This window comes from Canis lupus, chromosome 12 (genome assembly GCF_048164855.1).
Source record: "Canis lupus baileyi chromosome 12, mCanLup2.hap1, whole genome shotgun sequence".
NCBI classification, from domain to species: domain Eukaryota; kingdom Metazoa; phylum Chordata; class Mammalia; order Carnivora; family Canidae; genus Canis; species Canis lupus.
This window is the reverse complement of record NC_132849.1, coordinates 8187385-8307383: the sequence shown is the minus strand read 5'-3', so window position 1 is coordinate 8307383 and position 119999 is coordinate 8187385. Positions and strand designations below refer to the sequence as shown.

Here is a 119999-nt window from a genome sequence, read left to right as displayed (position 1 = left end):
GTGAAGGCTGGGACAACTTCCCGGCACCCCTGGCCCGGGGCTGTCCACGGAACTCCCAGGTCAAAAGCGTCAGGATTTTGAAATCCAGCGGGCGCCCCACAGAGGAGCTGTTTCCTCGGGATTGCTCTTGGCTGCGGCCTCTCCTCTGACCTCACTCCGAGCGCAGCGTCAATCCTGTTCCCTGGCTGGGAAGCAGGCGGGGGCCCGGCCCTTCTTCACAGCCCTTGCAGCCCCCCAGCTGATGCGGCCTTGCTGGGCCCGACATTCAGCGGCTCAGCGCCCTGCCTAGTGACTCCTCCATCCTCTCTGCTGCTCCTAGGCAGCCAGGGCAACTTTCTGCCTACACAGGGAAAGTCTTTCCCTGCCAGCTCATCTGGACAAAGAAATGGCCGTAGCCGACCTGAGGGTGGCCGTGGGACAGGGCACCTGGAAATCTTTCCCTCCTGTGTGGACCTTACACAGAGGGGAGCGCGAGGGCTCGATACCAAAGGTGGTGAAGGAGACTTGGCGGTGGGGCCAGGAGCCTCCATCTGCGCAGGGGGGCAGCGAGCCTCGCATCCTGAGCATCCTGAGTGCCGCAGCTGGACCAGGGCTGATAATGAGCCTCTGTGCCGGGTCCCGGCGGCGTCCCTTCCACTGGCCAGCAACCCGATACCCCCTGGTTAAAGCTCTTCACCGTCACTCCCACATTGTGGCCAAATGACTCCTGAGTGGAGGCAGGCCTGGCCCCAGCACTGGGTGACATGGAAGGTCCTGGTTGCTGAGGCTGACGGAGGCAGTTTCAGCACCAAGACCCCACAGTGAACTCCGTGTGGATAGGACACAAGGCCCAGAGACTTAGCTCAAGACCTCCGGTGAGTCGGGGCTTTTTCCCGTGACGACAGACGCCACTCGAGATCTTAGGAGAGGCATGTATTGTGCTACCAGGAAGGCCAACCAGACTAAGGGCCTCCAGAGAGCTTGGGGGGAGGAGCAGGCTGCGGGGGCCAGCAGAGGGGGCGCCACAGCTGGTGTAACAGAGGAGTGCAGCACCACCTGGAGGGGCCTGGGGAAGTCAGCCCCTGCTGTACCAGCTGCTCTAATCGGGATTTCACTCAGATTTTCTGGGGCCTGTGCTGACAGGAGCAGCCCTGGGCAAACAGTGACATGGGCTGGCTCAGCGTCTCCTTCCCATGTGCCCAGCGCCCTATTATTCCAGACAGCCCCCTCCCAGCCAGTCCTGTTCCCCACCGATGAAATCCATCTTCTCTCCTGCTGCAGGGCAGCTGAGGAAGCTTTTTAAAAGAGCTGGTGTCCTCTGTACCCCTCCCCAGCTCAATCTCCACCTCCCCAAACCCTGGCTATTTGGTTCGAGGGTCCTGGAAAAAGTGGTGCCCTAATCCAAGGGAGACAAATCAGTCTCTGGCAGAAGCATTCCCTGCTAGGTAACTGAAGTCTCTTTTTTGGCTGGAGGAGTCAGAAAGCATGCTGTACTAACCTCGGCCCTGTGTTTATTTGCCCAGATAACACTGGCAAATTCTGAGCAAGGAGCTACGGCTGCCCTTGAGGTCATTTCCGGACCAAACTGCATGATGGCATCTTTACATCAGTGAAGGAAGCCGGGTGCAGAGGCCGTGTGTCCCCACAGTTTCCCCTGTTCCTAGGAGAATGGAATTGCATTAAGGCAGGTGTGTGTGAGGTGAGTGCTCAACAGTTTTACAGCTGTGGGGGTCGGTGGGGCTCCAGAGAGTGGGGCCCTCAGAGCCAGGAGGTCCAGGAGGCTCCTCTGCATGTCAGCTGGGGCATGTCAGCTGGGGCACGCCTGTGCTCTAGTTTCCAAGAAATACAAGACTGATTTCCTCCTCACTTTTGCAGTGTGTTTTATGGGTTTAGTACCAGCTACAACATTTGGAAATTGATAGAAAAACTTAAGAAAGGAATAAAGATGTAACAGCACAGAAATCTAATAAGGCTAATGGCCACGAGGGAACACGATAGGCAGTTATCTGGATTTGTATCCCAGGTCTGGAGGGCGGTGATTCTGGGCTAGGCCTTCCCCTCTTCCTCACTCCCTCTTCCACAGAGGACCCCTGCCCCACCACTAGCCCAGGACGGTGACTGCAGCAGAGAAAGGCAGGAAGGACCACTAAGGATGGCTCCTCACTCTCCAGGGTCGCTGCTTCTGGGGACAACGGTGTCCAATCCAATCCGTTTCCATCTAAGAGTGTGCTTTTAAAAACATGATCCATGGGCAGAAACTCTGCTAGTGTAGATTTCCCAGGCACCACCATCTGTAGGATCTAAAGAAGCAAAAGAAGGACATTCAGTGTGAGTCTCACCCCGGGCATCCCTCTGCCCTTGCCCCCAGTACCTATTTCTTGTCTGAGGTAAGGCTATGCGGAGGGGCCCTCCTGCCCGCATCAGGAGCCTGCCCAGCTCCAAGCCTGGACCTCTGAGCCACCTGTGCCCAATGTCACAGGAGCCAGGGGACATGGGCAGGGTCCCCATGATGGTTCTGCCTGACAGAAGAGCAGGCTGGACAGTCTGGACAGTGAAGAGAGACTCCACAGAGTGCCACAGCGACATAAAATCTTTAATTCACTTAAAATTTCACTGTTGTAGGTTGCTTGCTCATGTGAGTTATTAGCATGAGACAAGGACAGGAACCCAGCTTTCCTCTTCAGAGGTATGATGCTATAGATCATGGGAGGGAGGGAACCTGGTTTAGAAACTGTCCCTTGAAAATCCCAAATTATTTCTCTCTCTCTCTCTCTCTCTGTCACTATCTCTCCTTCTGATGACTGAACTAGCTTGGCATACCTAATTGTCCCCTCTTTGCCATTGACTTGCCCTCAAGAATCATTTCACAAGCAAGCAAGCAAACAAACAACTCCCTGGCAGTGCTAAATCTAAATCTGGAACCCTGGTTGCTGAGCTCACGGTGTCAACACACCCTGCAGCCCCTGCCTGTCAGACCCCTTGTCCACCTTGCTGAGCACCTAACATCCTAGCAGAGGAGGCCAAGTGGTGTGAACTGAGGGCATCCTGCATACCCTGTCATCTCCCTGCTTTATCTGGGTATCTCCATTACCCATGGACCTCGTCCTCTTCCCTTGCTTCACATACTGCCCTTGGCAAAGCTTTTACCCTTCATCTACCAAAGGAGGGAAACAACACACACACACACACACACACACACACACACACACACAGAGTATTTGGGGACTGTATTTGTTGAGATTTATGGGTTATTGAAGAAATTGCTTCTCACTCCTCTATTCTGCTTATTTTACCAACTTGTTAGATAAACTGAAGGCAGATGTCTGGGTCCATAAACTGTACGATTTTAATTCTGAATTCTTGATTCTCCTTTAAAAATCCTCCCATCTCCCCCTCAGGCAGTCCTCTTGCAGAAACCCTTCTCTCTTTCTACTTCTGCTCCCCTCTCCACTGACTTTCCAAATCTCACTGCTGTTCCCCAGGAGGAACTGCCTGGCAAAGCCCCCTCGTGCCAAGGCTTCTGGCTCCAACAGAATTCCCAACACCTTGTTTCTTCATGAATCTGTTGCCAACACACTAGTATCTACCTTTTCTGAAGCCACTCATCTTTGTTACTATCTCACTCCTTTGGAGGAAGGAGTTCTGTAGGTTCAGGTGTATAGCCTGGTTCCTTTACAGATGCCAAATTTGTTTCTATCAAAGTTCTAGGGGATCTTCCTATCATGGGCAGATCAGGGAAATGAGGTTGTTGTTGTTGTTGTTGTTGTTGTTGCTGTTTTCACATTCCAGAGTTAAAAACATGGCCTTTCCCCAGCTTTTGTCTTTCTAGAAAAAAGAGTCCCATGGATTCTATGTGCTCCTGATAGTACAAACTCCCCAAATAGTACAAACTTCTGATCATTTTGGAGTTGGAGACCCTGTCTGGCTTGGTTACACTATTGGAATTGCACCTGTCACCCAGAGGAAAAACTTTATGTCACCAACCCTACAAAATGTCACTCACCACCTTTACACTGGTCGCCGTGCGTACTTGCGGCGATACAGCTCATCCACCCGCTCCAGGTACCACGTGCCTGGGAAAAGACTGCTTGTGTCCCCAGGTGGTGAGAAATTCACTGTGAACGAGAAGAGGCAATACTTACAAAAAGCTACATGGGGTTAGGGAAGAGAAAAGAGTCCTAAGGATGCCTCCACCTGAAGCTCTCCTGGCTGTGTGGCAAGGGGCTGTGAAGCCACCTGTCACAACCCAGCAGAGCCCTGGACCTTGTACTAGATCTAGTACTAACCTTATGTGCTTGATCCAAGCAGCCATCTTGGATCAAGTACATAAGCCTTGGCTATTAGAAATTTGGTGTAGGAGTATGACGTTTTCCCACAGTGAACATGACCTTCTTCTCTTGAAGTCCTCTTTCTGTCCTCTTGCCAGTGTATATGTACACCTCAGATCTCCCTGTCTTCCAGTATGCCCTAAGTTCTCTGGCTCTGACTCATTGTATTATTTCTGGTCTTTGTCCACCAATGCTCATCTCAGAAGTCCTATTTCTATTTTAATTGCTTTTCCTCTTTGCCCTAAGGTGTCCCCTGTTCCAGAGAAGATGGATGACTACTAGGCCTAGGTTTTCTGGAACATTCCCGGTTCCGCATATTCTGTCTTTCTTTCAGACCACACTGCAAACCATATGTCCCAACTCTTGCTTGAGAAAAGATGTTTTGTTTTGGTATTGGTTTTAAAACCACCATCTGGTCTCTCTAGTCATAACTTTAGCTCCTTTTCCTTTGTTGCTTTATTGGGCAATATTTTGTTTTTTATGTTTGATAGGGAAAGGGGGCAGGTGAGCAAAAACAGTAATATCTGTTGATAATTTATTTAAGTACATTAATTCAATTAATCTCTTTGGCAATCCTGCAAAGTTGGTATGATTTTAGAAGTAAGACAACTGAGAAAACTTCAATAATTTTCCCAAAGATGAAGAGCTAGTGAGTGTCACAGGTTGGTTTAGATTTGAATATCTATCTCCAAAGTCTGGGCTCTTTTAACCGTTGCATAGATAGCCATTTCCAAGACCACATGTCTGGTGTCCTTGGGACTGCATTTTCAGCATCCTGTTTTGAGTAGTTAACTACAATCTATACCAAGAAGGTACATGCTGCCTCACACCTCTTCTCCACTCTGCCTTCTGCTTTACCACCCAATTTTTGCTCCTTTGGACCTAACAGATTTTCTCCCAATCATATCTCATAGACATCCTCAGCCCGGGCCACTATAGTCCAGACCTATGATGAATCTCCAGTTCTCTGCCACTGACAGAGTGGAATCTGAGAAAATTTCCTTCTCCTTTCTCTCTGTCTTTTTCTTACCCTTATGGTAGAATTGTTCCCTTTGGTCCATTATTTCTGTGAACTCCTGAGGGGACATACGCTTCCGGGAGGCGAGACGTTTTGGCAGGTCTGACATACTAGACACCAGCTTCTCCAGGGGGGATCCTGGGAATCAAAGGCAAGATTGTTAAATCTGCTTTCACTGTCATTATCACTGCAAGCCCAATAGAGAGCCAGGTTCTGTGGGAGCTCCAACCCTGGCGGAAAGTGCTGTGTGTGACTTGGAATATTGAGAAATGATAAAAATCAGCAAACATAATGTTAGTGAAACATATGGGGAGACACACTCTTTTATTCCAGGTATGTCCCACATAGTGCTAAGATGTACACCCTTGATCCCATCTGACATAAAGTAATCAAAAACATGTATTGAAAATCTCAAATCCATCAACTTCTCTTTAACCAGTTGCAACCAAATGGCCATTAATTACCTCCTGCCTGGACTGTTTGCTGGAACAACCTGTTTCCCCTTTCTACCTTTGTTTCTCTTCAACCTAGTTCCAAGTAGTAGCCAGGCAAATGCTTCAACTATATATAGTATACAAATGTACTCCATTGCTTAAATCCCTTCAGGGAGTTCCTCTCTTCTTTTTTTTTTTTTTTCCAGAGATTTATTTATTTATTTAATTTGAGAGACAGACAGACAGAAATAGAAAGAGCACAAGCAGGGATAGGGGCAGAAGGAGAGGGAGAAGCAGACTCCCCGCTGAGTAGGAAGCCTGTTGTGGGACACCATCCCAGGACCTGGAGATCTATACCTGAGCTGAAGGCAGATGCTTAACTGACTGAGCCACATAGGTGCCCCAATTCCTCTATACTTAAGCTCAACATTATTCTGTCCAGATGAGCCTCAGTAGTGGTGAGGCAGAGAGTGGTTTCTTTTATCGGAAGAATCTTACCAGAAGTGCCAATAGAAAGACAGGACTCACCTGGAGAAGCATCCTGGGACACTCTAAATGAAAAAAAACTTGCTGCCAAGCCAGAGCCGTAAGAGAAGGCCCCAATCCTGGAGCCAGCCAAGTCTTGGGCAGAGTGCCTGCATGGAAAGAAATCAAAACCCAAGAAGTGCATTGGCATTATATTCTGTCCTTCAAATAAACCATAAACCTATCACCCCAATCTAGTCAATGACTTGCAAGTAGAAATGGGCTCCAGGCATTTTGCACGAAGATGAGCTTTTGGAAGACCCTGTAGATAGACTCAGAAAGAAGAAAACTTGCCAGGGGACTGGCCAAAATCTAAGATACAAAAAGCACATTGAGCATAACAGAATTTGGGGCATAAAAGGAGCTTCTCCCCTCCTATGAGGACAAGAAGAATTCAGTGAAATCTGAGGTTTGGAGGTCAGGCCACTTCAAGGCTTCCAGGTTTTCTGGCAGTGTTTCAGCAGTTGTACCTTTTTATCATCCCCTCAACAGTAATAATTTGATTGAGTCCATATATGTATCTCCTATGTTATGTGCAGGTACTATAGTAAAGCATTTCCTTATAAAACCCATAAACAGAATATCAATAGAAATAACAACTAGCATCCAAGCACTTGATGAGGATTAGCATTTATAATTTAACATTTATGCATTTATAAATGCATTATAAATATAAATTATAAATGCATTTATAATTTAACATTTGTCAAAACACTAGACAGTAGGTATTGTTATTGTGCATGTTTTATAGATGGAGCAAGTGAAGCATGTAGAGGTCAAGTATTTTTCCAAGATCAAAGCTAATAAGTGGTATTTAGACCTCATTTATGGGTTATTTAAAAATTTCTGGGTCAGAAGATGAACCAAACCTGGTTTACCCCTCAGACCATAAGGTGGGGGGTAGGAGGCAGGGCTACGTGCAGTACTCACTGGGACAGAAGGGAAGCCAGGCACCCGTAAAGAGATGAGGTGTACATATTCCCATTGTGTGTGGAGAGGTAAAGGGAGGCCTTGGTTTTCTTGTTGAATGAGTCCAGGGAGACCTTTTGAAGTGCTTTATCCATGTCCTTGTTGGTGTAGGTGTCTTCCAGCTTCAGCCCCCTGGGAGGCAGCCAGAGACACAGGCCAGGTGAGAGACCACAGAAGGGGAAAGAGACAGCAAGGGGGAAAAGTAAGAGCTCCTGGAGAGACTTTTAGACACATATTTTTACTACAAAATATTTGGAAATACAGACAAGCACAAAGTCCTACCATTCAGAGTGCATTTGGGTCAATTTTTCTTGTGGCATCCATCCCTGTTTTCATAAGGCTAACTAGAAAACAAAAGCATGCTATATATTCTATTCAGCATGAATCACTAACTAATTTTCTCTATGACCTTAAATCATCATCCCTAAGCATTTTAAAGGCTGCAGAATGAGCCATGATATGATGTGCCCTACTAGAACCAATCTACCCATTCCTGTCCTCCCCAGTTTAAGCACTACATGTTCCCTCACACACGTGGATTTACTGAGCCATTTTGGGCCTTTGTTTTGTGTTTTCTTTTTCTCCCCAAAGCCCTTGTATCAATTTACACATCTACTGTTGCCTGTTTTCCCAGAGCCTCATCAATTCTGGGCATTCAAAAATTTTTAAAGGCTATGTAAGGAAAATGGTAACTTGTTTAAATTTGCTACTAATGAGTAAGAACATTTGAAAATAGGATCCTGTGCATTTCTTCTTTGGGGAAATTTCTGGTCCATATCTTTTGTTTATTTTTCTATTAGGGTGTTTATCACTGATGAGACTTCCATATATTAATGATATTAAACTATTGTCTTTGATATATGTTAGATTTTTTTTTCATGGGGCAAGTCTTATAAGTAGTGTTTGTGCTCATTTTGATGTTTTGTGTTTGATGTTAGTGGCAGGGTTAGTAGTAATAGTTAGTAATGGGGACAAATATTGGTAGAATACTCCAAAACTTGAACTAAACAGCTACCAAGAAGAAAAGGGAATATTTTGTTTCCAGTGGGAATTGTGTATTGAAGATAATTCTTTTCTATATGTCTTGGAGTAATGCATCAATAAACAATATTCTTCAAAGGGGGTGAGCTGGACTATCTCCACTTCATAGATAGGGAAATTAAGTTAATAGGGCAAGACATTAACTCAACAATGGCAAGTGAGAATGAGGCCTGTTGCTCCCAAGTTGCCATCCTGTACTGTGATTATTTGCTTTGAGGTGTTTCTGTCCATAAAGACTGTAAGATCCTTGAGGCAAGGATCATGGAGTCACATTCATTTTGGTATCCCTAGAGTCTAGAATGATGCCTGACGCATAGTTGATGCTCACAAAATGTTTACTGACTGAATGATTTATCCACTCTCCCTTTCCCCTTTTTCTTATTCTCTGACGCTTCTTATAGCCACTTTATTTAGAGGTGCTGGCAAATTCCCTGTGTTCCCTAGAGATAAAAGGTGGAGGGCCTTATGCAGACCATATGGACTTGGTGTCATTTCTATTCTGTTGGAGGACTGTCCCCTCCCCGCAGGGTTGGCTGATGATACAAACTCAAGGTGTGAGGAAATCTCCTCCTTCCTCAGCCCTCAAGAACCTCTAGGTTCCCCAAAGAGGACCTACCTGAAGGTCTCCAGCTCCTTATAGAGGCTGGTCTGTGTGTCACTGCTGGCTGACAGGAAGTCATTGAACATCAGGCGAGCCAGGGATTTCTGGACCATCTTGCAGAAGGGTGTGTGAAAGATCATAAACTGTAAGTCATCGAGAGTGAAAGGCCGATCGATGCCAGCTGGAAGAGGAAGTGTGAAAGTAAGGATGTGCCATGGCAGATGAGCCACGTAGACCTACACCCCAAGACCTAAGTATGCTGAGAGTCTTGTGGCAGCTCCTACTCCAGCAAACACATTTAAGGTTTGTTCATTGACTTTACAAGCATTTTACTAAGCACTCTACTTATAAAGAAAGGAAAAAAGAAACAAATGTTTTCTTCCTGTCTACTATTGCCAACCTTTATGACAGATAATTCCTCCAAATCAAACTAGTGTTGTGTTACTTTCTTTATTTTTCAGAGGAGGAAACAAAGTCTCTAAAATATGAAGATAGGTCATGTGTCCAAGGTTACCCAGCTTGAAAATGGCTGACATTGGATTTAGGTTCTGATGTCTCTGAACCTATCGACACCCCACACTGTCTCTTAGTACTGAGAGCCAAAGCAGCATCAATCAAATTCTATATTAGGTTAAGGAGCAAAATTAGAATGCTGAAAGAATTCAGAGTTGGTGAGAGCAATTAGCCAATAGCAAGTTTACAGTGGATGGAAGGTAGAGAAGTCCAAGTCCACTGCTTACTCATAGGAGCCAGCAGTGATGGCTGGCATCTGTTTCAGTGCAGTGGAAAGGGGTAAGACGTGGCTCCTAAGGCCACCCCTATAGCATCCGTGCTCTGACACTTCCACAAGTGCCTTTTCCCACACTGAAAACTGCCTATCCAGGTGCCCTTCAGGCCATGGTTAATCAGGTAAGAACCCTTCTGTTTTTTAAAGTAGATTGCTCTGAACTTTTAAAATAAAGTTTGTTTCCCGATTATGAAAGCAGTACATATTTTCTTAGCAGGGAAACTCAAACTAAGGGTGAATATAAAATTAATTTGTAACATTACCATCCAAAGAAAAATCACTAACACTTTAGTACACTGAGAGTAGAAGTAAGATTTTTCATCATCGATCAGACTTTAAAAGGTAGCAAATTACAAACTGTGAGTCAAATCAATCCTGACTTCAACAGAAACAAATCCAAGCCCCAGTAGGATGTGGTTATTCTTGATTCACCACAGCACCTCCCTAGGTGGCTGACACCCACTGGTTTCCTATTGGCAGCTTTGGCCCTAGGTTGTTTACTTTCTTTCATTTAGCTCAAGTTAGAGGCAGGTTCATACTTGAATTTGGATTGCTTCCAGATGGACTTTAGCATAGACCCAGAGAAGGGTGTAGGAGGAAGGGAACATGAAGCAACTCCCTTGAGATCATTTTTAAGGGGAGAAGAAACTTTGTCTAAAACTTTTAGAACCAACTCATGGCCCCAGAAATAGAATATCTACTTTCTGTCCTCTGAGTCCCATACCTTGTTTCCACTGTTTCTGGATTTTTTGACGGTATAATGTGTAACACCTGTCCAAGGCCCGTAGGTAGCACTGGATGGAGAGCTTCCCATCCACTATTGGGTACTCTGTAGCCGCATCTGGTTTGTAGAAGTCGTATACATTCTCCATGTGGGTTCCTCTAAGCCCTGGCAAGGCACACAGAGAGATTCAGGGACTGTATAACACAGCCCTCATGGAGCAGAGAGGATGGAGAGCCATGTACTAACAGTTTCTTGGCCTTTCTCTGTCTGAGCCCACTCAAATTCCCTCCCAAATTTAAAGGGAGTTGAATAGATGGTTACTCATATAAATGAGATTTATATTTCCATTTCCATACGTATATGGCCTTAACCAAATCTGGAATAGATGCCAAAAGTCTCAAAGGAGAACCTTTCTCCTTATACCCAATTATCTTCTTTCACCTTAAATTGTCAGTCAGGCTCCTTAAAGAGCCTCATCTGCAGCGCCAATGTCATACATTCCATGCATCATTATTACAATGCATGATGGTGCAGAAGAGGAAACCTCACTAATCCCTCTCTTTCCTTCCTCTCTGCCCTTTGTTCCCCAGTTCAGCCCCTTGAAGGCAAGCCATGTCATCCTCAAATCCATACTTCAGCCCTGCGTAGTGGGTATGCCAACTTGGGATTGGGAGCTATGCATTTGCTGTGCACAGTCTCTTGGTACCACATTTCCACAGTTTATCACAGACCTCTCTCGAGGGTCAGAGGGGCCTTGGGCCCAACTAGCATGGCCACAGCTCCAGCCCCACCTGTGGGGCGAGCATTCCCACTGGGATACACTGCAATGTCTCCACAGACCACCATCGCATAGCGACCTGTAATGAGAGACAAGAAGTAATTATCTCTACTGGAGATCACTACACAAATTTCAAGTAGACTGTGAGCAAGGCACAATTTTGAGTACTGAAGACAGACCAGTGAACAAAAATAAAAATCTCTTTCCTCATGATAAGTCTATATATCAGGTACAGTTACTCCCTCCTTATCCACACAGAAATGGAGGCCCAAAGAACTTCAGTCACTTGGCCCAAGCCACACAATTAATAGATGACATGATAAGGATTCAGAGTCAGGATTCTAACACAAATTCATTGAAACCCAAGAAATTTCTTCTAAGAATTATAACAATTCCAACTCCAACCCCAAATATAAATATATATATTTTTTATATATTTGGAGTTGGAAAATATATATATATATATATATATATATATATATATACACACACACACTTCTTCAGATGGGCGAGAAGATCTCTGAATGGCAGTGTGGAAATGCACTGCACAGCAAATCATCCACCTCTTTTTGGCCTTGCTTTGAAATAAAGAATATTGGGTTAGATAATCTCTAAGGTCCCTGCCAACATTAAGAATTTATAATCAATGTTATAACTTACATTAATTATATTAATTATAAATCATTTTAATTATGAATGTTTTAAATTCCAGTTTCCACTTAGTAAACATACTAAGTGCCTTGACTATACAGATAATATTCGTTCGCATCCCTGTGGATCTCTTGTACAGTCCTTTTACCAGCCCTGCAAGGCTGGTTGCCAAATAGAGCTCTGAGGCTGAAAGTAGTTAAGGGATTTAAGCAAGATACAGGATAATATATTGAGTACAAAATATACAGTGCCTTAATGGCTCAGGGGATTCAGTATCCAACTCTTGATTTCAGTCAGGTCATGATCTCAGGGTCGTGGGATCAAGCCCAGCACTGGGCTTGGGGGCTCAGCACAGAGTCTGCTTATCCCATGCCCTCTGTCCATCCCCACTTCCTTCTCTCATAAATAAGCAGATAAATAAAATAATTTTAAAAAAAATATGTTAAGCAAAAGATAATTTCCTAGTAACCAGGCAAGGGAGTAAGAGAATAAATACTCCATGTAATAGTTTATCCTGTGACTCTTTTCTTTGTTTTGTTTTTTTATCCTGTGGTTCTTTAGGTCTATTTCTACCGGCATGCTTTCTCTTTAATACACAAGCTTGTTTAAATCTCCATCTCTCAGAGGCTCAGGAGAAACTTATGAGAAATAGGAATATGTTGGATTTGGTTGGGTGTCTCATCCATGCCACACACTATATTTAAGATATCAGATCCTCCACTTTTCTTACCTATAAATCAGGCATAATACCTACTTCCTAGGTATTAGGAAGTACCTAGGTATTAGGAAGCTTTGGGGGTCTAAATGAATGGCTATGTGAACACGCTACCTAATTAACAGTATAAAGCTATCCAGGTCTAAGCATTTATCATCATTGTGGTTGTCGATGATAGCAGCAGCTGTGTGAATAGGTTGTCGTCCCCTCCCTGATGAAATCGCTGGGGAAATGAAGAAACAAAACTGAGGATTCAACCTCTAACCCAGTTCCTTTCTTACATAAGATCTTGGGAAGCACATACCATCCCAGGAGCTGGATTCCACCCAGTTGGCAGCATTGAAGAGGGAGGCAGTGCCACCGTAGCAGGCATTGGTGGTATCTATGCCCTCAATGTCAGTATTGCCCGAATCCTGGAAGAGCTCCATGAGCACTGTTTTGACAGCCTTGGACCTGTCAATGATGGTCTCAGTGCCCACTTCCAGCCAACCCACAGAGTCCCATGGGAGCTGTGTGCGTTCCATCAGCCGCTGCACCACCGTCAGGCACAGGGAGTTGATGTCCTCCTGGACGGAGCAGAAGCCCATATGGGTTTGGCCCAAGCCCACCGTGTACCTCCCTGCTTCCACATTGTTATACTTCTCCAGGTCTGTTTGGTCCACATACTGGGCAGGGAAATAGACCTCCAGGGCAAGGATGCCCACATCCTTTGGCCAAGTGTCTGTTTTGGCCAAGGGGCCAGCAGAGATTGTAGAAAGCCTGTAGTGGAGATAACAATCAAAATCCTAGTAATGGTCTCCAGCCAGTCTCCTCAAAATACAATATAGCAATCATTTCATTCATTTTTCATGTGTTTTGAAGCTATATTATCAGATGAGTACAAGTTTAAGGTGGTTATCTTTCTGTTGAGTTAACCCTTTTATCCTTATCAAAGGTCCCTCTTCAATTTATCTTTGTGATAGTCCTGCCACCAAGTCTACTTTTCCTGATGTTAAGAAAGCTGCCTTAGCAAAGAAGAAGTCAAACTCTCCCTCTTTGCCGATGACATGATACTCTACATAGAAAACCCAAAAGTCTCCACCCCAAGATTGCTAGAACTCATACAGCAATTCGGTAGCGTGGCAGGATACAAAATCAATGCCCAGAAGTCAGTGGCATTTCTATACACTAACAATGAGACTGAAGAAAGGGAAATTAAGGAGTCAATCCCATTTACAATTGCACCCAAAAGCATAAGATACCTAGGAATAAACCTAACCAAAGATGTAAAGGATCTATACCCTCAAAACTATAGAACACTTCTGAAAGAAATTGAGGAAGACACAAAGAGATGGAAAAATATTCCATGCTCATGGATTGGCAGAATTAATATTGTGAAAATGTCAATGTTACCCAGGGCAATATACACGTTTAATGCAATCCCTATCAAAATACCATGGACTTTCCTCAGAGAGTTAGAACAAATTATTTTAAGATTTGTGTGGAATCAGAAAAGACCCCGAATAGCCAGGGGAATTTTAAAAAAGAAAACCATATCTGGGGGCATCACAATGCCAGATTTCAGGTTGTACTACAAAGCTGTGGTCATCAAGACAGTGTGGTACTGGCACAAAAACAGACACATAGATCAATGGAACAGAATAGAGAATCCAGAAGTGGACCCTCAACTTTATGGTCAACTAATATTCGATAAAGGAGGAAAGACTATCCACTGGAAGAAAGACAGTCTCTTCAATAAATGGTGCTGGGAAAATTGGACATCCACATGCAGAAGAATGAAACTAGACCACTCTCTTTCACCATACACAAAGATAAACTCAAAATGGATGAAAGATCTAAATGTGAGACAAGAGTCCATCAAAATTCTAGAGGAGAACACAGGCAACACCCTTTTTGAACTCGGCCATAGTAACTTCTTGCAAGATACATCCACAAAGGCAAAAGAAACAAAAGCAAAAATGAACTATTGGGACTTCATCAAGATAAGAAGCTTTTGCACAGCAAAGGATACAGTCAACAAAACTCAAAGACAACCTACAGAATGGGAGAAGATATTTGCAAATGACATATCAGATAAAGGGCTAGTTTCCAAGATCCCTAAAGAACTTATTAAACTCAACACCAAAGAAACAAACAATCCAATCATGAAATGGGCAAAAGACATGAACAGAAATCTCACAGAGGAAGACATAGACATGGCCAACATGCACATGAGAAAATGCTCTGCATCACTTGCCATCAGGGAAATACAAATCAAAACCACAATGAGATACCACCTCACACCAGTGAGAATGGGGAAAATTAACAAGGCAGGAAACAACAAATGTTGGAGAGGATGCGGAGAAAAGGGAACCCTTTTACACTGTTGGTGGGAATGTGAACTGGTGCAGCCACTCTGGAAAACTGTGTGGAGGTTCCTCAAACAGTTAAAAATATACCTGCCCTATGACCCAGCAATTGCACTGTTGGGGATTTACCCCAAAGATACAAATGCAATGAAACGCCGGGACACCTGCACCCCGATGTTTATAGCAGCAATGGCCACGATAGCCAAACTGTGGAAGGAGCCTCGGTGTCCAACGAAAGATGAATGGATAAAGAAGATGTAGTTTATGTATACAATGGAATATTACTCAGCTATTAGAAATGACAAATACCCACCATTTGCTTCAACGTGGATGGAACTGGAGGGTATTATGCTGAGTGAAGTAAGTCAGTCGGAGAAGGACAAACATTATATGTTCTCATTCATTTGGGGAATCTAAATAATAGTGAAAGGGAATATAAGGGAAGGGAGAAGAAATGTGTGGGAAATATCAGAAAGGGAGACAGAACGTAAAGACTGCTAACTCTGGGAAAGGAACTAGGGGTGGTAGAAGGGGAGGAGGGCGGGGGGTGGGAGTGAATGGGTGACAGGCACTGGGGGTTATTCTGTATGTTACTAAATTGAACACCAATAAAAAATAAATTAAAAAAAAAAAAAGAAAGCTGCCTTAGTTTTTCTTTACTGTTTGCGTGGTATATCTTTTGTTGTCCTTTTATATCTTTCATTTCTCAGGGTCTTTATATTTACCACACATCTCTTCCTTTTTTAAAAAAAAGATTTTATTTATTTATTCATGACAGAGAGAGAGAGAGAGAGAGAGAAAGGCAGAGACACAGGCAGAAGGAGAAGCAAGCTCCATGCCGGGAGCCCTACGCAGGACTCGATCCCGGGACCCCAGGATCATGCCCCGGACCAAAGGCAGGCGCCAAACTGGTGAGCCACCCAGGGACCCCCAACACATCTCTTCCAAACAGCCCATAGTTGGGTCTTTTTTTTTGTTTTTCACAAGTCTTACAATATTGGTGCTTTAATTGGAGTAACTAGTTCAATTATATTTATTGTAATGACTAATATAGATGGGATTGAATCTACTATCTCACCATTTCTATTTGTCTCATATGTCCTTTGCTTCTTTATTTCTTCTGTCTGGCATTCTTCTGGATTAAACAAGTATTTATTAATCCATTTTGTCTTTTCCTTTTCTTTTAATAATGACCTCAGATTACAATATGCATGCTTGGTTTATTGTAATCTAACTTAAATGAATACTTCTACTGTTTTCTGAACAGTGAAAACCATACTTTAACTTGGTTTATCCTCTCCAACCCTTTGAGCTATTATTGTCATATGGTTTACTTCTACACATGTTATAAACCTCATAGGTCATGACTTTAAAAATCTCATTCAGTTTTAAGGTGCTCCTTTCATTATTCCCTTCCTCCTTGTTTCTTTTTACTACACAAGAACACATCTGTTGTTTTTCTACTTTTTAAGGAAATTTCCTGCTTGATTCCATTCTCTCTGCCTTTTTTTTAAATAAATTTATTTTTTATTGGTGTTCAATTTGTCAACATACAGAATAACATCCAGTGCTCATCCCGTCAAGTGCCCACCTCAGTGCCCATCACCCAGTCACCCCCACCCCCCGCCCACCTCCCCTTCCACCACCCCTAGTTCATTTCCCAGAGTTAGGAGTCTTCATGTTCTGTCTCCCTTTCTGATATTTCCCACTTATTTTTTCTCCTTTCCCCTTTATTCCCTTTCACTATTTTTTATATTCCCCAAATGAATGAGAACATATAATGTTTGTCCTTCTCCGATTGACTTATTTCACTCAGCATAATACCCTCCAGTTCCATCCAGGTCGAAGCAAATTATCTCTCTGCCTTTTCTGATTGGGCCTCTGAATATTTATGGAGCACATCCAACACAGTGCTGGATTCCAGATGCACAGTAGTGAAGAAGGCATCTTTGTGCTCACCAAGAGAGCATGGTCTAATGGAAGAGGCAGACATTTTACAGCTTAATACATAGTATAACAAGAAAAGGCTGTAAGAATACAGAAGACAGAGAGAACAATTCTAAATAGGAACAGAGGGAGAAGATAATCTGTTTCTTCCCTAGACCTACCCACTTGTCTTCAATCCTGACTCCTAATACCCCTGGTGAAAGTCTGGAGTTTCTCCTTCCAGCTACAAATATAGAAATCACCAAATCCACCTCCATCTGTTCCATGAAAGTACCTGAAATCCTGTGACGTTAGTGATATTCTTCATTTTACAGATGGTGAAATCAAAGTCTGCATTGAAGCGATGTTCAGAATACCTTCATCATTATGCATGTGTTAGAAATATCCTGTCCTTTCACCACTGTGGGACCACCAAGGCATTCACCAGTGCCACCAGAGTCCTTTGACTCATATCTGGCTACAGAATTCCTTTTTTAAAAGATTTTATTTATTTATTCATGAGACACACAGAGAGAGAGAGAGAGAGAGAGAGAGGCAGAGACATAGGCAGAGGGAGAAGCAGGCTCCCTGCAGGGAGCCTGACATGGAACTCTAACCTGGGTCTCCAGGATCAGGCCCTGGGCTGAAGACAGCACTAAACCCCTGAGCTACCCAGGCTGCCCATGGCTACAGAATTCCTGACCATGGTGAATGACAAGATGGCTTCACAGGTACATGCATTTAGCTCTACAGCATAGAAACTATAGCTCAGATTGAGTATGTTTGTCAATCATCCTGAGGTCTAGGCTTTTGGTAAACCCCAGTTCTCCCATCAGAAAGGTCACTTTGAAGCACTGTGAGGCAAAATAGATCACAAGATCATAAGGCAGAGTATAAATATTCATCTGTATCTGACAAGAGAGGCTTGGAATTTAGTTATCTGCCCTATTTATTTGGTGTTCCCCAGGTAATTGGAGTTTGTACTCACAAATATTTGTGGAGAATCCTCCACAGTTCGTAGGAGCCAATGATTAGCCAACATTGTTCCTATGCTTGGCTGGCTTCCCCCTCAGCCTCATTCTCCTTCTGCCTTTTCTGAGTGCACTGCCTCACTCTTTTTCCAGTTAGAAATCTGAACTTTCAAAGAGAGGTTCCAAGAATCAGCCACTTGGTAACTTTTGGAACGATCTTAGTAGGGGGCTATTTCTGGAAATGGATTCTGGAGCCTTGAGAAAAAGTTAGCTTGTAGAGGCTTCCAGAAAGATCAGACCACTGCAGTTAAGAGTGTTCTTCTAATGTTGTATATTTTCTCTGGAGAATAATCACTGTATTTAATTTAAAATTGGTTTTGTTCTGAGGTTACTTGGTTTCAGATTAAGCTTAAACCATTAAGCTTTTCTTTCTTTATTCCATCTCTCCTCCTTCTCTCATGTGTCAAAATTCACTGTTACATGCCAGGCACTGTGCTAGTGAGAGGGTGCTGAGGTAGAGAAGGTGGGAAAAGAAAAGAGGAAATCAAGATTCTTAGGACTTCCTCAATCAGTGGGAGGAATACACGAGCACATGGTGGGAGTCAGAATGTGAGAAGGGCCTCAAGAGGGATATAGGCAAAATCCTACGGAGTTTGGAGGAAGTGGAGATTTCATGTGGGTGGTAGGCTCAGAAAAGGCTTCATGGAAGAGGCTAAATTTGAGATCAACTTTGAAGGATGAGTAGAACTTCTGATGCTGAAGAATTAGAGGGGGTTGCATGGGGCGGCATTCATAGCGGGAGGTGACTAAGTAAGTAGGGAGTGAAGAGTGAAGAGGATTAGGGACACAGCACATGAGAAAAACAGATGGGGACTACCAAGTGGAAGGCATGATTCTTCTTTAATCAGTGGTGAAGCATAAGCTCAGATGGAAGTTCTTGGGTTGGATTTAGAGCTGGTGCAGGTTGTAGTGGATGGGACAGATGAACAGAGAAAGAGAGACAAAGAGAGACTCAAGAAAGATTTTTAATACTTTCAGGCCACAGAAAGTGGGATGAGCTGCAAGTACCCTGGAAAAGGGAAACATGTGAACCAAGGATGCCAGGAGGGGTAAGTTGGAAGAGTTCTAAAGTTTGTCTTTTGCTGGGCTTATTGAAAAAAAATCCATGTCAATCTTCACAAATACAAGAACAGCTTAAATGCTGACCTGGGGACATGTGCCCTGTCTAAAGAGGGTGGAGGAGAGTGTGGGCAATGGCAGAGAATTAGGAAGAAAATAAGAAGGCTAAGGAACATCATTCCCTACTCCACACATTTATACAGTCAGGTCCCTGGATCCCAGGCAAGGAAAGACACTGGATCAACATTGTTTTTCTATGTGTTCATGGAATGCAGTGTGGAAGTGGGAGGGATGGGCTAGTCCCACAGTCCAGTGGATGGTTTGGAGACCTAAGACCTTAGCTATAGCTATTACCATCAGTGTTCACAAGCTTCAAGCATGTGGGCCAAACCGGGGAGTGTTTACAAATAAAAGGCATGCATGTGTGCTTCTATGCACCACACATTGCACACAGACACACCATCTTACCTTTACATCCCATTTCCCCATTTCATGAATCATACTTCTGATCCCTAGTCCACTTGGAATCTTGCTACAATGACTTGAAGGAGCTGGTTTGACTAACATTGCAGTTGACCCAGAATGCTGCAGGTCTTGGCAGGATTTGGGGGAAAGGGGGGAACAGTGGTGGAGAAGAGAATGCTAGGGACCCTGGTACTCGTATTTCCACTGCTTCATGCAGCTGGTGCAGTGAAAGATGTCATCATCTATAAATAGCAGGTATCAGAGATTTGGGATACTGGAACTCTGTAACTGAGAGGGACCATCTGTTTAGAGAGGAGGTAACTGAGACCCTAGCAGATGAACTTGCTTATCTAAGGCTGTGAGCAAGACTTGCCAACCTTTCCCTGGGATGCTAGGGAACTTTCCCTTATGTCAAGCCCTCTGCCTATCTTTTACTGGTTCCACGACACTTCTCAAAGAGTGGCCTGCAACAGTCCCTGGGAACAATGTGACTCACCTTTGGTGGGCTCCTGGAAGAAGGCTAGCTGGTGAGAGGAAGGCTTCCTTCATTGTTGTCTTTACTTGGAAAACCCTCTTCACTGAAGTCAACAGCCGTTGCATTTTCAGAGGTAGAAGCACAGAACCAACAATTCACAGTCCTTGGGAGAGCTGTCCAGCAAGCACCCCATTGGGCTTTATAGAGCTCTGAGACTCCTGACTCTGGAAGCTCCGCCTTTGCTTATCAAGGCTCAGATGGCTTCTAAAACTGGGCCAAAGGTCTCTCAGGACATGGGTGAGTTGAAGGAAAACATCATCTTTCCAACTTGTACACAGCTGCCCTGATTCTGGGCAGGTGTAAGAATGGGTGGCTCTGATTCCTCCTTTCTTTTTTTTTTTTTTTAATACTTTTTTTTAAAGTTTTTATTTATTTATGATAGTCACACAGAGAGAGCGAGAGAGGCAGAGACACAGGCAGAGGGAGAAGCAGGCTCCATGCACCGGGAGCCCGACGTGGGATTCGATCCCGGGTCTCCAAGATCGCGCCCTGGGCCAAAGGCAGGCGCTAAACCGCTGCGCCACCCAGGGATCCCTGATTCCTCCTTTCTCAGCTCTTGTAGTAGCCTTACTTATGACCAGCCAGTTCAGGGGGCTATGATGGTCCTTGTCACACATCCTGAGATGACCCCATCTGCCCCGTCTTGGTCTCTGGCTGCTGTTCCAGAATGCTCTCTGTGGAGTTAGCTGTTATTATTCTAATGCATTATGCATAATAAGGAACATCTTTCAAAACCAAAAGAATGAATCTTTTAATAGTGGCCTTTAAGTAGTTAGGAGATATTGGCACACAGGCAAGGGGTAGGGGTAGAGAGGATGTGGAGCATACCACATCTCTCCTCTCTTTACTGTCACTCTTATGTAAATATAGTCGTACACAACCTCCAAATGAACTGCAAGAAGGCTACAATAGCAGTGCAGAAGCCCCAAAAGGGCTGTCTTTGGGAGGAAAGTTCCACTTTACAGATGAGGCCAGTGATACGTAGTCAGATGGCAGGACTTTCCCAAAGACCTAAGTGACAGGTTGGGGACTCATCTATGTCTTTTGACTCCAGATTCTGGTCTTTCCACTCTGCTTATCAATAAAATTTCCTGCCATCTGACCTTCTCATTCATGGCATTAGTCTTCCTCTGTCTTTTATGAGGGTCATGCCTTTATTCATTGGTTCACTCAGTAAAACTCCCCCATCTAATGTGACTCTTTGGAAGGCATGGAGAAGAGCCAGAGTGGTTCTTGCTTTAGGGGAGTCAGAGGTAACTTCATTTTCCTGCTGGCAGAGACCTTCTAGGTTTTCCCCAGAAGTCCATGTCTCCTGAGTCTTTCGTCATGTTTAGATTCTTGACCCCACACACCTTGATGTATTACTGCTCTAACCGAACCTCCCAGCTTACTCTGTCACCCATGCCCTACCCCTGAGCCTTTTGCAAAGTTCTATCATCAATTTAAAATTCTTTGTTTCCAATTTCTTTTCTGAAAATGACCTTTGTTTCTTAATCTGTCTCAACATACAGCTTTCAAATGGTGATTGAGCTTTTTGCCTGCCCCACAAAATCCACCCCCTGGCCACCTGTACCCAAGATACCACTCTGCTTAGACTAAGGCTCATATCCTTTTTGCTCTGCATTGATACTGCCAAAGTATTTTTCCTCTCCCTCCTCCCCAAAGCCCCACTCTCTTCAAGCCCGTGTCATCACTCTGAGCTACCCAGTACCCTTCATTCTTGAGGTCAACTGACAATCTTGCTCTACTCCCTTCATTCATGTAGATTGAAGCACATGAATCACTGTTTTCCTCTCCACATCAATTCTCTCAGCATTCGTGAAAATGTCAATCTCCACATAGATAATTCATCTACTCCAGCCTTTCACTTAAGTTCCCACTTCCATAATCTTGTCCCCCCCCATGCCTTTAGCCTCCCACTCTCTACTCATACTCCTGACCTTATCCAGCATCTATACCACCTCCTAAATTTTAATTTCATTCAGCTTAATTTTTAATAACCTCACTTTCCAGCTCACTTTTAAAGCCCACGTTTTTCTCGCACTAGGACAGCCAATAGCTCCTCCACTTTTTTTTTTTTTTTTTTGCCATTTATCAAACCTCTAAATGAGCTCTTTTATCTCTTTATGCAGCTCAGCTTACCCATGGTGCATTACCATAAAGAGTCTCTTGCACACACCTTGCCATTACTCTCTCTGTCAGACTAACCAAGCAAACCTTTGAATTTGGTGAAACCCACTTCTGGTCTCCTCTATGCCTATATCTGAGCAGCTAATTATGGCTGAAGAAAAACACAATATTGTACTGATTTGTTAGCTTTAAATTTACAACCACATGTTTTAAATGGACCCCCAGCATACCCTGACAGTTCTACTACATTTTTCTAGTCCATTGGCTGTTCCAGTCCCAACAGAGCCAGTCATACTTTCTCTTCTCTCTTCAGCCCCTATCCTCTGCTTATTCTGAGCTGATTACTTTGACTCCTATTTCACTAAGAATATAGAAATAATCAGAAGAGAACTACCTGTCTTCCATTAGCAAATTCAACAAATTCCCTGCCTTTATACCCCATACTCTCCGTTCCCACTTCCTACCTAGAGGAACAGTCCCTGTTAAGTTTAAGGTCAAGGTTACCGCTTGTGCACTGATTATATCACCTCTGGTCTACACGGGGACTGTGGACCTGTGGTTACCCCCTCTCTTCCTTCTGATCAATTTTCCTTTCTACTTATAAGAAGTATATAATCCCATTTTTAAAAAACTCCTTCTTGACCATAAATGTCTTACCAAGTGTGCCACCAAATCTATGCTCTACTGTATAGCAAAAACCATTAGAAATATTGTCTATTTTCAATGTTTCACATCCTTACCTCTTATTCTTTTTTTTTCCCTCTTTATGCCAGCATCGACTTTATTGATGCCTGAGACTCAGCTGCTACTGGACATTGGGGGACCAGAATCTCCCACAGGAAGCATAACCTGGTGCCCTCTGTTATAGTGCTGCAGGGAGCTGTGGGGATGGGATTGATGCTCACAAGGCCAGCAGTTGGCCAGTGGCAATGGCTTGACTACTAGCCCCCTCCATATGTGGTGTAGGACCATGGGTTCAGCAGCAGGGGCATATGGAAACTGCGTCTCTCATTGGTGATAGTGAAAGTGACCTCCACATACAGATAGAAGCTCTCATGCCCCCTCTTCTTACAGTAGCCCTTGGTGTCAAAGGATAGCTTGTAGGTGCCTGCCTTCATTGGGTCTGGTGGCAGGAGCCCCATGAATTGGCTTTTCTTCAGCTCTATCCACTCCTGGCCATGGTCCTTAAGCATGGACAGATGGAGGTAGAGGCCCTGGGTTGGGAGCCCTGAGGCATGTGTCCAGCATGTGTGCGGTCAGTGGGCTGCTTACCAGCTCTGTGACTCTGACCTCAGCCTTGAGAGAGGGACAGGATGAGTGCATGGGCCCCAGCCTTGTGTCCACATTGGCTTGGACATAGCAGCCTTAGTAAACAGCCCTGGAGTACAGAGTCTCCAACTGCCCCTGAACTCACAAAACTCACTCCCTCTTTCCTGAAATACCCTTTTCATTTGCCTTATAGGGCTTGACATTCCCATGATTTTTCTCCAGATCTTCTACCACTCCTCCCTGCTGCCCTTCCTCCAAATGCTGGAGTGCTCCAGGTGGTTCCCATACACTCCCCATTTGACTGAAAAACTAATAGGAGGATTAGGCTTAGAGACCAAATATACAAATATTCACACAGGATTATGGACGCATAATAGACCATTTTGATAACATGGAAGATCAAAACCAGTCAGTCTAGCATAAACTTTATTTTGTATACACAATAAACCTGGCACTATGCTAAGCACTGAGAATACAGGTGAAAAGATCAACTTTACTCTTTTCTGTTGTTGAAGTCAGCATGTACTAAGAAATCACCATGCGTCAGGTCCTGTGCTAAGTACTTTTATACATTGCCTCATTTAATTTTCACAACTGAGACTGATAATATTATAGCATCCATTATACACATGAGGAAACTGAGGCCTAGAAAAAAATATATAACCACCTGTGGTTTATACTTAGGAAGCAGCCGAAATGGGCTTTGAATCTAGACTATCTGGACCTGCACATAATCTGAGCCAGTCTTCAACCAGTTTTGACCTGAAAAAGTGGAAATTTCATGTGGTTATACCTTTGAAACAAGGGAAACTTGTAAGTTGAGGAAGTACTGGGAATTCATTATATAAAGTATAAACTCGGGGAAATGGTAGCAAAATACCACCAGGTGATTGCTTTCCATTGTGAAGGGAATTTAGTTAACTTAGTCAAGTAATTGTACTCAAACACAGTCAAGTTACTGTTTTTTCTATTAACTGCTCCAAGTTTTGAAGGAAATAGATGACAAAATCTGGCTATTTTGTTTAAAGAAGACACATCTCTAGCACTTAAATGAATTATCACATTATGATACTTCCTAAATGAAAATAGACATTTTTATTTTTGCTTTGAGATTTTCAGCTCCTGGGCTGCAGCTTTTCAGCTGAGTGTTGATTAATCAAAAATGAGTGTCATGAGCTAGATAAACATTAAGAACCAGAGAAATTGATTATTATGGATGAAAAAGTTTAGATATGCAGGGGAAAGGCTTGCAAATCAATATTTATTTTTTACGTAATTCTATCAAGAGTGCTGGTTTAGGAGAGCAAATTATAAACAAGTATCCCAGGTAGACTTACCCTTCTAGCCACATCTGTCTCTCTTCTACCTCAGAAACTCAGAGGCTTCATTTCAACAAATGTGAGGAAAATGTATTTACCCTAGGTTCTGGTGACTGATAAATTGAAGTGGACCCCCTTCCCATGGAGATTTGCACTTTATATCTCAATCTAAAGGAAATATGCTTTCAGGATTTTAGGAAAGTTATTTCTATGGACAGTCTGGAGAGATGTCTTTATGTTTTGGGAAATTAACCATATTTATATCATAGTCATACAATACAGACATATCTGGTGCGTTATCAGTTTTGAAGTGCTTTCACATGCAATCTCTATTCACAACAGTTCTACAAAGTTGATCTGGACATCGAGGCTTAGAGAGATGAAGTGCACTGGCTTGTGGGTATATGATTAGTTTGTGGTAAGGGCTAGGAGTAGAAATCAGTGTCATAGCTCCACTTCTAGGGCTCTCTCACTATACCTACATGTGAATTCTGCTGTCAATAGGGAGGAGCCTATGCTGCTTGTGATTTAGTTACTGGTTAGCCAACGTCTTACCTGCCAGGTCTTGCCTTTTGCGATTGCCTGGGGTAATACTCAGACACTCAGACCTTTGATTCCAAGGCTTCTGAGTTTCAAGTTTCATGAAGGAGGAGTACTGAAGCTTGAAGTTAGTGTGTATAGATTACTATCTAATTAGGTGAGAGGTCTTGAGAGAAGTAGGGGAAAGGGCGTGGAGTCTGATGGGATTTCTCAGAAAACTCCTGAGTGCTGGTGTTTTGTTGTTTCTGGAGTTTTACTGTTCCAGATGTTACCTTGCATTTGTTGTATCACCAAGGGAACAAACCTAGCAAAATGATCTGTAGTCTCAAATGGGGAGGATTCAATTTCCACATGAGGGAGACACAGTGTAGTGATGGTACAGTTGCCCATGAGTCTCGATGAGCAAACCCCAGCGTCAGCTGTCATCACTTTTTGGAATTTATTGCCAAATCTCTATCTTCACAGATATTTAAGCAGTTAAAAAATAATTATGTTCTCATGGTCATTTTATGTCAGTAACAAATACTATGTTACAAAAATAAACAATTTATATAAGAAATATTTTTCTGATCTCTCAGAATTTTGATAATTATCAAGTATTTGTCCTATTTAGCCTATTTTATATTTGCATAGCATTTTATGTTGAAACTTTTCCCATTTGGCAACATAGCAAACTCATAGCTGTTGAATGCCTCTTCCCAAATCAACCTAGAAAGCACTAGCAAAATGAGCAAAAGTGTGAATCCAGAGAATGCTTTTTAAAAAGCTGTGAGCAATCCCTGAGGAGTCTGAAGGATGCCTGGGAGAGGGGGATGGAGGAAATGGGTGGAGGCAAGAATGATATTGGAAGCAGGCTGAACAATCAGGCAACAAAAAGAAGTAAAAGGCATTCAAATTGTCAAAGAAGAAGTCTAACTCTCCCTCATTGTATACAATGGAATATTACTCATCAGATACAGGATACAGTCAGATCTATTTTTAACTCTTTGAGGAACCTCCACACAGTTTTCCAGAGTGGCTGCACCAGTTCACATTCCCACCAACAGTGCAAGAGGGTTCCCTTTTCTCCGCATCCTCTCCAACATTTGTGGTTTCCTGCCTTGTTAATTTTCCCCATTCTCACTGGTGTGAGGTGGTATCTCATTGTGGTTTTGGTTTGTAATTCCCTGATGGCAAGTGATGCGGAGCATTTCCTCATGTGCTTGTTGGCCATGTCTATGTCTTCCTCTGTGAAATTTCTGTTCATGTCTTTTGCCCATTTCATGATTGGATTGTTTGTTTCTTTGGTGTTGAGTTTAACAAGTTCTTTATAGATCTTGGATACTAGTCCTTTATCTGATACATCATTTGCAAATATCTTCTCCCATTCTGTAGGTTGTCTTTAGTTTTGTTGACTATTTCTTTTGCTGTGCAGAAGCTTCTTATTTTGATGAAATCCCAATAGTTCATTTTTCCTTTTGTTTCTCTTGCCTTCGTGGATGTATCCTGCAAGAAGTTACTGTGGCCGTGTTCAAAAAGGGTGTTGTCTGTGTTCTCCTCTAGGATTTTGATGGAATATTGTCTCACATTTAGATCTTTCATCCATTTTGAGTTTATCTTTGTGTATGGTGAAAGAGAGTGGTCTAGTTTCATTCTTCTGCATGTGGATGTCCAATTTTCTCAGCACCATCTATTGAAGAGACTGTCTTTCTTCCAGTGGATAGTCTTTCCTCCTTTGTCGAATATTACTTGACCATAAAGTTCAGGGTCCACTTCTGGATTCTCTATTCTGTTCCATTGATCTATGTGTCTGTTTTTGTGCCAGTACCACACTGTCTTGATGACCACAGCTTTGTAGTACAACCTGAAATCTGGCATTGTGATGCCCCCAGATATGGTTTTCTTTTTTAAAATTCCCCTGGCTATTCGGGGTCTTTTCTGGTTCCACACAAATCTTAAGATGATTTGTTCCAACTCTCTGAAGAAAGTCCATGGTATTTTGATAGGGATTGCATTAAATGTGTAAATTGCCCTGAGTAGCATTGACATTTTCACAATATTAATTCTTCCAATCTATGAGCATGGAATATTTTTCCATCTCTTTGTGTCTTCCTCAATTTCTTTCAGAAGCGTTCTGTAGTTTTTTGTTTTTTTTTTTTTAAGGAAAGACCTTTTTTTTTTTTAATTTTTATTTATTCATGATAGGCACACAGTGAGAGAGAGAGGCAGAGACACAGGCAGAGGGAGAAGCAGGCTCCATGCACCGGGAGCCTGACGTGGGATTTGATCCCGGATCTCCAGGATCGCGCCCTGGGCCAAAGGCAGGCGCCAAACCGCTGCGCCACCCAGGGATCCCCGTTCTGTAGTTTTTAAGGTATAGATCCTTTACCTCTTTAGTTAGGTTTATTCCTAGGTATCTTATGCTTTTGGGTGCAATTGTAAATGGGATTGACTCCTTAATTTCTCTTTCTTCAGTCTCATTGTTAGTGTATAGAAATTCCACTGACTTCTGGGCTTTGATTTTGTATCCTGCCACACTGCCAAACTGCTGTATGAGTTCTAGCAATCTTGGGGTGGAGTCTTTTGGGTTTTCTATGTAGAGTATCATGTCATCGGAGAAGAGGGAGAGTTTGACTTCTTCTTTGCCAATTTGAATGCCTTTAATGTCTTTTTGTTGTCTGATTGCTGAGGCTAGGACTTCTAGTACTATGTTGAATAGCAGTGGTGAGGGTGGACATCCCTGTTTTGATTGAGAATTACATTTGCTGTGGGTTTTTTGTAGATGGCTTTTAAGATGTTGAGGAATGTTCCCTCTATCCCTACACTCTGAAGAGTTGATCAGGAATGGATGCTATATTTCGTCAAAACTAAAAGACAATCTACAGAATGGGACAAGATATTTGCAAATGATGTATCAGATAAAGGGCTAGCTTCCAAGATCTATAAAGAACTTATTAAACTCAACACCAAAGAAACAAACAATCCAATCATGAAATGGGCAAAAGACATGAACAGAAATCTCACAGAGGAAGACACAGACATGGCCAACAAGCACATGAGAAAATGCTCCACATCACTTGCCATCAGGGAAATACAAATCAAAATCACAATGAGATACCACTTCACACCAGTGAGAATGGGGAAAATTAACAAGGCAGGAAACCACAAATGTTGGAGAGGATGTGGAGAAAAGGGAACCCTCTTGCACTGTTGGTGGGAATGTGAACTGGTGCAGCCACTTTGGAAAACTGTGTGGAGGTTCCTCAAAGAGTTAAAAATAGACCTGCAGTACGACCCAGCAGTTGCACTGCTGGGGATTTACCCCAAAGATGCAGATGCAATGAAATGCCGGGGCACCTGCACCCCGATGTTTCTAGCAGCAATGTCCACAATAGCCAAACTGTGGAAGGAGCCTCGGTGTCCATCGAAAGATGAGTGGATAAAGAAGATGTGGTTTATAAAAAAAAAAAAAAAAAAAAAAAAAAAAAAAGATGTGGTTTATGTAGACAATGGAATATTACTCAGCCATTAGAAATGACAAATACCCACCATTTGCTTCAATGTGGATGGAACTGGAGGGTATTATGCTGAGTGAAATAAGTCAGTCAGAGAAGGACAAACATTATATGGCCTCATTCATTTGGGGACCATAAATAATAGTGAAAGGGAAATAAGGGAAGGGAGAAGAAATGGGTAGGAAATATCAGAAAGGGCGAAAGACATGAAGACTCCTGACTCTGGGAAACGAACTAGGGGTTGTGGAAGGGGAGGAGGGCGGGGGGTGGGGGTGAATGGGTGACGGGCACTGAGGGGGGCACTTGACAGGATAAGCACTGGGTGTTATTCTGTATGTTGGTAAATTGAACACCAATAAAAAATTAATTTATTAAAAAAAAGAAATGAGTGGGAAATATCAGAAAGGGAGACGGAACATGAGAGACTCCTAACTCTGGGAAACGAACAAGGGGTGGTGGAAAGGGAGGTGGGTGGGGGGGGGGGGTGGTGGTGAATGGGTGATGGGCACTGGGGGGCACTTGATGGGATGAGCACTGGGTGTTGTGCTACATGTTGGCAAATTGAACTCCAATAAAATTTTTTTTTAATTTAAAGCAATAAAATAAAAAATAAAAAATAAAAAATAAAAAAGGAAGCAGGCTGAAGCCTGAGGTGGAGGATGCCTGGAGGCAGTAATAGTAGGAGGAACATCCTAAAAGCCCTATCCTAGTGTCCAGACCTTAAAAAAAGTTGCAGATTAACCAATCTTTCTAACAAACCTCCATTCTCAATCCTCCAAACTGGTGACTCAGCAATATTTTTTCTCTTGGTGCCATTGTTTCTTAGCAGTTTAAATGTGAAACCTTAGTCAAGAGAGTAAAAAATACAGCACACTGAGCAATACATACTACCAGAAAGAGAATTTTTATAATAGACAGACCAAGAATTTAAAATAATCATCCTGTGTACTTAAGAAGTTAGAGGAAGATTTTGTATTACAAGGCACTAATAAGAAGCTGTAGGGGAGGAAAAATGATTTTCCCTTTACTTGGCCAGGTTCTTGGCTGAGACACCCCTCCCTTATAATAAAGACTTAACAAGAGAAAGGCAAATGAGTTTAATAACAAGTATACCTCCTGTATACCTCCAAAACTCCCTGAAATGCTATATTCCAAAAACCCATACATAAAGGAGAAACATTAAGATCAGGAATAAGACAAGGATGACCACTACTATTTACCACACCACAGTAGAGATTCTGGCTAATACTATTAAGAAAGAGAAAGAAAGAAGAGTTGAAAGAATTAAAGAGAAGATATAAAAAAAAAAGAAAGAAAAGATATAGATAATTATTATTTGTATATTAGTTAGAAAATTAAAATCAATAAAATCTGTGAAAAAAAGAAAGTATTCAACAAAGCTATCAGATACAACATTCATTTAAAAATCAGTAAGGGGGGGATCCCTGGGTGGCGCAGCGGTTTGGCGCCTGCCTTTGGCCCAGGGCGCGATCCTGGAGACCAGGGATCGAATCCCACATCAGGCTCCCGGTGCATGGAGCCTGCTTCTCCCTCTGCCTGTGTCTCTGCCTCTCTCTCTCACTGTGTGCCTATCATGAATAAATAAAAATTAAAAAAAAAAATCAGTAAGGGGGACGCCTGGGTGAAGGTCTGCCATTGGCTCCCGGCGTGATCCCAGGGTCCTGGCATTGAGTCCTGCATCGGACTCCCTGCTGGGAGCCTGCTTCTCCTCTGCCAGTGTCTCTGCCTCTCTCTGTGAGTCTCTCATGAATAAATAAATAAATAAAATCTTTTTAAAAATAAAAAATAAAAATCCGTAAGATTTCTCTGCATTAACATTAACCAACTAGGAACTATGAGAAGAAAAATGAGTCCAATTAACAATAGCAACACAAATTATATAGGGTCTAAAAATTTATTTAACCAAAGCTAGACAGGATCACTATGGAAAAAAATGTGAAACTTGAATAAATAACATAGAAAGTCATTTGAAAAAAAAATAGAGAAACATTCTATGCTCTTGGATGGCAAGATATAGATAATGATATTTATTCTTCTCAAATTAATCCACAAATTCAAAGCAAACCAATAAAAATTTCAAGTGGATTTTTTGAGAAACTTGATATATTTTTCTGAACTATAAAAATAAGGGTCTAGAAGTCACCAAGTTAAACTTGAAAAATGAAAATAGTGGGGGAGATTTCTTCTAGTTATACAAATTCTTACTAATAAAAAACAGTGTGGTTTTTGGTACAAGAATAAACACCTGAGGTAAAATAAGATGCTCAGCCACAGACTCCTATGTACATGGACATTTTTATGACAAACATTTCACCACAAATCATTGGGGAGAAGGCAGATTAGTTAATAGCTGATGTACTTTATGGACCAAAACAAACTGAACTCAAATAGGGAGTTGGAGATCATTTGGGTGTCCATCATTGGAAACAGAAGAACAGGGATGCCTGGATGGCTCAATGGTTGAGCGTCTGCCTTTGGTTCAGGGTATGATCCTGGGATCTGGGATCAAGTCCCCCATTGGGCTGACTGAGGGGAATCTGCTTCTCCCTCTGCCTGTGTCTCTGCCTCTTTCTCTCTCTCTCTGTGTCTCTCATGAAAAAAAAAATAAATCTTTTTTTTTTAAAGGAAACAGAAGAACAGGTGAAATGGAATCAGAGGTACAAAACTGGATGCTATGAAATGGTTAGCAAGGTATTAAGAATCATTTGGCTGTAAAGGAAAGAGCATGGCATCCTGTAACTTTGCTGGTTCCAAGATCTAGGACATCAGAGCACCATCATTACACCTGTGGGTCGTATTTGATGGTAACTTGATGAGAAAAAGGATTTTCTCTGGACAGTGAATTCTCTGACCTGCAAACCCAGAAAAAGAGGCAAAAAAAATTTCCTTTTGTGTCCACTGGAAATTTTCTTTCTTTCCCTTTTGAGATATGTTTGTGTTTAGTTATAGAGAGGATCTAGAGCAAAAGTCAGGTATTAAGCCATTCAACAGAATAAACAAGCTCAGCAAAATGAAGTGCTTTGCTCAAATGGTGGTGCTGAGGACTTTGGACTCCCACTTCTGTTAAGATTCTGGTGCCTGCTTTATTGCACTTCGCTTTATGGCACTTTGCAGATACTGCATTTTTTACAGATTGAAGGTTTATAGCAACCCTGTGCCAAGCAAGTCTATAAGCACCATTTTTCCAACAGCATTTGCTCACTTCGGGTCTCTGTTCACAATTTGGTAATTCTTGAAATATTTCAAATTTGCTAATTAATATTATATTTGTTATAGGGATCTATGATTAGTGATCTTTGATGCTACTAGTGTAACTGTTTTGGGGTACCACAAACCTCACCTATATAAGATGGTGAACTTAATCTATAAATGTTGTATGTGTCCTGACTACTGCTGCACTGACTGGCTCTTCCACCATCTTTCTCCCTTTCTTCTGGCTTCCTGATTCTCCAAGACACAACAATTTTGAAATTAGGCCAATTGATAACACTACAATGGCTTCAAGAGAAAGGAAGAGTCACCTCTCTTCTTATAAATGAAAAGCTAGAATAATGAAGCATAGTGAGGAAGACATGTTGAAGCTGAGACAGACTGAAAGTTAGGCCTCTTGTGTCAAATGTTTAGCCAAGTTGTGAATGTAAAGGAAAAGCTCTTGAAGAAAATTGAAATTCCTCAACAGTGAAGCTAAGAATGATAAAGAAGAGAAATAGCCTTATTACTAATGTGGAGAAAGTTCTAGTGGCCTGGATAAGGATCAAATCAGCCACAACATCCCCTTAAGAGGCAAAGCCTAATGCAAGGTAGGGCCCTCACTCTCTTCAATTCCATGAAGGCAGAGAGAAGCAAGGAAGCTGCAGAAGAAGAGTCTGAAGTTAGCAAGGTTTGATTCACAAGGTTTAAGGAAAGAAGTGGTAACATAAAAGCACAAAGTGAAGCAGCAAATGCTGATGTAGAAGCTGCAGCAAGTTATCTGGAAGATCTGGCTAAGATAATTAATGAAGGTGGTTACACTGAACACAGATTTTCAATGTAGATGAAACAGTCTTACATCAGAAGATTGACATCTAGAACTTACATAGTTTGAGAGAAGTCAATGACTGACTTCAAAGTTTCGAAGGACAGGCTGACTCTCTTGTTAGAGGCTAACACTGATGGTGACTTTAAGTTGAAATCAATGCTCATTTACCATCCTGAAATCCTAGAAACCTTAAGAAGTATGCTAGATCTATTCCACCTGTGCTCTCTAAGTGGATCAACAAAGCCTAGATGACAGCAATTTGTCAACACCAAAATCTCATGAACATTTGCAATAAAACTAAGTGATATTGTGTTCCTATAATCCCCACAATACAAACAGATGAGGATAAGCCAATTGTCATAGAACCTATGGTGACATCTGCAAGGGAGGAAGGACCTATTTGGAGGAATCTTAGAACAGAATTCCTAAAAAGCCAATGAAAAACCTCTGGAGAACAAGCCAACCAATTAGAGAGCAGTAGCTCACCTCAATGCCAGTGAGTGCAAAGCCTCCCAGTAAGATTCCAAGAGGTAGAATGGCATAGTCAGTGGTGTGCTGTTTAACTACTTAAAAACTCTGTTTGCATTATTTGCCAGTTCCCATGGTGTAAATGTTCCCATCATGGCTCACTGCATGCTACCAACATGGATAAAAAGTTGGGAAGAGAGATAACCCAATCCATACTTCTAAGATGTGAGCTAGCCATGAGCACTGAGAAGGATCAGAGCCCTTTTCCAGGAGTGGTGGCATACTGACTAGAAACTAGTGGAATCAAAACTGAGAAAGACAAGGGTAACAGAAACAAGGGGAAAAGAGGCAGAGATAAAAACTTGGGAATGGAAGAAAGCCAGGAAATCTCATAGAGCAAGCTGCCATATTTTTTAACAGTGAAGGGAAAACAAGAGGGAGCTCTGCAGAGTTTGAAAAGCTACTCTGAACCACACTACCTTCTAAAAGCTCAGGAAAACTAACATCGCATAAAAATGAGCTATAGAAGATCAACCATAGGCAAAACACAGAAAGAACCCAAATGTTCATCAACTGATGAATGGAATATTATTCAGCCATCAAAAAGAGTGAAATCTTGCCATTTGCAATGACATGGATGGAGCTGGAGTATTATTATCCTAAGTGAAAAAAGTCAGAGAAAGACAAATACCATATGATTCCACTCACGTGGAATTTAAGAAAAAAAAAAAACCAGATGAACATGGGGAGAAGAAAAGAGAGAGGCAAACCATAAAACAGACTCTTAATGATAGAGAACAAACTGAGGGCTGCTGGAGAGGAGGCGGGTGAGGGGATGGGTGAAATAGTTGTGGAGATTAAGGAGAGCACTTGCCATAAACACTGGGTGTTGTATGTAAGTAATGAATTTAAGTTCTACACCTGAATCTAATATAAAACTGTGTTAACTGGAATTTTAAAAGAAAACCTTAAAAAATGAGAAACGGGAAAGTTATCAAGGTAAAATCCAACACAAAGTTATTAGAAGTCATTTAACTTCAAAGTTCTAAAACTTGTTGCACATAAGAATCTTCAGTGAAAAATAAAACAAAAGAGAGACTACTCTTCCTGTGCCATTTGTTCTAGAGAGGAGGCCACACAGCTGACTACCTACAGTGAGTTAAACCAACCTAATCACTGATGTGGATTATAGCTCTCTTCAACAGCCTCCTTCCCCTCAGCCAACAACATCCTACACCCTCTACCTTTCTCCCAGTTGCTCAGAGATTTTTACATGAAGGGGTGTCATATGCCAGATTGCCTCATTATAACACCCAAATTACCCATTCTTTTTTTCCCCTCCAAATATTTTATTTTATTTATTTATTTATTTATTTATTTATTTATTTAGGAGAGAGAGAAAGAGGGAGAGAGAGAGAATAAGCAGGATGGAGGGGCAGAGGGAAAGAGAGACGCAGACTCCTCACTGAGCAGGGAGCTCAACACGAGGTTCAATCCCAGGGCCCAAGGATTATGACCCAAGTCGAAGGCAGACGCTCAACTGGCTGAGCCACCCAGATGCCCCCAAAATTACCCATTCTATATTGTTTCTTTATGGATCTAAATGAGAGCTGATAAATCTATGACAACACATATTTTCTAATTTTAGCTCAGCAGAGAGTCTTTCCCCAATACTTTGATATAATAGCTTAGTGTTGCATGTTTTCCCTCTCTGATCCTCAGGGACCACCAGTATGGGGATTTAGGTAGGCAAAAGGGAGAGACTGTTGGTCAAATGAGCTTTAATAGTACAGATTCTTTGGTAGCAAACAAAAGAACTCTAGGCAGACTCAAAGAAGGGCTGTGCATGGTCTGAAAGTGTAGGAATCAGGAACCTTTTGGGAGTTGCTATAGCATGGCTTCATTAGCCACCTGTTTAAAATATACATTAGGTAACTCAATTCCAAACAAATTTTGACTATCAAATTTCAGAGAATGAAACTATAAATGATTTATATTTGGTCACATATCCATTCCCTTGACAAGTAAGTGGGATTTTTATAACTGGCAACTCCAAACTATGAATTTCTCAAGAAGGAAATAAAAGAAGAAAAAACTGCAAAGATTTCCACTAGAGGCCTTTCTTTCTTTCTTTCTTTCTTTCTTTTTTTTTTTTTTTTTTTTAGAGGCCTTTCTTTAGATCTGCCCAGTTCCAGTCAGCCTGACTGGATGACTTGATCACTTTTGTTGAACAAATTCTAAATGAATTTTAAAGATATTAAACAAAGAGAAATTCAGCCTGAGATGGCTGGTTTGTATGTGGCTTCTGTTCTAACCTGAACTATCCATGTCACTAGATCTGGCAATTCTCTGTGCTCACCTTAGAAAATCCCTCAAACCACACATCACTGATGAAAGATTTTTAGGTTGAGACAGAGAAGACGGTTGTATTATACCCCATGCAGCAAATGAATAAAATTATATTAAGAAACTACCCCTAAGAGGGATGCTTGGGGAGCTCAGTGGTTGACCACCTGCCTTCGGCCCAGAGCGTGATCCTGGAGTCCCAAGATCGAGTCCTACATCGGGCCCCCTGCGTAGAGCCTGCTTCTGTCTCTGCCTCTCTCTCTCTCTCTCTCTGTGTCTTTCATGAATAAATAAATAAAATCTTAAAAAAAAAAAAAGAAAGAAACTACCCCTAAGAAATAGCAAGTGCTGGAGAGGATATGGAGAAAAGGCATTCCTTCCTTCCGTGTGGATCCCTGTTTCAGTGTCTGAGTCTGGGGAACACGGACCCAGAAACAAACACATGAGCCCATGTGCCCATGAACACCTACATATACACAATGAATTGTCTCAGGGCATGGTGGACATACCCTAAGGTGATCCCCAGTGAGTCACACCCTCAAATACTCCCTCCCCCTTGAATGTGGATGGAGCCTGGGTCTTATTTACAGCCAACAGGGTAAAAGTGATGAGATCCTCACTCCTGGGTTCATGTCACATTATAGGAGACTCAAGAGAGAGAGAGAGATTCTGTTGTTGGCTTTGAGGAAGCAGACCACCATGTCTGAACTGGGGGTGGCATCACATGGCCAGAAATAATGGCGGCCTCTCGGACGTAGGTCTTGCCCCAGGACCACAGCCATCAGGAAAACAAGACCCTCAGTCCTGCATGTGCAAGGAGATGAACTCTGCCAAGAACCTGTGTGTTTGGCAGGAGATTTTCCCATATTTCTCCAGGTGAGAATGTTACCCAGTGACTCCAGGATTGTAGGCTTTGGAGGCTCTGAACAGGAACACCCAGCTAAGCCATGCACAGGCTCTTGCCCCTGGGAAATTCCGAGATAATAAATATGTGTTGCTTTAAGCCACAAAGTTTATGGTACATTTTTATGCAGCAATAGAAACAACTACATTCTATGTGAAACTTTTCAATCTGAGATAGGGACTTGTTTTTCCTCATTCCTTGCCTAGGACCTTGCTGTCAGGGATCTGCCCTCTGGCCTCTGGGACCAACTTTGTCACCTTGGTTTATCATCTGAGGACAGACAATTTTGTCATCCTTTCTCACTCTTTGTGAATTGTTTCCACTAAAGTCAAATAGGCAGATGATCTTCCAGTTGTCTGATGAATGTAACTGTCTTCATTAATACTTTAAAAAAATTCCTTCTGGAAGGCTTAGCCCAGCAGAGCCAGATTTTCCCAATGTCAGGACCAGGTCAGATCTCACAGGACCTTGCTCCATGGCTCCTTTGGAAAGTCTCTTGGGTTGTAACACAATACTTAACAGTTCTTTTTTTCTTCATGTGTACAAATTCAAGCAATTCTCTAAATTCAAGCAAATTTGAATTCATAAATTCAAGTAATCCTCTAAAATGCTGTAAGGCTGAGACTCTCTCCTCTGTTCCCTAGGAGTGTAGGAGGAAATTTAACATTATTTGGCAGATCTCTACATTTCTAAAGACTGTTCTACAGGCTTCCAAGGACTTTCCTACAGCTATGGAGTGGAACCAGCTTAGCCTTCTCTTATTCTTGCTTTCTGATATCTGCTTTATCTAGCATTTCAGAACTGTTTCCAGTCAAGATTGAAATATTTCTTCCCTGGAGACAAGATACACTTGAGAGTAGTGGGGAAGACTCTTTTGGATCTCAGCATTTCAGTCTGATGGAACAGAGACTCCCCATGTCAGCCCCTATTTCTGTAGGTCAGTCCTGGCATGGACCTTGTAGGCATGTTCCTGTAGGCCAGGCCTCTGCTATGTTCATTAGAGGCCTAAGAAGAGGATTTCTCTTTTAAAAAATTCAGAAACCAAAGTAGAATCTTTTAAAATCACTTTTAAGGTATTTATTTCCCTGCTCTATCATCACACTGAAAGTCAGAAAAATTAAAACCCCAATAAAACTGTATTCAACATCTCTTCTCCTGTGAATAACTATGCAAACTACTTTATATATGGCCCCATTAAAAACTCTTTGAGTAGGATCCCTTCGAACTCAATGTCATCACAGTCCACTGCTCTTCCAAAATCAGCAGGGGCCCTGAGTATCCAGGGTAGTCATGCACATGGATCCTTTCCAGGGGCAGACTGCTCTCTCAAATACTGGTCTGCTCCTGTCACTCTTGGTCTTGCTATTTTTCTGATTATCAGAGAGTGGTCAGGCATGTTCAGTTGATGCATGTGTCTATTGCCACAGGAAACGCACTTTTGGTTCAGGGTTGGCCCACACTTGGTCTCTCAGCTCACCACTGCCTCGGGTCCTCTTCCCATGCCCAGCCAGTGTTCCCCCAAGAATAACCCCTGTGTTGGAAAAGCTGCTTGCAGGAGTTTGCAGAATCAGCTATGACCTGGGCTGATGGCCACCCACTCATTCTCCAAAGGGCAGCACCTTACCCTGTTCTGGACCTCCTTATGCAGATGACCCACCACTTTCGCTGTGACAATTTTGCTAACTGTGAATCTCAGGAACTTTAATAAAATCCTGACACTTTCTGTTAAATCCTTATCCCAGGAGACTGAATGCCTCAGGTAATATACAATTGCAATATACTTAGAAGAGCCATTGGTGTATTGTTTCTTGAACTCGAAGATTTGCTGCAGGGGTCTTAGGGACACACATCACTGTGATCCCAATTGAATACCTTTCTGGACAAATAATTTCATGAAATCTACTCAATGATCCTTAAACAAAGTCTTTTTTTTTTTTTTCTTTCTTTCCATTTTACAAATGGGAAAACACCCTCAGAGAAATTGAACGAGCTGTTCCAGGTCACACAGCTATTTATTGACATACCAAGGACTGGATCTGAGTGTGTTTGGCAATAAAATTCGTGCTTTTTCTTTGTCTTTTCACTCAAAGGAGGAGAACTCCTGGACTGATGAGGGAATAAAAAGATTTGTCTTATGAATCTAAACATTGGAAGGCGTTTCTCAAACTAGAATTGTATGCTCCTCGTGCTCAATGAGGATGATTTAGGGAGTTTGCTGGTTCTCTGTACAACTTCTAAAAGTGCGTGATCATTTTGATGCCAATGTGGGAGGAAATGCAATTTTTTTGTATAATATACTTAATTACTTTCTGAGTAACGCCTTGAGATCTTCTGCTGTGTTTGCTAATTTATGGTAAAATTCATTGGCACCAAGTTGCATTACTTTAATTATGAGTTAATGGGAGAAAACACAGGCTGATTTCCTATGTAACACAGCGTAGAGGAGAGGCCAACTGTTGTTGCTCAGCTTGCACACAATGAAGGCCTTGTGGCTTGGATGGAGAAAAGCAGTGACATTTGAGCCACAGAATAACTGTTGAACTCCAGATGAATCTGAACTGTAGCAAAACATTCCAGGCTCCTTTTGTAAGGCTAGTTCAGTGGCAGCAAAGGAACATTAATATGAATTTAATTTTAACCACGTTGAATTTAAACTACATTAATGTGAATTTGAAGTTTATCAGATGTATAGTTTTATTTCTACCTAATATTTTTCTTGGTTTTGTAAGAACTACAAGCATAAAGCATATATACCAATTTTAATGTTTATATATATTTAATATAAGAAGATAATCTTTATTTGAGCATAGTTGATATATGTTACATTAGTTTCAGGTGTACAACATAGCTGTTCAACTCTTCTGTGTGATGCTATGCTCACAAGTGTTAGCTACCATCCGTCACCGTACAACACTATGACAATATCATTGACTATATTCCCTATAGTGTGCCTTTTATTCCTGTGACTTATTCATTCCCCTTCACCCATTTTTCCCATCCACACCCCTCTCCCAGCAACCATCAGTTTGTTCCCCATATTCATAAGTCTGATTCTGCTTTTTGTTTATTCATTTGTGTTTTTCTCAGATTTTATTTACAAGTGAAATCATATGGTATTTATCTTACTGACTTATTTCACTTAGCATAATATCTTCTAGGGCCGTCCATGTTGTCACAAATGGCATGATCTCATCCCTTTTTATGACTGTGTGATTCTATCTATCTACACACACACACATACTCTATATGTACCACATATATGCACCACACCTTCTTCTATGGACAAATGGGTTTTGTAATTTTGTGTTTACTCTTGACTTATAACAGAATTCTAGAATTAAAGTGAGAACCTCCCTCTATCTGAATCAGGATGTCTATGTGTCAGAAAGACCTTTGCATCTCATTGTGTGAGTGTGTAATATTTTCCTACGATTGTTATTAACAACTTGAATTATAAATTATCTTAAATAAAAGGATCCTTATTCTGATTAGCTTATTGAGATAAATTAGTGTTTATATAAATTGAATATTTCTAAAATTTCCAGAAAATAAGGAATTTGAACTTCTAATGTTTTCAATGTAGAATTTAAAAGTATTCTTATTGAGACTAACTAAAAAGTGCTTTAAGAATTTAAGTTCACGGGATCCCTGGGTGGCTTAGCAGTTTAGTGTCTGCCTTTGGCCCAGGGCATGATCCTAGAGGCCGGGGATCGAGTTCCACATCAGGCTCCCTGCATGGAGCCTGCTTCTCCCTCTGCCTATGTCTCTGCCCCCGCTCTCTCTTTCTCTCTCTCTCTCTCATGAATAAATACATAAAATATTTTTTAAAAAAAGAATTTAAGTTCACATAATTTTGGCAAATTTTGCAAATTAACTAGTGTAGTAGTTTTAATTTATTTATTTTTCTTTTTTATAAATTTATTTTTTATTGGTATTCAATTTGCCAACATATAGAATAACACCCAGTGCTCATCCCGTCAAGTGCCCACCTCAGTGCCTGTCACCCAGTCACCCCCACCCCCGCCACCTCCCCTTCCACCACCCCTAGTTAACAAAAAGAGCAGTTGCCATTGCTTTATCAGTGTAAAGTGTAGACTTTTACTCCACATGGGTAAATTCTTCCCAAACTTATGCAGAATTGCCGGCTATATAGACTAGCATTACTTCTACTTAATGTTCAAAATTATGAAAAATATAACTCTGTGCTTTATTAAATAGATTATTCTGATACAATTTTATTTCAACAATAACTATGTTTTGTAGTATGTCAACTTGAAGATAATTTCCAAGATGTTTAGGTAACTTAAACCTTAGCCTGACAATGACTTGAATTAATTAATGGCTACACATTGAATACCTACTGTTTCTAAGTAAGATAAATACTAAAACGACTACCAAGCATAATTTTAACTTCATATGATTTTTCTTCTTCTTATATGCTACAGGGAGACCCTATATTCTTGAGTTTATTAGTGAATGTGTTCATTTTTGTTATTTTGAGAAGTATGAAGTATGGCTATAGTTGTGTTGTATCAATGAGCTCTGCTTGACTGCAAAGATCCTGGTGTGTAAATTATTCACCCCTCAGTTTCCTTTGTGAATTTGAAGTTAGTTTGGTTAAAAGTTAGAATAAATATATGTGTTAAGTCTCTTTTTAACAGCAATAGTTTCAGAGAAATACAATTGTGTACATACTTCTATTTGTCAAGGAAAGGAGGAATATTGTCCTAAAGTACTACTTTGTTTATCTCAAACCCCTCTGCACTCTTGAAGCTAATTGAGGGTCACAAGGAGCTTTACTTATGGATAATAATCATTAATATTTCCTGTGTTGAGGAGCACCTGGGTGGCTCAGTCAGTTAAGCGACTGACTCTTGATTTTGACTCAGATCATGATCTCAAGATCTTGAGATCAAGCTCGCATCTGGCTCCATGCTGAGCATGGAGTCTGCTTAAGATTCTCTCTCTCCCTCTCCCTCTGCCCCTCCCCTAACTCTCTCTCTCTCTCTTTTTCTTTCTCTAAAAAAATTTTTTACCATATTGAAAATTGTAACAAATTTTAAAATGTTTATCAATTCATTAAAAGATAGTGACAATGAATAATATCTTAGCAATGTTATAAATTTAATTTTAACCTCATGAACCCCCTGCGATGGTTCTAGAGGAAAGTATCAGTTTGTTCCCAAATATGAAAGAGTATATTGAAAGACAACATTTTAAATGGATTTTATTTGTGTTGGTTTAGAACACTTCAGTTTGAAAAGTAGATAATATTTAACTTCTTTGAAAGTATGCTTAATTTCATTGTGCATTATTTCCTGATTTACTGTTTATTGCCTTCAGCTACAATGTGGAAGGTTATTCTTTTTTTGGTGCAATCTGCCTAGAACAACAAAGATTCTGTGTCTACCAGAATAATCTTCCATGGTCTATGTTGACATTGGCATGTCCTTGATTTCACACTTAGGAAAGAACTAAAGTTCTTTACAATCGTGTTATTGTCTCTCTCTCTCTCTCTCTTTCCCTCTCTCTCTCTCTCTTAATGTTTTATCAGCAGTTTGAAATGAGTAGCCAAGTATTGTTTCTATTGTAAATGTTCAAATTTCCTGACAACTTGACTTTTGCCTTCCTCAAATCAAATTCTAAATTTAAAATAAAATTTTAAAATAATTTTTTCTAGATATCTTTTGCATCTAAAACTACCTTGGAGGTTTCCTAGAGATGCCCTGGAAAAGTACAACATTTGTTTTTTCACTTTATAAAGAGAACTGTTAGAAATAATTGGATTCTTTTGATATATTATTATTGACAAGTTGCACTGGTAGAGTTGTCAAATTGGAAGAGATGCTTAGCCTTCTTTCTTCTTATGAGTAACATTTAACTCATAAATGTTACTAGTATAAATATTTCCGTGAGAGGGTGCTAGAAATTTGTCAGTTCACTTACTGTCTATGATATGTTGCTGTTGATCAGTCCGGGTGCTGCTTTGACTGATATCAGGCAATGGCATAGGGTTCTTAGCTGTAATTTCAATTACTGGAGGTTGACATCAGTTACTTATGGAGTCTATTAATATACATGCTCAGGACCTACTCTAAACTTGCTAAATCTTTTACATAACATTGACCTATTCTTTTGCTGTTGTTGTTACTTTAAAACATTTTATAATTCTTATAATATGAAAGTGTCAGTGAAATTGGTTTGAAGATTCTAAATATAGACAATGTTTAATTTTCAACCTCTGCCAATTTCCATATTCATTACATGGGCAGATGTTAATATTGCACTGAATAATTTTTTGTTTTCAACATAGTATTTAACTTTAAGATAAAAAACCATGTATCTGAAACATAGTTATGAAAATACCTATTTGGCTTTTAGCTTCTATCAAAAAGACTCTTCTTTTTAGGTATTAAGATATTCTTGGTATATTCTTACTATGGGCTTGGTGATTCATGTGTTCTTATGTCAATAACATTATGGGTTATATCTGAAGATTTTTTTCTCTGTAAGGCTTATAAGTTCCCTCAGTTTTTAACCAGAATTATTTTTTGTTCTTTTTTGATATTTTGGGTGGTTCAAAACAGGGAGTAGCATAAACCAGTCTTCTGTAATTCTTCAAGGAGGACCGGAGGATTGAGGACAAGTAAGGAAGAACTGAACTGGCCTGAAAGAGAGACCAGCAGGGTTTTGTGCTGCCCTGTCTGAGCATCAGCCTCATGGGAATCATCCCTGGCCTATCCGGACTTGGGCTCCACATTCTGCCTCCTATTTTGCTCTGACTTCTACATGTTGAAAATAACTCAGCCAGACGTGCCCACATACTCTGTCTTCATGCCTGAATGTGATTGCCCTGCAGAAAGCTACACTGACCACTCCTGTCCCTCCTTTAACCACACAGGCAACTTTAGTTGAGTGATAGCACCTCCAGGAGTAGATCCCTGCCACCCTGAGCAAATGATGCTGCACTGCTTCTCTCTGCTCAGTGGTCTGCCCCTGCACAGCTGACTGTGGATTCTGTTGCTGTGACTGGGCTAGAGGAAGAAGTAGTAACTGTTTAATCTATAGCACAGTGTTTGAAAGCATGGACTTTAGAGCCAGACATTGCTGTTTGAATCCTGGCTTTACCAGCTTAATATCAAGGGCAGATTGCTCATCATCTCAGAAACTGTATCTGTAAGGTAGTATGTATTTGCAGATTCAATGAGATATATGTAAACTAGCACTTAGTAAGTATCCAATTAATGGTGAGTTTTATATAGGAAGTCACTTACATTAACTACTCTGGGGAGGAGGCAAAGCCCAGGTTTTGCTCAGCCATCTTTTCTAACAAATTTTCATAGTGAAACTTCATGGCTTTAATTACATTCTCAGTAACTTCTTTTGGGGGCCAGGGGAGTAACAATACTGTAGTTTTAAAGTAGATGTGATCAATCAGGTATTTACTACTAAGTATATACTATGGCATGATATTATATTCTAGAACCTTAAGAAGGCTTAAATTCTGTGTAATACTACATGGTCTAGGCCTCCCCCTGCTGATTCATTTCTGCCCCACCTCCGTCCCTGAAACTGCCTCCCCAGCTGCCTTCGTGGGGCCATCATGCAGGGCAGGGCCTTGACATTGTTCCTAAACTTACTTCTACTTTTACAAGTTGTTCTGTGTCTGTGCTATTTCTTGGTTGCAACATAGTCTGGAATGACAGTCCTCAAGTAGAACATATACCTGTTGCCTCATCATGGTGTGTGTTCTTATACTTTATGCCCATTGTTAACTTTTGTAAGTTCCCAGTGATGCTAGAGACTAACCCCTGACTCAGGGAACTATATGATCCAGACAGAAATAGAAAAAGGGAGTGTTGGAGGGGCACCTAGGTGTCTGATTCTTGGTCTTGGCTCAGGTCATGATCTCAGGGTCCTGAGATTGAGCCCTGCGTTTGGTTCCTTGTTCAGCATGGAGTCTGCTTGAAAATCCTCTCTCTCTCTCTGTCCCTCCCCACTCACATGCACACTCTCTCATTCTCTAAAATAAATAAATAAATCTTTAAAAAAACAAAGAGAGGGAGAGAATTGGAGTTGGAAGAGACTGTTCATTCCAGAGTTGCCAACTGGTTTCCATGGGCAAAGGTCAGTAGGCCTACTTTGTTTGGCTGACATACAGCTTGGAAGAAATTAATTTGACACTAGTTTTCCAGTTAAAAGTGCTTTACACAGGCTTCTTTACTTACTCATATCTAACCATACCCTTTAAGCATTTGTGTTTAACTGAAGACCTTCATTTTATAGATAAACTAAAGTTGAAAGAGACATGTGCCCAAGGTCACAAAGACTTAAGATGGCAAAAAAAAAAAAAAAGAGAGATGTGCCAAGTGCTCTAGCAGTTAGGAGGAAAAAGACTTCTTAAATAACCTTTGAAAAACCAGCGGAGACTCCTAGAGGAGGTGGGGGCACTTGGTCGGAGGCATGTGCAGACATCGGTTAGCAAATGAAGGGGTTCTAGGCTCTGATATGTTTGAAGGGAGGGAGAGTGGTTAATCCCACTGCTCTCTTACTTTATTGGGGCCTTTCAAATGTTAGCCAATTACAGAGTGAAGTGCCTTGGTATTGGATTAAGAAGGTAGTTGAAACGATAAAGAGAATGAGTGATGGAATTAGGAGGGAGAGAAGGAAAATAAATAATTGTGATAAGGATGATAAGGATGGGGTTGGGAGAAGAGACTCAGGGGACGACCATGAATGTGAGGGGTTTTGTAAATAAATAGGTTTAGATTTAGAGTTTTTCAAAGGTGAGCTTTTGTGGGATTAACTCAGCTCTGTGGCTCTGCAGAAGCAGAGGAGTCACTGAACATGCTTTCTGGCTGAATCTCTTCCATCCCTTTTGGGAAGGTTTTCCATAATTTTAAGTCAGTTATTCACCCTTTTGAGGTATACAGTGTGATGCGGTGACTAATGTATACAGTTGCGTGACCACCGCCACAACTGTGATCTAGAACACTTCCGTCCCCCAAAGCATTCTCTGATGGTCCTTGGCAGCCAAACCCCTTGCCACGTGCACCTGCTGGCCAGCACTGCTCTGCTTTCTATCACTACAGTTTTATCTGTTCTAGAGTTTCCGATAAGTGGATGGTACCTTACAGCACGTAGTCTTTTATGCCTGGTTTCTTTTATGTAGCACAATGATAATTTTTGAGATCTGTCCATGTTATGTGGGTCTATAGTTGGTTTCCCTTTATCACTGAGCAATATTCCATTGTATGGATATGCCTCAGTTTGTTTATCTGTTCACCAGTAGATGAGTCAGTACCTTTGGATTCTTCCCGGGTTTGTGCCATTATGAATTAAACTATCACAAAATAAAATGTAGTGAAGAATTGCATGTAGGTCTTTCTGTGGACATGTGGTCTCATTACTCTTAGGTAAATAGCCAGGAAAAGACTGTTGGGGTATTTGTTAAGCATGTTTAACTGTATAAGAAACTGCCAAACTGCTTTTCAAAGTGACAGCACCCCTGTGCATCCCAGTTATATATCTGTGAGGCTCTGGCTGCTGTGCCTCCTCACCAGCACTTGGTTGTTTTTTTTTTTTTAATTTTATTTATTTATTTGAGAGAGAGATAGGGAGACAGAGAGAGAGAGAGAGAGAGAATGAGCAGGAAGAGGAGGGAGAAGCAGGCTCCCCACTGAGCAGGGAGCCTGAAGCAGGCCTCCATCCCAGGACCCCGGAATCAAGACCTGAGCCGAAGGCAGACGCTTCGCCGACTAAACCACGCAGGCGCCCCAGCACTCGGTATTATGAGCCTTTTTCATTTTAGCCATTCTAGAGGATGTGTTGTGGTATCACGCTTGGTTTTGTTGCTGTTGTTCGGATTAAATTTCGAAGTACCTCAGGTTTTTTCTCATATGGTTTTTGCTGTGTCTAGGATGTCTAACCCAAGATCATGAAGTTGGCTGCCTGTATTTACCCTTAAAATAAGTGCTTTCTGGCTTAATCTTCGTGCCCTCAGCTTAACTCTCCTCTGTCTTTATGCACATAGTGAATACAAACACTTCACATATCATAGTAAATGTGATGAAAATGTGTGTTACAGTTTTAAATTAATGCCTGGTGTATACCTCCTTTACTACCTTGTGTCTGCATTGCCTCCTATGGGCTTGTTTGTGCACAGCCAGTCAGGCACATAGAATTTTCTGGAGTCTTCTCTCCTACATAGCTGTCTCCTCATGCTCCAGCAGGGGGCGTTAGTTTATGTTACAGCAGTCAAGCAGCTAATTATGACTGCTGATGTGACTTTCACAGAGGACACTGACATTTGTTAAGTGCCTAGGCCAGGCCCCTGTCCAAAACCGTTTTATAGATCTTAACTAACTTAATCCTCAAATCCCCAAGGAAGAAAATGAAGGCTCCAAGACTTCACGCTCCGTATGATAGCAAGTTTGAGGCAGGGTCAGTGAGATCCCGAGTGGCTTAATGCCAGTGCTTTGCTCTTCCCACTGTAATAAACTACCACAGGCTGTGGCTGGAGTCTTATGTGATTGAACACATCCTGGGAAACAATATCCACCTGATTGTTGTCTTTCTCAAATCAGGTGCTTCTCCAGTCTCAGTTCAGACACCTGATTCTAAAGTCCTGCAGCGGGGGCCTTTCAATAGTTTCCCAAAGGATGGCCCTTAGCCCATAGATAGAGACCCACCTGTATCAGCAGGGCCACAGAGGAAGGCTGTGTAGTTTGTGCACTGCTCAAAAGTACACAGCTAAGGGGGAGGTAGGGACTGAATTCCAGCCTGCTTTTGTCCTGTGGGTCCAGGAGGCTGTCTTCCGAGAGCATCCTCTTTAGTTCCCACAAGGGCACTGTGTCTGCGAGTAGTGGCCCTGTCTTTCAGGTGAAGCTGGCTGGCCCCTGCGATCCAGGGGATGCACATGTGCTGCCCTTCACTTAGTCACCACATCCCACCGTCCTGGCCATAGCGATGGGCTGAGGCCTGAGCAAATGATGCACATCAGGGGATCCTTGGCCAATAAGGCTTTGTTTGGAGGCTTCTGTTTGAGGGCTGCGGGTGTCTTTTTTCCTAAGGTGAGCACTGGGGCTGTGGCTGCCAATCTTGCAACTGGATGGGGCTTGATAATGAGGTTCACTCAACCAAAACGGGTCTAAAAATGCAGAGAGAAAACCCTGTTCTGGTGACTTTGTTGAGCTCTTGGTCGGGTTATTCCTGAAGCCCACATCTACCCACAGACAGTAGAGTAACATGTACCAACGCATCCTCTGTTTTCCTTAGATAGTCTGGCTGTCGGTTGTGACCAACAGTGTACTAACTAGTCTACGTAGCACCCTCAGGCCTGCTCCCCGTACCCCTTTCTGGCTCTGTGTTTCCATCACAGCACCTGTCACCCTCTCATACGACATTGTCTATTTAGTTGTGTTTATGCCTCCACTCTTCACCCCTGCTCTTTAACAGCAAGGGATTCATCTAGTTTGTCCATTGATCGGTGCGCAATCTCTGAAATGAATTCTTAGCACATAGCATACGTTTAATAAGGTGCTGTTGAATGACATAGCTACTCGATGGATAATTAAAGATTACTAAAATGCCATATGCAGAACTGGAAACCAGCACAGTTCTAAAGTTAACCAAGGACCAGCCTTCTAATAAGATACGTGGCTGCTTGCCCGTGTTTGGAAACTGTGCTCACACACATGCAGCTTGTTGGCCTTCCAGCAATTTCAGGGAGAGTGCTTAGTTAGTGTTATGTCATCAAGAGTGTTTTAGGTTGGTGATGCTACTCAGTTGGAACTGTTTTTAAACATGCTTTAAGTATTTTTAATGTATTTACAGAATGATTGTTAGATTGTACTTTGCTTTTTGTTGGTATATCTATTATTTATCACTCCTTGGATTTTTATTTTATCTTTGCTTCTTTGCTATCATGAGCTCCTTTTCTGGAGGAGAGGATGAATGAATTAAGGGAGGTGGGCAGGCCATGGTGTCTTTTATCTCTCATATGTGCCATAGTCAGGAGACATGGAGAATCTCTACTTTTTTGGGAAATTGTGACCCATGTTTCTCTTCTATTCTATTACTTCTTACAGGAAAGACCACAGAATCTGGCACTTAATCCAGTGAGGTCCTTACATGGATCCTATCAGTCTGGCATTTCAGATTTATCTTCCATCATAGAATCGGATACCTTTGTTTCTCTGATGGTGCCTTACTCAGAACACTGGTAGGAGTTGGTGGTTGCTTTTCACTGAAGCTAACTATCAGCCTGTCATCTTGTCTGAGCTCCCACCATTAAGACATTTATCCCTTGGGTTACCAAGCCTTTTTGCGACCTATAATTTCTGATGTCTTCCTCTTTGGTTCCAAAAGGGTGACGGGGGTGTGGAGGAAAGGAGGAAGAAGTGGGGTGGGAAAATCAGCTCTCTTTTCACTTCCCTTATCCTCATTGCACTCTTCTGTGAGCCAGCATGTCATAGCTAGTCTCAGCCTACTAATGTCACAGGGGAGCAGGGGAGCTTTCTCAGGTTCGGGTATAAGACTCTGTGTGGACTGGTTGGCAGAGCAATGTGGGGGGAAGCCAATGGCCATCCACACAGCCTGAAGTGCGTGGCTTGGCCGCACAACCTCACTCTCTGGTGGTGCTTCTAAGAAATGCAGATGTGATCACACCAAAGCCGTATTTTCTGTAATTGTCCAGTCCATATTATTTCTTCTTATATAGCCGAGTAGATTCTTGACCTAGAGAGTCCCAAATCTGTACAAGCGAGAAATTACCTCCTGAGGATTAGAGCAACCACCTCATAAGGGATCTCAAACCTCACCAGGCAGAGAGGCTTGAGTGAAGAGATGGGGCTGTTAGTGGCTGGGGAGACAGGAGCATCAGGCCCGAGGCAGCTCCAGGCCACTGGCTGTGACTCTTGTCTATCCCCATCAGCTGCTGCACTCACTCTGAAATAACACCACCCATTCACCCCGACACAGAGGTTGGCCAGGCCTAGGGCCTCCCTCCCTCCTCTCGTCAAACCAGGGCCACAGCTGGGGAGGAGCTATTCTGAGGGAAGGCACGGTCTAGGAGGAAGGAGATGAAGAAACACATGGGCATATTTTTCTGAGTCGTTTCCTTTTTCATTCCCATCACTACTGAACTGGAACAGAGCAATCTTCTACACAGACAGCTACTTACTAAAAGATGGCCCTGGCATCTGTGGTCCACATCAGCCTAATAGGAACCCTGCTGGTTGACATGCCCTGTTGCAGAAGGAAGACTAAGGAGGTGTCTGAGCAGGAGGATGTGGGCACTAGAGAAAGGGCAGGGGGGTTCAGAAGCTGAAAGGGGCTGGGAGCTCACTCCTCAGGTTCCTCCTCCTGTCTTCTAACCTTTACACCTGATGGCCCAATGCCCAGGGACTTCACCAGTCCCCCTAGATGGCCAGAAGTGGAGAGGAGGAAAACAGGACCACAGGGATGGATCCCAGGGTGACCTTTAGAACTAGAAGCCACTGTCGCAAACAGCGTTGAGGACTTTGCCTCTAATAAACCTAAAAAAGTGAGTGCAGCAAGGGCCTCATCAGCCTCTGTTGCCATGTTTACTCTGAGATCATGATCAAATGCAGCCAGCATGCACAGAGGGAAGAGGACAGGGGCTTGCGAGGGGTGGGCACAGCCTCGATGCACGCTCTACGGTCGGTATTTGCACAGGAAATGCTGTTGCTTGCTGCAATCATTGCTCTCCCAAGCTAAAAAATCTGTAAGAGAATAAACAGATGAAAAGAACAAAGAAAAAAGAAAATAAACACGTTCTAACCCATCCGGCTCTGTACTGCACTTCCCTGTGTTACTTGAGTGCTTTGCTTGGAACCCCGGGAAGGCACTGCCATGGTTAATCTCATGTGTCCACTGGGCTGGGATGTGCGCCCAGGTGTGTCGTGTGAGGGAATTTTTTTATTTAGCTGTGATTGGTATTTAAATTAGTAGACTCTGAGTAGAGCAGATTACCCTCCATAATGTGCATAATCATCCAGTGAAAAGATGGAGTTTCCCCAAAAAGCAAGGAATTCTGCGTCCAGGGTGCCCCCCGGCCCCGGACTGTGACATCAGCTCTGCCAGGCTGACAATCACATGAGCCAGTTCCTTAAAAGAAATCCATTTCTCTAGGGGCATGTGGGTGGCTCAGTCAGCTAAGCGTCTGCCTTTGGCCTAGGTCATGGTCCTGGGATCCTGCGATCAAGCCCCGCATTGGGTTCCCCACTCAGCGGGCAGTCTGCTTCTCCTTCTGCTCCTGATCTCTCTCCTCTCTCAAATAAATAAATAAAAATTTTAAAAAAATAAATAAAATACAATTTAATAAAAGTGTTCCTCAGTCAATTCTCCATGTGCCTTGGAGCTTCTCTCCTAACACTCTTAGCAGCTACAACGTCCACTTTTGCTTGGTTAACTCCAGTGATGGGGTTCTCACTACTTCCCGGAGGTAGCCCATTCTATTTTTGAATAGCGTTAATTGTTCACAATTTTCTCCCTTAATTTAGACAGATATCCACATTTTGTTAGCTTCTACCTATTGATCTTGGTTGTGTCCCTTCTATCTGGACTGTCTTACGCCTTTCACAGCAGCGGTTGGGGTCTCTGCAAGTCTGGGAGAAGCCCTTCCTTCATCTGCGAGGAGACCTTCTCCTTGTGAAGGGTCGGGACCTGGCCTCAGAGTTTGTACCTTACCCACCATTCATCCTTTGCTGTTGGAAAGTTTTCTTGCTCTTTTTTGTGCATATAAACTTTATTCCTTAGAGAGCAGCCCCCCTGCCTCACGTCCCTGAGTCCTCAGTCCAGGTCTTTCCCAGACCCATTTCCTGCCCAGGAGCGGTGCTCTGGTGACACCATGATGGCCCTTTTAAACCCAATGTCTTTGGCATCAAGTAGCCCCTTTATCTTTGATATTCTGTTTCCTTGTTTTATAAGGGAAATGTTCCACATCATTATCCGCTGTGGTTCTCAAATGTAAGGATTTTATGGGTTATGTAGCAGTCTGGAGACAGTTTTGGTCAAAACGACCTGGGGTGGTGGTGGATCTACTGACATCAGGGTATCCTGAACCTACGATGACAGGACAGTCTCCACAACAAAGAATTATCCAGCCCCAAATGTCATTGGTACAAAGGTTGGAGACTAACTTATTAGCATAAAAAGCCCAGAATGAAAGCAGACAAGAGAAACCAGGAGACTCACGTGATCATGTGCAGCCTGCAGCTGAGGGTCTGGGCCCTGCATTTTGGGGACAAAATCCAGGGGAACAAAGAAGAGGGAAGAATGCAGGCAAAGATGAGGTCCTGTGCCTCCCAGGGACCCCTGAGTATCAAGAAGTCCGAAAGGAGTCCTGCATGTTTGCTCCCGGTAGTCGGGGTTTCCCAAAATGTGGCATCTTTCCCCTTCATGGTATGAATATAATAGGATTTTAAAATAAGCCTATTTCAGAAAAAAAGTGCATGGATGTAAAGAACCTATTAAGTAAACAGATGAACCACTGGGCCATTGATACGGCTGAGATTGTAAAGTGGTCACAGATGACTGAAGGTCGGTACACCATGTCTGTGGCAAGACCACCGTCCTATAGAAAACAGAGTTGTTGGTGTGGATGGGCGATGAGGAGCGGACGGTCCATATTTGCTCTTACAGGTAAAGGGCAGGGCTATGATTTAGGAAGAGGCAAGGGACAGCACGTGAGGACTTACTGTTCCTGGCGCTTATGTCCGCACAGTACATGTTCTCGCCCATGGACTCACCAGACCAGCTTTTGTATAAATATAAGGCCCCATCGATCCACTGCCACTTCTGCCTCTGCAAGTGACCAGAGATGGAAGATAGTCAGCCAACAGGCCTCCTGCTCACAGGCTCATAGCCAGGGGCTCCTCTCCAGCCCTCTGAATACTTGTAAAAATTTGTCATTGCAAAAATAGGGGAAGCACAGAAATGTGCACGGAATGAAAAATAGAAAACTCATCCCATTTAATCAGTGAGAGAAAAACATTACTAATATTTTGCCATATTTACTTCTGGTATAAATATTTTTCTCGACCACAACAGTTTTATGTGCTACAATATGTGGCGAGCTTTAAGATACCTCTTCAACTATGCATATTGCTTCCTAAACATTTTTAAATGGCAATTATGTACTATAATTTACCTTAATTCTATTGATGATTGTTTCTAACTTAAAATTATTATAAAGAACACTGCCATGAACAACTTTGTTCTGAAGCTGTTTCTGTACTTAAACATATTTTCTTAGTTAGAAATCAGAAGTAGAATGTTTGGGTCAAAGGGCATGAATATGTTGAAGGTACTGATATGCATTTTGTCAAATTACTTTCCAAACACTTTCCAGTTGTAGGAATTTAAGTCTCCATCTACTGGACAATTTCTTTCTTTCTTTTTTTTAAGATTTTACTTATTCATGAGAGACACACAGAGAGAGGCAGAGACATAGAAGGAAAAACAGCCCTGCGGGGAGCCCACTGAGGACTTGATCCCAGGACCCCAGGATCACCACCTGAGTCAAAGGCAAATGTTCAACCACTGAGCCACCCAGGCTTCCCAGGACAATTTCTTTATAACTTTAAAAATATTATTCACTGAGGGGCTCCAGGGTGGCTCAGTTGGTTAAATGTCTGCCTTGGCTAGGGTCATGATTCCAGGGTCCTGGGATAGCCTGGAGGTGAGCTTTCTGCTCAGCAGAGAGCCTGCTTCTGCCTCTTTCTCCCCCTCTGCCCATTTCCCTCCCCTTGCTTCTGCTCTTGCATGCTCTTGCATTCTCTTTCTATCCCTCACACTTGCTCTCTCTCTTTCTCTCTCTTTCAAATAAATAAATACATCTTAAAAAATTATTCATTAATACAAAGCAAAAGCTTGATAATCTTACAAATCAAATTATATTGCTATTTTAATTTGCATTTCTTTGATAACTAGAGACATTATTTCAAAGGATTTTATTAGCTATTTGCTTTCTTCAGTTATAAATGCAGAAAATCAAATCTATCAGGCTTTCCCAAGGGGGCATCTGTGGACCAACTCTGAAGTTACCTTTTGTGGGTCATGCAGGCCGATCCACACAGGCTGGTTTATTTGGAAGCCCCTTATGTACTTTGCTACCATGTTGGCTTCCTTTATATTCTGGAGAGATGCCAGGTGGGCTCCGTTTCCATACAACTGACACTCGAGCTGTGGGCAAGAAATTGTGCTAATCAACTCTTGAGGTTTAAAAGCATTGTCCTCATCCCAGAACCCTGGTGCACCAAGCAGCATGGAGTGTGCAGCCCCATCTCCTCCAGAACTTGAGATCTAAACCCCATAGCACTTCCTGTCTCCATAGGAGAAAATACAATGGTCACAAGTGTGAGATCTCAGAGGAAGAGGGAGCCCGAGGCAAGGTTGTGAGCTTTAGGGTCAGTGGAAGTGCCTGGGCTCCTCCTGTTCTTGCGTCATGTTACCTCAACAAGTCATGACCTCTCTGAACTTTCCTTACCTGCTACACAAGGGAGTTTGTGAGGATATAATTGCTATAATTACATATTATAATTCTGCATCGCAAAAAATCTAAGAAATCACTCATTATAAAATGTGCCTTTTTTGTTCATGTCCCACCAGGAAAGAAAGAAAAAACCACTGCCACTTTATCTAAATAAGGGAACATTTGATTTTGGAGGTGTTTAAACGTGAAAAGAATGTGTCTCAGAGCAGATAGGATAGGGTAGTGTTCTTCATGGAGCACCTCCAATATGAAGAGCATCTCACACACGCTGTCCCACTGAATTCTCACACCAGTCTTAGGAAGTAGGAACCACCTTTAGTTTATGGTGGAGAAACACATGATCAGAAAGGGGTGTTAGACTTAATTGCCCAAGAATAGAGCCCAGGTCTGCATAACTCTCAAGTTCCATTCTGTTTTACTTTAAATTATTCTGGCCCCCATATCGCACAAGAATAACACGTGTAAAGTGTAAACAAGTGCTCTGTACATTATTTTGTACCAAATAGGAATAGTGTAAATTGTCTAAAAATGAGTGATGCCTCCTTCAGGAGACAGGAGACTCCTCAAATGTTGGTTTAGAATTGAAGATCTTGTGTTAGCTACTTTTTCATTCTAGATGAATGTGCCTGTTTGCTTTTCCTCAGCAGTAGCCACAGGACTTAACCTAGTTGGATTTCTGAGTGCCTTCATCCCAGTTAAGCTAGACTAGGGACTGGTGTGGAAGCATGCAACTATCTGCTCTGTGGCAACTTTTAAAATCTCAGCTCCAGACCCAAGTTTGTTTTACACCTGTATGCTTTTTTGGATCCCAAATTCTTGTTCTTCAAAGAGGCTACTTTCATACCTGTTTAAGAGATTTGACCTGGATTTTTCTTGTCCATTACTGAATGATAATCACCTTTTGTTTCAGGTATTGGATGGAACATGGGGTATAACTATAACTGGAAATTTACGTCCAATTAAATAAAACAAACTTTTTATATCTACATGTCATATAGCTATATAAAGATATAGACTTATTTTATGCTCTTTTGTTACAGGATCTGCCTACATGATAAAAATTAATTTAATACAACTCAATTTAATAAAAACAGGGTCTTGGCTGTGGTCGCTATTCCAATGCTTCCCTTTGGTATCTTGCTCATGATTAGATGTGGCTAGTATTGGATGCTCAAGCAGTCCTCACATTTGCAGCCACTTTACAACACTAAAATGCTTTCATACCCCTAATTTCATTCAACTTTGGAATATGTGATACACAGACGACAGATGACCAGTCAAAATTTAGTGAGAGTACCAGTCACAAAGGATTCCTGGGACAGAAGAGGAAGCAGGTTCCAAGGGGTTGAGTGAGATTTTGCTCCAAGTCCACACTCCTGATAGTGATGGAACCAGGCCTGGAACTCAGATCTCTCTTTCTGTGTCCAAGATCAGTTCCTCCTGTCATCCTCCTGGTGCCTCCAGACTCAGGGTCTTGAGAACTAAGATTGGCCCTCAATATTGGCAACTAGTCAAAGAGCAGCAGTGGCTATGCAAAGGTTTTTTGGGTCTTTTTCCAGCACCTTCTCTGCACTCTGTTCAGGAGTGGTTAACCCTGCTAAGGCTCTGTATCAATTCTGCGGGCTGTTTTTGCCCTCAATTGAGCACCCAGCATGTGCCACAGGCAAGTCATTTTAACAAATACTTCTGACAAGCCCATGAGATAAAGTGTCATTTAATTTTACTTACTTTTTAAGATATTTTATTTATCTGTTTATTAATTTGAGAGAGAAAGAGAGAGCATGAGTGGGAGACAGAGGCAGAGAGAGAGGGAGAAGCAGACTCCCCACTGAGCAGGGAGCTCCACACGTGGCTCAAATCAGGATCCTGGGATCATGACCTGAGCCCAAGTCAGTTGCTTAACTAACTGAGCCACCGAGGTGCCCGTGTCATCCCCATTTAAAAGCAAGAAAACAGGTAAAGTGAGGTATAGTTTAACTCTATAAGGCAGACTCATGATTTAAACTCAGGTCAATATTACTCCCAAGTCCCTAGGTATCTTCCTCTTTGTTTTGGTAGAATTCGTGTTGGAATCTCTGGAAACAGCAGTACAGGTGACCTTTCAGAATTTCATAAAGTTGCTTCTCAAGAATTGAGGAAAAGTTGGTTGCTCTCCATTAGCTTTTTTTCTTTTAGTGAATAGTGTCTGGGAAACTCCTTCTTCATGTAGTTCTCTCTCTCTCTCTCTCTCTCTCTCTCTCTCGTTCACATCACAAAGGAAGCACTGCATTAGGGCTGACTTCCATGGGTTTGCTCCACTAGTTACTCTGGGTGTAATCGGGGTAACATCACTTTTGCTTACACTGCGCTGAAATTTTCTGTTTCAACATCACAATCTTGCACTAATCCTGCACTTTCTAAGGCCACAGAAGACTTTGCATCCTCAATAGCTATAACTTGGTAAGTGCTCCATCATTGCTGAGTTATTTGTATACAGAGTTCTGAGGCCATACTGGGCCCAGGTCACATCACTTTTCCCCATAAGGTGCCCCCAGCCAGTCATGTCAGTTAAACCATCACGACCCCGAGAAACAGCAGCATGGGCTCCCCACAATCCTCTGGGGTGGAGCGCCTACCTGGGTATCTTCAGTGAAACAAAACCAGTAAATTTGTTGGGTGGTGTAGACAATGAAGCCTTCCATTTGTTTAGATTGCTTCATTATCTATCGGGGGTTCTGAAGACTATGTCCCAGGCCTGGTAAATCTGGTACAGCAATTCAATGATTCTTTCTATAAGGTCTTTATCTTCTTATTCTCCTTCTCTTAGTTTATCTCTGTCCTTCTTACTGACAGTGACCTCCTTGAGGGTAATGGCTGTTTTTTGTTCAATTGTACATCTTCACAACCCATCTAGGGTCTGGGCATATAGCTCATGCTCCACCAATGCTTTTAGAACTGAGTGAGTTGAAACACACAACTGCCCTCTCTCCATTTCAGCATAGAGATGACTCCTCAGAATGCCAAGGAAGGACCCTTAGTTCTGAGTCGCACGAGATCTGCAGCTCTGAGTGGCCTCTGCTTTAGAGATCCCTAAGTGTGGGGCCAGATTTCTTACCTCAGCCTCAGACCAGTTTTTCAGCTTCCAGAAGTATCCATAGCAATTGGACTTGTAGTAAAACCATCCAGGAGCACAGCTGGGTCTCATGATGATGTCTGCACAGACACCAAAGGCAATCACAGTCATGATGGCAAAAACAATCAATTACCACACTAGTCAGTTTACAAAATGAAGAGGAGGCTGGTGCCCTGGAAGGACCCTGGTATGCTGCCAAATCTTTACACTGTTAATCTTTCTCTCAGCCTTCTCCAAAGGGAACCATGGCCTTTAGAAGGATAACTGTGCATTGGAGAAAAGGATACAATCAGATCTTTGGGGGATTACTGGACACCGGTTCTGAACTGACACTAATTCCAGGAGACTCAAAAAGTCACTATGGTCTGCCAAAGGAGGGGGCTTATGGAGGTCAGGTGACCACACAGTTTTAACTAGGATTATTTCATGGGGTCTTTGGGACCCCAAGGCCATCCTGTGATTATCTCCCCAGTTATGGAATGCAGAATTGGAACAGACATACTCAGTGACTGGAAAAATCCCCACATTGGTCCTAAGATCAAACAGCCATAATTGAAGGCAGCACAAGAGTGGATGAGTGGCATAGATTGGTAGTGCTGGTTTTGGCTAGGGGGGACAGGACAGGTTAGATGCCAACTTGGATGGAGCTTGAGGATGCGTGAGCTGAGCTGTAAGTCAGTAGCAAGGGGGCAGATGAGGCAAAGGGGGTGTGTGAGCAGAGGAATGGGCGCAGAAATGTGTCAGCTGTGCACAGCAAGAGCAAGCACTTAATTTTGCCTTAAGTACAGGGAATCTTTCAGGCAAACATGGTGGAAAGGAAAAGAAGAATCAAGGCCTGGAAGCCAAGGAAACCATGACAGAGAGAGGCACAAGTTCTTTGTGCTAGTGGATTAGTGAGTGGGCTACGATACCATATCTGAAGGTTTAAAAAACAAGAAGGTAGCTGAAAATGCAGAGGGCCTAGATGTTGAAGGGAATGCCAAGCTGGCAAGTTTGGGCTTTGTGACCATGTGGCTGTGCTCCAATGCTAGAGATGAGTGCAAGGCTCTTTCTATTCCTAGTGGATGTCCACAGACTGTTGTCACAAAGCAAGCATTTCCTCACTCCCCTCTCAAGTGACACTACTGTCACTTGTTTGCCCCATTTCTCTGTTCTATTTCATCCCTCGCCTATAAATCTCTAGGAATTTCCTAGCTTTCACATAATCTCCTTACTCTGGCTAGCATGTGAGGGCTTTCATCACCTAGTCCCAGCTGGATCTTCCTAGGCTGCAACCCCAGGAATTCTTTACAATTACGGGGAGGATCTGTGGAAGAGTAGTGGAGTGACTGGTGAGGATGTCCTGGCTCTACTTCACTCCCCAGGCTTAGCTTGGGTGAATTTCAAGCCCCTGCAGGGAAGCCAGAACCAGAACAACAGGGAGCTAACTATCTGGCTAGTTGGCTCCACAGGAGGGCTTGAAGGCTGCCTCCCATAGTCTTTCACACTCTAGCAAGGTTCAGAGAAAGTGGCTGAATTCCCCAGGACCCAGGGAAGCCATAGGATTGAGAGAACTGGTGGCTGCTGGTTGGCATGGTGTGGAGGGCAGAGAGCCTTAGAACACAAGGACACATCCAGGGTAGGCTAAGACAAGAACCATAGAAGTGAGCCACAGACATGAATACGATGCCCAAAGAACACTACTTCTCTCCCTATGTCCCTCCAATGGATCTCCCCATGGCCAAAGTATTCCCCAGTGGGAAGAATGTCAGGTTATATACATGCTCAGGCATGGTTTCCTTCATGGGGCCACATGGGACTGTGAAAAGGCACCCTGGACTAGGCACCAGAACATCACATAATCTTGCTGTGTGATCTTGGGCAAGTCCCCACCTCCTTTGGGCCTGATTTTCCTCATAAACAGAACAAAGGCATTACACCAAATGTGCCTACATTTCATTTTTTACACTTCAGATATTCTATGATACTTATTTTTAGCTTGTGCATACAGTCTTCTTCTTGGCTTTCTCCACTTGGGAGATCTTAGATTATTGATTCTCACTTTGTTGACATGTTACTTTGTACTTGATGCTGGGTCTACATGTATGGAGAAGTCATCTCTCCCATGAGGCTGTAAGTCCTTTGCAAACCAGAATTCCCAGCATATTCAAATGGGAAAACAATGTATAAACACTGGGTAGTTCTGATTAGAGCTCTCACTTATTGACTGCTAGGCGTCAGGTACTTTAAATACATTATCTCTAACCTTCACAAGAAACTTGCAAAATTATTATAACCAACCGTGGAGGCCAAGAAAATTAGGGCCTTTCAAGTTTAACATTGGCACAAGTACAGCCATTGTAGCCATCTCAGGCCACTGTGACCAGGCCACTGTGGCCAGGTACTGAACTCTATCTTACCCTGGCTACAGGCAAAATCACAAAGCACGCCCTTATCGGAATAAGGAAGCAAGAGTTTGTGAGACCTCTTTACTGAAAATTCTCACACCCCTACCCTTACTGAAAAACCCCACCTTACCCCTAGACCAGCCCATAAAAACCCAGCTGTAACCCACCTCAGGGTCCAAGTCCCTGCTCCGCTGTGTCGAGTATACTTGAACCCAAGCTCAAGCTTGTTAATAAACCCTCATGTACTTGCATCGGTGTCAGCTCGTTGGTGGTTTTCTCAGATTCGCAATCTTGGGCACAGCACAACATTTAGTTGATAATTTAACTATGGCTCACAACTATACAAGGCTAGAATTTGATTCTATAGTCCTGCACTTTTTTACTACGTGACATGGTCTTTCATTCCTGTCTGATATCCACCGCCTGTAGCACCTAAACATTTTTTTTGGCGAAAGGAGGGCTATGTGAGTTTGCTGCATGAACACTGGCTCTGGGCTCAGTTCCAGCTGAGTGACTGATACTCACTACCCAGGACGTCAGTGCTGGCTATGCAGCTCAGCAGTAGGAGCAGCCACATGCTTTTGGGAGCCATCGTCCTCTTCCCTGGAGAGCAGAAGAGACCTATGAGATGCCCTCAAAGTTCCTGGATTCACCTGGATCTGTAATCTGAACACAGTGGGTGAAACTGACCCAGGAATTTAGATGCCAAATCACCTATGGAGGAAAAAAGGGGGTTTGTTTGTTTGTTTGTTTGTTTGTTTGTTTTTGGCTAAACTCAGATCATACAATAAAGGGAACTTCAAGCTAAATTTAGAGATTAGGAATATTTAATTTATGTCACCTGCAAAGCCTCTGGTCCGGTGCCAGAGGCCTACCTGTACTGGGATGAATAGTTTAAAAGTCTGAATGAAGGCATTTGGTATATTGTGAAGAGCCTGCTCCTGCTATTTTCAGGAGAACCAACAAGCTTTCTCACAGATCAGGCAGTAATGGACTTTCTATAGAGTCAATTCAATCAAATCAAATCAGTCCCAAGAGTGAATTTTTCTATGTTAGAATTAAAAGTGAATATGTGGTCCAATACCCATATTTCACAGATGAGAGGACCCGAGGTCTATGGGTATGAAGTGGTTTGCTCATTGGCACACAACTACAACTACATATTCTGACTTTAGGGCAACCCTCTGTCCTTTATGCTTAAGTGATAACCACTTTTTTTTTAAAGAAAATAACTTTCCCCATCACCAGACAGTACATGAATTATTAAAAAATCAGTGAATGAGGAGGGCATTTGATGGGATGAGCACTGGATATTATACTATATGTTAGCAAATCGAACTTTAATTAAAAAAAAAAAGAAAATGGAAAAAGAATTAGATGAGAATCATGGCCCATTATCTTGGGTGGATACTGCCCACTATCTATCTTGGGTCAACTGCCTTTTCCTAAAACTGACTGCTTTCAGAAGACCTCTGAGGATCCTGTTTGAGAAGCCTTCTTACTTGTCCAATTCTTTTTTGTGTGTGTCCAATTCTGAATTGTTTTTAAATTTAATTAAGGGCTGAACTTCCTGGAAAAAAATTAAAAAGCAAGAAAACAAAAAAACCAGTGAAAAACTGGAAAATAGGAAGTAAATTCTATCTCCCAAAGATAAACAATTCAGTGACCAGCTAATAGACGTCGTTCCATGTACATCTGTATATGTGTGCAGGTTTGTGTGCCATTTTATATAAACAGAGTCATAGAGTTTCTTTACCTGGTTTCATTCCTCTGAAACTGGTTGATTGTAATGAACCTTCTTCCCCTCACATAATTATTATGCAGTTTTGATTCCCTCTTTAGTATAAATACACACACACACAGGGTTGTGACTTCACAGAACATGCACACGGTCACATTGATACCCTTGGCTAAAATTCCCTCTGAATGGACTGTTCTGTACATTCCAGTAATAGTACACAGATAGCAATGCCAGTTCCCCCAGATCTCAAGGAACACCCAATTTGTCCAGTTTTTTTCTTGCTAATTTTGGCATAATAAACAAAACTCTCATTGTTTTGTTAGTATTTTTTAATATTAGTAATTAAATTATTTAAATTAATACTTTTTTTAAATGCTCAAAATATATAAAAAGAAGCTGAACAATTTTTATATGATGATTAGCTTTTTAAATTTCTTTTGTAGTTTCATTCTTCTGCATGTGGATGTCCAATTTTCCCAGCACCATTTATTGAAGAGACTGTCTTTCTTCCAATGAATAGTCTTTCCTCCTTTATCGAATATTAGTTGCCCATAAAGTTCAGGGTCCACTTCTGGATTCTCTATTCTGTTCCACTGATCTATGTGTCTGTTTTTGTGCCAGTACCACACTGTCTTGATGACCACAGCTTTGTAGTACAACCTGAAATCTGGCATTGTGATGCCCCCAGATATGGTTTTCTTTTTTAAAATTCCCCTGGCTATTCGGGGTCTTTTCTGATTCCACACAAATCTTAAAATAATTTGTTCTAACTCTCTGAAGAAAGTCCATGGTATTTTGATAGGGATTGCATTAAACGTGTATATTGCCCTGGGTAACATTGACATTTTCACAATATTAATTCTGCCAATCCATGAGCATGGAATATTTTTCCATCTCTTTGTGTCTTCCTCAATTTCTTTCAGAAGTGTTCTATAGTTTTGAGGGTATAGATCCTTTACCTCTTTGGTTAGGTTTATTCCTAGGTATCTTATGCTTTTGGATGCAATTGTAAATGGGATTGACTCCTTAATTTCTCTTTCTTCAGTCTCATTGTTAGTGTATAGAAATGCCATTGCTTCTGGGCATTGATTTTGTATCCTGCCACGCTACCGAATTGCTGTATGAGTTCTAGCAATCTTGAGGTGGAGGCTTTTGGGTTTTCTATGTAGAGTATCATGTCATCAGCGAAGAGGGAGAGTTTGACTTCTTCTTTGCCAATTTGAATGCCTTTAATGTCTTTTTGTTGTCTGATTGCTGAGGCTAGGACTTCCAGTACTATGTTGAACAGCAGTGGTGAGAATGGGGAAAATTAACAAGGCAGGAAACAACAAATGTTGGAGAGGATGCGGAGAAAAGGGAACCCTCTTACACTGTTGGTGGGAATGTGAACTGGTGCAGCCACTCTGGAAAACTGTGTGGAGGTTCCTCAAACAGTTAAAAATATACCTGCCCTACGACCCAGCAATTGCACTGTTGGGGATTTACCCCAAAGATACAAATGCAATGAAACGCCGGGACACCTGCACCCCGATGTTTATAGCAGCAATGGCCACGATAGCCAAACTGTGGAAGGAGCCTCGGTGTCCAACGAAAGATGAATGGATAAAGAAGATGTGGTTTATGTATACAATGGAATATTACTCAGCTATTAGAAATGACAAATACCCACCATTTGCTTCAACGTGGATGGAACTGGAGGGTATTATGCTGAGTGAAGTAAGCCAGTCGGAGAAGGACAAACATTATATGTTCTCATTCATTTGGGGAATCTAAATAATAGTGAAAGGGAATATAAGGGAAGGGGGACGAAATGTGTGGGAAATATCAGAAAGGGAGACAGAACGTAAAGACTGCTAACTCTGGGAAACGAACTAGGGGTAGTAGAAGGGGAGGAGGGCAGGGGGTGGGAGTGAATGGGTGACGGGCACTGGGGGTTATTCTGTATGTTAGTAAATTGAACACCAATAAAAAATAAATTAAAAAAATAAATAAATAAATTTCTTTTGTAAATTTTTGGTTTATAGCTTTGCACATTTTTACTGTTTGATTGCTATTTTTTTCCTCAGAAATCTGTAGACCCTTCTTTGTGCATTTATTGCCTTTCATAAATTACTAAGAATATTTCCCAGTTTGTATATTTCTTTTCATTTATATCTTTTGCCACAATGAAGATTTCAGTAATGGCTATATTTACCTTCTCCTTTATAACATTCTGAATTTATATAACAAAAACATGGTAATGATATATCAAATAAATAGGAAAATGATGATTTTTTAAAAAAGAATCAATGTTGGCACAATTAGATATCTGTCAATTTGGAAGGAAAAAATGTTGGACCTCTGCTTCTTCATACTCAAAAATATAACTTCTAAATGGATTTAAGCCTTAAACATAAAGGTTTAATTTGAAATTTTCAAATTTTAAAGGTATATGTCTACTTTGGTATGATGGAGAAAGTTTTTTTTAAATTTTATATTTATTTATGATAGTCACACAGAGAGAGAGAGAGGCAGAGACACAGGCAGAGGGAGAAGCAGGCTCCATGCACCGGGAGCCCGACGTGGGATTCGATCCCGGGTCTCCAGGATCACGCCCTAGGCCAAAGGCAGGCGCCAAACCGCTGCGCCACCCAGGGATCCCGATTCAATAAAGGAGACACAGACAAACAAAACAAAACAAAACAAAACAAAAACAGAAAACAAAAACAGGCCATTACCATCCACATAAGATTAAAATATCTACCCATATTCTCTTTTATTTTCATTCATCTGACATTTATTTTAGTCTAAGCATGCCATTGGGTCCAAGGTTTTTTCCCAAATGATTATGAGGATGAAGAATTCCTTGAATCCTACTTTGATCATACCTTATGATCCAAAAATCAAAATATATATTCTGTCAAATAATAGATTGCTTAAGGGGAATGATGGAACATAATATTCAAATTTTCCTAGACAATCTGAAGATTCGATCCCTACACAAGTCCATGTGAGCACTCTGACACAGTGTGAATAAAGAAGGAAACCAAATGGTGAAGAGACCCCTCCACCTTTTAACATCATTGCATTAACCCTGCACTTCTCTGATGAACCTCCCTTCTGAAGGTGTTGGAGGTACTCTCAATGTCCTGCAATCCCCTTAAAACACAAACTGCAAGGACTTCTCCATCAAGCCAACTGTCTGAGGGAAGGGAGGTACAGCATCTTTTGGAATAATCTATAAGTGGATCTTAACACACTGGCATTCATTGAATGCTCACATACCACCTAACCTAGTTCTAACTAAGCTGCATTGTATATATTAACTTATTTTACCCATGAAGATACCATGTTCATTGAGATTAAGTAACTTTCACAGCTGCTAGATTTCGTAGCCATGGGTTAACCTGATGCTGACACCAAATGAAACGCTGTTTATAATAAGGAAGAAAAGAAATGCATAGTTCAAATTAAAAAACACAGCAGCAAGAAGCATGACAAACATTATTAGACCCAAAGCTTGTAATTTCTGGCCCAATGAAGAGCTAGCAGAGGAAAACAAATGTTCAAAGAAAGCCTTCTCCCCTCAACTGGTAGAGAATTATCTGGTTGGCCCCCAAGGCTTTGAGAACCCCTACCTTCTTTGGTGTCCTGAGAAATCCCAGGGAGTTCCTGAGTTCTTAAATCTTCTTGATTCCAGAATTATATGACCTTTGTTTGTTTGAAGATTTATTTATTTATTCACAAGAGACACAGAGGGAGAAAGAGGCAGAGACGTAGGCAGAAGGAGAAGCAGGCTCCCCACAGGGAGCCCAGTACAGGGCTCGATCTCAGATCCCAGGATCACACCCTGAGCCGAAGGCAGATGCTCAACCGCTGAGCCACCCAGGCATCCCTGTATGATCTTTGTTTTAATCATAGAGCAATAATATTGCTTGAAGTAATAATCCACCATAAAAGTCTTATCTGTAGTCAAAGAGAATGTGTGAGAGAAAGCTTGAGAATGAATCAAATAGCCAGAAGAATTCCTCCCTGTTTGTAAACAGCTTTTCCTTTCCATCCCATCCTATCAAAACTGACAACATCCTGTCATGTTAGAAGCCCATCTTCTCTCACTGTGTCTACTTTTTCTTCTGTCAATCTTTGTCATCTCTTTCTACTTTCCATTTCCTTTCTTTCTCCTCCCTTTCTATAAAGATGCCCCACTTCAACTCTGGAGAATCAGGACGTGTCTATATCTTTGTGGAAGAGATTTGCCACCAGGTAGGATGGAAGTTCTGCACACCTGTGGTGTGCTTGAGGGGTCCAGATAGACTTTCCCCTTTAAGGCACCAACCCTATCCCCCTCAGCATGCACCCCATTCCTCAAATATCTATTTCAGCTCCTTCTCTTTGTTCGTCAGGACAAGAGCACTGAAATCTTGTCCTACTGCAGAACAATTACATCAAAATAGCTTACATTGATATAATATTTTACCATAGAGTGTTTCTGTGAGATCCTAACAGACCCCATGGGAGTTATGTAGGACATTTACCCTCATTTCACACTGAAGAAACTCAATGTTAAGAGATAGTAGAGAGTCTTCTCAGTCAGGTGTGTGATGCTGGTCAGTGGTGGAGCTGGATGGTGACCTCAGGTCTTCCCTGTTTCCTGAATCACACGGTCATATCAAGAAAATAGCCTGTTGGGCAGCTCCGGTGGCGCAGCGGTTTAGCGCCGCCTGCAGCCTAGGGTGTGATCCTGGAGACCCGGGATGGAGTCCCACATGGGATTCCCTGCATGGAGCCTGCTTCTCCCTCTGCCTGAGTCTCTGCCTCTCTCTCTCTCTGTGTGTGTCTCTCATGAATAAATAAATAAATAAAATCTTAAAAAAAAAGAAAGAAAATAGCCTATTTAGAAAAGGCAACACTATTTCTTTCTCTAGTGTAGATAGCAAAAAAAAAAAAAATTAAACTATGTTGAAAATATCAGAGATTATTCAACCTCAAAGGACAAGAACTTTAAGGCTGGGAAGGATAATAGCATTATTCAAGTCCTGTGCTTCTGCTCTACCATCGATGAACCTGTGGCCGAGAGAAGCACCGTGAGTGATTCAGGACAGAGCTAGTTTGGAGTGAAGCTGGTATCAGAAACTGGGCTTTCTTCCTCTCAGCCCAGAGTTCTTTTTACAATGCTACTTGAGCTTTTCCATTGGCTTTTTCTAGCCTGTGTATACATCTGTGGTAGGACAGGAGAAAGTCATGTTTCTATCATGCCCAAAGTGTATTTTTTAGAGAACCTCTGCCATTCTGATGATGCTTTGGAGAAAAAACACAAGGCCTGGGTTTTGATGTATGTTGGTTCAGGTCCTAATTCTGTTACCTACTCTCTGTCTAACATAGGGCATGCTCCTGAACCTTTCTGAGCCTCAGTTTCCAAACTGTATGTGATGGGAAATCACCAGATGAATTTTGTTTTTTTTATAATAAATTTATTTTTTATTGGTGTTCAATTTGCCAACATACAGAATAACACCCAGTGCTCATCCCGTCAAGTGCCCCCCTCAGTGCCCATCACCCATTCACCCCCAACCCCCGCCCTCCTCCCCTTCCACCACCCCTAGTTCGTTTCCCAGAGTTAGGAGTCTTTATGTTCTGTCTCCCTTTCTGATATTTCCCACACATTTCTTCTCCTTTCCCTTATATTCCCTTTCACTATTATTTATATTCCCCAAATGAATGAGAACATACAATGTTTGTCCTTCTCCGACTGACTTACTTCACTCAGCATAATAATACCCTCCAGTTCCATCCACGTTGAAGCAAATGGTGGGTATTTGTCATTTCTAATAGCTGAGTAATATTCCATTGTATACATAAACCACATCTTCTTTATCCATTCATCTTTCGATGGACACCGAGGCTCCTTCCACAGTTTGGCTATTGTGGACATTGCTGCTAGAAACATAGGGGTGCAGGTGTCCCGGCGTTTCATTGCATCTGAATCTTTGGGGTAAATCCCCAACAGTGCAATTGCTAGGTCGTAGGGCAGGTCTATTTTTAACTCTTTGAGGAACCTCCACACAGTTTTCCAGAGTGGCTGCACCAGTTCACATTCCCACCAACAGTGTAAGAGGGTTCCCTTTTCTCCACATCCTCTCCAACATTTGTGGTTTCCTGCCTTGTTAACTTTCCCCATTCTCACTGGGGTGAGGTGGTATCTCATTGTGGTTTTTTTTTTTTTTTTTTTTTTTTTTTTTTTTTTTTTAATTTTTTTTTTAATTGGTGTTCAATTTACTAACATACAGAATAACACCCAGTGCCCGTCACCCATTCACTCCCACCCCCCGCCCTCCTCCCCTTCCACCACCCCTAGTTCGTTTCCCAGAGTTAGCAGTCTTTACGTTCTGTCTCCCTTTCTGATATTTCCCACACATTTCTTCCCCCTTCCCTTATATTCCCTTTCACTATTATTTATATTCCCCAAATGAATGAGAACATATAATGTTTGTCCTTCTCCGACTGACTTACTTCACTCAGCATAATACCCTCCAGTTCCATCCACGTTGAAGCAAATGGTGGGTATTTGTCATTTCTAATAGCTGAGTAATATTCCATTGTATACATAAACCACATCTTCTTTATCCATTCATCTTTCGTTGGACACCGAGGCTCCTTCCACAATTTGGCTATCGTGGCCATTGCTGCTATAAACATCGGGGTGCAGGTGTCCCGGCGTTTCATTGCATCTGTATCTTTGGGGTAAATCCCCAGCAGTGCAATTGCTGGGTCGTAGGGCAGGTCTATTTTTAACTGTTTGAGGAACCTCCACACAGTTTTCCAGAGTGGCTCATTGTGGTTTTGATTTGTATTTCCCTGATGGCAAGTGATACGGAGCATTTTCTCATGTGCATGTTGGCCATGTCTATGTCTTCCTCTGTGAGATTTCTGTTCATGTCTTTTGCCCATTTCATGATTGGATTGTTTGTTTCTTTGGTGTTGAGTTTAATAAGTTCTTTATAGATCTTGGAAACTAGCCCTTTATCTGATAGGTCATTTGCAAATATCCTCTCCCATTCTGTAGGTTGTCTTTGAGTTTTGTTGACTGTATCCTTTGCTGTGCAAAAGCTTCTTATCTTGATGAAGTCCCAATAGTTCATTTTTGCTTTTGTTTCTTTTGCCTTCGTGGATGTATCTTGCAAGAAGTTACTGTGGCTGAGTTCAAAAAGGGTGTTGCCTGTGTTCTCCTCTAGGTTTTTGATGGACTCTTGTCTCACATTTAATCTTTCATCCATTTTGAGTTTATCTTTGTGTATGGTGAAAGAGAGTGGTCTAGTTGCATTCTTCTGCATGTGGATGTCCAATTTTCCCAGCACCATCTATCGAAGAGACTGTCTTTCTTCCAGTGGATAGTCTTTCCTCCTTTGTCGAATATTAGTTCACCATAAAGTTCAGGGTCCACTTCTGGGTTCTCTATTCTGTTCCATTGATCTATGTGTCTGTTTTTGTGCCAGTACCACACTGTCTTGATGACCACAGCTTTGTAGTACAACCTGAAATCTGGCATTGTGATGCCCCCGGATATGGTTTTCTTTTGTAAAATTCCCCTGGCTTTTCGGGGTCTTTTCTGATTCCACACAAATCTTAAAATAATTTGTTCTAACTCTCTGAAGAAAGTCCATGGTGTTTTGATAGGGATTGCATTAAACGTGTAAATTGCCCTGGGTAACACTGACATTTTCACAATGTTAATTCTGCCAATCCATGAGCATGGAATATTTTTCCATCTCTTTGTGTCTTCCTCAATTTCTTTCAGAAGTGTTCTATAGTTTTGAGGGTATAGATCCTTTACCTCTTTGGTTAGGTTTATTCCTAGGTATCTTATGCTTTTGGATGCAATTGTAAATGGGATTGACTCCTTAATTTCTCTTTCTTCAGTCTCATTGTTAGTGTATAGAAATGCCATTGCTTCTGGGCATTGATTTTGTATCCTGCCACGCTACCGAATTGCTGTATGAGTTCTAGCAATCTTGAGGTGGAGGCTTTTGGGTTTTCTATGTAGAGTATCATGTCATCAGCGAAGAGGGAGAGTTTGACTTCTTCTTTGCCAATTTGAATGCCTTTAATGTCTTTTTGTTGTCTGATTGCTGAGGCTAGGACTTCCAGTACTATGTTGAATAGCAGTGGTGAGAGTGGACATCCCTGTCTGGTTCCTGATCTTAGGGGAAAGGCTCCCAGTGCTTCCCCATTGAGAATGATATTTGCTGTGGGCTTTTCGTAGATGGCTTTTAAGATGTCAAGGAATGTTCCCTCTATCCCTACACTCTGAAGAGTTTTGATCAGGAATGGATGCTGTATTTTGTCAAATGCTTTCTCTGGATCTAATGAGAGGATCATATGGTTCTTGGTATTTCTCTTGCTGATATGATGAATCACATTGATTGTTTTACGAGTGTTGAACCAGCCTTTGTCCCAGGGATAAGTCCTACTTGGTCATGGTGAATAATTTTCTTAATGTACTGTTGGATCCTATTGGCCAGTATCTTGTTGAGAATTTTTGCATCCATATTCATCAGGGATATTGGTCTGTAATTCTCCTTTTTGGAGTCTTTGTCTGGTTTTGGAATTAAGGTGATGCTGGCTTCTTGGAATGAATTTGGAAGTACTCCATCTCTTTCTATCTTTCCAAACAGCTTTAGGAGAATAGGTATGGTTTCTTCTTTAAACGTTTGATAGAATTCCCCTGGGAAGCCATCTGACCCTGGACTCTTGTGTCTTGGGAGGTTTTTGATGACTGTTTCAATTTCCTCCCTAGTTATCGGCCTGTTCAGGTTTTCTATTTCTTCCTGTTCCAGTTTTGGTAGTTTGTGGCTTTCCAGGAATGCGTCCATTTCTTCTAGATTGCCTAATTTATTGGCGTATAGCTGTTCATAATGTGTTTTTAAAATCGTTTGTATTTCCTTGGTGTTGGTAGTGATCTCTCCTTTCGCATTCATGATTTTATTAATTTGAGTCTTCTCTCTCTTCTTTTGAATAAGGCTGTCTAATGGTTTATCTATTTTATTAATTCTTTCAAAGAACCAACTCCTGGTTTTGTTGATCTGTTCCACAGTTCTTCTGGTCTCGATTTCGTTGAGTTCTGCTCAAATCTTAATTAACTTTCTTCTTCTGCTGGGTGTAGGATCTATCTGCTGTTTTTTCTCTAGCTCCTTTATGTGTAAGGTTAGCTTTTGTATTTGAGTTCTTTCCAGTTTTTGAATGGATGCTTGTATTGCGATGTATTTCCCCCTTAGGACTGCTTTTGCTGCAACCCAAAGATTTTGAATGGTTGTATCTTCATTCTCATTAGTTTCCATGAATCTTTTTAATTCTTCCAATTTTGTTTTTTATGCTACTTATTAAACACAGCCTTTCTCTGTAGACAGCTAGATGGGAATCATTATTGCTTCATGACACAACAAAGAACAAAGATATTAATTCAAAGCCTTTTAAGTTCAAAAGCACTGGTCCAGATGCAAGAGAGCAAGGTTTTGATAATATATGTTTAGGTAGATGTCCTAACCCTCACTCTGCTAGCTTCATGTCACAATATAAAGTCTTGAGATGAGAAAGGGAAGAGAGGGAGATGAGAAAAAAGAATTAGAGGCTCTAGAACTTGAAGAGGTCTTCCACTGAATCCCCCCACTAGTTAGTTCCAAAAGTGGATGTTGATGAAACCCTCATAAAACTTTGGAATATAAGAACACAGAGGACTCAGGAAATATCTGAATTGCAAAGCACCACTGAATTCTGAATAGAATTATTTGAAAATTTTCTATATATGGACACATCATATATGAAATTTAGAGAAACCTAAAACTGCGAATCAGCAACAATTACCTCCAAAACCAGGATCAGGGGCACTTGAGAGACACAGTCAGTTAAGCATCTGCCTTTGGCTCAATCATGATCCCAGGGTCCTGCGATCAAGCCCCTTGCTGGGCTCCTGCTCTCATGGAGCCTGCTTCTCCCTCTCCTCCCTGCTTGTGCTCTCTGTCTCACTCTCTCTCTCTCTCTCAAAAAAATAAAATAAAAACTTTAAAAAAAATAACACAAAAAAACCCCAAACTAGGATGAGAATAGCACCATACCAGAGTAATAAGGAGAGGAAAATAAATAAACAAATAAAATATACAAATAATAAACATAAAATATAAATAAAAAATGTGAAGGGAAACAAATTTCAATCTGGAAATCTATACTAGCTAACTAGCCATTGAGAGAGGAGCACGAAATTAAGACACGTGAAGATTATAAGAACTTACAAAGCTTATTATCCATTGTTTTTACTGAAATTACTGCTCAAGCATGTAATTAGGCAAAAAATAAAATAATCCCGGAAGAAAGGAATGTGAGACAATATAGAGATGAGTTTTGATGTTAAAAAGAATTATGTTTAGAATAAAATTCATAGTGACTTTTCTTTTTTCTTGTTAATACAAGTGGGGTCTAAAATACTGGACCAAAACAAGAATTAGAGTTTGGAATGAAATTAAAATTTCATTTCTAAGGTCTGATGCTAATTAAATTTTACTTTATTAGAAAAATTTCATTTAAGGGGAATGAATAATGCAGTTGGTTAATTTCTGAATCTTGGTTTCAGCTAAGGTCATGATCTCAGGGTCATGAGTACAGAAGTCTGCTAAGGTTTCTCTCTCCCTCTCCGTCTGCTCTTCCCCTCCTCTCTCTCTCTCTCTCTCTCAAATAAATAAATCTTTAAAGAAAAAAAGAGAAATTTCTCATTTGAGTATATGTATTTCCAGAATACTATTTGTATAACACAAACTCGATGTTGTTCCATTTATGAGGAAATACTAAAATAGAGACCCACCTCCATCCAAATTTTTGGGACAGCAGGAAAACTCTTCCTGGTCTTAGCCTCTTCTGTTCCTCTAGTTTATAGCACCGGTGCTCCATTCACTCACCTCTGAGCTCCATTAGCATTCCCCTGTCAGTGTTTCCTGGAAATCATACAAGGTCATGCCTCCATGCATTTTTCTGTGTCATTCTCCTTTTTTGCAATACTCTTCTTCTCTTTGGTCATGTTTATTTGTCTTTTAATTAATTAGTTCAATAACTGTTGAATGTTATTAAGTGCAAGGATCTGGGGTGAGGGAATAGATATAATGGGGAAGACAATAAGAGGTAAGAAAAAGAGAACCAACCTAGTCCCCAGCTCAGCATGGTTTGGTTCATGACTTGAAGCTTTTCCTTACTCTATTCTCAGACAGCAAGATAGCACTCTTATGCTCACATACCACATGCTTATATTTAAATTCTGTTTTCTGCCTATTTCTGTTTCCTAATAAATCTCTATGCTGCTTCGGCTCTGAGATCATGCTTACCTCATCTCCACAACCTTATGCTCAGGAAGTTTTAGTGCTGAACTGACCAACAACCTCAGAAACACTAGCTGCTTCCAGACCAGCCCCTTTTCTTCTTAGGTGCTTCCTTCTAGAGAACAAGCAGGCTCACTCATATTTTCTTTTTCCAGTAAACAAAAACTGTTTGTTTGTTTTTTAAACATTCACCTCTTTCTCAGAGGGAAATGTCTTCTTTCCCTTTTTGGAAGGATTCATGCTCTAAACCTGCTCGAAGCACTACTATCACTACTATGTAGTGATTCTACCTTACTTCCTAAAAGTCTTCCCCAAGGAGAAACATATACATTCATATACCTCTATAGATAGATGGTACATTTTGAAAAGATGAGAGTGGTTAAGAATGCTTAGACCAAATTGAATTTTCTGATGGAAAATGAAAATGTGATCTCTTGACATGTTTTCACAAATATTCTATAAGTTCTTGCCAATTCATGGCCCACTAACACAACTGCCCTAAAGGATGGGACGTGTTCTAATCTATGGTTTATCAATGCAGCAGCCACTAACCAACCACATATGGCCATCAAGCATTTGGAATATGGCTAGTATGAATGAGAAGTTGAATTTTAAATTTAATAGAATTTTTGTCAACTATATTTAAATTTAAACACCTGATGTGGTTAGTGGCCACCATATTGGATAAGTGAAATCAAGAAGATGAGAGCAGATTTCTTACAGAAACAGATCAATGTGAAACAAAAGCAAAATTGTTTCTATTTTTGAGGAAGCTTAGAGGCAGAGAAAAACTTTGTGGAAATAAGTCCAGAGAACTTGAAGGAATTGTGGGGCATTTGTGGGGAAAACTGTACAGCTTAGATTTGAGTCAAATTCAATTTGATCTCCAAGCTGACACCTAGGGTATGCTTTAGTAAAGAATCTTTGTCATATCAGTTTCCTGACTCTACTTTCCCTGATTGAAGCTTAGATGGCAGTGAGCCCTCTGCCTTCCTCTTCAAATGACTGAAGAATTCCATTTTGAGTCAAAGAGTAGAGCTTCTCACTGCTTCTTCATTTGAAGTCAAGGATAGATTGCCTCCAACTTTGGTATGACAGCAACTCATTTTGCACCCATTTTAACTAATGAAAAGTTTCTACTTTACTGTTGATGTCTATTAGAAGCTTTTTGAAAGGGTCAATTATTTTGACATCTAAACATCTGAATACCATCAGGTCAACATGAGAAAGGAACCTCAGCTAGGCAGGGGCAGCAGGGTGGGGAGCACCTAATGGAATGATCAGTGTGAGAAAGAAAATCAAAGTGTGAGAAAGCATCAAAGAAAAATGATTTAGGGGGAAAATGAAGTCTGGTAGAGGGATTTGAGAAAAACATGAAGTGACTATATAAGAAGGGAAATCTTGAAATTTTTTCCCAATTCTAAATCTTAAGAAAACAGCATAAACTACTTATTGTTTTTAAAACTATAGAGGTAGGGTAGAAATTTTAGTTATGGACTTAATCCTTTTATATTTGGCAGAAATGAACACCATGAACACTGCTGCAGGGAAGCCCTGCAACATCCCATGATACTGAATCAAATTCTCTCAGCAGGAGAGATGAAATGAGTCCCATTAGGAGGTGTTCATTAACTTTTACAGCTAGTCTGGAGAGACTCTTGCTGTGAGGATAAGTGAGTTGGTGCCCCCTCACTCAGTCCTGAAGACCGGTGGCATAGAGTAATCTCCCCATGTCCACATTTCCTGGGAAATCTACTATCTGTATCTGTGGAAAGCTCTACCAGCTAGAATGCATCAGTTGATTTGCTCAAGAGGCACAAGGGAAGTTATGCCACAGAGATCAAATTGAAAATTGTATACACAACTAGCTCTCTTCTTCATCCTTCAGTACTTTCAACCCAGGCTTTCTCTCCTCCGGGAACACTGATCTAAGCCTGCCCCTTCTCTGTAGTAACATTCCTCTTGTGTAGAAATAATTTGTTTATGGACTTGTTGCTCTCAACAGAGTGCCACTTCTCAAGCACAGGGATGTGACTTTCCAATCTCCATATCTGGCACTTAGATGGTGCACAAAATGTGTTTCCTGGACCAAACTCAATATATTGAAATGACCGGGACAGTGCTTGACACAAAGATACACAACATATGTTATCTTCCATCTTCTATACTTTCTTCTAAAAATTTCCACTGACTTGATTGGCCTTATCATCTGAAGAAAAAAAAAAAACATACGTATTCTACAGATGCATATATGGAGGTGTGAAAAGATTGTTATAATACCAGGCCCTACAATTAACTTAGGAAGTGTTGTCTTCAAAGACATTCCCTCGATGAACAAATTGGGGTGGAAAGTAAGACCCTAAGAATATTGATTAGCAGGATGGAAGCGTAAGACATATATCAAAATAGTTCTGCTTTTGAGCAATAAATATGAAATTTGGTGTCAGGGGGCAAAAAGATAGGTGAGGGGAGTGTGAGAGAAGAGACAGAGGGGTAGTGAGGCATTGTGGTGTGCCCAGAAGATTTTTAAAAACATGTATGTCTAATATCCAACCCAATCTTTTTATTTTTTTTAACCCAATCTTTTTAAACTACTATCTAAACTACTCTACATTTCTCCAAGAGCTTTATAAATTCTATCATACTCACAGAGACCTTATCGGACTGGAGGTTTGGTTTGCTTTTATGTTTATATTAGGATTTCACCATATAATATTAATAGGAAATTACAGTATTATATGCAGACTGTGATCTCATTTTTGTAAAATAACTAAGCTGTATAGGTATTTATGTATGTAGGTATTTATGTGCCTGGAAAAGGCATGCAAACCACATTTCTCTGTGATTACCCTGGAGAATGAAGTGGAAATGGGAAAAGGGAAGAGATTTCACTCTTTATGTAATTCTGCATTATTTCAAATGGTCAATAGCATATGATTTAGGGTCACTCATTTAACTCCTCATTTCATTTTGGATTATGGCAGCTTCAAAACTTCTTCGTTCCTTACTTTCCTTTTTTCTTTCCTTCCCTTCTTCTTCAAGTCATTATATTTCCACTATACTATCCACTTGTTTCTCGTCTGTTGGGTCTTGCCATATCACATCTTCAAGATGAGCAGGTGAAAATGTATTCCTCTTATTGACAAATGCCTTGTTTGTGTTTTGTTTTGCATTCGAAGATTTTTTTTTAATGATGATGTTACTTTATTAGATTTCATGCATACATCTTACATATTGAGCTTGAAGGATTTTTAAAAATCTATACAGCTGTGTAACAATAACCCCGATCAGGATACAGAACATTTCCATCGTCCGGGTAATTCCTCCCTGCACCGCCCCCCGCCCCCCACTAAAGTAACAACTATTCTGACTTCCATCACCACAGATTAGTCTTGCCTTTTTTAATTTTTTTTAACTTTAGGTAATTATTTATCTGAATTGTTTACTTGACATAAATGTTTTTGTGTTTCTTCCACATTGTTGCCTGTATTAATAACTTGCTCTTTCTAATGCCTGGTAGCATTCCATTGCATAAATATAGTGCAGGTCATTGTTCTGATTCCTCATTCTTGGTTGATGCACATTTTAGCTATTTTCAGCTTCTGACTAAAGCTGCTATGAATATTGTTAGCCTCTTGACAGATACATGTTTTCATTCCAGGAGTAGGAGTGGGATTGCTGGCTCATGGGATGGGTATGTATTTACATTTGTTAGAAAGTGAAAAACCTTTCCCATCTTACACTCCCAATGGCAATGTGCAAGAGTTCCAAGTGCTCCAAATCCTCAATAACATTTGGCTATTGTTAGTCTTTTAATACTTTCATCCTAAATCAAAAAGCACAATACTATTTCCTGTGCTGTGATTTATCACAGATTAAGGGATTAAAAACCACACAAAGAAAATGACTCAGATCTTAATGAGAAGAGAATTCATATGTGGGAGAATCAGTAGTCCTTTATGGACCTCGTATCTCCAGAATAATAGCATTGGAGTGGATGATTTCTGAGGCATTTCTAACTCAGGTAATGGATTTGGAGGAAGGCAGGTCAGTGTAGTTGTCAGTGCATGGCCTTTGGTGTCAAGATTCAGGTTCTTGCTGGACTCTGCCACGGGTCAGCTGGAGGGCTTTGTGTAGATATTTAGGCTCAAAAATACTCTATATTCTTGCTAATAAACTCAGATATGAATTGTACATCTATCACAGGAAAGTTTTAAATATTAAATGAGATCATGAACGCAAGGTGTTTTGCATAATACACAGTGAAGACTTAATAAATAACAGATTATAAAACATGGATATTTTCTGTAGGCATGCTGACAACACTGACTCCATATTTAGCATTCCTTCTTGTCTCCCCTCTGGTGCACAGATGATGCCACTTTAGATAACTCCTCTGCGACCTTACCACCACACCCCTTGCTCTATAAAAGCTGTGGCTTGAGGTCCAAATGGGGCAGAGAGTGGAAAGTGGCAGAGAATGGCCTCACACTGCTTGGATCACCTGCCCATCTTCTACCCCCTGTCAGTAAGCTACCCCCAAATAAAACTACATAAATGGTATGGATGCCTTGCTTCATTTTTGGTCATCTTAAATTAATTTTAAATTTCAGAACTTCTATCAGTGGAATTAAAGAATATACATTCTTTTGTGCATGGTTTCTTTTGCTCAATAAAATATGTTTGAAATTCATCCATGTTGGGTTTGTTTGTTTGTTTTTTATAGATTTTATGTATTTATTTTAGAGAGAGAGCACACACATGTGTGAGCTAGGAGGGGCAGAGGGGGAGAAGAAGAAAGAGTCAGAAGCAGACTCCCCACTGATTATAGAGCCGACTTGGGGCTTGATCTCACAACTCTCAGATCGTGACCTGAGCCAAACTAAGAGTCAGATGCTTAGCCAACTGAGCCACCCAGACGCCCCTCAACCACATTGTTTTGTGTGTCAGTAATTTGTTCCTTTTTTATTCTTTTTAATATCCCACAGAATGAATATATCACAGTTTATTCATCCTGTTGATAGGTACCTGAACATTTCCAGTGTTTACTCTTATAATATTAAAGTTGCTGTAAAGATTCATGTATAATGTCATTTTGTGAACATGTTCTAATTTCTCTTGGGTAAATATCTTGGAAATATTGAGTCATAGAATAGGAAGTTGCTCAGTTTTATAAGAATTTGCCAGACTTTCCTCCAAGTGATTAAATCATATTACATCAATTATGTATGAGAAGGGAGAAAGTTTTGCTACTTCCAAAGGGATTTTTCTAACTAAGGACATTGCTGATGACTTCAGGAGCATGAGTATGGGATACAGAAACACTGCCACCACCATCACATGAAGCTATAGGAAGTAGGTTTATTGTGTAAGAAATCCTAAGACTTGCATGAGTTCTTGTCAGACCACATAGGGTACTCAACTGATTAGGGCATGGGAGGCCTTGGGATCACTGGCAGGGAAGTGGCCCATGGTAAGTCATTATGCCTGTGCCTACCTGGCAGGTAAATACATTCTTTGTCCCTTCTTGATGACTCCTAAAGATAAGGATAGTCAAAGAAAATAATATCACATCTGGAAAACCCAGATCTTAGTAAAATTTAAAAGAGAGTAATGCAAGGTAAATGCCAAGAAGCAGCCAGTGGGCATCAAATTTGAGTCTGTGGATCAAGGTAAGGAGTCAAATACATAAGTTTTTTCAGAAGTCACTAGTTGTTTTTCCTGAGTAGAGATGGGTTTGCATTTCAACCTGAGGTAACCCATTTGCTTCTTCATTCCTCTTTGAATGATGATGTCCCTTATTCAATAATTCCCTAAACGTTCTTTAGATAAAGATTGTATGCGCACTCTTCAAAGGAGTCAGCCTTAAATTAACTAATTTTATGGTTTTATTTCAAAGTCTTGCCTGCATTTCCTTTTTAGGATGACATAATTTATAATGCACAAACTTGCTATCTCCTCCCTTTATGTACACATCAAGTGAGGAAACAATTGTCCATAGCACAGATAGTCATAGAGTTGGTTCAATGTTTGTGAGTACAGTTTCATAGAAGCCTCTTATCTGAAATAGCCCTAGGAGTGCTTGGACATGAGAGATATAAGATGTTCAGCTGGATACTTTAGGATATGTCCTTCCAAAAGCAAAATAGTTAAAAAAAAAAAAAAAAAAAAAACAGAATTACAGGATGTCAGAGCCAGAGGAGCTCTGGCCATCTACACTGTCCAAGTTCCTGGGACAGGATTTTAATGTCCATCCCAACTGGGGCTTTGACTCATAAGATTATCATCCCCAGGAAACTGAACCCTAGAATGGAGAAACATGCTGGGCTAGGGAAGATATGCCTACCTCTTGAACCTGATGGACAGGAAGTAGGTCCTCTCTCTGAGGTCCCAGAGGCTCTTGCTGCCCTGCACCTGCGAGTGTTCTCCTTCACTGAGGAGGGAGGCCTTCTGGAGGACTGGTAGTATTGACCCAGAGATAGCAACTAGAGGTTTGTGGAAGGCTCCCAGGGTTCTGAAGGCATGCTGAGTATATGCCTGGGGGACCTCCATAGCATGCTAAGGGAGATCTGCTTTACCAAACTGTGCCCTTCAAAGCCTCCTCCAACTTTGGGCACATCTGTTATCTCCTAAAGGTTGGGGAGCTGCACACAAAGGCCCATGGCATAACTCATGAAGGACCTGAAGAGCACATCTGTGAGCAATCAGAGCTGCTGGCACATTCTGGCACCCATATCCACAGAAAATATAAAGAATTGCTCCTGGTATTTGAACATAAGAGGTTGTCTAGGGAACGCAATGTAACCCATATCATTTTTGACCCATACCAAACCTCCTGGCAGGTTTTACAAATTCTCAATTTCAGACACTGTATCTACAGATACATCTAGCAGCTACTGGAATCTGGACCAAGCAATGATAAAATAAATCCTAGTAAAAAGCAACTGTTCAATGTTCTCCACTCTTTTTTTTTTCAAAGTATAGAAAAGATGTCCAATATCCTCAAATTCAAACTGATTGCCCACACTTATCAGTAAGAAAGTCTTTTGGTGACACATATGGGAAGGGCTGGATCCGAGGAGTTTGTGACAAATATCAGGGTGCATCAACTTGCACTCCTGGAATGGAAAACGTGATTTTTTTCTGCTTATGTGTCTACACATGAACTGGGACATGTTGTAAGGATGATGAATGATTCCACATTCTGTCAATGTAAGAGAGGCAGTCCTAGGCCCATTCTGGTGTTGCCCAGGATTATTATAGCAAAATGTCTTCAGTCTACAAGAGAAGAGAATCAGCAAACATAACCCAGGCCAGTAGGAAAACCAGATCAAAGAGATAGGACAAATAAACACGCTCTCCATATTCACTTTATGACACCAGATTCCTTGGCTTAACTTGACCTAAAGATAACCTTTGTTCTTCTACTCATTTTTTAAATAATCTCAATGATTGCCATTTTCTTCATATGAGGGATGATGAGATAGATTTAGAAAATCCAAAAGAAAACATCCTAAATACACCAACTACAACAGGCAGTTTTCTGAGAATACTACTCTACATACAGTAACTCAGCTAAAACCAACTATGCTTGAAGCACATTCTTTTAAATGATACTCTTTTATGTTAGTAGTTAATCAAAGGTACTGATTGTGTGGCTGTCCTACTAATCTATTTTGGTCTTTAAGTGCTATGTAATATGATTTTCCCTTGCATTTTCATTAGCAAATAACTTCTTTTCCCTAGAATCCTACATCATTTATCTGAGCACTGAACCTCAGAACGGTCGGTCTATGCTATCAAGAAAGTCCAATAATTCTCCGAATACAACTGTCTGTCCCAGCAGCTTCACGCATAGGGAGAATATAGAAGGGCCTTACTTTCCACCACCATTGGCTACGAAGACCTCACCACTGTATCCTGATGACTCCAGGGGACTTCAGACAAAACAGTGAAACCAAGCCAAAGTGGCTGAAGTGATGCTGCTGGCCATGGACCCTGAAGGTCCCTCATATAGCTTTGTTTATAGTAAGTCACCTGTGATATAGCTTTTGGGAGTGTGAATTCAGCAAGATCTTGATATTTATATGTCCTTTGTGAGGCTGAAGGTCACTACAAATGCCTCCCCTTGCCAATGGTAAAAAGAATTAGGCAGGGGCCTCATTCCCTTCTCTTTGGGGCTCCACATCTTCTTTGCCTGCACTAGTGGCAACTTAAATGTTCATTCCCCTATGTTCAAGGACTTGTGGGAAATGTGTGTATCTTCCTTTGTTGTGTGATGCAAAGAGTGTGTAGGTCTTGTTCCAAAAGTGTTTTTCCTTCCACACAGAGGCCCCTTGCTCTTCAGTTGGGCATGGAGCCTTTCTTCTCCTGTCCTATGTGTACATGTGCCTCCTCCTGTCTCTCACTGTGGATCCATTCTTGGCTTTTTCACTCTTCCTAGTCTATCACATCTCAGGAAATTCTCTCTGTCATATAAAGTGTCTTAGGCCAAATGTCCAGCCCATGGTCAACCCTACGGTAGGGGACCATTTCTATAAGTTCTATTACGAAGGAAAGCCCCCTAGAACAGTCCCTGTATCATCATGGTCATAGGTTTACATTGAACCCAGATTTTCCATTTTCCAAGTTCTAAATCCAAGGAAGACTAATCAGATAAGATAAGGAATACAAATATTGAGAAAGAAGGTAGTTTGCTGACTTTCATTTTGTCTCGGAGAGGTGACTATCATATGGAATGGGTATTTGATAGGAATTACTTGTGGCCCTAGGAAAGTGCAAAGTAGAATGGGTATCTCATAATATAGGAATGAGTGCATTATGACCATAATTTTATAGCATTATATACATAATTTAACATTTATTAGATGGCTTCCTCTTTTTAGATTGTTCATGTACAGTGAAAGACTTTTGTCCATTAGAGCATAGTACTTCTTATTCAGATGATTTAACTTAAAAGCACCTGAATCTGCTGTGCCTGAAATCTAGATCTACCCAACTGTACAACAATATGTGTCATTATAGTAGGAAGAGTCTGGGTTGCTGATTCAGAGATTGTTACTTGTTACTTTGTTACTAGTGAGCTTATTGCTACTTTCTGAACAAGCTGTGGGATCTCATTGGCCAGGTTTCTCAACATGAGATCTCAGTGTCCACATCTATAGCTTATAGTAGTCAGACTAGGTTATCTTGAAGGAGCTTTCAACTAACCTCAACAAATGTTTATTAAGTTCTTTTTTTTTTGTCAGTGGACCTATGCGAATTCTTAGGGATATATTCAGGACGAAAGGAGATATATCCTTGCCTTTTTAGGGCTTTCAGTCTACTAGAGAAGCAAAACATTATCCTGATATGACCCAGTTTTTCCTCCAAGCTTACTATGTAGTAATAAAAATAAGGCTGAAATCTTTCTTTTGATTCCACTTTTGTTTTTTATTAAAATTCCCTGTGTGATGTGAACATATTCATATTGAAAATATTCCATTACACAGAAATACTGGAATAGCAAAGAAAAAGAAATTTAGTCATGTTGCCTCCTGTTCCAAAAAATTCAGAGTATTGAGCTGTCCATTAGCAAGCTTTGGTGCTCATCTTTGAAGTCTCTCTTCTATACATTTATGTGACAAATTTTCTTTTCTGGAGATATCTGGTCCATGAGTAAATAGGAATTGATTTATACTTTACGAATGCTTGCATGAATTGCCTTCTCATTAGTCTCTGTAAATCTTTCATGGTGTGTCATCTATCCAAGTAGATGTGCCTGAGATGTGCTACCATTTAGTGTGCCTGAAAATCACCTGAAGGTGATTGGTCACATGCAGGTTGTTGGGCCCCACTACCCAGACTCTGATTCAAGTAGGTTTGTGATAAGGCCCAAGACTTTGCATGTGTAACAAGTTTCCAAGTGATGTTGATGAGGGTCTTCTGAGGACCACAGTTTGTGTACCACTGATGTACCCATCAGCTCCATTCCTTTAAACAGTAGCAAGGTATTCAATTTCATGGAAGTACCAGTTTTGTTATCAAGTCATGAATATTTAGATTGTTTCCCCTTCTCCCTCCCCCTCTTTTTTTTTTTTTTTCTCCTGAAAAAAGGCTGTGGTGGGGCACCTGAGTGGCTCAGTTGGTTAAATGTCTGCCTTTAGCTCAGATCATGATTCCAGGGTTCTGGGCTCAAGCACTGCATCAGGCTCTCTTCTCAGTAGGAAATCTGCTTCTCTTTCTCCCTCTGTGCACTCACTCTCTCAAATAAATAAATAAAATCTTTAAAAAAAGAAAAAATGTTATGAGGATTGCTCTCATTACCTCATCTTTATGCACATGGGTGATATACACACAGGCATTAGTTCCTAGAAGTGTGGTTCACTTTTGTCTTAGTGAATGTCAAGACATAAATTTCCACTTAACACGAGATTGCTGAGATCCATGCCTTGTAGCACACTATCATAGTTCGTTCACTTTCACTGATGTCTAGTGTTCCATTGCAAGAATATAACAAATTTATTCATCCGCTCTCTCACTGGTGAGAAAGCTGCATGATTTCCAGGTTGTTTTGTACTATGAACTATCCATGCCTCCTGATAAATATTCTGGGTGTGGAATAGCTTAGGAAAAGGGTATATAAATAGTTGAGAATAAGATGTGATCTGTTCTCTCAGTTACTATATTTGAGACCACTTTATTACACTGCCTTAGTCTTTATTGCCAACAATAGACTGTTCAGTGTATTTTTTTCAAATATTATGTGTTTCAACATCACTCTTTGTCTAATGCGTTTTGTTCTTGTTTACTCCAAAGATGCTCTTCATAGTCTACTAAATTCTTTGGAACTGTTTCTGGACTTTCATTCTGGTCTATTGATTTTTTAGTATTTTATTCCACAGGAAGATTAAATTTAATTATCATTGCTTTAAAATGTTTTCATGGTATTGAATGAGTTTACATATGCAGAGGTACTTAGAATATTTTTGTACTGAAGTGCTAAATAAGTGTTAACTATTATCTTAATTATCTTGTAAACAATATACAATGATCTAGGCACCCTCAAACCTTTTCAGATATTTCAGAGCTAATACAATTTATTTGTTTTCTTATGCATTTGAAAAATCAACTTATCTTGTTCTAAGTTATAGGAAATCTTGTGGATGTATCTATTGAAATAACAATAACTAGATATGAATCTTTGAGGCAGAACAGAGATTTGGATAATGTTATGTCTCTCTTTCTAATAATAGAGTGTGCTTTCCCTCTATTCAAGTATTTTTCCCTGTGTAACTTGTCATAAATTACTCTTCCAGTAGATCTTGCACTGCATTTACTATGTTTTTCTTTAGGCATTTATATTTGTTGGTATTAAGTGGAGTCTGTAGGGGAGGAAAAAGTGTTTTTCCTTCAATCCATCTTACATTCATTGCCCAGGACTCTGCAAATTAGATGGATAAAGACAGATTGAATTAACATGTGCATTGAGCATACACGTGGGAGTGCTCAGTGATCAGTAACTTAGAGGGGTGGTTAGAATTCTGGCTAATACAAGATCTTAACAAAAGAATGATATTTTTGTAGAGAAATGGCAAGACAAAGGACTTAAATGTCTCAAGGTGGTAAATTGTGAAAAGATACATGTATGGCAGGGGAGTAATGGAAGATAAGGGCCAGTTAGTAAAGTCTGTAATGTGGATTCCTGGGTGCTGATAAGGGTCTCAGAGTGGTCTCTGTTGGTTAACATCTTACATTCCTGGTAGAGGGGAGGAGGGACACCTTTACAAAATGATGTCCTGCTTTTACGCAAATGGAGAATGGGCGGGGAGCCTTTCTTTTTTTTTTTTTTAAGCAATTTATTTATTTATTTGAGAGAGAGAGAGGTGGAGGGGCAGAGGGAGTGGGGGAAAGAGAATCTTAGACTCCACACTGAGTGCAGAGCCCTACAGGCTTGATCTCACGACCTCGAGATCAGAGCCCGAGCCAAATCCAAGAGTCTGATGCAACTGGCTGTGCCAGTCAGGTGCCCTGAGCTTTTCTTTTATCTGTTTCTTCTCAATTGCCTTCAGCTCAAAATAATTTTTATGCCTTAGTGGCATACTTTGGGGTGGCATCTTCTGCTACTCTTCTTGTCTTTTTTCCTTCACATCTTACAAGTGGTTCTTGTATGTATATAATAATAGTAGGAATAATAATAATAATATTAGTAATACCAAAAACATAGTGAGATTTACTATACACAAGCCATAGAACCCATCCTAGCTACATTAATTATAAAAGAATGTATTCAAGGGATATTCATACTTTACAAAGTCTCTAGGAAAGCCAGAAATCTCATTTGCATGATACATAGTGAGAGGGGGAAAAAAAAAACAGGAACCAGGAGAAAAGCCTGAACATATTACAGCGGTTATCTCATGGACTCCACACGGCTTCTGACTCACGCCACTTAGCACCTTTGCTGCCAGGGAATAGACTCTAGAAGCTCTGTGAGAACACCTCCTCTGTATCCAAGAAATTCCAATTCCCTCCATGCCACTTCTGGTTCTCATTGCCCACTTCCACATATGAGTTCCTTGCATGTGGGTTTATTCTTTGCAGAGTCCAGGCCAATCTGGAACACTCACCTCTTTGCAATGGAGTCTGGGAAATATCATTGATAACATTTCATTCTCTGCAATATTGCAATGTGTGGCAAAAGGGGGGAAAGCTCTCTATCACAGTCGGTAGTAGTATTATTTATCCACTTTTTTTTTTTTTAAGAGAGTGCAAGCAATGGTGGGTGAGCAGAGGGAGAGGGATAAGGAGAAGGAGAGAGAATCTTAAGCAGGCCTCAGGCCGAGCTCCATACTGGGCTTGATCTCATAACCCTGAAATCATGACCTAACCCAAAATCAAGTTGGCCACTTAACCGATGGACCCACCCAGGTGCCCCTATTATTATCCACTTTTCATAAGAATTTGTTTCTCTTCCAATTTATTAATTATTGAAGTATATTAATACATCTTCTAATATTTACTCATCCTTACATTTCTTAGAACAAAGATAACTTATTTATGGTGATTCTTTCTGGTAATATATTGCACATATTGCTTTCTTTGACTTGGAGATACATTATATAGGATAATGCCTTCATAGCCAAAATGACATTTATCTGTTGAAGTTTTTAATGAATCAATATTGATATATTGATTAAATATATCAATATTTAGTATTGACTAAAGTTCATAGTTTTCCTTAGGGGTCAGTCTTTGTGTTATATAGGTGTATGGATTTTGATAAATGCATAATGTCAGGTTCTCCCATTATAGTATCATACAGAATAGTTAACTTGCATTAAAAATCTCCTGTGCTCCACCTATTCTTCCCTCTCTCCTTACCCCTGAACCTCTGACATTCATGACTGGATCCTATGGTAAGAGTGTGTTTAGTTTGTAAGAAACTACCAAACTGTCTTCCAAAGGGGCTGCACCATTTTGCATTCCCACCAAACAATGAATGAGAGTTCCTTGTAGCAGAGTATGCTGGTTATCAATCTATTGCTTCTTAGCTCTGAAATCATCCTAACTGCCAACTCTGTGAAAACGGATATGGGATCATTAAATAAGTTTGCTTTTCTGGGGCACTATGTTAAACTTTATCAGTAGAGGGTGCTGGAGAGTGCTGGAGAGATTTTGTAGGAGTAAGAGGTTTTCCTTCCTGGTTCCAGGGACTCCCTGGTCAGGTTCCCCCTGCAATGGAAGTAGCTTCCCAAGTCCCAGGCTCCTGAGTGCAGGCAGCTCCTCCATCACCCAGCATCTGCAGTGTATGGCAGCCAGAGGCACCCTGCAACCATAGTAATGCCAGGCAGTTCCTTTACCTGGGTGGTTTTAGAGCAGAATGTATTAGATCCCCCCAGTGAGGTGCTGTTTGAACAACTTTCCTCAGTGCCCTAGAGTGTCTCAGTGAGACACCGTACTCTGAAAAGCTTCCCCAGTACCTTATGAGGAGAAGAAAGAGAAGACAAAAAGATTATTTTTGCTAAAACTTACCAGATTTAAGGAGATACATAGATCTACAAACCTGAAAAATCCAAGGAACCCCAAAAGGATAAACCTAAAGAAAACCACACTGAGGGGATCCCTGGGTGCCTCAGCAGTTTAGTACCTGCCTTTGGCCCAGGGTGTGATCCTGGAGTCCCGGGATTGTGTCCTACATTGGGGTCCCTGCATGGAGCCTGCTTCTCCCTCTGCCTGTGTCTCTGCCTCTCTCTCTCTCTCTCTCTCTCTCTCTCTGTCTCTCATGAATAAATAAATAAAATCCTTAAAGAAAAAAAAAAAGAAAAACACACTGAGACATATTATAATGCAAATGTTGAATGTGAAAGACAGGAGGGAATCTTGAAATCAGCAAGAGGAAAGAAAAATGTCATGTACCAAAGATCCTCAAAGGGATGATCAGTGGATAACCAAGCAGTGTATGGAGGCCAGAGGCAGGGGAATGAGATATTTAAAATGCTGACAGAAAAGCTGTACTTAGAATTCTATATATAGCAAAAGAGTCCTTCAGTAATTTCCCATATAAACATAGGCTAAGAAAGTTCATGCTACCAGCCTTGCCCAACAAGAAATGATGAAGGAAGTTCTTCAGGTTGAACTAAAACAACACTAGCAATAACTCAAAGTCATATAATAATATAAAGATCCCCAGAAATGGAAACATGTGAACATACATACAAACCTACTTCTGCAATTTTGGTTTGTAATATCCATTTTAATTTACTATAGGATCAAAAAGACAATGCATAAAAAGTTATAAATCTAGGATAATGAATACAAAATATATAAAGATGCAATTTGAGACAACAATAACATAATGTTTATGGGTCTAAGCTGTAAAGGAACAGAGTTTTGATAAGTGACTGATGCTAAGTTGATATCACTTTCAATAGATTGTTAGAGTTTTACGATGTTATATGTAATCTTCTTAACAATTACAAAGAAACTATCCCTGGAATATTTACAAAAGGAAATGAGAAAATAATCCGAACTACAAAAAAACAACTAAACATGAAGTAAAGCAATAATGGGGGAAATAAACAAAAAAGCTGTAAGACATACAGAAAACAAATCATAAAATGCCAGAAATAAATCCTGCCCTATTAGTAACTAATTTAAATGCAAATGATGTAAACTCCCCAATCAAAAGACATCGACTGGCAGATTGCATTAAAAAGAAAGAATCTAAATTTCTACTGCCTGTAAAAGACTCAGTTTAGCTCTAAGGATACATATAGGCTGAAAGTGATAGAGAAAAATGGTCCATGCAAACAGTAACCAAAAGAGAGCAGAGGTGGCTATATTAATATCAGAAAAATATCACTCCTAACTATGCTCCTCCTCACGAAAACAACTAAACATTCTTTCATGGACAAGACACCAGCAAGAGAATCTTAGTACATGAGGGTGAGGTTGCACTGCAGAGACCACAGCAGACTACATTAGGATGGTAAGAGCTATGGCTCCATGCTGACTGAATTTCCCCTCCCCAGACTGCTGCAGCATCATATGGACAGGTCTCCTCTGAGCCTGTGGTTCCTGCAGTAGGAAAAGAGAGCCCACCGGGGACATCCAGTCCCCCTACCATTTTGAGTCACTTCATGAGAGTCCTTACTCAGGTCTTGCTTTATGGGGATTGCAGGGGAATCTTTAGGGCTCGACCACTAGGAATCTGATTGTGACAGAGTGGAGGGAGGGGCTTGCAGTAATCAGCACTGGGATCTTGGCAGTTCAAATTCCTGTCTGCAGAGTCCAAGTAGTGGTCCCAACCACTGGCTTTGCTCACCTGCAAAACCAAGTCAGTGGTGCAGTCTGATCAGGGAAATCATTGGAGTGCAGATCAGCTTGATTCAGGTCCTTAAATGAGGTGTTTCACCAAACTTGGAGCCTGGTCTGCCTCTACCAAGACAGGGGAGCTGTCACAGCCCCCACCTGCTACTGAGTATGGCTTCTGACCCCCTCTGACCAGCAGGGCTGGAGTGAACATGTGGAAGCTACATAGCTCAGTCTTTCTCAGGCTGAGAGGTGGGCATTCAGGAGTGATCACTCCCAGAACAAATCCAGGATGGGCCATAGAATGTTCCCCTACTACGCGTTGGCAAAGTGAGTGAATTTATTCCTCCACCTGCTAGTGAGTATAGCTCTTGGCCTTCTAGACAGAGAGCTTGGAGTGGGCTCTCCCGCCCTACCCAAGCATGGGAACTGAGTCATAGCCCCACCTGCTGAGTGAGGCCCCCGGTCTGCCTAGCCAGAGACGCTAGCAGGAATGCCTGGAGGCTGGATAATCCAGTAAACTCAAGTGAAGAGTTGGGCAGGCAGAGCTGGTAGTGCTCAGAGCAAAACCAGTGGCCCTTTTTGACCAGGGAACCTGTGGCAAAGATTGGCTTGAGTCAAGACTACAAAGAAAGAAAGAGCCTTAGTGGTCTTATAGGTGGTTTTCCTGCTGCACCTGGGCAGGGAAATTGATTCATAGCCCCACTCACTGCTGAATAGCTTCATCCTACCTGACCACGGAACCTAACCAGAATGCACAGAAAGCTGTGTAGCCCATCCAAGAGTGCTGCTTATAGTGACACTTGAACAGAGAACACAGCTCCTGGGTTCCCCCATTTGCTAAGAAAAATCAGTGACTTCACCTAGCCAGGGAATCAGTTCATACACTTGCCTGATTTGGGTACTCAAATAAGCTATGTAAGCCCTGGATCCCATTCTGCTTCCTCAAAAGAGCTGAGAAGCTAATTCATAGACCCATCTGCTACTGAGTATAGTCCCCATTCCCAGCCATCTAGTAAGCCTGACCAGAGAATCTGGGCAATCATGGAGTCCCTCCTTTAGCCTTCCTGTGGCAGGGAATCAAGGAACAGCCTTATCTATATGGTCTCAGCCAGCAGTGCATCCCTCCAACCTGACATCAGAGCCGGGGCATTAGCTTTGTCCCAAAATAGACCCTGACAACAGGCCCCAAGGATGTTACCAGTCAACATGTCTGAATATCTAAAGTAAGCTGACTGGTAAGGAACTATCTCTGCCAAACAAACTTGTAAAGTCCAGAAAAGGAGATCACTTACTCAAATTAACAAATACCAACATAGGGACTGAAGGATCACACACCAAAAAAAAATCAGGTGAATATGACACCACCAAAGGAATCTGATAAAACTCCAATACCCAACCCTACAGAAATGGAGCTCTATGAACTGTAAGTCAAAGAATTCAGAATAATCTTCTTAAAGACATTTAGTCAACTACAAGAACACAGAGACAGACAATTTGATAAAATGAGAAATGCAATCCATGAACAAAATGAGAACTTCAACAAGGAAATAGAAATCATCTTTTCAAAAAATCCACAACTCTAGGAAGTCTAGGGCTGAAAAATACAATGACAACTGAAGAATTCAATAGAAAGTTTCAAAAGTAGAATCAATTCATAAGCACAGAGGAAGACAGTACTCTTCATGAGGCCACATTATAATCATTGTTCATATTTTCTTTGGAGAACTTTGAGATAGGAGAAATTATCAAGACTGACATGCTCCTAAAGTTACTACAACTACACAAAAACATCTGCTCAGCTCTTGAGCAGGGAGGGAGGATGGAGCTTATATGCTCTTCATCTTGTGTCAAACAGAACTTGTCTTTAAAATTGGCATGGTGCTTTTGAAAACAAGATGTAAAGGGTTCTTTAATTTATGGTTTCAAGCTGATTATGGATATTTCTCTCTCCGTATTTTGTACATTTCTATGTTCAAAATCTAGACTGACATTTTCCAATTTTGATTTCATTAAAATGTAGTACAGTGACCAAGACTAAGTAACAATGGCTATATATGCTCTACTTCCTGAAACAACTAAAAAAGCAGATAAAAATACATGAAATGAACCTTTTCAATTTACTGTACATCAGGCCAAGGAAGATAGTCATCCCTGAGTCCTACTAATGTCACAAATGTACTATGTTAAGAGATTTTTCAAGCCAGTCACAGGAAGGAAAACTGAAGAGGAGCCCAGTGGACCCTTGTTTTGTTGAGGAGACTAAACTGAGAGTTTAGCGGGATGAAAGTAGATACAATTGATAAGACAGAGTCCCAGAAGGAGAGATTTCCAAAAAAACAAACAAACAAAAAATCATGAAAAATTTCAGAGGAATTACTTCTAATAAATACTCAGCAGAACACTGAAAACTACCCAAAAGTCAAGATAGAAGAGGATTAAAGGAAACAGTGCCTGCTACTCACAAGAGCTGAGGATAGGCCTATTCCTCAAAACCAGAATACCTGGAAAGGTAGCTAGAAATAATTAGCAGTAGAGCGAGCACTGTTCTGGACACTTAACAAATAATTAAATCAAGACCTGAAACAATCATACTATTTCTAAGTAACTTACCTTCGTCATTGAACAAAGCTCAAAACTTATGGCAGATAAAACTATTCAGCAACCAACAAAGTAAATATACCATTCAAATATTACTTGATGTTTGCAAAAGGAGGAAAATAGAGCCAATAATCAGGATACAAATCAATCACTTGAAACTAAGTTGATAGAGATGTTAGAGAAGGGCATTAAAACTGTTACTATAACTATATTCCATAAGTTCAAAAAGTTAATAGGAAAATGTAGGTATAAAAAAACCCAAATCCAACTTATCTTAAAACAAAAAAACTTACTATCTTAAAAAAAAAAAACCATAAAAGATGTAGTCACACAAACAAAAGCTGGAATACTTCATTACCAGTAGATCTGCACTTTGGGAATTTAAGGATAATCTTTGAGCAGAAGGAAAATAATACCAGATGTATATCTGGATCTACACAAAAGAAGTGCCCAAGAAATGCTAAATAAATGGGCATACATATTCCCTTACTATTATTTAAATCTTGTTAAAGATGATGAAACATTTAAATAATAATAAGATAACTTATTGTGGGCTTTATGGCATTTGTAAAAATAAAATGCATACAACAATAGCATAAAATCCAGAAGGGGAACTATGGAAGTGTATTACTCTAAGTTTCTTGTAGTGTGTATAAAGTGGCATAACATTACTAGAAGGTAGATTGTGACAAATTAAGGATATATACTACAAACCTTAATACAACCATTAAGATAATGAAGAGTTATGGCTAGTAGCCAAAGGAGATAAAATGAAATTATAAAAAAAAAAATACAAGCTTAATTCAAAAGAAAGAAGGAAAAAAGGAACGAACCAAAAACTAATAGCCTATGAACAGACTCAAACTTAGCTCTTTCAATAATTACATTAAATGCTAATTAAAAGGCAGAAATTGTCAGACTTGATTTTAAGAACTACTCAACTACATATTGCCTATAAGAAACATGCTATAAATATGGAGATACTAATATAGTCAAATAAGAGAATGGAAAAAGGTGTGTATGCTATATGAATAGTAGTCAAAGGAGGTTGTAGTAACAGTATTAATATCAGCTATAATAGACTTCAGAGTAAGACATATTACAAAAATCAGATAGCTATTTCCTATTTATAAATAAATCAATTCATCAAGAAGACAATAAGAATCCCACAAGTTTCTGCACCTGACGGCAGCTCCAAAACACATGATGCAAACTCATAGAACTGCAAGGAGAAATAGACAAATTCATATTAAGAACGAGTAGACCAAATACAGTAAGGATAGAGTAGACTTAACACTATCAACAAAAACAAAAACAAAAACAAAACAAAACAAAACAAAAAACACTATCAACCGACTTTACCTGATTAACATTTATAGAGTACTCTACCCAGCAATAGCACAGTCTTCTCAAGAACCCACATATATAACACTTCTTGTAATATCAATACTTATTAGGTGTGTCTTGAGCAGATTATTTCACCTTATCATGCTTTAATTTCTCTATTGGAAAGGGGTAAATAATAACATATACCCAACAGAGTTATTTGCAGGAGTCAGGATACATAAATACACATGAGGCATTTAGAAAACTGTCTGGCATGGAGTGAACTCTCCACACAGTAGCCATCACTGTCAGTATTCCAGATACAACTAAATGTCCTTGCATTCTCAGGTGATGGCCAGGCTTGATAAATGTCAGAATTATGATCATCACAAAGTCAGGGTTTTCTTGTTCTCCTTTGACTAAAAATAGTCCCCAAATAATCCAAGGGAAACACTCTTTACTATGAGCCTCCCACAACTTCTTCAATTAGAAGAACAACATGGCTGAGAAAAAAGGAGACCAGGGTGAGGATAGTGATCCTGCAGTGATGCTTGGGGAGGGAGGAGCATGGGAACGAGGTGACACAACAGCAGGAAGGATTGGCCTAGAGCAAGACCATGAACTCATGGGCTGACACAGGTCTGGGAAGGATGAGATCCTCCCTGGGCATGAAATGTGGGCACTGATTTCCTCCAAAGCTGCCACTTAGTCCTTCCCTCCTCCCACACTCAGCATCGGGCAAAGAGGTAAGAATATTAGGAGACAGATATGGGGGTACATGGTGGAAGGCATTCCTCACTCTCTGCTCTACTTAGGGGTGCAGCAAACCTATCAAACCTATGGCCATGTGTCCCTCAGTACACATTCACAAAAGACCTACTCCTGCAAACAAAAGCCCAAAGCACAGAACTTTGTTAAAAGTCTTGTCCACGGGACACTGCCAGGGTGTGTCATCATTTACAGACTGTGGTGAAATGCAAGAGTTGTGGCAGATTAGTGTCCTTCCTCCAACAACTGAGATTTCCCCAAATACCTGTCAGAGACCACACATCTACAGAGCTGAAGTGATCCATAAAATGACCACATCAGGGGGAAAGATTTACCTGAGGAACACTCCTTATAATGTATGGATTTCTATTTATAAGAGTGGTGGTCAACATTCATCAGTCAACAGGGACCCTAGCACAGAGTTCTCACTGATCACAACAGGGAGGCAGAGAGGAAGGCAGATAAGCACTTTGTTTTCTGGGATTCTGAGCCACAGGACTCTAGTGTGAAAACCAATGTAATTCTGTAAAACAATATGCAGAGCTTTAGTGTTCAGAAAAGTTGTTGGGCCATTCTTTTCAGGATATCCAAAACTTGATCACAAATGAAGGAGCAAGTGAGTATTGAAAAAGCAAAATGCACTCATTTGTTTCCCAAACAAGAATATCATTTATTTGCCAATCCAACCTTGAAGGAAAGTTACATTAAAAAAAAAAAAAAAGAATTGGAATAAGAACAAAGTGCCATTTGGGTAAATGCTAAGCTTGTTCAATATATGATTCTGTGTTATAAAATGACTGTGGATCGCCTGATTACTCATTTGGGTTCTTGGTATTTTTTTGCCTTATATTATTTATTTTTAGAGTTAACTGGTGGTGTTTATTTCTGTTTGGATTGCATATACTGTCTTATCATTCTCTCGAAAAACACAACAAACACTGAAATGACTAAGAAAATAAGGCGTACTAACATAATGGACACGACCTGTACTGGTGTAGGCACCTCCTCTTTCTGCTTCCTCGCAGGCCCACTGTCAATGCTTCCTCCATACCGTACCTCCTCATAGAATGGAGGGGCCCAGCCAAACATGCAGTGGCAGTTTTTTTTTTTTTTTTATCGTTTCAAACGCCTCGGTGGTTGCATTTTTTAGGAAAACAGTTAAAATCCAAGACTGAGTGGTTCACACAAGTTCTGTTAATACATAGTCCGTTATAACCACAGCGGGTACCATCATTTATTACACCTATGTCAGGTATTCCCATGGGTATCATGGCTTTGTGGTAGCCTACCCCCCAGCACATGAGATTTTCCTCTTGCAGATGAGTAGAGATGCTCTGGCAGATCAGGGATGGTGTTGACATTTATACACTGCAGCCTGCCACACATTGCATTTGCCTTGGTACAAGCTTTATAGTACAAGCTTTATGGGAACTGTGAACTGCAATTTCACAGTTCCCATATTGATCACCCATTAAATTAATTGCGTGATAGCACTGATCAGGAGCCTTCCTGGCATCAGCTCCAAAAATGTTTTGGCACTGCACATATCTGGAACAGCACTTCTTTTTTCTTTTCTTTTCTTTTCTTTTCTTTTCTTTTCTTTTCTTTTCTTTTCTTTTCTTTTCTTTTTTCTTTTCTTTTCTTTTCTTTTTCTTTCTTTTCTTTCTTTCTTTCTTTCTTTCTTTCTTTCTTTCTTTCTTTCTTTCTTTTTTTGGCACCGCTCTCTTAAACAAAGGATGTTATGCTTGCAAGGGGTTCCATCAAGCTTATAACTGTCATCTGGGAAGAAATTTGAGATTCCATTGCAGTACTCTGCAAGGTCACATTCATTATCTTCCTCTCGACACATGTACCCAAGTGGACGAAAGTAGCAGTTACCACAGCAAAGCCTAGTGCTACAATTGGCACCTTGCATGAGTTTACAACCCATGTGGCAACAGTTGTCTTTTTTACACTCCTCCCTTGATCCACAATCACATTCTTCATTCCCTTCCTCAATTTTATTTCCACATGTCTCCAACACATAACCCAATCCTAGGATATTATCCAGAGTGCTGCTGAATTTACGTGATCAAAAAACTCTGAATAACTACAATTACTAAACCTGCTACTCCCAGTGCCCATGATACAAGTTCGCCTAGCCCTACATTGACAAAATTCTGTATCATGTTTCATTCCTACACCATGGCCCAGTGCATGAGCAGATAATCTCTGACAGCAAGGATATTTAGATTTATAAAACTACTTAGAGATCCACTGTGGTTTTTTGAACATGCACCTCAGGCATATGACTATCCAGTAACATGAAGAATAGACTTTGAAATATACAAATGTGCCCAATCTCCTGGAATCTGAGCAGAAAGGTACGTGGTGTAATATTTTACAAATGCTTTTAGAATATCTCGTACATCCATTTTGGTAATAGTTATTCCGTACTCATGTGTGCATATCTCAATACTTTTTAGATGTAGCCTCATACCGGTCTCTTTAAAAGAAGGTGTCCATAATTCCAGTCAAAAGAATGGCACCATATATGACTTAAGTAACATTGGATTCTGAAAACAAATATCTACTTGATCAAAGACCAGGGCCACTCCCAAGTACTTTTGATGCTTATGAGAAATAGAAAAGTCATTACGCCTAGCCATATTCTCATTCTGCGCTATCTGTTTTTCTAGTTCATCATTAGTTAAGCCACAGGTATGATTCTGAAACTTGTCCTCTTCCTTCAGGAGATATATGACATGTTCAAAGCTAGAAGAGCCCTTGAGGGGCTCGATTTGGTAATGTTCCTCATCAATTTTCAATATGCCTCGAAGACTCCCCATGCATGTACTTAAAGTAGCCTCTGAATCCTGAGTTCCTTCAACCGAGCCTACGTAGTTGCAGTCCCTGGGTATGTAAGGATGATCCTCCAGGAGTTTCTCCTGTTCCGGCGAAGATTCAGATCTTCAGGGTAATAGAAGATTACGGGGTAATAGAAACCTCTTGGGCCACAGGTGAAGGACATACTTCTTGCCTTTGACCTGCAGGAGGTAGGACACTTGCTCCACAGCACCCTGCTGACCTCCCCGGAAGCTCAGCTTCTTGGGAATGATGATTTCATACGACTCAAATCCCCACTCAGGGTGAAAAATCATATCCTCGCCAAGAGCACCCACCAGGAGCGCCACGAGGACTAGCGTGGGGAGCGAAGGGCCTTGGGGGAGTAAGGTCCTTCCTGACCTCATGGCCCCAGATCTCGGTCCTAGCAGGTCAGTCCCTGCAACTGGCCTGCGAGTCAGGGTCCAGGGACGGCCTCTAGAGAAGTGGGAGCGCAAAGTGCGGAGCTGCCAAAGCAGGGTTTGCAGGAAACCCCAGCCTCCCAAGGCTCGGTCTAGTTGACATTCCCAGAACTTACCTATCTAGTTCGCTTCCTGGGCGGTGCCGTTGGGCGCACGAGGGAGAACCGAGGGAGAACCGAGGGAGGGGTGCGCGAGAATAAAACAGGCGAGAGGGAGGGGCTGCTGGCACGAGGGATGAGGGGCAGAGAGCAGCTTGGACAAAGGAGAAGGGCTGCAGAGAAAGGAGGACAACGCTCTTGCTCAAGGGTCAGTCCGTCCTATGCCGGTTGGGCTGTTTCCATTCGCCCTAGGACACACCTGACGGTTTCCCTCGGTGGGTGTTTTCTAGGCAGAGCGCCAGAGGCAGACACCACCAGGGGACTCAACCCCTCCCCTCCCCGGGCAGTGCCTGGCTTCCGGCAAGAGAAAGACTCCAGCTCATTTTGTCAAGTGGCTCTTTCTGCTGTGTGTCCTTGGGTGCCAGGGACTAGCCAGATTGGGGGGGGGGGGGCGGAGTAGGGGGCGGTGCAGAATCTAGGAATAGAAGAGCACCTGTGAGAGCAGAAGAGCAGAACCCCGGGAGCTCTCCCAGAAAGGCATCCCAGTGGTTATGTTTGTTGTATGAGTGGTGGGTGAGGGAGGAGGTCAGGGATTCAAATGATTTCTAAACAGCTGACAATACCAAACTTTGATGAGGGTGTAGAATGACAACAACTCTTACACATCTCTGGAGGGAGTTTAATAGGCTGAACTGCATTAGAAAGCTCTTTAGCGTCCATTTCTCCTAGATTGCCTAATTTATTGGCGTATAGCTGTTCATAATATGCTTTTAAAATCGTTTGTATTTCCTTGGTGTTGGTAGTGATCTCTCCTTTCTCATTCATGATTTTATTAATTTGAGTCTTCTCTCTCTTCTTTTTAATAAGGCTGGCTAATGGTTTATCTATCTTATTAATTCTTTCAAAGAACCAACTCCTGGTTCTGTTGATCTGTTCCACAGTTCTTCTGGTCTCTATTTCGTTGAGTTCTGCTCGAATCTTTATTAACTCCCTTCTTCTCTTGGGTGTAGGATCTATTTGCTGTTTTTTCTCTAGCTCCTTTATGTGTAAGGTTAGCTTTTGTATCTGAGTTCTTTCCAGTTTTTGAATGGATGCTTGTATTGCGATGTATTTCCCCCTTAGGACTGCTTTTGCTGCATCCCAAAGATTTTGGATGGTTGGATCTTCATTCTCATTAGTTTCCATGAATGTTTTTAATTCTTCCTTAATTTCCTGGTTGACCCTTTCATCTTTTAGCAGCATGGTCCTTAAGCTCCACGTGTTTGAGGTACTTCCAAACTTCTTGTTGTGATTTAGTTCTAATTTCAAGGCATTATGGTCTGAGAATATGCAGGGGATGATCCCAATCTTTTGGTATCGGTTCAGACCCGATTTGTGACCCAATATGTGGTCTAGGAGAAATGGATGCATTCCTGGAAAGCCACAAACTACCAAAACTGGAACAGGAAGAAATAGAAAACCTTAACAGGCCAATAACCAGGGAGGAAATTGAAGCAGTCATCAAAAACCTCCCAAGACACAAGAGTCCAGGGCCAGATGGCTTCCCTGGGGAATTTTATCAAACGTTTAAAGAAGAAACCATACCTATTCTCCTAAAACTGTTTGGAAAGATAGAAAGAGATGGAGTACTTCCAAATTCGTTCTATGAGGCCAGCATCACCTTAATTCCAAAACCAGACAAAGACCCCACCAAAAAGGAGAATTACAGACCAATATCCCTGATGAACATGGATGCAAAAATTCTCAATAAGATACTGGCCAATAGGATCCAACAGTACATTAAGAAAATTATTCACCATGACCAAGTAGGATTTATCCCTGGGACACAAGGCTGGTTCAACACCCGTAAAACAATCAATGTGATTCATCATATCAGCAAGAGAAAAACCAAGAACCATATGATCCTCTCATTAGATGCAGAGAAAGCATTTGACAAAATACAGCATCCATTCCTGATCAAAACTCTTCAGAGTGTAGGGATAGAGGGAACATTCCTTGACATCTTAAAAGCCATCTATGAAAAGCCCACAGCAAATATCATTCTCAATGGGGAAGCACTGGGAGCCTTTCCCCTAAGATCAGGAACAAGACAGGGATGTCCACTCTCACCACTGCTGTTCAAAATAGTACTGGAAGTCCTAGCCTCAGCAATCAGACAACAAAAAGACACTAAAGGCATTCAAATTGGCAAAGAAGAATTCAAACTCTCCCCTTCGCCGATGACATGATACTCTACATAGAAAACCCAAAAGTCTCCACCCCAAGATTGCTAGAACTCATACAGCAATTCGGTAGCGTGGCAGGATACAAAATCAATGCCCAGAAATCAATGGCATTTCTATACACTAACAATGAGACTGAAGAAAGGGAAATTAAGGAGTCAATCCCATTTACAATTGCACCCAAAAAGCATAAGATACCTAGGAATAAACCTAACCAAAGAGGTAAAGGATCTATACCCTCAAAACTATAGAACACTTCTGAAAGAAATTGAGGAAGACACAAAGAGATGGAAAAATATTCCATGCTCATGGATTGGCAGAATTAATATTGTGAAAATGTCAATGTTACCCAGGGCAATATACACGTTTAATGCAATCCCTATCAAAATACCATGGACTTTCTTCAGAGAGTTAGAACAAATTATTTTAAGATTTGTGTGGAATCAGAAAAGACCCCGAATAGCCAGGGGAATTTTAAAAAAGAAAACCATATCTGGGAGCATCACAATGCCAGATTTCAGGTTGTACTACAAAGCTGTGGTATCAAGACAGTGTGGTACTGGCACAAAAACAGACACATAGATCAGTGGAACAGAATAGAGAATCCAGAAGTGGACCCTGAACCTTATGGTCAACTAATATTCGATAAAGGAGGAAAGACTATCCACTGGAAGAAAGACAGTCTCTTCAATAAATGGTGCTGGGAAAATTGGACATCCACATGCAGAAGAATGAAACTAGACCACTCTCTTTCACCATACACAAAGATAAACTCAAAATGGATGAAAGATCTAAATGTGAGACAGGATTCCATCAAAATCCTAGAGAAGAACACAGGCAACACCCTTTTTGAACTCGGCCATAGTAACTTCTTGCAAGATACATCCACGAAGGCAAAAGAAACAAAAGCAAAAATGAACTATTGGGACTTCATCAAGATAAGAAGCTTTTGCACAGCAAAGGATACAGTCAACAAAACTAAAAGACAACCTACAGAATGGGAGAAGATATTTGCAAATGATATATCAGATAAAGGGCTAGTTTCCAAGATCTATAAAGAACTTATTAAACTCAACACCAAAGAAACAAACAATCCAATCATGAAATGGGCAAAAGACATGAACAGAAATCTCACAGAGGAAGACATAGACATGGCCAACATGCACATGAGAAAATGCTCTGCATCACTGGCCATCAGGGAAATACAAATCAAAACCACAATGAGATACCACCTCACACCGGTGAGAATTAGGGAAAATTAACAAGGCAGGAAACAACAAATGTTGGAGAGGATGCGGAGAAAAGGGAACCCTCTTACACTGTTGGTGGGAATGTGAACTGGTGCAGCCACTCTGGAAAACTGTGTGCAGGTTCCTCAAACAGTTAAAAATATACCTGCCCTACGACCCAGCAATTGCACTGTTGGGGATTTACCCCAAAGATACAGATGCAATGAAACGCTGGGACACCTGCACCCCGATGTTTATAGCAGCAATGGCCACGATAGCCAAACTGTGGAAGGAGCCTCGGTGTCCAATGAAAGATGAATGGATAAAGAAGATGTGGTTTATGTATACAATGGAATATTACTCAGCTATTAGAAATGACAAATACCCACCATTTGTTTTGACGTGGATGGAACTGGAGGGTATTATGCTGAGTGAAGTAAGTCAGTCGGAGAAGGACAAACATTATATGTTCTCATTCCTTTGGGGAATATAAATAATAGTGAAAGGGAATATAAGGGAAGGGAGAAGAAATGTGTGGGAAATATCAGAAAGGGAGACAGAACGAAAAGACTGCTAACTCTGGGAAACGAACTAGGGGTGGTAGAAGGGGAGGAGGGCGGGGGGTGGGAGTGAATGGGTGACGGGCACTGGGGGTTATTCTGTATGTTAGTAAATTGAACACCAATAAAAAATAAATTAAAAAAAAGAAAGCTCTTTAGCGGTATCTCATACAGTTGGAAATATGCAGACCCTATGATCCAGCAGTTCCACTCCTAGATACATACTCTACAGACATGTGTGCATGAATTCACCAGGATACATGAAACAGCAATATTCCCCAAATTGGAAACAATTCAGCTTTCCATCAACAGTGACTACAGCAATGGAGATGATGCATCAGAGTTATTTATATGCATGATGAGGACAAATATTACAAACAAAGAAAAGCAAAACACAAACATAAAGATCAGAATCAGACGAAATTAAACGTTACTTTTAGGGATACATGCATTTGGTAAACTGAATCTAGGAAATAATTACGGGAACCGTGAGGATGAGCTGTCACCCTACTTCTAGGGTGTAATCAGGAGTGGATGAGGAAGGGGCAGGGTATGGTTCATGTAGCTTCTAGAGTGCCTGGCTGTTGGGGTTTGCTGTACACATCTGTTAAACCATTCCTAAAAACATATGCTCATTTCTGTGTGTGTTACATTTCACAATGAAAAAAATGCTTTAATAGCCCAGAAGTTTGTTTCTACTTTCTGAGATGAGACAGATATGCTTTGCAATCATTAATCTTTAGGTTGACACATTAGCTGGAGTCATAAAGGTATCGGTAAGGGATAGTGCCAGTAGACTGACTATGGCTACTATCTTTTTAACTTATGTCTTGAAATTTTATAGCACGGAGTATTTTGTCCCTTCCTAGAATAGCCATCATTCATTCATTATGTCCCTTTTGAAAAAGAATTATTTAAAAAATTATAGATGAAGAGCTTCTAACTTGTTGATATTAAGATGAAAGTAAGCACAACACAGAGCAATGTTTCTCTGCAAAAGTTACCTTCTGTATCAGTCTGGGTTCAGTCAGGAGAAAGAATCCACATCATAGTTGAAGAGGGAAATGTTAGCTAGAGAGTTATTAATTTGAACAGGGAATTAGAGGAATAAGAGATTTGCTGATAAACTGTACAGAGAATTCTAAAGAATATTGGAGATGTGGATAGAATACTTAATACAGCAGGTATGCAATGGTATTTCAAAAGTAGTGGTACTATTTGATAAGTATTTTCGTGCAATTTCTAAGTATCTTCTAACTTAGATTTGTGTTTATAAATGACTCATAGTTTTAAATTTTTTCATACACATAGGGTTGCTGGTTGGTTGCAATTTTTTTGTTTCCTATTTGATACCACTATGCTCAGTGATACCTGTCTATATAATACTGACCCTTTGAAGCACTGAGATTTTAGCATGGCTTCATCCACATGCAATTTTTGTGATGTTCCAGATATTCTTAAAATAAATTCATGAGTACTCACTGTCACAGTCCATGCTCTGTGTATAACAGGGTGTAAAAATGGGATTCTTTCTGGTTTGGAGTTTCAGCACAGGCTTCTGTTGATGTCAGGCAGCCAGAGGCCATGAGGAGCACCCCTGCAAGTCAAACAAAGATGGAGTTATTGCAGAACTTTGCTTCAGGGGAAATGCACACAAGGAGGAGATGTGGGTTTGTGGAAGTGTGTGTAAGATAGGGTTGCCCTTGTTTTAGGTGATGTTGAGATGGGTTCAAAGATGAGCATCGGTGACAGGCATGATCAGATATGGTTATGTTTTTTTATCTAGCAGGTGAGAAGAATAGAGCTGTAATTGTTAAAGGGGCTGTAATTGGCAGCAGTCACTCAATTTGTCAGGAGTGGGTATATTTGATAGTATTTGTAGTCAGTAATTCTTGAAAGGTTATTGGTATGTGTGTTTGTTATTATAAATGTGATCTTCTCTTCAATTGCATCCCCCAATTGGTTTTGGTTTATAGCAGAGGTTTCTCTGTGAATTAATTTTACATCATTTGATTCACTGGATTCCTAAGTGTTCCAGTAAGTTTTCTTGGGTTGCCAAATTATCACTAAAGGAGACTACTGTTGCCTAGTATCTGATTCCTAAGTAATACTACTACAGCACAAGGTCTGTAATGACTCCAGAAATGCCAAGCAAACTTCTCATCTAAGCATCTGGTTGACACTGACACTGTTAGATATTATCGTAGAACCACAAAGCCACCAAGCTGCTTACCCTTAGAGGTAAGTAGTTAAGGGCCTAGATAAGCCCCTATTCTGAGGCAGGACTTGGTCATCTTTATGATGTATAATGAAAAAGAAGAAGCCTGAGAAGAGCTAGGAGCATGACCAACTCTTAGCTATGCAGGCCATACCCCCGGAGCTTTCTAGTGCATAACCTTCATGAACTGGTTTTTGCTTAAACACACCCCAATTTAGACCTATTCCCCTTATATGACCTAGAAGATCCCAATCCTCTCAGGGTCCCAGAGGTAGAGGTCACCATGGCAGTGTCTACCCAGAAACCCAAATCATTACATGCCAAGAGATAGGTTGATGAAAGTAGAGTAGATGTATGGTTTCTGATCACAAGACATTATTTTACTCAGAAGAAAGACTTCTGTGAATGGATTTGGTGTTGACAGCAAGTAACGTGAATGATTTCAAAACCACTGAACTGTACACTTAAAAATGGTTAAGACGGTATACTGTATGTGTATTTTGCTCCAATTAAAAAGTGTTATTTTGCTCAACCACTCCCAACATTCTATTTCTTTTTCTGTATTTCTGTTACAGTCTGATATAATCAGTGTATAATAAAAGAAAGCATCTCAGGAAGAAAAAAAGGCAGAGGTGGACTATAACATCCATGAAGCACTGACCTAGGGAAAAAGTGGAACTCTGAATTAAGCTGGTCTAGTCTTTCCTATGTAAGAAAAAAGTTTCACTTGGGTCTGGGAAGTGACACACAGGGCCCAATTTCCTCACTCAAAGCCTCTCCAAGGCAGAGTGCTGGGGGCACTGGAGAGGCTCTCATCAGTGAAGGCTCTGCGGCAGACACACAGGTAGTCGTTGGTCAGCTGGATGCAGTCCAGGCTACTCTCAGAGCTGCAGGGGTTCGAGAGGCAAACCTCTCATTGATGTTGATGTTGCGCTCACACCGCACTTCTGCAAGGCCAGGCAAGCAGCAACGACAGTAGCCCCCAATCCTACCTACACACTAACCACTATTGAGACCTCCAGCACAGTCATCAATGTTCTCTTCACAAAGCAGGCCTGAAGGAGAGAAGAGACAGAGAATGAGGACATTCTTTGGAATACTTCTTTCCTGCAAAACAGAGTCACTCTTTATGGCACTTTGCAAACATGCTGATGACACATCTCAACCTGTGATGGGACATTTAGGTCAGGTGGGGCAAATCACACTCTTGATCCATCGCAGCTGCTGTCATCCCCAGTGAGCAGTAAGGTCAAGGGGAAGAATATGCTCAGGGCGTCACAGGTACTCTCCCACACAGCCCCCCAAAGTGGTCCTCTGTGCACCAACTGGCATTATTCGTCCCACCTGAGGGACGAGGAAACTAGAGCTCAAGAGAGACCCAGTAATTTCTCATTAACTCATGCCTTTCATTCAAACTATAAAAACAGTTCAAAAGAGGCTATCATAATAAATACATAAAAATTATAAGTACATAAGTACATAAAATATTAGTAAGAACTGGACTAAATGTCGAGGGATTTTTAAAAAGTTTTAGACTTGCTGACTTTTTTCTGTAAAAGAATGTGCACTTTTTCTTATTTTTAAAAATTAAACAGAAAATCTCCTATTGAGAGCTTGAAGGTTATCCCATTTAAAATAGAACTTATTTAATATACTATAGATGTAAATGAGCCATCTAATATGAATATCCATAATAATAATATTGTAATATTTCAAATTATTGTAAAAAAGATCAAAAAGAAATTAATAACAATTATAGAGAAGATTCCATGAATGATTCAAAAAATTATAAAAGGAAAACAGTTCTGTATTCTTCCCACTTGCATTTGTAGCATACACTAATATAAGCAAGACTATTAAAAGGGGAAAAGAGGGGTGCCTGACTGGCTTAGTCATGGAAGTGTCTTGACATTGGCTAAGGTCATGATCTGGGTCCTGGGATGGAGCCCCACTTCAGTCCCCATGCTCAGCGGGGAGTCTACTTGTCCCTCTCTATCTGCTCTTCCTCCCACTCATGGTCTCTCTGTTTCTCTTTCTCAAATAAATAGAATCTTTTAAAAAGTAAAAGAAGAAAAGACCTCTTTTTCAATAGCAATAGCAAAGGACAAAATTATAGGAATAATCTTAAGAAGAAATGTACTAGGTCTATATGAAAACTTTAAAATAGTCCTGAAAGATACAAAAGGAGATTTGTTTATTTTTAATAATAAATTTATTTTTTATTGGTGTTCAATTTGCCAAAACAGAATAACACCCAGTGCTTATCCCGGCAACTGCCCCCTTAAGTGCCCGCCACCCAGTCACCCCCCCACCCGCCCTTCTCCCCTTCCACCACCCCTAGTTCGTTTCCCAGAGTTAGGAGTCTTCCATGTTCTGTCTCCCTTCTGATATTTCCTACCCATTCATTCTTGCTTCACCTCTAATCCCTTTCACTAATATTTATATTCCCCAAATGAATGAGACCATATGTTTGTCCTTTTCCGATTGACTTATTTCACTCAGCATAATACCCTCCAGTTCCATCCACGTCAAAACAAATGGTGGGTATTTGTCATTTCTAATGGCTGAGTAATATTCCATTTATACATAGACCACATCTTCTTTATCCATTCATCTTTCATTGGACACCGAGGCTCCTTCCACAGTTTGGCTATTGTGGACATTGCTGCTAGAAACATCGGGGTGCAGGTGTCCCGGCGTTTCATTGCATCTGAATCTTTGGGGTAAATCCCCAGCAGTGCAATTGCTGGGTCGTAGGGCAGGTCTATTTTTAACTCTTTGAGGAACCTCCACACAGTTTTCCAGAGTGGCTGCACCAGTTCACATTCCCACCAGCAGTGTAAGAGGGTTCCCATTTCTCCGCATCCTCTCCAACATTTGTGGTTTCCTGCCTTGTTAACTTTCCCCATTCTCACTGGGGTGAGGTGGTATCTCATTGTGGTTTTGATTTGTATTTCCCTGATGGCCAGTGATGCAGAGCATTTTCTCATGTGCATGTTGGCCATGTCTATGTCTTCCTCTGTGAGATTTCTGTTCATGTCTTTTGCCCATTTCATGATAGGATTGTTTGTTTCTATGGTGTTGAGCTTAATAAGTTCTTCAAAGATCTTGGAAACTAGCCCTTTATCTGATACGTCATTTGCAAACATCTTCTCCCATTCTGTAGATTGTCTTTTAGTTTTGTTGACTGTATCCTTTGCTGTGCAAAAGCTTCTTATCTTGATGAAGTCCCAATAGTTCATTTTTGCTTTTGTTTCTTTTGCCTTCGTGGATGTATCTTGCAAGAAGTTACTGTGGCTGAGTTCAAAAGGGTGTTGCCTGTGTTCTCCTCGAGGATTTTGATGGAATCTTGTCTCACATTTAGATCTTTCATCCATTTTGAGTTTATCTTTGTGTATGGTGCAAGAGAGTGATCTAGTTTCATTCTTCTGCATGTGGATGTCCAATTTTCCCAGCACCATCTATTGAAGAGACTGTCTTTCTTTCAGTGGATAGTCTTCTTCCTTTATCGAATATTAGTTGACCATAAAGTTGAGGGTCCACTTCTGGATTCTCTATTCTGTTCCATTGATCTATGTGTCTGTTTTTGTGCCAGTACCACATTGTCTTGATGACCACAGCTTTGTAGTACAACCTGAAATCTGGCATTGTGATGCCCCCAGATATGGTTTTCTTTTTTAAAATTCCCCTGGCTATTCGGGGTCTTTTCTGATTCCACACAAATCTTAAAATAATTTGTTCTAACTCTCTGAAGAAAGTCCATGGTATTTTGATAGGGATTGCATTAAACGTGTAAATTGCCCTGGGTAACACTGACATTTTCACAATGTTAATTCTGCCAATCCATGAGCATGGAATATTTTTCCATCTCTTTGTGTCTTACTCAATTTTTTTCAGAAGTATTCTATAGTTTTTAGGGTATAGATCCTTTACTTCTTTGGTTAGGTTCATTCCTAGGTATCTTATGCTTTTGGGTGCAATTGTAAATGGGATTGACTCCTTAATTTCTCTTTCTTCAGTCTCATTGTTAGTGTATAGAAATGCCACTGACTTCTGGGCTTTGATTTTGTATCCTGCCACACTTGTCAAATTGCTGTATGAGTTCTAGCAATCTTGGGGTGGAGGCTTTTGGGTTTTCTATGTAGAGTATCATGTCATCGGCGAAGAGAGAGAGTTTGACTTCTTCTTTGCCAATTTGAATGTCTTTAATGTTTTTTTGTTGTCTGATTGCTGAGGCTAGGACTTCCAATACTATGTTGAATAGCAGTGGTGAGAGTGGACATCCCTGTCGTGTTTCTGATCTTAGGGGAAAGGCTCCCAGTATTTCCGCATTGAGAATGATATTTGCTGTGGGCTTTTCATAGATGGCTTTTAAGATGTTGTAGAATGTTCCCTCTATCCCTACACTCTGAAGAGTTTTGATCAGGAAAGGATGCTGTATTTTGTCAAATGCTTTCTCTGCATCTAATGAGAGGATCATATGGTTCTTGGTTTTTCTCTTGCTGATATGATGAATCACATTGATTGTTTTACGGGTGTTGAACCAGCCTTGCGTCCCAGGGATAAATCCTACTTGGTCATGGTGAATAATTTTCTTAATGTACTGCTGGATCCTATTGGCTAGTATCTTGTTGAGAATTTTTGCATCCATGTTCATCAGGGATATTGGTCTGTAATTCTCCTTTTTGGTGGGGTCTTTGTCTGGTTTTGGAATTAAGGTGATGCTGACCTCATAGAACGAATTTGGAAGTACTCCATCTCTTTCTATCTTTCCAAACAGCTTTAGGAGAATAGGTGTATGGTTTCTTCTTTAAACGTTTGATAGAATTCCCCTGGGAAGCCATCTGGCCCTGGACTCTTGTGTCTTGGGAGGTTTTTGATGACTGCTTCCATTTCCTCCCTGGTTATTGGCCTGTTCAGGTTTTCTATTTCTTCTTGTTCCAGTTTTGGTAGTTTGTGGCTTTCCAGGAATGCGTCCATTTCTTCTAGATTGCCTAATTTATTGGCATTTATCTGTTCATTATATGTTTTTAAAATCGTTTGTATTTCCTTGGTGTTGGTAGTGATCTCTCCTTTCTCATTCATGATTTTATTAATTTGAGTCTTCTCTCTCTTCTTTTTAATAAGCCTGGCTAATGGTTTATCTATCTTATTAATTCTTTCAAAGAACCAACTCCTAGTTTTGTTGATCTGTTCCACAGTACTTCTGGTCTCGATTTCATTGAGTTCTGCTCAAATCTTTATTAACTCTCTTCTTCTGCTGGGTGTAGGCTCTATTTGCTGTTTTTTCGCTAGCTCCTTTAGGTGTAAGGTTAGCTTTTATATTTGAGTTCATTCCAGTTTTTGGATGGATGCTTGTATTGCGATGTATTTCCCCCTCAGGACTGCTTTTGCTGCATCCCAAAGATTTTGAACAGTTGTATCTTCATTCTCATTAGTTTCCATGAATCTTTTTAATTCTTCCTTTATTTCCTGGTTGACGCTTTCATCTTTTAGCAAGATGGTCCTTAACCTCCACGTGTTTGATGTCCTTCCAAACTTCTTGTTGTGATTTAGTTCTAATTTCAAGGCATTATGGTCTGAGAATATGCAGGGGAAAATCCCAATCTTTTGGTATCGGTTCAGACCCGATTTGTGACCCAGTATGTGGTCTATTCTGGAGAAAGTTCCATGTGCACTTGAGAAGAATGTGTATTCAGTTGAGTTTGGATATAAAGTTCTGTAGATATCTGTGAAATCCATCTGGTCCAGTGTATCATTTAATGCTCTCGTTTCTATGGAGATGTTGTGCTTAGAAGACCTATCGAGATTAGAAAGGGATAGATTGAAGTCACCAAGTATAAGTGTATTATTATCTAAGTATTTCTTCACTTTGGTTATTAATTGATTTAAATATTTGGCAGCTCCCACATTCGGGGCATATATACTGAGGATTGTTAAGTCCTCTTGTTGGATAGATCCTTTAAGTATGATATAGTGTCCCTCTTCATCTCTCACTACAGTCTTCGGGGTAAATTTTAGTTTATCTGATATAAGGATGGCTACCCCTGCTTTCTTTTGAGGACTATTTGAATGGTAAATGGTTCTACAACCTTTTATTTTCAGGCTGTAAGTGTCCTTCTGTCTAAAATGAGTCTCTTGTAGACAGCAAATAGATGGGTCCTGCTTTTTTATCCAGTCTGACACCCTGCACCTTTTGATGGGGTCATTAAGCCTGTTCACGTTCAGAGTTATTATTGAAAGATAGGAGTTTAGTGCCATCATGATATCTATTCAGTCCTTGTTCCACTGAACTTCTTCTTAAGGGGAATTTTAAGAGTCCCCCTTAAAATTTCTTGCAGAGCTGGTTTGGTGGTCACATATTATTTCAGTTCCTGCCTGTCTTGGAAGCTCTTTATCTCCCCTTCCATTCTGAATGAGAGCCTTGCTGGATAAAGTATTCTTGGTTGCATGTTTTTCTCATTTAGGACCCTGAATATATCCTGCCAGCCCCGTCTTGCCTGCCAGATCTCTGTGGAGAGGTCTGCTGTTACCCTAATACTTCTCTCCATAAAAGTTAGAGATTTCTTGTCTCTTGCTGCTTTAAGGATCTTCTCTTTATCTTTGGAATTTGCAAGCTTAACTATTAAATGTTGAGGTGTTGAACTGTTTTTATTGATTTGTGTGGGGGATCTCTCTATCTCCTGGATCTGAATGCCTGTTTCCCTTCCCAGATTAGGAAACTTTTCAGCTATGATTTGTTCAAATACATATTCTGGCCCTCTGTCTCTTTTGGCGCCCTTGGGAACCCCAATTAAATGTAGGTTTTTCATCCTCAGGCTGTCGTTTATTTCCCTTAATCTATCTTCATGGTCTTTTAATTGTTTGTCTCTATTTTCCTCAGTTTCTGTCTTTGCCATCAACTTGTCTTCCATGTCACTCACTTGTTCTTCCACCTCATTAACCCTCATCGTTAGGACTTCTAGTTTGGATTGCATCTCATTCAATTGATTTTTAATTTCTGCCTGATTAGATCTAAATTCTGCAGTCATGAGGTCTCTTGAGTTACTTATGCTTTTTTCTAGAGCCACCAGTAGCTTTATAATAGTGCTTCTGAATTGGCTTTCTGACATTGAATTGTAATCCAAATTTTGTAACTCTGTGGGAGAGAGGACTGTTTCTGATTCTTTCTTTTGAGGTGAGGTTTTCCTTCTAGTCATTTTGCTCAGTGCAGAGTGGCCAAAAACAAGTTGTATTGTTTGCTTAGGAGAAAAGGAGAAAAAGAGAGAAGAGAAAGAAGGAAAGAAAAAGAAAAAAAGAAAAAAGGAAGAAAAAAGAGAAAAAAAGAAAAAAAGAGAAGAAAAAGAAAAAAAAGAAAAGGAATAGAGGGGGAAGCAAACAAATCAAAAAGAAAAAAAAACAAGGGGGAGTATCCTCTGATTCTGTATACTGTAAGTTCCTTGACTTCCCCTGGAACTCCAATGCTGCTAGGTCAATAATTTGTTTTCCCCTGTCTGTCTAGTTGGTCTTCTGGGGGAGGGGCCTGCTGTGCTTTCAGGTGTTAGCACTCGGGGGAGCTGCTCTGCCCCCAGCCTGGTGCAGGGCTCAGTGGGGGTTGTTTACCCCGTGAGGCCCCAGGAGGAACAACCCCAGTGGCGGGGCCAGCTCTGGAGCCCTAGAGTCAGCTCCCGCAGTAGCTCCAGAGCTCTCCATCTGCAGGGCCTGGATGACCGGGGTAGGGCCGCTGATCTGCTCAGCTCGGGGCAGGAGCGTCCTTGCTGCCCTGGGCCCTCCCGGCCTCTGCCTGTCCGGGGGGAGGCCGGATCCTGGGCTGTGTCCCGGCGCCCTGTGCTCCGGGCTGCGCTGGTGGATTCGCGCTCGCGCCCCGCAGCCCCCTCCGCGGAGCCGCCCCCGAGCACCCCCAGCTGCTCCCGCCCCGCAGCCCCCTCCGCGGAGCTGCCCCCGAGCCCCCCTCCGAGCTGCTCCCGCCCCGCAGCCCCCTCCGCGGAGCCGCCCCCGAGCCCCCCTCCGAGCTGCTCCTGCCCCGCAGCCCCCTCCGCGGAGCCGCCGCCCGAGCCGCCCCCCCCCCCCCAGCTGCTCCGGTCCCGCCGTGCGCTGCAGCCCTTAGGGAGCTCGGCGCATCTCCCGGGGCGCAGGTGTCTGTTAGTGTCCCCGGGAGCCCGAGGGCACCCCCGCCCTCCTGGGTCCTGCTCCAACCCCCTGCGAGCCCCTTTCCGCCCGGGAAGGTCGGTGCAGCTCCTGCTTCTCCGGGACGGGGCTCTCCTGTCCTGGGGTCACTGGCCCCGGCCTCAGCCTGGTTCCTCGCGGGGCCCCTCCCCCTTGGAGGCCTTTTGTGTCTTTACTTCTTTTTCCCCGTCTTCCTACCTTGATAGAAGCGCGAACTCTTCTCACTGTAGCGTTCCAGCTGGTCTCTCTTTAAATCTCAGGCCGAATTCATAGATTTTCAGAATGATTTGAAGGTTATCTAGGTAATTTGGTGGGGACAGGTGACTTGGGGACCCTACTCTTCCGCCATCCTGCCCCTCCTCCTCCAAAAGGAGATTTGAATAAATAAAAAGATGTTACCATTTGGTTAGGGAGATTCCTTATGGTAAAGATTCCAGTTTCCCCACGTAGATTCCATAAATTTAATGTGACCCCAATAAAAAAAATGCCACCAGGATTTTGTTAATAGACAATCTGATTCTAAAATTATATGAGGACAGCCCAGGTGGCGCAGCGGTTTAGCGCCACCTTCAGCCCAGGGCGTGATCCTGGAGACCCGGGATCGAGTCCCACGTTGGGCCTCCCTGCATGGAGCCTGCTTCTCCCTCTGCCTGTGTCTGCCAACACCCCCCTCGTGTCTCTCATGAATAAATAAATAAAATCTTTTTTTTAAAAAATTATATGAAAAAATATATAAACCTAGCCTGGAAAACCCTGAAATCAAGGATCCTTAATAATTAAAACAGAGTGGGATTGATAAATTAACAGATTAATGCTTTAAAAAAAAAAGTCCAGAAAAACACCCAAATACACAAGGGTATTTAGAATTTGATGAAGTTGCCGTCTCCAATTATTGTAAAAAAGATCAAATATTGGGACGCCTGGGGCTTGAGGCATGATCCCAGAGTTCTGGGATCCAGTCCCTCATTGGGCTCCCTACATGGAGCCTGCTTCTCCCTCTGCCTGTGTCTCTGCCTCTCTGTCTCTCTCTCTCTCTCTCTCTCTCTCTCTGTGTGTGTGTCTCCCATGAATAAATAAATAAAATCTCTTAAAAAAAGATGAAATATCCCATAAATTTTGTTGGGACAAATCAGTAGCCATAGGGAAAAAGTGCACAGTATTCTAGTACCTGAAGAAAATATGGGAGAATTCCTTAATGATATTAAAGTCTAGAAGGTATTGCTGACTAGGATTCAAAATGCAGAAGCCATTAAGAGAGGTTAATAAATCCAATCTGATTAAAAACAAAAAGCTCCAGGGGTGCGTGGGTGGCTCAGTAGGTTGAGCATCTGACTCTTGGTTTCAGCACAGGTCCTGATCTCGGGGTTATGAGATTGAGACCCACTTTGGTCCCTGCACTCAGAGCAGTCTGCTTGAGATTCTCTCACTCCTTCTGCCCCGCCCCATGCTCTCTCGCTCTCTCTCAAAATAAATAAATAAATCTTTACAAAAAAAAAAAAACTTTGCATGAAAAAAATCATAAAGAAAATCAAAGACAAAAACCAATATACTGAAAATATTTTGTATCATAGTTCATCTCTGTAAAATATTATGAACACTGTAATAGGAAAAAAGAATATAGATACAAATAGAGAAACCATTGAAAGAGGAAAACCAAAGGACTCATAGGTGAGAATATGTTCATCCACACTGAGAAGCCAGTATGGTCTTATGCTATGTTTCAGCAATATCGATCAAAACCAGAAATGCACATAATTCTCTAATTCAGCAATTTCTTTTCTGAAAATGTATCTACACATATACACATGGAAGAAACCCACATTTTCTATTACTAGGACATTGGTTCAATATACTAAACTAAAAAGGAATTCTGCTGGGTGAAAAAGATTAAGAAAGTTCTATAAGTTGATATGGAAACATCCCGAGTTAAGCACAAAAAAAAATTAAGTGCAAGAGTAAGAAATAGGAGTGGGGTAAATAAAAATATCTTTATATTTGGCTTCTATATGTATATATAAAGAAATCCTGCAACAATGAGTAACTGAACTAATAATATACAATAGGTTAATTAATTGAATTTGAATTTGAAAAATTTATAAAGAAAAGAAATTCTAAAAGACACATAAAAAGAAAACTCTAGAAGATACAGAAGAAACTAAAATAAAATAAAGTGGAGGTTCCTTGTTGGTGGGAGGGGAGAACTAGGTATGGGGAAGGGGAACAGAAACAGACTTTTCACCTTATGCTTTCGCTGCATGTATATTGGTGTGTGTGTCTATATGTAAAATCTGGGCCTGTGCATATATTACCTAACTACAAACTAAATTGAAAACAGGATGGTAAAAAACAAAACCACTGTGTAATCCTACTTTCACAGAACATCTGGTAATTAGGGACTGCTAGACAAATGAACACTGAGGCCTCTCCTCCCATCAGCATGGGACCAGCAGTAATAGACCGACCTACCAAGTGAGAACGAGCTCAACCTCAGCCTGAAGCAAAGCAGTAGAGATAGGCAGAACAGCGAGCCCCTGCCCTGGAACTGCAGGTGCCCCCAGGCCAGGTTGCAAAGCTTCGGAGTACTGAAATAAAACAATTTTTAAATCTCTTCTATCCTAAAAACTGGCTTATAACTTAAGAAAATGCCCTAGATGGAGACGGGTAGGGCTGACTGCATACCTCGAGTGCCTGGTGGACAGGAGCACTTGAAATGGTTCACGAGGTCGACACAGGTGCCTCCGTTCTGGCATGGCTGATTCTGACACTCATCTACTTCATACTCGCAATTGACGCCCTGATATCCTGGGACACACTGATAGGAGCAAGCAAAAAGGAAGAAACACTGGACCATTGCTAGAAACAGACCACCAGAGCAAATGAGGTCTGGAAGGTTGCCATATACCTTTGCCCACTCCCTGCCCCCACCCAGCTCTTGGATGCTTCTCTGGCACCTCTTGAATGCTTCTCTGGCACAGCCACACGCTCCACCAATCATCCTGCGCAGGGCCAACTTGCAGCTTACTGTCAGTTACATCTTCCAGCTGAAAAGCCACTTTATTGTGAAGGCAAGAACTCAGTATTCTGAGGGATATTTCAGGGTTGACCCCTGTGCAAAACTTTCATCGCTCCTCAATGCAGGTTTTCCCATCTTTAAAATATGCATTCCTTGGTGTGTGATGAGGACCCTGTGACTCAGTCCAATCAAAGTGTGGACAGTAGTCAACACACTGCATTTATTGATCTCTAGATTCAGGAAACCACACATACGTAGGAGAAACTGGTTGAGAAAGGGATGGGGGTGGAGTGTTAGTTAATGTGGTAGCTACAGGGGTTTGAGGGATTTCAGGGCTGGTCAGGGAAAAAGACCTTGACCATGAAGCGGCTTTATTGGGCAATGCTTTGACAAGTTTGCATGTGAGGCCATCCCTTGCAGCATGAGATTGTCCAGAGTGGAGAGGAGGGGAAGGAGAGGAGCGCAAGTGAATTCCAAGGAAAGGGAGTAACTGAGAGGGGACTAACATGGTCGGTGATGTCACTCAGCAGCCAGGCCAGTCTCTGGGTCAGAGATCTCTGAAGGGCAGCACTGGCTTGGGGTCTTTAAGTCCTGCGGCTTACCTATGGTTTGCAGATACTGGGTGCAGTTTTGCAGGATATGCAATGCAAAAAAGGCTCTAAATGGCTAAAAATTGGCGTTTAGGGCTATTTTTAAAAGAACTGGATCTGTGAAAATTTGAGTTTGGCACCGATGGTGTTTGAACTAACAGGTCCCAACCCGCATGAAGGAATAACTGCGGGCTAATATAAAGAGGCCAACTCTGGCTCATTTATGAGAAGTACGACTTCTCTCAGTGTTCCTGCGTGGCCTGAATTGGTGTCAAATTCAAGTTTCCAATGTTTTGTTGACATCTTGCTCTGACCATTATCAGCCCGGCCATTAGAGCAATATGTTCCTTAAAAGATACACACTTCCTCAAATATATACACATCATACTTGGTGTGATGCTACATGGAACAGGCTAGACAACTTCAGGACACACTTCAAAGTGGCTTCTCCTATATCAGCTGCTATTCAGGGATGTCCCAGGGGCCACTGAGCTGCTGGCCTGTGAAACTCACTCTGGCAGTGAATGTTGGCTTCAGGGAATGGTTCTAGACCTCTATAGAAATACCTTACTGGAGCCCTGTGAACTTATTACACAAGGGGACTGAAACGAATGGTGGTGGTAAATAGTGTAATGGTGACGGTAAAGAAAAAAAAATGGTGACTCATAAAAAGTCACAAGCAGCTAAATCAGTATGCTAGTGCTCACGACAGTTCTGCCATCTTCAGGAGGTCTCTGACCTCTGGGGGCTTATCTTACCTCACATCTGTACCCGCCAATGAAGTCCCTGCAGGTGGCCCCATGCTGGCAGGGGTTGGATGAGCACTCATCGAGCTGCTCCTCACAGTAGCTCCCAGTGTAGCCCAGGGGGCACTGGCAGTGATGCGAGTTGCCAGCATTGATGCAGATGCCGGAGTGCTGGCACAGGTGGTCAGTGGACACCCCTAGGAAGCCGAGTACAGAAAGAAACATCACAGAAGAGCACACAGCATGTCAGGTTCAGACCAACTAAGTGTGTTCTCATCTACTTCACAACCCTTAGAACCAGATTTATATTGAAAATAAACCCAGCCCTGGGGCACCTGGGTGGCTCAGTCAGTTAAGCGTCCAACCCTTGATTCCAGCTCAGGTGGTGATCTCAGGGTTGTGGGATGGAGCCCCCTGTTGGGCTCCACACTGAGTGTGGAGTCTACTTTAAGATTCTTTCTCCCTCTCCTCCTATATCCTCCCCTTCCCTTGCTCTCTCTCTCTAAAATAAATAAATCTTAAAAAAAATAATAAGTCCTGAAAGTGAAATATGTCTTCATTTTCTCTCACATGCATTTCTTTTTGAAATCTCTAAGCCTGTGCTTCTGCCCTTTCACCTTCCATCTCAGACTGTTTCTGTAGAGCCTCGCTCACCCACCACTGTCCACTCTTCCCATGGTAACAATACCTGCCCTAAAATGCTGCTAGTTAGCCGATACTTGGCGGAGTGACCCCAGATTCTGAGAGGGCAAAGCTCACCTAGTGGAAGGCCGCCACCTCACAGGACACATTGGGCACGTCACAGTAAGCACCAGCCCATCCTGATGGACACAGGCACCGGGACTCTGCTTTTTCCTGAATGCAAGTACCTTTGGTTTTACATGGAGATTGACTGAGCCTTCCTTCAAGAAAAAAACTCATGGAATATTATTTCCCAATGCTTACATGTAGATCCTTAGGAATACATAGGCCCCCGGTTAAGAAGTCCTACTATATGAATGAGGGGTAAGGCAACTGCACAGAGCCTCTAGATCTAATTTAATTTGAAGCTAGCCTGTTGACCACTAACTCTCCCAAAGTACATCATTCCTTCCAGCAAAACTGAACCAAGATTCCAAGACACACCTTTTATAATGTCCTAAGGACTCATGGCCCAGTACCATACAGAGCTTCCCTGGCCATTACGAGTTATTAAGATCATATTTGACCACTCAGCGCTCTTACTTCTAACTTTTGCTTGGGTCCTATCTCCTCCATTTATCTGTATTTCTCTTCCTTTAGATGGATTAGGGTTGGTTTAGGGTCAGAACTAGGGATCTGTTAGCATCAGTGATGGGTCAACCACACGAAGGCTAATACCCTAATCTGGCCATTCTACCACATTGGGATAGGCTTCAGTAATAGGTAACGTGAGGATGTCCTGGGACTTGTACCAGGAAAGTAACCAGGCAGGTGGGTGGCGCAGCATCTCAAAAAAGCCTGACAGGATATCAGATGACAGCAGTAACCTAACAGGGGAACCCAAGGTCAGGCCAGGACTATAATCTCTAGGATTGAGAGAAGCAAGACAGCAGCTAGCATTCTGAGCTGGGAGTCAAGGCAGGAAATTAGACTCAGGGGAACAACACAGATACCCAGTCACCAGTATTACAGTAGAAAGTGGTGATTTTGAAATAAGCACATACTCCACAAACAAAAGTATGAGTTCCCAGCAGGAGTAGCAGGAGGTTGACTTGATTCAAGTCAGTGAGCTTTGGGTCTATCGTTCCTTACATTCTTCCTAGGTATCAGTCGATCTCTAAGTCAGGGATGGAGCTGAATCTGCAAATGGGCACCAAAAGGATTTACTAGAGGATCTCAGAGGTCTTGAGGGGATAGAGAGCCAGGCAAACACCAAAGGAATGTCACTGGCATGCCCATCCTCAGTAGTATTTTATATAATAATCAGGGTGGGAAGTCAGTACTGAAAATATCCCAATCCAGAAGTATTTATGCTGGGATATTTGTTTGGTTTTATGTATTTTTTGTTTTTCATAAAACAGGTAAAAAGAGAGAGATATTCTAGTCATCAGTGTAAACTTTGGAGGTGTAATCCTTTACTTCAAATCTCAACCCTGCCCCAGGTTAGCTGCAAGACATAGGCATGTGTTAGAATCTCTGTAATCCTCATAGGGAGGTTAATATAATCTCTATTGTAGGATAGAAGATAACATTAGACTCACCTCATAGCATTGTTATGATTAACGAATGAATGTTCTTATAGCAATGTCTGGTGCATAATAAACACCGTATATGCTGAAATATAAATAAAGAAATAGAAAACAATTATGACTCAGGCCACATCAAAATGAATCCTGTGTCTCAAATGAAATCTCTTGGACAAGGAGGTGCTCAAGAAATGGTCCACAATGGTGACAGTACTAGGGTGGCATGAGGTGGTAGCCCAGAACTTCAGGGACCTACTGAGATTTGGCCCTAATATATTTAGGTCTTGGTTTCTGGAATATGAAGTATCTGCCTAAGAATGAAGACTACGAGTCAATACATCAGAGGGGAGAAGCAACTGGGAAAATTTTCAAGGTAATGGAATAAAATGGTTATTTGTCTCACACAGTACAATCACCTTGGATGTGTCAAATTTTAAGGAGGTAAAAAAAGAATCATCTGGTTTATCCAAATACTGTTTAATCCCAGTTTATCTGAGTTTTTCGATCTCAAGAACGATGTCCAATTCCTGTTTGTATCCCCTTGTTCAGCAATGTTGGGAGGGTTCTGCCCCACTTATTCACTAGAGGACCCGGGTGATGGGACTTTACTATTGTCAACACATGGCTTCCAAAGCCTCTCTGATCTTACCAGCAAATGAGTAGGAGACAGAGGTTCATGTGAAGGTATCATAAAGTAGAATTCATAAAATTTTAATGATTCAGCTTGCTGAGTTTTCGGTAATTGTATACTGTTGCATAACCACTGCGACAATCAAAATATAGACATTTCCAACATCCTAGAAAGTTCCTGGTGCCCCTTTATATCTGGTCCCTTCTCTTGACCCTTAGCCCCAGGCAACTTTCTGTTAATAAAGATAAATTGTGCCTGTTCTTCAATTCCACATAAGTGGAATAAAATCTGTATTATTTGGTGGCATGCTTCCTTTGCTCAGCATAACTCATTTTGATGACTGTATTGGCAGTTCACTTCTTTCTATTTCTGAGCAGTGTCTCATTGTATGGATATCTCATGATTTGCTAATCCATTCTTCAGTCGATGAACATTTGAATGAGTTCCACTTTTTACTTATTACAAAGATTACTGCTATGATTTGCATATGTCTTTATGTGTACATATATGTTCATTTCTCTTGTGTAAAATACCCCAGAGTGGGACCATTGGGTCATATAGTAAGTGGATATTTGTAAGACATTGCTGTAGTGTTTACTAAAATGGAGGTGCTATCTTGAATTCCCACCAGTAATGTTTGAGACTTCAAGTTGTTCCCCGTCCTTACCAATACTTAGAACTTTTAGTGTTTTTAATTTTAACCATTCTAGTGGGTAGAATCTTGGTTTTAGTTTCATGGTCCTAACAACTAGTGGTTGAGCATATTTTCACATGCTTTTTGACTATTTGTATGTTTGGTTTTTTTGTGCGTGTGAATTATCACTTCAAATCTTTTGCCAATTTAAAAAATCAGGTTGTCTCCTTGCTACTGAGTTGTAGGAGTTCCTTATATATTCTGGATACAAGAATAGAGTGTACTCCTCATTATCCAGTACTTTCCAATATCTTTAGATAGCTGCTAAATATTCAGACTTGATAGTTGTTTAGGAGGAAGGGGGAAGGCGAGGCCCTGTAGCAGCTTCTTCTCTCATTACAAGAAGTAGACACTATGAAGGAGATTTGAAGGACCGGGACTGGAATGGAATTTCATTGATTCTGTTTGCATTCTGTTGCTGGAATCAGTCACGTGATAACACCTAACTCCAACAAGCCTGGAAAATGTGTTCCATCTGTGTACTTATAGGATGGTGAGTCCTAGAGAAGAACAGGTTGGATGATCCACTAGCAGGAACTGCTGCAGGGGATTGGGTAAGAACATAATGTAGCAGGAGTTCTAGCCTAGGAGCATGGTAAGATTATTTCTATATCCTTTCCACAATAAATCATCATGTCATATACTAGCAACCTATGGTATACTAAACACTGGGATATAATAACTGAGACTTTTTATTTTTAGTATTAACCAAGTTCCAGACATGTATAGGTTCTATAAATGTTTCTTGATTGGTGAATGGACCTAACTTCCTAGTGTGACCTGAGGAAGACTATCCACATGTTTCACTGCTACTAATGTATGATGGTGGTATCTAATGATGCCTCCCAATCTTGCCAACCCAAGCAGAAGCAGAGTTGTGAGTAATGAGACTGATTGTCAAGCATTCTAGTTGCCCCTAGAGAAAGAATCACTGGAGAAACAGAGCATTATTAATATCCCCCAAACTTCAACAAGCCAGTTTTTCCACTCTGAAATTAATTATTCTTGGATTTCCATTGACCTTCTGGGTGAGATTCCAGTTTACAAGCTGTCCCTTTGGTCTCTGCTATGTATCTATATCAAACTCATGACTATATCTGATCTTTCAAAGTATTTCCTGCCTTGCTACATGTTTTTGCCAGATTTGCTTATAATAGCCATTTGATTTTTCAAATGGATTGGAAATGCTGCCTGTTATCATCTCTCTGAAGTATCTAGACCCAAAATAAGTATAATAATAATAACTAGTGCCTGGTGGGCACTGTTGGAACTCTCTTGTTCCGAAGGCTAGCCAAACTGAAATAGTCCAGAGACATTCAGTAACAATAGCCAATAAG

General features: G+C 41.3%; 2 protein-coding genes, 3 long non-coding RNA genes and 2 pseudogenes across 8 annotated transcripts; 2 read left to right on the top strand and 5 right to left on the bottom strand.

Moving 5' to 3' along the window:
* Positions 1-1842: 1842 nt before the first annotated feature.
* Positions 1843-20080, bottom strand: HMGCS2 (3-hydroxy-3-methylglutaryl-CoA synthase 2). Of its 2 annotated transcripts, none has more exons than XM_072769564.1 (10): positions 19876-20080; positions 12855-13309; positions 11138-11263; positions 10407-10571; positions 8911-9076; positions 7215-7385; positions 6288-6394; positions 5338-5463; positions 3986-4094; positions 1843-2279 (listed from the first exon to the last, which is right to left on the bottom strand). In XM_072769564.1, the coding sequence occupies exons 1-9, from the start codon at positions 19977-19979 to the stop codon at positions 3988-3990; spliced, it is 1527 nt and encodes a 508-aa protein (XP_072625665.1). In that variant the 5' UTR covers positions 19980-20080; the 3' UTR covers positions 1843-2279; positions 3986-3987. The 2 variants fall into 2 exon arrangements, with proteins under 2 accessions (XP_072625665.1, XP_072625664.1); XM_072769563.1 differs by having other exon boundaries at positions 3983-4094; positions 19876-20079.
* On the top strand, positions 17873-34277 carry LOC140601060 (uncharacterized). Its single transcript, XR_012004109.1, has 3 exons — positions 17873-17995; positions 18834-18904; positions 32142-34277. It is a non-coding gene; the product is annotated as an uncharacterized lncRNA (long non-coding RNA).
* A 15718-nt stretch (positions 34278-49995) lies between these two features.
* Positions 49996-96555, bottom strand: LOC140601059 (regenerating islet-derived protein 4-like). Of its 3 annotated transcripts, none has more exons than XM_072769568.1 (6): positions 96405-96555; positions 59966-60154; positions 57036-57133; positions 53494-53631; positions 52146-52251; positions 49996-50168 (listed from the first exon to the last, which is right to left on the bottom strand). In XM_072769568.1, exons 2-6 carry the CDS (start codon positions 60030-60032, stop codon positions 50101-50103), a joined length of 477 nt encoding a protein of 158 aa, XP_072625669.1. In that variant the 5' UTR covers positions 60033-60154; positions 96405-96555; the 3' UTR covers positions 49996-50100. The 3 variants fall into 3 exon arrangements, with proteins under 3 accessions (XP_072625669.1, XP_072625670.1, XP_072625671.1); XM_072769569.1 differs by having other exon boundaries at positions 59966-60106; positions 96405-96545; XM_072769570.1 differs by lacking the exon at positions 59966-60154 and having other exon boundaries at positions 96405-96464.
* Positions 92223-94644, bottom strand: LOC140601892 (disintegrin and metalloproteinase domain-containing protein 30-like; annotated as a pseudogene).
* LOC140601891 (disintegrin and metalloproteinase domain-containing protein 30-like) lies at positions 94704-96396 on the bottom strand (annotated as a pseudogene).
* LOC140601061 (uncharacterized) lies at positions 96498-119250 on the top strand. Its single transcript, XR_012004110.1, has 3 exons — positions 96498-96594; positions 117619-117710; positions 119152-119250. It is a non-coding gene; the product is annotated as an uncharacterized lncRNA (long non-coding RNA).
* LOC140600636 (uncharacterized) lies at positions 103543-116020 on the bottom strand. The gene is made up of 4 exons (XR_012003812.1): positions 115890-116020; positions 115143-115327; positions 113461-113593; positions 103543-103670 (listed from the first exon to the last, which is right to left on the bottom strand). It is a non-coding gene; the product is annotated as an uncharacterized lncRNA (long non-coding RNA).
* Positions 119251-119999: the final 749 nt, after the last annotated feature.

Excerpts from the sequence above, each read along its gene's own strand:
- HMGCS2 (XM_072769564.1), bottom strand. The coding sequence starts at position 19,979 with ATGCAACGGCTGTTGACTTCAGTGAAGAGGGTTTTCCAAGTAAAGACA. Across the intron at positions 13,310-19,875 it reads CTTCCAGGAGCCCACCAAAG|GCTTTCTACAATCTCTGCTG; the intron begins GTGAGTCACATT and ends TCTCCACTACAG. Across the intron at positions 11,264-12,854 it reads GGAATCCAGCTCCTGGGATG|GTCGCTATGCGATGGTGGTC; the intron begins GTATGTGCTTCC and ends CTCTCATTACAG.
- LOC140601059 (XM_072769568.1), bottom strand. The coding sequence starts at position 60,032 with ATGGCTCCCAAAAGCATGTGGCTGCTCCTACTGCTGAGCTGCATAGCC. Across the intron at positions 57,134-59,965 it reads CAGCACTGACGTCCTGGGTA|ACATCATCATGAGACCCAGC; the intron begins GTGAGTATCAGT and ends GTGTCTGTGCAG. Across the intron at positions 52,252-53,493 it reads GCCTGCATGACCCACAAAAG|AGGCAGAAGTGGCAGTGGAT; the intron begins GTAACTTCAGAG and ends GGTCACTTGCAG.